General features: G+C 39.9%; 5 protein-coding genes and 1 non-coding gene across 15 annotated transcripts; 3 read left to right on the forward strand and 3 right to left on the reverse strand.

Annotated features, from left to right (window-relative positions):
* Window positions 1–411: 411 nt before the first annotated feature.
* Window positions 412–30937, reverse strand: myom1b (myomesin 1b). 10 transcript variants are annotated; one of them, XM_085172771.1, is made up of 42 exons: window positions 30800–30937; window positions 30224–30437; window positions 28322–28456; window positions 28028–28202; window positions 26173–26330; window positions 25933–26025; window positions 24252–24340; window positions 23966–24007; window positions 21848–21862; window positions 21213–21374; window positions 20922–21083; window positions 19419–19560; window positions 19015–19214; window positions 18718–18771; window positions 18286–18410; window positions 17978–18161; window positions 17588–17762; window positions 17389–17510; window positions 14394–14411; window positions 12663–12859; window positions 12447–12573; window positions 11749–11933; window positions 11536–11650; window positions 11299–11455; window positions 11108–11214; window positions 10965–11009; window positions 10733–10869; window positions 10499–10643; window positions 9097–9156; window positions 8758–8825; window positions 8556–8669; window positions 8044–8103; window positions 7708–7795; window positions 7580–7618; window positions 7385–7490; window positions 7032–7195; window positions 6785–6821; window positions 6594–6616; window positions 4339–4394; window positions 3983–4198; window positions 935–1076; window positions 412–833 (listed from the first exon to the last, which is right to left on the reverse strand). In XM_085172771.1, exons 2-42 carry the CDS (start codon window positions 30373–30375, stop codon window positions 601–603), a joined length of 4824 nt encoding a protein of 1607 aa, XP_085028897.1. In that variant the 5' UTR covers window positions 30376–30437; window positions 30800–30937; the 3' UTR covers window positions 412–600. The 10 variants fall into 10 exon arrangements, with proteins under 10 accessions (XP_085028897.1, XP_085028898.1, XP_085028904.1 ...); XM_085172772.1 differs by having other exon boundaries at window positions 30781–30912; XM_085172778.1 differs by lacking the exon at window positions 30224–30437 and adding an exon at window positions 30050–30166 and having other exon boundaries at window positions 30800–30911.
* trnar-ccg (transfer RNA arginine (anticodon CCG)) lies at window positions 28876–28948 on the forward strand. The gene has a single exon. It is a non-coding gene; the product is annotated as a tRNA-Arg (tRNA).
* Window positions 30938–35722: 4785 nt separating the features above from the next.
* myl12.1 (myosin, light chain 12, genome duplicate 1) lies at window positions 35723–39174 on the forward strand. Its single transcript, XM_085172785.1, has 4 exons — window positions 35723–35853; window positions 37352–37551; window positions 38354–38515; window positions 38634–39174. The coding sequence occupies exons 2-4, from the start codon at window positions 37368–37370 to the stop codon at window positions 38804–38806; spliced, it is 519 nt and encodes a 172-aa protein (XP_085028911.1). The 5' UTR covers window positions 35723–35853; window positions 37352–37367; the 3' UTR covers window positions 38807–39174.
* Window positions 39175–40317: 1143 nt separating this feature from the next.
* On the forward strand, window positions 40318–44267 carry fastkd3 (FAST kinase domains 3). Its single transcript, XM_085172781.1, has 7 exons — window positions 40318–40499; window positions 41002–42470; window positions 42567–42652; window positions 43388–43562; window positions 43656–43725; window positions 43804–43918; window positions 44007–44267. The coding sequence occupies exons 2-7, from the start codon at window positions 41036–41038 to the stop codon at window positions 44103–44105; spliced, it is 1980 nt and encodes a 659-aa protein (XP_085028907.1). The 5' UTR covers window positions 40318–40499; window positions 41002–41035; the 3' UTR covers window positions 44106–44267.
* Window positions 44268–44306: 39 nt separating this feature from the next.
* Window positions 44307–47317, reverse strand: chmp5b (charged multivesicular body protein 5b). The gene is made up of 8 exons (XM_085172784.1): window positions 47145–47317; window positions 46191–46295; window positions 45986–46032; window positions 45803–45896; window positions 45651–45722; window positions 45131–45239; window positions 44752–44864; window positions 44307–44642 (listed from the first exon to the last, which is right to left on the reverse strand). Exons 1-8 carry the CDS (start codon window positions 47211–47213, stop codon window positions 44592–44594), a joined length of 660 nt encoding a protein of 219 aa, XP_085028910.1. The 5' UTR covers window positions 47214–47317; the 3' UTR covers window positions 44307–44591.
* An 827-nt stretch (window positions 47318–48144) lies between these two features.
* On the reverse strand, window positions 48145–57647 carry LOC146511542 (delta-type opioid receptor-like). Its single transcript, XM_085172782.1, has 4 exons — window positions 56203–57647; window positions 55582–55852; window positions 51878–52230; window positions 48145–51340 (listed from the first exon to the last, which is right to left on the reverse strand). Exons 2-4 carry the CDS (start codon window positions 55827–55829, stop codon window positions 50811–50813), a joined length of 1131 nt encoding a protein of 376 aa, XP_085028908.1. The 5' UTR covers window positions 55830–55852; window positions 56203–57647; the 3' UTR covers window positions 48145–50810.
* Window positions 57648–125464: the final 67817 nt, after the last annotated feature.

A 125464-nucleotide genomic window follows, 5' to 3' on the forward strand; every position in this document is an offset into this window, starting at 1 on the left:
TCCACTGGCTCGAGAAAAGGAAGTGGCAAGTTTCACTTCCCCATAAAACACCAGGCAGTTTACTTCACTTTTTACACAAGGATTTCCAGAACTGATGTGTCTGTTATGTAAAAGAGCTGCTTTACATTTCCCGAAGGAAATTTGAATAAATAAGCCAAGTTAATTCCAACCTCAGTAAAAGTCCAGTTTTTAGAACATACATTTATAGTAGTGTCGTTCTGTTTGCGTTGTCATCATTAATCGACCTCTGCAAATTTTACTCTTGTTCATCTGGATCATTTCTGCTCTGTTTCACAACAAGAATTTCTCATGTTTGCTTTATTCGTCCGTACAAACTAGAGAGGCGCCTCTTTAAGCTGGAAAGCCTGCATCACTCTGTATATTCATAAGAGTACAATATGGAGTACAAAGAAGTATAACAGCTCCTTTATTCAGGCAGATACAGCAAAAAGATACACACAACATACTGAAAAACAGCATGTGGTTATTAAAATACTACCATCCCATTTCATTTAGTGTAAAGTGGAATATTGTTATTATTAATATGTTATGATAAGCCCACAGCAAAGTATATAATGGGTTTATATTCATTCAGTGATTTCAGGTTGTCTCAGCCACTGCTTCAGGCTTCTCTGCACTGTCTGCAGGTTGCTCAGAAGCTTCTGATTGGTCAACAGGCAGCGTTTGGTTGATCAAATCTACTTTTGCCTCTTTAGTTTGATCTGAATCTAAAGCAGGAACTTCTGCAGGGTCCCCCTCATTTTGTGCCTCGCTTTTTTTGCCCTGCTCTCTGTCTTCCACATTTTTCACAGTCGATGCCTTTGAAACAGATTCTGTAAGGAAATATTTATTAGTAAGCATTTCAGCCCGTCATGGGAAAATTGCACCATTCTGTAATTTTGCCAGCGTTTAAACAACAAACGAAAATCCTCACCCTTTCGCTTCTGCATTTTAGTTCCAGTAAGTGTGGTTTTCATCTTTTCCTTTGGTGTGTTTGAGCCAAACACTACATTTCCCTCTTCATCAGTCCAATATGAAGTCACCCCCAAGTCAGGTGTCCCCTCTGTGACCTCCACCTGAGTTCATCCACAGTGAAGGGAGACATCGCAGTGTGGTAAGGCTCTACAATCATGAACTAATCACCATACAGTCATTCAGAAAGTGAAATCAACTACTTACCCATGAAGCTCAGTGAGATCACACCTACCGCTGAAGGCTAAAACAGTATCATCTCATAGAGAAAATGCTAAAAACTGTCATAACTAAGCTATTTAGGCTACTAAAGTTTTTGCAAAATGTTACATTTCAGCTTCACCTCAGTTTAATTTACATTAACACAAACGTTTTTGTATTATTGCAACTTTCTAAAAGAAGAAAGAAGAGATTGTAATGAGAGATTCGCTGATGTATTGCAAAGAATTGTGACTTTAATTTGAAAAAATATTATTTAATCTTTTCTCTTTAAAATGCTCTCAAGCTGAAACGTTCAATGAGTCCAACTCTGGTGCAAGTTGAACTGTGATCTCTTAGGATTTCTTAGTTATACAGTTACCCTTTGTTAAGTTTTTTATGGTTATGTGATATGATATGCACTCACTGGACGCTTCATTAGGTACGCTTGTTCAAATGTTCATCATCAAACTAAAGCTGTAGTTCACATGGGTTCACCAAAATTGACAGAACACTGAAAAAATGTTATCTCCATTTCTGCAGTAACATTTGGCTGGTAGGATCTGAATTTGATGTAAATAACATTAAACCATGCATTAATCCTTGATTGTATAGACAGTTCAGGCTGCTGCTCCTGTTTCTGTAATGATGTGGGGGATATTTTTCTGGCACACTTTGATTTAGCACTAAATAAATTAGGCCCACACAGCCGACCCACGTATTGTTGCTGACCATTTCCATCCCTTTAGGACCACAATGTAACATCTTTGGTGGTTCCTTGTAGCAGGATAACAGGCCATATCACAAAGTTCAAATAGGTTTCTCAAACTGGTTTATTCATCATGACGATGACTTCACTATAATCAAATGACCTTCCCAGTCACCAGATCTTAATCTAATAAGCGTCGTTGGGATGTGGTGGAACCGGAGATTCCTTCATAAATGTGCAGCTGACACATTTATGAATACCATTTATGTACCTAAAAAATTGACTGGTGAGTGCATATTAATGATTGTTAAACAATATATGGGAGGCATGGGGGTGGGCCAGGAGGTGTAATTCAGGTTTTTTTTTGAAGATTCTGATATGATGCGATAATAAAACATACAGTTTTCTGGTTTGAGAGTTGATCATTTCTTTTAAGTATTTACATATTTGGGTATTTAAAATATTAGATATGTTTGTGCAGTGTGTAAAACATTAACCATGCACTATTTTTACTATGTCAGGAGGTTTTATGAAATTCCTCTTGATGAAGAGCTTATATGTATGATTTATATATATATATATATATATATATATATATATATATATATATATAAGTGCCCATATATATATGGTAGAAATAGACTTGATTTAAACTTGTATAACTAATAGTTTTGTCACTTCAGGTGAGTATAAACAAGACGTGAAGCAAGAAGGATCTCATTACCAACTTAATAATGAGCTAACTTAAAAACTAAAAGTTATGTATTTATACATGCAGCAACTGATGCATAAGAAAAATATCTGTCCCCTAGGCTCTGAAATACACCCTTATGTTCTGTTATTACATTTCAAACTGAAGAACATAATAGTAAAAATGGCTTTTATCTAATTAGAAATGTTCTGGATATTTGTGCTCTATGACAAAAAGACAATATTTTTTCGTGTCCCTCTTTTGTGCTCTTTGTAAAGAGAGTGTCACGTTATCCTGAGGACAAGGCAGATAATTGTCCTACAACAAATATCAGGATTACAGTGAAGGGGGTGAGTTGTGTCCATGCTGGTGGTGGATCTTCAGGCTGTCCAACTTCTACAGAAATAGTGATCGGGAGTGAAAACGGAACAACTCGACTGAAACAAGAGAGTGAAACATAAAAGGTGAAGAATTGAAATCAAAGTGACACGACTCAGAAAGGAAAGACAGAAGGTGGAGGAGGTGGGGAAATACATGCTTTTTTATTAGTCTCATCAAAAAATGGGAAAAGGAAGAGAAACAATAACCACTATTGTTGGTATTAACAGTGACCTCACAGTTTTCACTGCATCAACATCCAGGATAATTACTAATTATGGGCTGGGGAAAATGGTGTGTTATATAAATAATAGTGAGTAGACAGTGAGCTGACTTGTCCTGTTTTCTGCAGAAGATAACATTTAGAGTGAATGTGAATAAAGTGGAACACACATAAGTTTAAAATCTCACTGTAACGCACATTTTAACTGTTTTGCTACAAATTATATTTGCTTCCAAAGCACACCATCGGAATAAACCCCGGCACGTCTGTCTTAAGTAGTTTATTTCTTGCAGGTTGAGCAAGATAGAATTGAAATTTGTGCTGTCTCTGTGAGATTTTTCCCACAATTTAATGACACGGTTTCAGTAAATCTGACAGCTGCACGCAGTCTGAAGTACTTGTCTTGTCAGGTTTGCTGGGAAATCCACATAATTTGTAGCAAATGTAAAAACATTTATGTTTTTACTAGACATTCCACACTAACCGTGACATTTTTTCATAGTGGCAGCCACAAATAAGCTTCAGATTTTCAGTGAGATTTGTAATTATTGGACCAAATGTTCACATACAGTATTAATCATAATCTTAAGTAACTCTTTTCTTTGTACTTTTTTTTCGTGTTCAGTTTCAGCACCTCGGGAGTTTATTTGACTGATTTCTACACAAACCATCAAACACCACCTCTTTTTTTAATATCTTTTTTTCTTTTTAACTTTTTTCCAGTACGCATCATTTTTACATATTTACGACAAGATTTGGACCGCTTTTATTTTTTCTTGCCGCCCGCCTCTTCAGGGATGAACACACTTACGGTGAAGTCCCCGCTCTCTGTGCCGTACTTGTTCTTCACCAGGATGCTGTACTTGCCCGAGTCTGACGTGTTCACGCCGGTGATGGTGAAACTGGCGAACTTGCCCGACTCGAACTTCAGGATGCAGTGCTCATCAGACGTGATCTCTTTGTCGTTCTTCAGCCAGGTGACCTCTGGCACGGGGTTGCCCGAAATGTTGCAGGTGAGATTGAGAGCCTGTATGGAAAATAAGGCACAACTCAGTTACACTCAGGGCAGTCACTGTAAAGGTTAAGACTCTTAGTTGAAGACAGTGGACCATGTCAAAGTTTGCTATATGATGTGCAAACCACATGAATTCAGCTAAACCTGTTTACCTTGCCCTCTTGTATGGTGACCACATCAGGGAGGCCTCCTGCTACTCGAGCACGATCTGAAAAGTAACAATATTAACTAATGAAAAATGATTTTCAAAAACAAAGCATGTTGCACACAGTGCACGCAAACTGTGTTTTTATCTAACATGAAAGACTTTATGTGGCTCAGAACAGTCTTCGGGTTAGTATTTATGTTCAGGGCTGTTGCTTGTTGTTTTTAACATATTCCAATTTTATTGCAATGGACTTAAATTTGCAATAAATATGGTAAACTGGCTTTTTAAATTACAATCTCTGATTATTATTATTATTTTTTAAGTTTTTCTTAATGTTTTTAGAATAAACTATAGTACTAACTGGAGTTAATTTAAACTTCACAGAATAGAGCTCACTTTGACCCACTGAGGTTTATAGTCATGGTAAAAAGAAAGTAGCTACACCCTCTCACTCTCAGGTTTTATGTATCAGGACATAATAAAAACAGTCTGGTTCTTAGCAGGTCTTAAAATACAACCTCAGATGAACACATGGTATATTCTACAGTGAGACTGTCAGGGACCTGGATCTGAGCGATCCAGGGTCCCTGAGCATTTATGGACTTGTATTACATTATATGTGTTTTTGGTGTTGCTGTCCTTCGTTCTCCCTGCTTGCAGGTATGTGTTTGTGTGTGTGTGCGTGTCTGGGAGCACCTGTTTACAGGCGCCTTCAGGCCTGGTAGGTGTGGCCCTGCCACACCTGAAAACAATCACACAGCTGATGAAGCCCCGTCGGAGGAGCTACTTAAGAGTGTGGTGGAGCTCTCTCCGAAGCTGGATCATTGCGTGACTTCACGTTAGTCTCTCGTCCAGTCAGTAAGGTTAGTCTGCCACATTGCGTGTGTCTTACAGCCGCCTGCCTGTTATTTCCCCAGGAGAAGCGTGGAGATGAGAGGGCAGTGAGCACGGGGTGCTCAGACACTGAGAAGCGGAGACAGGAACACTGGCACTGGGAAGAGGACATGTCACGGGAGTCGGTAACGCACTGAGTATTTATTGTTGTGTTTTCCATTTTCGCTGTAAATAAACACACTGTTTGCATTCAAAGCTCTGCGCCTGGGTCCTCCTTCCTCACATCCCCACAGTTGGCCAGCAGCAACTGTGACAGAGACCGGTTATTCCCAAGCAGAAAACATTCAAGATTATTGCCAAATCCATTGTAAGGTCAGACCGTGCAATGCTCAGAGATATTCCAGAAAACTCGAGCTGCATCTCAGACTCTATAGGCTAAGACTATGGGTTGTTTTGAAGAGTTGCCAAGAGGAACATGACACCACAGCTGAGCAAGTTTGATCTGAACAAATCACAAGACCGAAGTAGAATTGTTTGGTCATAATGCAAAGAGCCACATTTAGCAATAATCAAACACCTCATGCCAACTGTCGGCACAGTGGTGGAGGGGTGATGATTTGAGTTTGCTTTCCACCCACAGGAACCAGGCATCTTGCAGTCAGTGAGTCCACCACTAACTCTTTGTATACCGAAGTATTCTAGAGTCAAATGTGAGGTCGTCTGTCTGACAGCTAAAGTTTGGCTGAAATTGAATCTTGCAACACGACAATGATCCCAAGCACAGCAGCAAATCTACAACAGATCAGCTGAATAAGAAAAAAAAATCAGTGTGCTGCAGTGGTCCAGTCCAAGTCCAACCTTAAGAGAGTTGTGCATATACCAGTATATAACCACAGCGGTGTGATGCACTGATAAAGTCATAGACAAAAGAATTACTTTAATGGCATTAAGTAATATGTCATGTGTTGTTGTTCATCTAAAATTGCATTTAACTCATTTTTAGACCTTTTCTAAGGATTAGATGAGTTTTTAAAATTGACAGAGGGTGTTTCTTTGTTCTCATGTCAGCACGTGACTTATCCTTTGTTACTTCTATAACTCAATTTAAGTAGTTGAGTAGTCAAATACACAAATGACTCTAACTAGGAATGTAAAAATTGTTTGCTTTCTACAACATGTTATACTTTAAGTCAACGGAAGTGGAGGAAGAAAATAAATTGAGGAACTGAAATCATATTAATAGTCAAGTTACTGAGCCCTGGTTGTACTTTTAGTCACAGTAAAGTTATAGCTACACAATTTGTAACTCATTTAAAAGCAATATATTTGCAACCCGTCTTCATGAAGATTCAGCATCTTCATTATCAGATCTGAAAAGGTCAAATATTAAAGAAGTGGAGCTATTGTAAACAGAGTACTACTTACTTCTCTCTGCAATAGCAGCAGCTCTGAGGAGAGAATGACAAATTAGGTCAAAGTTGAGAATGACAAGTGACAATTAAGACTTCTACTTCAACTTTTCTTTACATCATTTTTCCTTATATGAGAAAAGCTTTGCTGGGACTGTGGCTATGTACAGAAAAGAAATGTTAGTTATAGGCTGGTTAATGACTTACTTGAGTCTCTGGAATTCTGCAAAAGCATCATCAAATGCTGTAAAACAAAAGTTGTAAGAATCAGTTTTACAGGCCAAGATACATCTTTGTGTCGCACAGCATACAATAATTGCAAAACATCACCTTAAAGAAATCTAACTGATAACTGAGGTGATAATTCCTACAAAAGAAAATCGAACTTTTCACATGTAAACATGTTGGAAGCTGTGAAATCAGCCCAGTTATAAAGTCATTTAGACACTCTCACCTTGACCAGAGAGGTCAACGGTCCTCCTGAGGCCACCTTTTCCATCGTAGAACTCGATGGCATATTTGCCCATGTCTTTCTCTGTGGGCTCTGTGATCTGAAGCCACAGCTGCTCCCCGACCACGCCGCTCTTTATGCGGTCAGAAAAGGCAATTGCTGAATCCCTGTCAGAGAGACGATATGAAAAACGTATATGTTAAAGGCCACTTTGTGACACAAAAGCACAGAAGCGTCTGATAAGATGAACACTTGGTTTAATCCTGACAACTCACAACTGAAAATTAAATATACATCAGGTATAGATTTGATTAAAAGTTGCTTGTTTTGTTCATGTCAACTAACCAAGAACCTACTTGTAGTGCCATGTGACTTGGAGCAAGTCGTTATAGTAGCTGACAAAGGTGTAGAGTCTAATGCCCTCATCTGTGCTTGTGATTTTCAGTGGAGTGGAGGAATTGGCTGCAAAGATAAACATCCTTATTTAATGTGTGTTGGGTTAAATATGTACTACATATGACATCATCTGTGGACTAAATATTTCTTCTTACCAATAACACTGAAAACTTCATTCATCAAGTCTTTGAAACCTTAAAAAAAAGACACATTTCATCACCCTAAGTGGTTCGTTTGCTGCATTTGTTTCTGATTTCATTGTTGTACGGCCGTACAAAGTTACCTTGGTCTGTCAGATTCAGTGTGGAGGTGTCCTGTCCTCTGTCATCCTTCAGAATCACCTCATACACACCAGCATCCTTCTTGGAAATCTGACAGCAAAAATGCAACAGCAAATTAACTCAGGAAGGTTTTGCAAAAGGAAATTAAGCGTATTCGTCTGAAAAAGGCAAGCGCTTCTCTTCAGCTAGGGGCGCTGCAGTGCACACGTATATGACGCAAAAGCAAAAATAAGAGGCGAACATCAGCTACGAAAAAAAAAGAAAAGCATTCTCAGGCAAAAACGGGAAAACCAGAGGTGGCCGTTGGCCCACGGTCACAACAGATAAGTGATCCCAACTTTAAGTCTTCTCCAGATCGGGCTGTCGACAATGTCTGCTGTGTCTGCGGGGAGGTCGCGCTGCAATGGGACACATGTGACATCATGTTTATATGCTGAATTACCTGTGAGGAAAGCATGTCATAATTGGACAGACGTTTACAGACAATACGACACGATGGGATGTGAGGGGTTCGTGAGTTATACAGTAGATAAGGGACAGAGATGGGTTAGATGAAAAGAGAAGACAGAGATTGTGACAGAGCAGTTCAAATGTCTGGCTTGTTTCCTGTTTTATTTTGAAAATATTTATTTTCTTTTGACTTTTTTTCACCTGTGCCCAGTCAGCCCTCCATGTATATAGTACATATTCCTGTCTCTGTTGGAAGGTAAGGACAGAAAGATCCACACAGAGGGAAACAGAGCAGCACATTTACAGCCATATATGCAAATGAATTCAAAGGTGGTTATACAGTACGGAAATATACACACATATATACGGATATTCACACTTCACTTTCTCGCACTCTCACCTGAGCAATTTCCAGTTTCAGCACTCCCTCTGCAAAGCCGAGGTGCTCGTCCACTTTGATCTGTTGTCTGTCTTTTTGCCACAGTGCAGAGGTCTCCTTCTTCATGTTGCCCACCTGAAATCCAGCACAGCAGGATGATGTTTTCAGAGCTCAGTTACATTAAAAAAAATGTACAAGTAAAATCTCTAAAACACAGGCTCACCTTGCATTTGAGTACAACGCAGCATTCTGGTGTCACTTCCCAACTCAAGTACTCGATAAAGTGAGGGCCTGGAACAAACGTCGCAGGTAAAATGATGACAATCGGGCAAATAATGAAAACTCAATTTTGTGAAAATTTTCATAGAGCTGTTAATCTGATTAATGAATCTTCATCACTTTTAAGCAAAAATTCCAAATTTGCTGGTTTCAGCATCTTCTGTGTGAGTTACTGTCAGCTTTTATGTTTTGTTCTGTTTTAAATGTTGAAGAAAAAGATTAAGCCTCTGAGAATAACACAGATCCATCAGTCATAAAAATGCTCTTGTGCTCAGGCGTTCACCTTGTTTTCGGAAGTACTCCTTTCTCTGGAACTCTGATTCCTTCTGCAGCTGCTTGAACACTGAAAAATACACGAATGACAGTTTTCATAAATTGTGGTTTAAAACAACACAGATACCATTAAGTGCAATTAAATGAAATTCGAATTTAGCTGGAGGTATTACAACATGATTTCTAAAATGTTTCAGTGCCCTCTAGTGTTCATATGTTGCAGATGTTGAGTTCTCACCAGACACTTTATGAGCTAAACCTGTTAAACTGCTCTATCAAAATATCAAATAATTGCAGCAACTCAATGGATTTAGGCATGCAGACATGGTTAAGAAAAATGCTTCAAATCAAGCATCAGAGTGGGAAAGAATGGTGATTTAAGTGACTTTGAATGTGGGGCTCAGTATTTTCAGAAGCTGGTGGGATTTTACCCAAACAACCATCTCTAGGATTTACAGAGAAACTGTCCAGTCAGCAGCATTTCTGTGAGATAATGCCACTTTGATTTCAGAGGTCGGAGGAGAAAAGCCACCCTGTAGCTCAGGAAGTAGAGCAGGTCATCTGCTAATCAGAAGATTGTGTGTTTGATCCCTGGCTCATCTTCTGAACCTTGAGTTGCTCTCCGATGCATTTATTGGAGTGTGAATGTTAATTAGAAAACACTAGAAAAAAGTGCTTGCCTCAATGGACGAATAAGTATGTTATATAAATGTTTTTATATAGCACTTTTAATCCTCAACTATAATAGAAAAGCACTATATAAGTCCTTTTACCAATAACTATTTGTTATGACCAAGGTACGCAAAAGAGCATCTCAGAACACACAACGCGTCCAGTCTTGAAGCAGATGGGCTACAGTAGAAGATGTGCCACTCCTCTCTGCTAAGAACAAGAAGCTAAGGCTACAGTTTGCACGGCCTCACCAAATCTGGACAACAGAAGATTGGAAAAACACTGTTGGTTTGTTATGTATCAATTTTTGGTGCAACATTCTGATGGTGTCAGAATTTGGCAAGTGCTTCCTACTAAAAGCCACTTTAACCATATTTAAGTGATCATGCCAATGAGAAACATGAAGAGGACTAATTGGGATTCAATATCTGGCCAGTCGCAGACAGACTGGAAGGAGCAGGTATCAAACCATCCACCACCTGAGCCATAATGGCCTCTGGTACAGTCTGCTTTCCTGCTGAAGGTAAAATCATTTTGGTTGTTTCACGTGAGAGATATTATTTAATTTAATTTGTGGGGTTGCCACTTTCTATCAAACCTAATCAAAATATACCCAGCGTGGCAGAGTGTTAAATTATTTTAAATGGATAACGTTCTGAGCTTTTTATCCTTGACTGTACACATTTATTCACAATTAAAAGTCACGTTTTCTTTTTTCTTTTTTTTTTAAATAAACATACCATCCCCTATCAGTACCAAGCTGGACTGGTTGGTAGCTTTTCCATCCTGCAGCTGGAAGGTGTACGTGCCCTCATCCGCCGGGGTCAGAGACTCCATGGTCATCTCAATCACACCGGTGTTCTTGTCAAAGTTCATCTTATATTTCTACCACCCCAAATAAAGCAGCAAATATTTTACTTTAAAACACAGGTAGAGCACACAAGTAAAATATCTGAACGCAGATTCTCACTGACCTCCCCCTGAGAGACAACATTATCATTGAAAACATAATCGACTTTGCCGTTATTGGACATCTTCTCCGCCTGCAGCCAAAAGCGAACGTGGCCCTTTTCCAGCAGCTCCACAGCTAGATCTGACTTCAGAGGAATAACTGGTGTAAAGAAAGTGATGAAGAAATAGTTAGAAAGTCAGTCCAGTTCTTGACAAACCACTAAATAAAGCAGAAATACCATGTGAAGCACTCACTGGGGAATTTGTGGTCATGACTGATCTCCAGCAGCCTCTTTAACTCTGAAAAGAAAACAAGAAGAGATTCAGGACTCAAGATGAGAAAAGCAACACATCATGTAATATGAAAAATCTTCTTTTCTCTCAATTTTCAAACCCACCTTCCTCAGAGAGAGTGTAGCTGGATGAAGCACCGTCAGTGTGAGTGACAAGACATGAGTAAACTCCAATGTCCTCCTCCCCGGGACGATTGAAAACAACTTTAGACCTGCAGAGGAAACACAGCATTCGTGACATGAGAGGTGAGAGGGACGCTCAAATAGTCTTAATGTTAAAAATGTTGCCATCTCACTTGGTTCCCTTGGTCTCTGTGGTCAGGCGGGACGTGTCTGTGATTTCCTCGTAGTTTTTGGACCACACAAATTTGGAGTCGGGGGTCATGTTGCCACATTCAAAGTTCAGGGAGATGACGCCGTCGTCGTCGACATCTACGACTATCTCTTTCGTGCCTAAAAACACAAGAAGGTAAAAATCGCATCTGCTCAAATTTTGTAGTATCACCTTCACTTGTTCCATCATTTCATCCCACCTGGTTTGGTCAGAGCGGGAACCGGCTCTGTCACGTCTGAGACTTTTCCTACACCAGCTTTATTCTGAGCACGCACACGGAACACATACTTCTCTCCCTCCTTAAGATCCTTAATCTGCAAAAAAAAAAAGAAAGAAAGAAATGTTGAAATATATTTGTGATATCCTGCTAAAACTTGGGAATCTCTCAGATAAATGCACTCCTGATTAGCACCTTTGTATATGTCTTTTCTAAGGCTTTGGTGTTGACTCCTCTCCACGCCTCCTCTGGTGCATCTGCTTCCTTGATGTCAACATAGAACCCGTTGACAGGATCGCGGCCCTGGTACACAGGTGGTTTCCATAGCAATACCAGAGAGTCGTTCCGCGCCTCTCTAATCTGCAGATCATGTGGAGGTCCTGCAGCCCAGAAAGATGACTGAGGCTAAATAACAAATCCTTTTTACTCAGTCACTTTCAAGGTTCTGTAAATCCCTAAAGTGATACTGTTGTCAGAAACTATAACATGTAAATATTCAGTTCACAATTCCAATAGAATAGAATAGAATAGCACTTTATTGTAATTATACATGTACAACAAAATTGTGGGTACAGCAGGAATAAATGGCAAACAGGAGAAATATGTACAATTAAGACATTTTCATGGATGATGAACATTTGTTTTGGTATTTTTTCTTATATTTATAACATAAAGTGACTTTCTTAAACATTAAAAGTTACCAAATTATCCAATAATTCATTTTTTTTGTATCATTTACCATATTTCTCTGATATAGTTGTATTTATGTGCAACATCGGTGACAGAAAAATAAAGCAGTGTGCATTGGAAGGTTTTTTTTTGTTGTTGTTGTTGTTCATCAAATGGTTCATTAAAATATTCTCTCAGTTGGTGAAACATGTGGCCCAACCAACCTGGGACAGCAATGGTCCATTCTTCACACAGGAAGGTATTACTGGGCAGCGACGGGATGCCGACACCAGCCATGTTGGCTGCTCGCACCTGAAACTGGTACTTCTTATTCTCCTTCAGATCAGACACCTGGAAACAAAGACACAAAGACACTCGCCCCTTGCACATTCAGCAGATATAACTTCAGGCTCAGATCGTGTTTTTTCATATCAACCCACCCTGTAGGCCCTCTCGCTGACAGCCTTGATGTTGGCCTCGTGCCACTTTCCCGGCACGCCATCGATGACCTCACGATAATCCACAAAGTAACCGGTGATGTCAGCGCCTCCGATGAAAGTTGGCTGTTTCCAGGCCAGCACCATGGAGTCGCGCACGCACTCTAGGACGGTGATGCCATAGGGTGGAGTGGGAGAGGCTGAGACGCAAATCGCAAATTAATACGGCAAAACCTCGGTGTGAAAACTGACGTAATGGGAAACTGAAGCGCCACAATTTGATACTTTTTAATTCCCACACCTCTTTTTTCACTGTGAAGAGCTTCAGTGTCCCATTATTGGAAACAGTTTACAGCAGAAACTGACCAGCAGTTACTCTCCTTACAATGTTAAAGATTACTGGATAGTGGGTTTAGAGACAGTTGTAGGTTAATACCTGCTGTAACAACATCTCGTCCAAACCAACACATTTGTAACCTTAATGCTCAGTGACATTGAGATTTTGGGAGTTAATTGTTACGTCTGCAGTCTAACTATGAAGTCAGCAGCCGTAAGATTATTAAATTATTTTTCTCTAGTTCCAGATTCAAAAGATAAATAAAGATTAGTATAATTTAGAAACCACTGTTTTATACACTGAGTCAGAAAGTGTGCAGTTACATGTTGCTTGTTACACTGTATTCCTGGTAACAAAGGGCACAGCGATTTCAGAGACCAGGTTAAAGGAATGACTGGGAGCCAAAGGTCTCCACAAAAGCAGGATCAAGTAACACTGTGATGATAAAGCAGCCTGTCGAGTACAAATAGTCACATGAACTTTATACCCTCTCCTGATTAGGAGTGAGAAGGTGGTCAAAGCGTCTGGGAGGTGGGTGTCTGATTAAGTCCAGAGTGCACTCCCAAAAAGGTCTCAGGTCACAAGTGTTCTCTTGGTTGGATGACCCACTTTTCAAGTACAGGGTGTGATTAAGGGGCTCCTGCCATGAATTGCTTTGGTGTCTTTGTGTGTTAAAGTGCTCTGGGTAATCAGAGGAGTGGCAGGTCCTGAGGTGATTGACACTACACATATAAGTTAGGGTTTTGGTGGCGGCCAGAAAGCATGAGTTAAACCCAGGTTTGGCGGTGAATTGCATTGACTTACCTTCAAAAAGAGCCAAGTTACTATTTGTACCTACAAAACTGATGTGAAGTCAAGGCAGAATATATTTCTATGGCTCTTAAGTGGGTAAAAACTGTACTTTTCTTTGTGGTTTTATTTGGATTTGACAAAAGGTTTTCCTCGGTGCTCACCTGCTGACTCTCTCTGGGGCTTCGCTTTCTCCCGATTACCATCTACTGAGAACTTACATGCCTGCGAGGCGTCAGGCTCATCAGCTGTCTCCACAGCCTGATCCTGAGTTACTAGGTCACAGTGTGCAGCTGTGATTGTGTCAGTATGTGATTCAGAAATTGGGCCTGACACAGGCTCTGAGTGCATGTCTTTTGCCAGCTCAGGGGCCCGGGACCCATCGCCTTTCTTGCCCCACTTGTTTTTAGTCTCCCTGGGGTCAGGGTCTGTGAGGTCTGAGCTAGCAGCCCTGGCCCCTTCCCTGGCTTCACTGTCAGCTTGAGCTTTATTACGCTTTTGCATAGTGTTGGGAGGGAACTGGACAGTGTCATGCGTTCCCGTCCAGCGTGGCCTGTGCTCAGTTAGTTGTCCCACGTTACCCCCCGGCCCCATCTTCGGCAACACACCGTGTAGGATGCCGCCCCCTACGGGTGTTAGCAGAGAAAAGCAGAAGAAGCTTTTTTTAAAAACAGGCACAAATCCATCCACAGCTCATTTCTCAATCGCACCACATTAAGAGAACAAAATAAGAAGAAACAAGCACAAAAACATTAAAAATCAATATTTGCTGAACTGGCAGTCAAATACAGAACAATGTCTTCATCTGACTGGGAGTGGAAATGAAGACAAGATGACCAGCAGGTGACATCCATGTTAGCAGGCTTCAATTGGGATTATGAGAGCACGCAGGCACATAACACAGAACAGCCGGCCAATAATGTGGGTGTGCGGCTTTGCTCTGGCCCTTAATGAAAAAAACTCATGACTTTAGAAACAATGCCAACAGATTCCATCATCTCTTAGATTACAGCTCCAAAAGTGACGTAAGTTGTATATCGAGACCAAATGTAACAGCACGCCATGATCTAATTCACGGGTGGTAGTGCTGTGTTTTAATTACTCCGAGTTTTCCTTCAGTTGCAAGTGAACTCAAAGGTTATTTCAGTGTTTTGTTGGCACATTGTAAAATTCCAGTACCAAAAAATGTAAATTAAAAGCAGAATGCATTGATTTACAAATCCCATAAATTTGTATTTTATACACAGTAGAGCATAGAAAACATGTTCAACTGTGTGTCTTTATCCTGTCTTCCTTCTCTCACCCCAACCCGTCATAGCAGACGGCCGCTCCTCCCTGAGTCTGGTTCTGCCAGAGGTTTCTTCCTGTTAAAAGGGATTTTTTCCTTCACACTGTCCCAAAATACTTGCTCATAGGGAATCATATGATTTTTTTTTTCTCTGTATGCATTATTGCAGGGACTACTGCCTTGAGGCGACTGTTGTTGTGATTTGGCGCTATAAAAATAAAACTGAATTGAACTGAATTGAATGTCAAGTGTTTAAACTGAGAAAAAGAATCTGGATGGGAATATATGTTGCTCTACAACCTGTATATACCTTTCAGCATCTATAGTGTCTTCCCAGATGGGCAAGCCGCCAATTCCATAGGCACTAATGGACCTCCATACCTTCACAGATGCAGGCTTTTGAACTGAGCACTGATAACAAGCTCGCTCTGCTTAGTGACCTGTATAACAGACAGTGATTTCAGTGAGGCCAACCCGCGACAGAATTATGTCTGTTTTTAATGCAGTGCCACTTGAGGGCCTGAAGATCGCACACATCCAGATTTCGCCACACTCTCTAAATCTTTTGACTTCAAGTTGTACACCGATTTATCTTACAGAGCTGACCTACTGAACCTCTGAGAACCTCTAACTCTTTAAGATGATCTTTTTATACAGTCATACTACTTACTTGTTACCATCAAACTCAAAATGAACTAATATTTTTCATGAAATTAAATGTCTCACTTTAAACACTCATTTTTTATGTTCTATTGTGAATAAAATATGGTTTTTATCAGATTTTAAAATCATTGCATCCTGTTTTTAATGGACGTTTTACACAGCATTCCAGCTTTTTGGGAACTCGGGCTGTATAAATTTATAGGTTTGTCATATAAAAAACTGCTGATTGAATCTCATCTTAGTTTTTTTGTTCTAAGAAAGTAAAACTATTCTGATTGGGAAAATGCCCAAATCTGACGTTTGTGTGCAAAAGTTCATGGTTTCCTTCAAAAACCAGCATAATCCTCCTCTTATGGGCGCAATTTAGTTAAGCAGCAAAGTCTCAGGACTAGTGATGCACATATGAGCATCACTAGTCTTTCTGTTCTGGTTAGAGTGACTTTGTGCTGTTTTTTTGGCCATTTTAAGACTATAATCCAGTAACTCATCTAGCAAATTTATTGGTTTTTTAATCCGCACAACAATTTTCAGCTGTGTTAATATAATTGGAATCAGGTTTTTCTAATGATGAATCAGCCTTGAAGACTGTGTTGAAGTAACACATTATCCCAGCAGAAAAGGATGTGTCATCAACAACACATCTTTCTTCTTAAAATATATGTGCACTGGCATTCTTGCTAAGAGTGTTTCACAAGGGATAACGGAGCATGCTGCTCAGCGCAAAGCCAGCCAGTGAATGAGTGACATCCAAAGGCTGAAAGCTGTGTTAGTTTTAATGCAGAGAGATGTTACTGTTAGGGAACACGTGCAGGAATTTAGAAACAGCATCATTATTAAAACAGTAACACTGTTTCTGTTGCTGGCATGCAAAGTACGTGTTAGGGCTAGGTAACAAATCGTGCAGTTTATTGACTTTGAGTTGAATAAAATAATGTAAAAATATTGAGTTATAAAGAATCAGACCAACGGAACAATAACATTCTGGGGGTTCCGAATGGTGGTACCTTTAGCTCTAATGTGGGGTTGCCGACACATCCTGTGCCCGAGATAGGATAGGGGAGATGCGGGGAGGTGGTGGTGATAGTGGTGATATATGACACTGAGCTACTTTGTAACGACCGCTGAATTGGATCGCACTGACCCAAATTAGAGGAAGTCTACAAGTCCTGACCCCCAGCCCCGCCTCAGGCTGTGCAGGGAGGAGGAGGCGCTAGAGGAGATGTGGCCAGACAGGGTAGGAGGTAGGTAGAGCATACGACAGTGCAGAATAATGTGACAGGGTGACAGAGTGGAACAATGGTGGAGAAAGTGTGGGAGCTGAAGACATGTTTCAAGAGAACAGTAGTAGCCTACAACCCAATTCATGGTAAAATATCAAGAAAAATCCGCTTGTTGCATTATTTCTTCCACATAGAGAGTCTGCTAATGATAGCAGTGATCAGTCTGTGGTGTTCAGTGCGTCCAAGAGGTGTGCCTTGTTGAAATTTCATGCACAACTGGCTCGGAAATGCACAATATAGCACCAACAGTTTAGTTTTTTTAACATCTCTAAACAAATCTTAATCTAAATAGCAGTAAACTGGAATTATTAACGTCCTCTGATTACTACATTACTTTGTTGTATTTAGATGTGATGGATCCACTGTACTCACCAATAGCAGCCTTCACCTCCACAGCCTCTGACTGCTGGGAGAACTGGCTGATCCCTGCAGCATTCACTGCCCTCACCCTGAACACGTACTGCTCTCCTGTGATCAGACCGTGGCAGATGAACCTGTAAATGCAGAAAGTGCAGTAGCCATGAATTTGTATCAGAAATCGCGGAAAGAAAGCGAGAGGGGTCATTTTTACCTGGTGACATTCACGGGCTTGTTGTTGCAGGGCTCCCACACGTTGCTCCCCACAATGCTGCCCTCGATGTAGTAGCCCACTAACTCTTTGGCATCGCAAGACGCTTCCCAGGACACAACAACTGATGTGTCCGTGTTTCTGGTGGGAATAACCTTTCCTGGGGCAGATGGGATATCTGCACACAAGAATAGTTACATTTTGGGGCTGAGTCAGTGCTAACATAATATATTTGTACCGTGCAAATGTTCAGTTTCATCAGATCTGTGATGCAGGAGTCATGACTGCAAAACAGGTCTGGGACCAGTTTGCCTGATAGCACTGTGTGACAAATAAGACTTAATATCTAACAGAGCTAATCTTCTCTATGTTTATGTTTATCTCTCTTCTGACCAAGCTTGTCTCCAACTGTGGTGGCCTCAGTCGGGTCAGATGGCTCGCCAACACCGGCAGAATTGCAGCAGCGGACACGGAAGCGGTAGGCTTTTCCCTCTGCGAGATCAAACAGCGCAAAGCGAGGAGACTTTACTGGGATCTCCGTGTTCACCCTCTGCCAGCTGTCTGTATCGGAAACACACTGTTGGGCAAAGAGGAAAACGTCACACTGTCACTGAAACTCAGGCAATGTAACAATCTCATATGCAGGAAAACAGAAACATTTAGTTAAAGTGCATCTGAGGAAAAGTGGAGGAATAATTTACCTTTTCCACATAGTACATGACACCCTCAAGGCCTTTCTCTCCGGGTGGCTTCCAGCTCAGCACCACATAGTTTTTGGTTGCCTCTGTCACCTGCAGATCACAGGGTTTGCTGGGAACAATGCCCTCTGATGGTCAAAAAAGAAAGATTGACCCTTCAACACCAGATGGATGTATTAAGATCACATCCACCACTTATTGGAAAATGCATCTATTCAAGAAATGTTATCATTCCTTTCTTCTTTATTATTTTTTAATAATTACATTGACAATAAATAGAGCATAAATGAAAAAGCACAGGTGCTTCTTCTTCTTCCCTGAATGTGGTTAATAAGCCTGAATCAGGTGGACTCAGAGTTGGAGAATTTTATAATCTACATCTACTTGAGTCACTCTCTGATATAAATCATCATGCAAAAGCATTTGACCTCCTACCTGCAGGCTCCTCCTCCGTGACAATGATTTGGCCGGTCCAGGGAGCAGAAGTACCTGCGAACATGTAGTAGATCAGTACAGACACATTGTCAGTCCTGTGATTTTCTGTGAGCTAAATGTTTTCTATATTTTGCTCCAGTCCTCACTATTTGTCACAGATCCATAATTTCAAATCAAAAATTTTTGTGGTTGTGGTTGGTTAGTGGTTGTGAAAAAGTCTTTAAAAAAACTAATCCTTCTCAGTGGCTGCTTTGACCGGATTCACGATACAGTCAAATTCCTCTCTGTGTCAACTACCTCTCATGCGGGCGCGATCAGCTGGGTCCATTGCAGCCACCGGCTCCGAGACTCTGGATGGGCGGCTTATGCCACTTTTGTTTACAGCGCGCACACGGAAGATATAAGAGCGCCCCTCGACCAAACCAGTGACGGGGAATCGGGCGAACTTCACCGGGGTGTCATTGCACTGAATCCAGTGGGTGGTTCCGACCTCACACCTGTGCGTAAACATTAAAATTTTCGTTTATTTCAAACACCTAAAGACTACTTGTCAGTCATGTTATCACCAATATTGTGTTGCCTTATTCCTTTGACATTCACTTGAGAAAGAGTTTTATGTTTTGCATCGATAGCTCATTCTGTGGTGTCTATCCAGTTTAGCTTTGGAGGTTAGAGTAGCAGGAAGCGACACATTGACCAACCTGTCCACAAAGTAGCCCAGGATGGAGCTGCCACCATCAACAGCTGGCTGCTTCCATGCAACAATGATATAATCCTTGTTGGCATCCAAACAGCGCACATCCAGAGGGGCTGCAGGAGCTCCTTCGACCTCAGCATCAGCATCTAACAGATGCAAGAAGAATATCATCAGGACAGTATGAGTGCGCTCTCTGAACGTGCACGTTCTATTGTTTTATTCAGCTTTAGCTCAGCTTTATTTTTGCAATAAATTGACAGGATGTTTGATTTATAGCGAGTGGACCATGTGGGTGAACTGCGCAGCTGCAGGGTTCAATGCCAGGAATATTTCAGGTCAAGCAGGAGGACAGAATTAGCACAAGCCTGCGCTGAAGGGAAAAGGGATAAAAGAGGTGACTTTTAAATAAAGCAAACATGCCTGTCATCTGTAGGTAAAGTCAGGACACTAAGGAAAGAGACAAAGGTTTTAGAATAGAGAGACAGGTTTATTTTAAACTGGATATGTGGGGGAATAAAGTATGGAATTTACAACCTTGTAGATCGTAAAATTAAATATTCACTTTGTGTTTGTTTTTTTTATTTTGGTTGTTCACTGGCTCACACTGCTATCCAGACAGCACTGAAATGAAACGGTTGTTCCTCCTTAAAGCAGATATTTACAGGATGTGTCTGAGCTCACAGCTTCCAGATTAGAGCTCTCTAAGAATAGCATGGCTGCAGCCATGATCGTATAGTGTTTTGTTGTGGAGACTGTACCTGGATTCTTCTTTACCAAATGACCCTGAACTATAACAGAAGAATGAGCAGGCTATTTTTCAGCCTCCTCATACTTAGCATGGTTCCTATGTAGAAGCTGAAGCTTCAAAGGTCAGATTGTCTCTGAAGGCAGCAAAGATAAGCTCTGGTGACCTATTTTTCCATGCTATTTAAACAGATGCCAGAGAGTTGCCACTCAGTGGTGTATCTATTAGAGATATCCTATTTAAAACCATCACTAACATCCAAACACTTTGACTTTTAGATGCCATTGCATCATCGGGTGCCAGGGTTTAATGTGACTTTGATCTAGATCTGATAGGCTTTAAAAACATTTTTTAAGGAAGTCCACTTGACTAATGTAAAAGAACTGCAGTAGAAATATCTATGTGAACACATCTTAGATATATAACATTAGTTTTTATAATTTTACTAATATACTAAATCTTGTGTGATGTATGAAGGTTGGTCAGCTGGACCATGAATGAGTCAGAGCTTAGCTAGTTTAGACTCAAAACTCAAATCTGAATTATTAAGGTTATTTGGACAAAACAGCTGAGATTAAAGCTGGAGGATATTTTTGCGCATGCTCTGTGAATCTGTGTCAGATTCAGCTGGCAGCATATGACCAAACAAATGGCATGTTTACAGATGAAGATAAAGCCTAATTTCTAAATCAGTCAAAGGATAACCTGAATAGAATAATTATGACTTAATGACAAGAAACCGTTCAGCGAGGATGTACCTACCTCTGACAAAGACGTAGGCTGAGTAGGTCTCATATCCAGACTTGGTGGTGACGCGCAGGGTGTAGAGACCCTCGTCTTCTTTGTTCAGGTGCGTGAGTGTCAGGGTGGCTCGATCTCCGCTCCAGTGCATGTGAGTCCATTTGGAGGGAGACAGCAGAACGTCTGGAGTGCAGGCCAATAAGTATTAGCAAGGTGAGAAGTAAACATATTACAGTACAGAGAACAACTGATTTAAATCTACAAGAACTGTACATTACGGGCATTGTTCAGTATCACAGTAAGTCTTCCTACCATCTCTATACCACTCCACCTCTGGCTGGTAGCGATGCAGGGCAGGGTAGATGATGACTGTACACCCCAGACTCATGGTCTCGCCCTCCCTTCCAAACGATACACCGAATTTATCAACAATGTGAGTCTGGAAGGTGATGCCGTACTCGGACACTGGGCCGACTATACAAAAGGATGTGACAACAAAGTCTGAGCTCTGGCTGGTATCATTATTAAACAGTTTACACACACACACACACACACACAAATATATATAAAGAATCTCACAAATTCAGACTACTGAGATTGAATTAAGTGGAACTACAGGTGTTGCACACATCAACTATCAAAGTTTTGCACCCAGATGGAAAACGGTGGAAAAGTGAGCGTGTATAAGATGTAAAAGAATAAAGGGCAAAAACACAAATACAGACCAAAAGGGGGACTCAACTTCACTGCAGCTCTCACAAAAACAACTGCTGAAATAATTCATGTTTTCATGCATTAAAAAATTAGTACATTTTTGCACACTTACTATCTGCAGTTTAATTAGACTATTATGGTAAATGAATGTTATTGTGGATTTTTCTATTCAGACAAAAACGGCCATGCTTGGAGAAAATCGTTTTCAGACCACACTCCTGACACCCTGTTACCTTCAGTAATGGCCCCTGCATTGTCAAAAAAGCAACAACAAAAATGTTAATGCAATAGCGCCCATTGTTCTTCTCCGAACATCCCACCACCCTGCTCCCCACTGGGGTTAGTTAGATTTATAACACAGCTGTTTGCTATGCTGTGCTTTTAAATCCATTTGGACTCACTGGACGAGTGTTCCATCAATCATGTTGCAGGCATCTGTTTCATTAGTAAAAAGCTGTATGGTACATGCCCGGTTACACACCACGGAAAAAAATGGCAATCAGAAGGAAAAAATCTGCATTTTCCCAGTGATTGCTTTGCTTTTCTTTTAATGTCAAAAACTGATTGCAAGTAGTTGTAGTGGCCAACTGGACTCTGATTGTAATTAGCTGATGTGAATTTTTGTGTAAGTATAAGGCAATAGATATACAAATTTCAAAGAACTTTTCTTCCACACTATGTTTTTCATTCTGTCTCCTCCCCCTCAGCCCTAACTGGTTGAGGCAGATGGCTCCCTGAGCCTCGGTTTGCTGGAGGTTTCTTCCTGTTGAAAGGGAGTTTTTCCTTCTCACTCTCGCCAAATGCTTGCTTATAGAGTAGTGTTTTCTGGTGATTGGGATTTTCTCTTCATTATTGTAGGGCCTTTACCTTGCAATATAAAGAGCACTGAATCGACTGCTGTTGTGATTTGGCACTATATAAATAAAACTGAATTACACTCATTTGAAAAATGGTAACTAATTTGTGATTTTCGCTGATGTATCAGTTAATTGCTGTGTTATCAAAAGCAGATTGCATTCAAATACCAGCTTGATACTTGACTGCAGACTAATAGCAGACTGATTTTATCTTATTGCTGTTTGGATCCACCAACCTTGCTTTAAATACAACTGATCACGAGTGTTTTAACAGGCCTGATCATCATGTTCATAACCACCATTTCAAAAGCAGCAAGATCACAAGTTCATTGCACATGATCCCAGTCATTTTGGCCGTGCCAAGATCTCCACCCACTGTTTTCTGTAGCGTAACTGTTGCATAATTTTTTTCCAAAGACTGGAGGAGACCAAAACACAGCTCCAATGAAAGGACTTAAATGAAGAAGAAGATAAATGTTGTTCAGAATCCGCTTATTTGCTAGTATAGCAATTTGCTGTTTACGGTCTTTATTGACATATTTTACTTTCCAGTGGCCTGAAAAAAGTTCATTCATGTGTGACAGGTGAGACCTTAGTCTGGGAACCGCCCCTGGTGGGCGGAGCTGGTCTTTGCTCCTTTCATAAGCTCAGGTGTGGGCAATTAGGTATACCTCAGCAAACCTGAAGCTGCCAGTGCTTGGTCCAAGTTGGGCAAGTTGGTGTTTTTAACTTCTTTCCATGAAAGCTTGATGCTGGTCCCCCTAAACTCTGTCAGAACGGTAGGTTACACAACAATGTACCACTTGAGCTTTGGTTGTTGTGGCCGAGGTTTACAGTTATTTGCACCCTTGTAGGTGGGAAACATTGCGTTCCAGTCAGAACAGTGTAGTGGACTTCACCGCCACTGACCCACATTTATTAGGGTGTGATGCGAACTTGTGGACAGGTAACGAAAACAATACAGTTGAGGAATATTCCTGTGTTTTACTGTCCAGCGTAAGCCATCTCCTGCCTTTTATTTACAGAGTGCCGAGCTGCTGCTTTGCCCAGTGGATTTCTGGCTGCGGGCACAGGACCCGACACATCAGTGTGTTTTAATTTGTTTTATACTGGTGTAATTTTGACTGCTGCGGCTGTCGATTTTATTTGTTTCTTGTTTTATTTTTCTGTATCAGTAGGCACGATAGAGTTTTGCCCATTTGGGGTGATGTGTGAGTTGCCGTCCCTTTTTAACCAGTGTACTATGTCGATTTGTTCTTAAACGGTTCCCTGCAGCGCTTGTCCTGTCTCACGGGCAATCATACAGTTTTATTGGTTTTAATAAGGTAAAGTTTTTAATTGTTTTTAGGTGCCGCTGTTACACTGTTACTTTTATTTTGTATTAAAAATTAAATTCTTTTTAACTGACTGTGCGCCTACGGCTCTGTCCTATTTTAAATGGGGACCTACCACTAGTCACGCATGAATTAAAACTGGCAGTAAATTCCAACTTACGCCTGGGTGCTGGCAGGAACTCATCCATTTCACCTTTGAACCCTATGAAGAACAGCAGGAGGCACTTTTAATACATTTCACATTTACAGATTGTTGTATGACTTTATCACACTGATGGACAGAATATTTGTTTTAATTTCACACACATGCAAATTTAAGTTGTCACACACTAATTTTAAACAGTTAATTAGGAAAATATAATTACTCTTGTTTTTTTTTTTTTTTTTTTATGTTTTTGATGATCATGAGCATATTGGCATTAGCTGTGGAATTGGGTGAAACCTACTCTTGACAACAACGGAGGCAAATGCAGACAGCTCTCCCTGGGAGTTCATGGCAGAGACACGATACTGAGCTGTATCATCAAAATCACATCTGAAAGAGGAGAGCATCAGCTGATCAATGTCAATGATATGCACATGTTCGGTGTTCTGTGTTAAGGATTCATGTGCACGGTGCCCCTCCCCCAGCTCAACCTAATTCCTTTCAGCCATGTAAATAACACCAACTATGTGAGCCCAACTGTAAAACGTTCCATCACTCCTGGCCAGGAATACTCTGGCAAAAAATAGACACGCTGGTGATGTCACACGCATTCGGTGTTGTGGCTTTCTGTACATGAAGTGATCCGATGTGTGACGTGCCGACAGACTAGCAAGAAAGGTTAACTAATTTGATGGATAAGCAGTAGTTTAAAAAAAGAATAAATAAAGTAAAGCAGTTTTACAACACTTATTCCCCCTGGATGTTTTAATTTAAAAAAAAATGCAATTTCAACAGCACATCATAGGTTTTCTATGTGATAAAGAAATGCTGCTTTGGGATTAAATTGTAAGTGATAAATGTATAAAATTACAGAAAACACACAGATATATGCTGTCCAAAAAGTCCTCCAGTTTTGGTGATTTGGTGAGTGAAGTTTCTACTATTTAATTAGCCTGCACTAGACAGTATTTGTGTATGTCTTCTACGCTCATAAAGTTTAAGAGTACAGCTCGCTCACTGAACCTGCTAGCATTAGCAGCATTTTTAGCTTGCGCCAAATGATGGAACAGCTAAAAGCATTATTAAACAGGCCATATTATTAGATAATCATTTTAATATTGTCCACTAAATGTAACCGATATCCGTTAAACTGAGTAGCAGCTTGTAGAAGTGGTTGAATTTATATTTTAAGCTGCATGTAATCTTAATGCTAGTGAATTGTTGTGCTACAAGTGATCAAACATGAAGTTCAGCTCAGAGATGGGGTGTGAAATTGCGTAGACTATCTTCTACATAATACGTCTACATCTACTATCTTAGACTACCTATCTTTAGACCACCTCTTTGTTATCAGGGGAAAAGGATTTCTCAGTTATCTGGCTCCCAGGCCTCTACTGCGCTACACATCAAGACCCTGGGCCTGTAGATTAAGTCATTTACACATAGGTCCATATATGGCTGAATGCTGAATTCAGGGCAAGATGCCTACTTTAAAAAATAACACTCAGTTTAAAGAATCCTAAATTTCAAAGTAAATATTTTAATGTTAACGAAGTATTTTTAATACATATACTACAAACTGAGGCCCAAGGAACAGCAGTGTCAGCCTATCATATTTTGCCCCCAACAAACTTCTTTATTTCAACCCAATTTTGTGTCAGTCACTGGAAAACAGTGAAGATATTAAATAAACTTTATTTTCAGTATGTAATCATAACAAGTTGTTTGACTAATATATTTTATCTTAATGTCTAACATCTTAACTTCCATGATGTTTTGGTTACGTTTTTAAGTTAAACTTAATATACAGAGCTGTAGTATAGCACTATTTGGGATTCACAAGTTGCATGAAAATACCCTGCCTTCTTTCAAAGGGCTCACTGGAAAATCTTCAAGGTGATGATATGTATTGGCATTAATTTATGGCATAAAATGTATGTGGATATCTACTTTAAGTACTGTGGATGGGAGAAACGACCTACTTGTTAATCTCCAGTGAGTGCACACTGTATCTGCTCTCAATTTTGTACTTGCCAGGGTTGGCAAGCGGATCAAGCACCACATTGTTTTTGTACCTTGAAAGACAAAAAAAGTTTGAAAAGAATAAAACAAAATCAAGCGAGGAAACATTAAAAACTAGATGGATCTAGATGGAATGGATAAAGATCATTTTTTGAAAGAACAGAGAGGAAAGACATAAGATCATGTTGTTGGTGACCTACCAGACGACCCGTGGGTCGGGCCACCCACTGACAGTGCAGTGCAGCCGCACACACTGTTTCTCCCACACAGTGTGGGAGCGAGGTTTAATCACAAACTCTGGGGCGTGCATCAGGCTGTCTTCGTTCATACGCTTGAAGTGTTCCTCGTGTTCATGGATCTAAAGATAGAGCAAATCACTCAGGACAGTTTTTACCTTCTACCAACCACAAAGTGCTCCACATTTACCAATTTCTTGTAGATACATTTAAATAAAACCAACCCATCTACTTTATTATCTTCACACATTACAACTGTAAGGATGTGTTCTTCCTTAGTCCTGTGAAAAGATGAGGTGTTGAGGTCTTGTCTGTTTGTTCGCTATCCAGTATCTCAACACATAATACCACCAATGAGACACTGCTTCCCTCTGTCCAAAGAAACGTGATCTCCTGAAGAATTTGTCACCCAGTAGTAAGGCTGTGCGGCAGGGGAGGCATATAAATGCAGTGAGGGGGTAAGTGTGGTTTTTCATGATGCTCATTGAATGGCTGGGTACCAATTCACATAATCATCCAGGCACATAAATAACTTTCTTGTGTAAGGGGTAGTAATAACAACCACTTAGCCACAGACACTTTACATTCCCAAGCACTGATGCAATCAACCATGGTCAGTTTTGCTACAATAAATAAATATTGTTGTGGTTTGTGGCCTGATATTGGCATTAGAATATGGATTTATTGTGATATTATAATAGAGGAGGATCAACTATGATCCCACAAGTAATGAGCAATAAAAGCACAATATATAAGCACAGATGAATGGTGCAGATGATTCATTTGGATTAAGCATACTTCACCTATGTTGACTTCAGGCCTCAGTTTTAGAGTTTCTTTGGAAAACCTTTTAACTAACAACCTAAATCTTTTTTTCTTTTTTTTAATCACATTATGTCAGTAAAATATAACTCAACACAATGGAAATGTTATACTTGTTACTCAGTAGTTTAAGGATTACTTCACCACTACCCCATGTTTCCTCTGTTATGCCAAGCAATGCGAAGAGAAGAATAATTAGCAGTTATTCAGTAGTTACTCATAACTTAACCACTATTTAACCATTAACTACCATTTTTGTGTTTTCTTAAGTAAAGTGAAACCTGATAGTAAGTAATATTAGCTTATAATTATCTAAGCAGAATTACAGAATTATTCACTAATATACTCCCCAGCGACTGAGATGGGTGTACTGTGATTACAAAAGTACAAAAGCAAATTTGGGATGTCCTAAAGTTTACTGTAACATCACAAATACATAATGCTCATTTGTGATATCAAAGCTAAAGCCTAGCTTATACTTGGACAGCTTCTTGGTGCATTCTAATGTAAATTCTCCAAAGATGTCAACGTGGTCACAAAAAGTGGGCAGGCATATAGACATCCGCATAGACCCTTGCACTCACCATTTGATGATGAAATTTGCATCACTCTGACCAGAGTGGACCCGAGTGGGCCCTAGCAGACTAACAGAAAGTATAATCCGGGCTCAAGAAACATTTTTCTGGGCTTTTGCAAAAAATATGTGCCATTATAATGCCACACAGGCATTTCTTTGACCCACGATACACTCTATAACCCTGTTATGGACTATGATACGTGCCTTAAATATGAGAAGTGAGTCTGTAATGTCAAGAAGAAGACTGATTTACAAAAAAATAAGTATGCAGGTTTTTGCAAGCGCATACAAACAACCAAACAGACCAAACCTAAGACCCGTTTCTGTGATGTAAAATTCTAAGCAGTTCTCCATGTTTGCTTTAAAACTTTAAAGAACAGCACGGCTGCCCTGTGTGATCTCAAAACAGTGAGAACTGACCCTTTTATTCAGAGTGATGCGCTCAGCCGACTCGCGCATGGTCTCCTTCCTGGAGATGAGCTCAGACCTCTCCATCTCCAGGCCACTGGTGAACAAATCCCTGCGGGCCATGTATGCAGCAGTGTCTCTCACTCTTGCTTCCTCTGTATCTGAAAGTCCTGTAGCAAACTCTTGACTAGGAGGCAGCAAAGCAGAGCCAAGGATGGACGTGAAAGCAAGGCATGTTGTTAAAACTTTAGGCTGTTGAAAAGCAATCTTGGGATTTCCAGTTCTACATAGTGGGATAGTTATTACCTGCCCCTGAAGATAGGCACTACATAGCCGATGATTTGGTTGTCTTTATCCACAGCCAAGTAAGTTGGCTTGGCTCTCTTGGGTGAGGGGCTTAGTCTGCTCTCCTCCAGGCCAGAGTGCGAAGACACGTTAAGTCTGAGACATACAGAATACCATCAGCCCGGCACACAGCCAGACAGAGCAACTAACAACAGAAAAATGTGGGGACAAAGCCAAGGTCAGGGGTGGATTAAAATTCAGTTGGAAAGTAGTGGGGATGGTTTAGTTGTAATTATTTTTTACAGCTTTGCACACCTCAGTTATTAAGTTCTCAACATCTATAACAACCATATGATGTGAAAGACAATACTGACACCGCTAACGACCACTAAAAGCAGCCAGTATTCGGTCATTCACAGATGAGTGTCCTTCATCTATGTTGGTATCTCAGTGCATACCAAAATGTGAAACCCAACTGTCCTACTGACTTCCATACTACATTTCATGTTTCTCTAAGAAATATTTAGGGCAAGGTGAGAAATCCATCTTTAGTTTACGTAGAGCTTGCAATCAATGGCCCAGTGGCCTAATGGATAAGGCATCAGCCTCCGGAGCTGGGGATTGTGGGTTCAAGTCCCACCTGGGTCGTAGCCTTGTTCCGTAATGTTTATGCTAGAATGATTTATTACTGACAAACTGCTTTAAAGTGTCTTTCAGGAAATGACTGTGGCTCATAGGGTGAAATATCCTGATATAGGTAAGGAAATCTGTCCAGTGTCAACACTATCCCCATCTTTGAATAGTTTTTGAGGATTCACAGATTGGCATAGCAAGAAGGGCAGTAGGACAGCTGCCCTCATTTTTCCTGTGTCAATCTGAGTCAGTGTCCCTTTACCTCTGACCATTTCCAAGATTTTAATTGGAAAATCTCATAGAACTTGAGAGGGTGTGACATAAAGATTATCCCATATTACAAGAAACTCCTATAACCACATAAATGCAATCCTATCTTTGCCATAAAAGCAATATCATAATCGCCCTGATTCTCACATCATAATGCTCCCTGCCTCCCCTCAGCACTGATCTGGGGTCTGGTGAGCTGCCTGAAGGGAAAGATGAGATAGTAAAATCTAAGCCCTCTGATTTGTTCACACTCTCCAGGCCAGAGTATTTAAGGATTTGCCAGATACCCTAATAGATAGGCTCACTATGGGAGCTTTAGTATTCCCTGGATAGAAAAGCTCAATATACTCCAAACTTTAAATGTCAGGAAATGTGAACTGATGACAAATCAGCAGCTCATGAACAGCTATCCTTGTGCCTCTTAAAAATAAAGAGAAGCTGCCAAATTTCCCACACTCACTAATTAAAAAGATTCACGGCATAGTGGATGAGTTTTCAAATGGACAAGACTGATAAACTATCTCTTCTTATTTTCATCCTAGTATGATACACAGGTCAAGATGCTATTTCAGTCAATTTATATAGCATATAGCTCTAATATAACATAACGTTACATCCTTTCTAACGACTGCCATTCCTCTAAAGGTGACAGAAATTCCTGTAGCCCTTTTAGACACATTACTGTGTTAAAGGTAAGACTTGGTCAACATGCATGAAAACACAAAGGACATCTCTCAGGCTACATGCACAGGGCTTCATGCAGGACTCAAAGCTGTTTTCAATCCTAAGGTGTGTTTGAGGGGCGATCAAGGTGAAAGAAAACTCATGGGGGAGTAAGATGGTTACTTGGTGTCAAGGAAAGACGATCCCAGAGTTGTGTCAGGGAGGTGATCTCACAAGGGTGATGGAGGTGAACTTGATCAGCTGGGGTGGGGTAGGTGTTAGGGAGGTAGTAGGACTTTCCTGTCATAAAGAAAAATGATTGATGAAGTTGATCCACCTCCCTTTCCTTCTCCTTACCCCCTGCTCCTGGTGGCGGCAGAGGCGCTGCCGCTAGCACTGTATCTGCTGCTGGCCTGGTACTGACTCACTTTAGACTGAGTCTCCTTGCTACGGTAGCCGCGGTCATAGTGGAGATGGTGCTTCTGGTAGAACGGTATAGATCCAGACATGCTGCAGGCCGCTCCTCGCACGAGCCCTGAGTTTCCGAGTTTCTTCCTGTCTATCTGCTTGTCTGTCAGGTTAGTTAGTGGTCAAGAGCATGTGGATTCACTGTCAATACAGGGTAGGTTCACAGCAAGCTTTTTGACTCTTTTTGCTGAACATAAATAGCTAATCTAATTGTCATAGTGGAAAAAATTAGACTGTACTAAGTGTACTAAAGGTATGATGGCCAAAAACTACAAATAGTTTCTTGATCAACAAAGACAGTTTAAGGGAACCATCATAAAACCTGCAAATCAAACCTGCAACATCAGCTACAAAGACATGATATACAGTTTCAGGCAATCAGGCACTTTCTTGGCATGCTTACACAGACATATGCAACAACTACAACCTTGCATATCACATCTTACCCCCAAAGTAGTCACTTACTCTGGACAAACTCTCTCAATTCTAAGCTTTAAATGAAAAGATGGTCCAACTCCACACACTCTTAAGTTTGATATCCCAAGCAAACCCGCAGGTAGGCACGCACACGGCTGCGGTCTACACAACAAAAATAATGTTGGCCTTAGTCAGAGAGTCCAAGCAGCAGTCACAGCCTTTTATGGTGAGAGTGGAGATAAATATAGCTAGGAGCAGAGCTTGGGGGCAAGTCAACTCCCATAGTGCAAAACATTTATGGGTGCAGGTCTCTGCCAGTGGGCTTGATATGCAGGTAAATACGAGGCTAGTGTTTGAAGTTTAAATTGCCAATTAATGTCAAGGTTAAATTGTTAATATCACTTTTAGTGTTGCATTAAATCTATATAATATTTTTTTTTTTTTACATGTTTTGTATTTATGAATGCTGCTTATTTTTATTTGTCATTTTTTAATTTATTTATATATTTACTACCACTTTTTTTAAAAATTGAAATTGTGCCACACCATCAAAGCACCTCATCAACCAGCTTTTCCTCGAGGCCAAGCTTCCCCAGAGGTTCCCAAGGTTTTTTAGTATTCTTTAGTCGGTGTCTGATATCTTCTAATTTTGTTTTAAGCCTGTTAAGACTATGATGGCTCATAGCCCAAAGTGTGGCATTGCTGGTTAGTCTCCAGCAGCTTTTTATCTTGGCTTTTGACTGTAGCGGTCTCAGCTGTGACCGTTGCTAACTTTAGCAATGCTATTGTCATGCTCATTGCATACAACAAATGCCAGTTAATGTCTCTTTGTCACTCTCTCTTTCAGTGTCACTGTCATTTGGAGAAGTGCATGAGTGTCTCCTCTTGGTCACTCTGCTCATAAACAGCTACTAAGAAGGTCAAATAAATAAAATCCAGCGGCTAATATAGCACATAAACATAAACTAACATGTTTCTATTTACATGCAAATATAGTGAGCTTTATGTCATTTGGCCAGTGGAGATCATTTGAGCTCTATCTGTGTTTGGACTTTGTTCTGGAATTTGACTTCAGGTCAAACATCTGACAATTTCCATGGCAAAAATATCATGTCAGTGGGCACTTCAGGGGCTTTTGTTCTGACCATTCTTTCCTTTTTGGCTCTCACACATCAGTGTTCAAAATAATATGGTCAGCAATCAGCATGACAGCATACCTTAAACATTATGGCAGCAACATGAAGTGTGAGCCCATTAAAAGAGATAAGCCCACCTCTGTACACTGAGGGAGCTAATACAAGACATTAAGCAGGGTCACAGTACTTCATTCTGTCTAATGAAAATAGCTTACCCACTAAACAAGCCTCCAAGGTGATAACTGGTTGCATTAACTGAAAAACAGGGAGTTGCAGAAATCATCAGATAAACAGCGAGTTTGTCTGCGACTGGTTTCACGTGTGAACATCCAGCTCCAAATCAAATCATCAAATCAAACACAACTTTTCATTATGCATTAAATCAGAGTAAAGTTCAAACTAATTAACATATTGTTTCAATTCGCCTAGTCTTAATCAGTTTATTATAATTTGTGTGTACAAGTGTGTATTTCATCAGTGTGTGGTGTTTAGGGAATCTGCAGATTTTCTCTTTTCAGTCAAACTTGTCTTGTTTACTTTGTATCGAGGCCTCAGTTTCAATAGAAAACCTCTCAACAAGACAAAGAAAATTACATTTCTTTTTTCATTTTAATGAACTGAGTGCTAATAACAAGGTAGATGGTTTCTCTCCGTTTTAGTCTAGATGATGTGATGTCTATGTTTTTCAAAAAAGAATTCAAATTTTGATGTGTCTCAGCACAGAACTGTTTGACACTTTCACATAATTTGGCTTCTTTGCACGATAAAGTTTGATTCTGCATTTTAGGATGGCACGATCAACTGTGTGCACAGACACAGTTTTCTGGGCCAATGTTCAACACAGGTCTCTAACTGAGCTAAGAGAATGATACAACCATTCACACCTGCAGTCAATTTAGAAGCTCCCGTAAACTCAACATACATGTCTTTGTACAGTTGGAAGAAGTGCGAGTACCTGAAGAGGAAAACGTGCAAAACCAGCATTTAAAGACCCGACCATGGCAGCAGATCCATACCCAGAACCTCCTTGCTAGGAGCTAACACAGTACTAGCCGCTGCTCCACCATGCCACATATAAATTTAGTTTATATTCATATTTTCTTAAGTATTCAAACAGTATGAAAATCCCTCCATTGTTGGATTCATCTGCCTTGCACAGAACTGTTATAGTATTTTTTTTCTAATTATCCTTTTATCCATTTATCCATTATATTCTACACACAGACCTTCAACATCCCCTCCATACTCACCAATGCGACATTTTAAAGCCGCTGTGTTACACCACAAGCTACAGTAAACTGCACAATTAGTGCGTATGACTGAGCATCAAAGAACAGCATGTAGCTGCTCAGTATCTCCTACCAAAAACATCCAATCTATCTATCAGGGCTATCTAAATAGCCCTGAAAATAAGCCCCATTCACCAAACAGCTGCCACCCACAGCTAATAAACTCTTCCTCAAAATACTAGCTTGTTTGAAAGTTTAAAGTTTGTATTGGCACAGTGATATCCCCATGGTATATGAGGAGTATAATAGGCCACATAAATATGTTTTACAGTATACAGTTGATTTTATCACCTTATTGAAATAGTTTGCACTTAGTTATTTTTACATGCCAAGAGATGTGGCCCCCACCACGGTGGAGGCAAAGGTAAGAAGAAACCAGCAGCCAACAGCTGGCCAGGGAGCTGCTCATTTGTAGTGATCCTCGGAGAGTGATTGGCCAACTGTGCCCAGACCAGCCAATAGACACATGCCAATCAACTTTGAACTGGCCAATAGGTGGAGGCTTGACACCTTAAAGATAAAAAGGACACCAAAAGCAAAGCCACATCTCTTGGCACGTAACAGTTATTATGACTGTAAGTAAAGCACAAAACTGGTAAATATAAAGCCTGTGAAGTCTTGTATTATTGACACTTTTGACCACAAAGGTGTAGGTGTATTCAACTCAAGGTTACAGTTTTGAGGTTATGGTTAGCTCTGGTGTAATGGTACATTATACTGAGAGGTTTTTCTAGTGTTGTGTGGGGTTCCCACTTCAAAAACAGAAATGGTTTGCTTAGCCACAACATTACTCTGACTCACTAAGATTTGAACAGAAAGACAGTTCACAGCAATGAACTGAGTTTAGCTGTCCAGGAAATTCCCACTGTATGGATATCAGGGGATCTGTTGAGGCTATTTTTATCTTCTGTGTTGTGCTGCATCAATGCTTTGAAGCTATATAAAGTTCGGAGATATGAACATATTCAGTTCACACGAAGTGACACTCTAAGAAAGGTAAATAAATATCTCAAGTAGTGTTTAAATATGCACGAGAAGTTTCATGTGTAAGTAGCAGCCTCTAGTGGTTGAATGCAGCACTGCAATTCTAAGTAAAAAAGAAAAATGCAAAACTTAAAATACAATCTAAAATATTTTCCAACATTAATTTTCTCTTTTCATTTTGAGTGGCTCGGTTTTGTCTCTCCTAAACACAGAGGAGGAGTAGAAACTAACAGTTTGGTATCTATACGTATAATTGTAAAAGTATGGTTATTGTAAAATATATAAATATTCATGAGTCATGACACTCGTTTTGTTATCAGCTTTGAAAGTGCAGTGCTAAAGGTAAGTGAACCATGCACAGTTTAAATTTGTTGTAGCTTTTTTTTTTTTAGATAATTATTTTGTAAACAAAAATAGTTTAACTACTAAAAATACAAATTAAGTGCGGCATACAACGAAAAAAAAAATGATTTTACTTTTACTTATCTTCTGTAACCAGACCCACTCAATGAGCCACATTCCCCTTTTCGGGCATGCCTGGGCAATGCGTTCATGAGGCAGCACACAACCATATGCTTCACCTCTTTGTATGTTTGAAGCTTTAAACTAGGCTTCTTCCACTGGCTTTGCTGCGAGTAAAACTTTTTCCAGCGTGAAGCTGTTTCCCTAACACTGAAAGTGATATGACAGGTGGACAACAAAGGCAGACGTGGCCTGTTTTAACTGTGAGTCAATAATTCCACGTGTTGCTTTTGAAGCCCTGCAGCAGTAATCCTCTGTTTACAGCAATGACTGTGTTACCAACTGTTGTCTGACCCATCGTCGGACAAGTCGCACTATAATTATCCTCTATGTCAACATTTCTTCATTTTATTTTGGTTTAGTATTTGACTTCCTTCAATATTTCATTATCTTTTCTTGTTCGATTTACCTATTCAAATATTCAACGAGGACGTTCCCATGCAGGAAGACATCATAACATATTCTTCAACAATAAATAACACGTAAACAACATTAAAAGCCCAATGGTAATGCAACAAAGGAGAATCATAAATAACAAATGATCAGTGTCAACGTAGCTTAGTTATGAGGATGACCCAAATATGACTAAATTTCTATTTTCCATTAAAGGAATGAATGAAATCAGCTGTTATAATCATATGTTTAAAAAAAATACAAAAAAGATAAATTTATGTGTTGAATAGTTTAGAAAATAAGAGAAACGTTAGAATAAATAAAATATGGAATTTAAAAACTTCCATCTTCCCACAGGGATCATTGAAACTGCACACCTTTCCTTAATTGTTCATAGCAGGGAGGATGTATGTCTCTATTTCCTTAAAAGGACATATCCATGAACGTCAACGCAGGCAGAGAGTGGAAGTTACAATTACTCCAACGAGGGGGGTGTTAAAAATTGTTTTGTATTTTCTTGCTAATAATGCTAGAATTATTTAGATATGTTTTCAAACTGAGTTTTAAACAAGATATTTAAGAATTACAATTAGACTGAAACATGCAATTAATTCCAAATGAGAAATAATGGCTTCATTCTTGACCGGCACCCCCATATTCTTCATTGGTTTGGTCTGGTGTTCTGTACGCAACCCAGCAATATTATGAGGAAGTGAAGGGCGGTGGTTGAGTAAAAGAACGGCACAGGGCTAGCTGACGGTTTTCTGGAAGTTGACAGGTAAGTCTGTGTTTATATCTTATTTTAAGAGCTATTTAGTTGCATTAAACACACTCTGATATATACAAAACACGGGTTTAATCCCGCTGCTAAAACTTCATATCTTCAAAGAAAACGTAATATGTTGCTCGCTCGGTTGGTAGCCTTGAAAACACGGCTAACAGTTAGCCGCGTAGCTAAAGGCTCTGTTACGAAATTGGTCGTAAATAAAGAAATATTTTCAGCTAGTAAATCCCGCGGTTAACTTCGTGAGTTGAAAATGCGTTTGTGAATTGGGTTATCGCCAGTGACTGTTGGGTATTTCATATAAATTATGATGTTGGTTAATATAGGCCGCAAACCAGGAGAGTGTGCAGGTACGGTCAGCTTTTTAAATCATATAAATATCGTGTTTAACTTTTTGGCTTATTCGAAGTTAATTAATGTCAATTGTGCATTTGTATGAACGCTGGGGAAGAAAACATTTCATTAAAAACGCGTAAATATGATATATGCGTTTTAACCTTGGTCAATTCCAGCAGCTCTCTCAAAAAAAATAAACACGTTCAATAATGGGTAAAACTTGTTTTTTATTTTAAAGTTGTACAGCTATCTAATAAAAGGAAATGGCAAGGATTCGTCATGTATATTGGTAAATAAGCTTTAGTTGTTAGTCAGTCGACACAGTTAACCAACAATCACCAGCTGTCTTCAGTCAGCTTTTCAGATTCATTCTCAGTAGGCATAACATTTGTCATTTTATTCTATTTTTTTATTTAATAAGTTATAGGGTAAGACGTTGCTCATATTTTCTTTCCTTTTTTGTTGCACTTGTCAGTGTTTCAGATAATATTAGCCCGCATCACTGTTTTTACAGGGCATCACATGCATAGCGAGATAATACTTGCTGCCTGAGCTGGTTGAATCCATTTTCCATGAGCGCAGAGCAGCAAAACCCAAAGTGTCTGTCAACATAAAGATGTTAATGTGGGGACAGTTCAACTCTTTATTCAAGACTTTGCCTGATAAGGGCATCTGTCCTCACATCGGTAGTTTTCCTACCCTCTTTGAAAGCAGTGAGCTGATCAACCTAGAAAGATGAGGAACATTTCCATTTATAGCTCAGTGAGGGACACCTCACTGGGGATTCGCTGCCAGAGAATTATATTACCCTGCTACTCATGTGTGGATGTGACTGACAAACTCTTATTTTGAATAATGGCATAATCTACTTTGATCTAAATGCTGAATTGTGCTGCCAACATTTGTCTGTCTTGTGGTGTTTTCTTCCACGTTGTGCATTGGCAAATGATGCTGTTTCCTGTAAATGGGGAATACGTTGGCATTCATCCCTATAACATTGCATCCTGATTGGAATTCTTGAAGTCTTTTCGATTTTAGTTTAGTCTTATCAGATGTAGAAATCAACCCAACCTAAATCAGTTTCCAATTTTTGTGTTTCTCAGTAGGAGCTGTAATTCAAAAAGATGTGTAACCTGATGTCTGTTAATTTCCACAGAAACAAAACATTCACAATGTCTAGCAAAAGGGCTAAGGGAAAGACCACGAAGAAGCGCCCTCAGCGCGCCACCTCCAATGTCTTCGCCATGTTTGACCAGTCCCAGATTCAGGAGTTCAAGGAGGCCTTCAACATGATCGACCAGAACCGAGATGGGTTTGTCGACAAAGAGGACCTCCACGACATGCTTGCCTCGCTGGGTGAGTAAAATTCTCAGACATCTTAAGGAGGTCTAATGTATGCCATTCATGCTCTGTTCATATTCATTTGGGTGTGTACTGATGTTAGCTGTGCTTACACTGTTCTACAGGCACACATATTTAAATTTGCTTTAAGCTGTTAATAAAAATTATGATTGCCTCTGTCATTTGAGTCTTTCAGGTTTATGAGTAGAGAAAAGGTGCTCTTCATATATCTATACTGGTTCATTAGAAGAAAAAGAAAATGGTGCAGTAACCGCATAGCTGTGTGACCTGTTCCTGCCAATGCTGCTGCCATGCAGGGTTTCCACCCATGTATTTCAAGCTCCTAAATGGAGCCGCCTACCCAGACTAATGTCTGAAAACAGCTGGTAATTCTAAGCTTGGCTTTAGGACGAGAAGTACAGCTGCTGTTGTTTAATATACCTTTTTATTTTAACACATTCAGTAAACTGTGAAAGGGTTAGAACTACTAAACAAAAGACCCAGGCAAATGTTACAACTTATTACTCTTTTACTCTTGGTCTTATAACTTGTCTGGCAGAAACCCTACACTTAAAAGGCTTCACTCTGCTTCTTTGATAGGAAGCACAATGAAAATAATAATAATGGTTTGAAGCTGGGATTAGCTGGCTAAAGTTGCTTTATAGAGAAATAAACACAGGGCTCTCAGTACAGAGAACATTGAAGGCAGTAAGATGTTTGCCCAATTTCGTTTTGTTCCTATTAGGATAAGAAGATGTTTGAAAATAGAAAAGTCTCCTCTGAATTCAGTTTGCATCACATATGTTTATCTACACAGGCAAAAATCCCAATGATGACTACCTGGAGGCCATGATGAATGAAGCACCTGGGCCCATCAACTTCACCATGTTCCTCACCATGTTTGGAGAGAAGCTCAATGGCACAGACCCCGAGGATGTGATCAGGAATGCATTTGCTTGCTTTGATGAGGAGGGGACAGGTAACTTCCTGTTGGTGACCCACAGTCTCATGGTTTTTTTTTTTTTTTTTTTTTTTTTAAAATTTGAAGAGGGAACTGTTGCAGTTTCTTATCTGATTTTGACCATTATCCACTTCAGGTTTCATCCAGGAAGATTACCTCAGAGAGCTGCTCACAACAATGGGTGACCGGTTTACAGATGAGGAGGTGGATGAGCTCTTCAGGGAGGCCCCCATTGACAAGAAGAATAATTTCAACTATGTGGAGTTCACACGCATCCTAAAGCACGGCGCCAAGGATAAGGACGATTAAGGAGCTACACCAGCGTTCTCTCCGTGCCCTCCACCTCTCTTTCGTCAGCTAGATCACCATGCTGCATGTCTCAACTCTCCAGTTTAAACCCTATTTTAAACAAACCAAAGCAATAACTATCAACACGGTTTGCTGTGAACTTCCAGTATTGCCAAACTTACACATCTTAGAAGAAAATCTGAATAGTCTTTTGTCATGTAAAGATGTGAAGTGGCAGCACTTGGAAAGCTCTAAGGAAATGCATCTTTGCAATTTATGTGATTGGGTTTAGCTGAGTTTTTACATTTTCTAATATAAACTTTTTAAATAAAAGCCCTCTATCAAGTTGTATTTTGCTGTTTCCATTCCATAAATGACAACTGAAATAAGTGTTGCATTATTTTGTCTTTATTTTATTGCCTCGGGTGAAACAAAATTCTTAAGCAATAGGTTTTTTTTTTTTTTTTTCTCTCCTATTGGGATTTTTGTCAAGTCTCTACAAGCCTGCTCTTCCTTCAATCCAGTTCAATCAGCATGTGCAGGCTAGCACTAGGTGATGTTTGTGCAAAGTTCAGTGCACACAGTAAAATCTGACCTTTATAAAAATGAAAGGAAAACGGCTCACTCAGTATATACCTGCATGCTGTCTGATTCATATCAGGGAGTGGCCTAGTATAATAAAAATGCTTATCTATGAGATACAAACGGATGCTAAACTACCAGACGAGAAGGACGGGCTTAAATCCATCCTGGAACTAGATTTTCTTCGGTTTTTGGCAGAACTACATTTACAGTGTTCATTTCCCAAAATCTTGTTTGAGCGATGACGCTAAATCCGTCTGCACTTTACAGCTGCGCCCTCTTTAAATGACAGTCCAGGCTTTAGAATGGCAGGTTAAAATACAAAATTATTTTTGGCGCAGAAAGACCATCTAACCCTCCTGTTATGTTGCGGGTCAGATTGACCCAGAACATAAGCGGTGTCACATGTCATCTGCATCACTACAGAAAACGAAAAAAAATCAAAATTGTAAAATAATCAATGCAAGTGTTTCTGACACTTTTAGATAAGTAAATTTGCCCCGGGTCAAATTAACCCAGGAGCATAATTGGTATTCCTGGAAACCAACATAACAGGAGGGTTAAGCTATGATAATGACCGGCTGCAAACTCAAAACGTTATTTTGAATAGGCTTGTGCAGTGATAATGTCGCCCTCTAGTGTCTGAGTGGAAGTTTCAAACCACATGACGCTGCCTTCAATGCTGCCTCGATTATTGGACATACAAAACCTATAAAGGTCAGAAGACGATTAAAACGAGTTATCGGAAATGAACATTTATTGCGAGGAGACTAAGAGAAGTGAAGGTTACAGTGAAAGGATGGATTTCAGACACTGCTTCTTTCGTCTGCTCCCTTTAGGTGTTTCATACAAATAATAATATTAATCATTAATAATAAAAGAAAGAAATATATATCTTCTTCTACACCACGAATTTCAGATGTGTGAAGAGTTATGCTAATCTACAGCAATTCTCTTGTTATATGCTGATTTAAGAATTACTTCTTGATTTGGAACATCAAGACGCTTGTGAAATTAAGAAGACCAGACTTTGAGGGTGCCTTGAACGCCTCGTGCTCCATACGGAGTCACGTTTGGTAGCATCTCCGGTGTAAGCGGTTATTTGACCCTTTTCCGCTGTTGGAAGGTCCAGGTATGAACGTTTTTCAGTTTACTGTCGTCACATTGTTGTTTTTATTTATCATTCCGAAGTGCCAGCCCTATGAAAAGTTAATACAAAGAGCAGTGCGGCTCTGCTAGGTTACACATGAGGCTAGCACCTATGCTAACGTTAGCTAACAGCAACCTTCAAGGTTGGTTCGCTAAAAGAAACTAAGACAGACGTTTCCCTGTATTTAAAACATTTTGGTGAATACCAGAGACATTTTAGTTTTCTATCAACATATATATTTAAATTTTGTAAGTAAGGTGACATTTACGCAAGGATAATATTGCCTATTAAATGGCCAAAAATAACATATATTATCTTTGCCTTGAATTATTTGCATACCACTCGAGCGTCTTTGAAAAAGCCACCCATGAACTGCTCATTTTAAACAAGAAAACGCTTGGAAGGAGTCTCTGACTCTTGGTGTTTTTTGTTCTCTCACTTATTTAAAAATAGTCGTAATATTTTTGTTTTTATTTCATTTTAGCTCAGCTGGGACCGGTGAGTCCCGGACCAGGGTCATGGCTCTGAAGCTGATTCAGAGGATTCCGTTCAGGATCCGATGTTACCCTGCTGGATCCGTCAGGCCTCTGAGTACCAGCAGCCAGGCCTTATGTGTAACTTGCCTGTGTACATCAGCCGGCCGGTGTATCAGGATATGGGGCTGCCGGAAGCTACTACAGGACAGCGTGTCGAGGAGTCTGACCACCATCGCCAGGGAGCCTGCCTTCATCAACAGCAGCTCAGTGGGAATCCACAGAGATTCGGTCCCGCGGTTTTGTCTGACCCAGCTGCACCGACCCACATCTATAGAGGAGCAAAGTTTCCTGCACCGTCTGGAGACCTGCTCCTCCTCCAGGCAGGTTTTCAGACTGCTGCGCTCAGTGGAAATCATGTCTGACACCATGGCCGCAGCAGCCCTTCACCGTGTGGCCGACCTGGAGCAGGAGGGTGGTGCTCTGACCAACCCCACTGTGTTGGAGGAGGCCACTATCAGGGCCCTGTGCTTCCAGCTGGAGCAGGACTCTGGACGGTTGACTAATGCTGGACTGGTTTCGGCTCTCTTGGCTTGCACACGGCTTTACTTGGATCCCTGGAGCACACTGATGGTGAGGCTCATGTCTGAGAGCCAGGCAAGGCTTGACAGGGGGGAGATGACCATAGGGGAACTGTGTACTCTGGGGCAGGCGATGCTGGCCATAGAGGGTCCAGGCAGTGTGATGTTGGAGCAGTTGATGGAGCAAATCCAGAGGCAGGAGCTTTCCAATTGGAGCCTAGCAGACCTTGTTGCTGTTTATAGACTTCTGCAAGGTGGTGTGGGTGTAGATGGAAAATACAGGGACCTCCTGAATGCCATGCACAGCCACGCTGTGACTGTTACTTCCCGTATGGATCCTGCTGCTGTCAGCGGGGTGCTCGGCGCTCTCGTAACCCTGAATCAGATGCAGGCCATGCCTCTTGTGATCAATCTGTGTAAGCAGGCTGTGCGGCATGTGCCTCACTTCACCGATGAGGAGCTCACCCATGTACTTGGGGCACTAATGCACTTTGGTCACAGTGATTATTACTTTATGGAGGCGATGGAGAAATATGTTCCTACAGTGGCCTTCACCTCCCACCCAGAGACAATTACTAAAGTGATGCAGTTCTTTGGACGCAGGAACATCCTTTCCCCGCCCGTCTTTGATGCCATCGCTGAGAGCTTTGTGTACCGAGCAGATGACTACAGCACCAGCCAGGTGGCCAGGCAGATCATGGCTTTTGGGAAGCTGGGATACCTCCCACCCAATGCGGGCCAGGTGTTCGGGAAAGTAGAAACTATCCTACACACGCGTTTCTCACACTTCCAGCCTCGAACGCTGCTCAACCTGCTCCATGCCTGCATCCTGGTGGAGAGGTTCCCTGTTAATTTTGTCTCCAAAGTTTTCAGCAGTTACTTCCTCCAGCAGCTGCAAGGTAAATCGTAATGCCAACACACCTGCTGTGTCATGAGTGCATGATTTAACAAAATATTGCTGAAGTCATTTCCTGCTGTGTGTTTTTGTCCTGTAGAGCAAAGCATGGGAATTGACCGGGCAGCTCTGGCACAACTGACTCAGCTCTACATGACTGTAAAGTTGGAGTGTCCCTTCTATGAGGTAAAGTATTTAGAACAATGTGATGGGTTAGACACTTGGAAAGCTGAATGACACAGGAACAATGCAAAACCTGAATACACACCCACATGCTTAACTCATCATCGGTGTGTGAGCTTCAGTGCATTTTAGTTATGTGGCAAAAAATGTACCTCAGTATTTCAGTGTGGTCACACAATCAACAGAAAGCATATTCCACTGTGTTTAGTTTGTTTGTGTTTTGTTTTTCCTCAAATCATGATGACTGTAATTAACTGAATTATAACCAATCAAGTTTTTTCTTCTTGTAATAGCCCCTCTGTGTGACGGCTTTACTCGTCATTTTGTCAGCATTTTACATTAGGAGCAAATTATTTATCAATTTACTTATCTAGGTTACTTTGAAGGGTCACTTTATTGTTTCTACAGTGTTCTGTTGTATTTTATTTAAATTTGACTTACAAACCTCAAATTCCATTCTTTTATCTAGTTTTCATTTTTTGAGATCCAAAAACACAAACTAACAAATGTGTACACGTTCTGTGAGCCTTTATAAAAACAGGATGTTTTTATTGTGTGTTTTTCTCATTTCAAATGGATAGAAAACACACGTAAAGGTAAACAAAAAGAAGTGAATACTAATAACATTTATACTGCTCAGTGTTTTGTTTTCAAATAAATGAAAATCTGTAAGTCACACATCATAGCAGGCTATGTGAACACTTTCCTGTGTCAACCTTTCTGTTTTTCTTTAATCAGGGTCCCAAACTCCTTCCAAAATACCGCGTCAAGTCTTTCCTTATGTCTGGACGCTCTCTGGAGACACCAGTGGATCCACATCTGTACAACTCTGTGAAAACTGGATTGGTGGATTTGCTCGGGGATCGTTCATACTTTGGATCAAAAGTTCTGACGCCGTACTGCTACACACTCGGTAACGCACACACACTGGTCTGCACCAGTGGTTTACTTCATAAATGTTTCCTGTAGCTTATCTACTGAAGGCTTCATTCTTTTCTTGTTGCAGATGTTGAAATAAAACTTGATGAAGAGGGATATGTGCTGCCTGCCAGCCAAACTGATGATGTATACAAAAGGTAAACCAGTTTCATGTTTTCAATGTCAAAGCAGTGAAAGTAAAGCTCGTATTTGAGAGCTGTATGGTGACGTTGCAGGATCGCTCTGTGTATCGATGGACAAAAGAGGTTCACGTCAAACTTGAGGCAGCTTCTTGGAAAAGAGGCCATCAAGCAGCGGCATCTACGCCTTCTGGGATATGAAGTTGTTCAGGTTAGATCCTCAACAGTTCTTAGATTTGTGTAGATCAGTAAATCCTAAAATTCAAACGAAATAGCCGAATTTGTGTTTTTCTTTCTAGATTCCTTACTTTGAGTTTGAAAAGCTGCAAAGCAAGACCAGCATGGTGGAGTATCTACACCAAAAAATCTTCCCTCACACCTACAGGCTCAGCTGGTGACCGAGAAACAGTCTCGCTGTGGTTGGAACTTCAGGGCTTTTAAAAAGAAAAACTCCATATTTATTTTTGCTAACAGTCATTGCCAAGTTAATGTGTTTTAAGTTATCACCTGCACATGCACAAATTTAACTGGACAATAAACTGTCTTTTGTACAAAAAAAATGACTTGATGGAATGATTTCTATATCACACAAGGATGAGTATTGTTTGAAAAATATAATTTATTTTGTTTTTTTGCAACATGGTGCCGCAAAAACTGTACAAAGATAATAGAAACCTAATTCCAGCAATCACAAGCTTAGTTATAAAGAGTCATAAGCATAACCTTTAATTAAAGATGCCCGATTTTTACCTTACAGTTTCTACCATTCATTGGACACAAGATGCTTTGGTTTTTATTGCTGCGTTTTTCAGCCAGGAGTGTCAGTTGGATAAATAGAAAAAAAGGGCTATGATACATGTAAAACCAGCATGATGTATTTTCCTTTAAGAAGCTGGGATCTGAGGAAGGCCAAACTCGTCTACCAGGACACCATCCTAAAAGAAAAAGAAGGAATTCCCATGAATAATGAAAGCATAACAAACCAAGAAGCTATAAACTAAATAGAAATTTCACAGGAAACTATAAAAATCTTGTGATCAGTACCCTGTTTGACTTGTCGCCGGGCAGGCCCTCTGGGATGGAAGGAGCAGATGAGGCCTCATCGAGGTAGGAGCTGTCGTCATCCATCAGCAGCTCGTCTCCCAGAGCGTCCAGCTCTGTGGACAGAACAGCATTTAAAGATCAGGAGCTCTACCACTTTAGATCTGTGTTTAAACTGTCTACACACGTGAATCCTTAAAAAGTCCTGTGTGCACATGGATGTCAGTGGAAAAACTAGAAGCCTTTTTATGAAATCCACACACTGGTCACATATGCTGCAAAGATAAGTCTTGACCAGAACTGCTGCAGCTTTGTACACTGTAATGTTTTCTTTTTTTAATGCTGTATATGTGAAATCCTGTTATATTGGTGTTTTCCCGACCTGCTTCCAAGTCGTCCTCGTCAATGTCAGGTGTGCCATAGCTCCTGCTCATCGCTTCCTGGATCTCGTTGGCATCCTCCATCATGTCCTCCAGCTGATCTTGGAGATCCTGAATATTTAAAAAAAAAAAAAAAGTTGAAGCATTACATTTGTGTCAGCAGCATCTTTGGTAATTTGATAACCAGCACACTCTGCTCATATTTAATCTGGGCTGTTATTAATCCCTGCTAGCCAATCCCCATTAAGGATCTTTCCTGTACAGGACTTATCTAACGTGTGTATTTGACAACCAATACAATAGTTTCTGGGTTTTTCTGGATGTAGCTGCACAGGCAGAGACCACCCTCACTAATTTGTGATGCACAGCGACTCATTTTATTCTATCAGCAAACCTTCAAGGGTTAAAGAGTTAGCACCTAAGACAGGTAACTGAATTTCAATAATAATAATTAATTAGTTAATTATTAACTAACAGCCAAGTAGCTACATTAACTGCTGTTAAAATAACCTGAAAGCATACCTCAATTTTATCAATCTTCACATTCTTGTAAGCCTTCTTCATGTCTTTGAGGCCAACTTTCATGGCATCAACCTAAAAAAAAAACAAAACATGTTAGCACACATAATATTTTCTTCTGTAACTAAGATCTTGTCCAGTTCCTGTTCTCTTACTGTAGTTTTAGTGTCTTTCAGGTTTTGGATCGCGTAGTTTGTTTGCTCCATGTTGAACGACTGCTGCATAAGATTGTCTCTCTGGCCTTCATACCTTGGAGCCGTGAAGAAATAAAGTTATGAGAGCAATCAAGGCAGCAGATTAAATAACTTACCCTTTCTTTAGGAAGTAAAGGTACTCACATTCTCTTCTGCTTGAGCACTCTCATCGCCTTTTGCTTGACCATGTTCTAGTGGGGTAGAAAAAGGACAAACTTGTGGAAAACCCCCTCACAAACTGTAGGAATTATTTTAGAGAGGTTTATTTTGATCTTGAGATGTCGTACTGAAAGTCTTTAAGAGATACCAGCCTCTTTGTCTTACAGTACAACCGGACAACAAGACTCACCTTTGAAGGCCCATCTCTCATCTTTTTCATCTGATCTTTGTACTTCACAAGTTCAGCATCTAGTCTGGCGATTTTCTTATCAATGGACTCCGCCCGAGAATCCACCTGAAAGTAGAAACATGACATCAATTTTAGTTGATCTCTGACAGTAGGACCATATTATTATTGGAGCTCTTTTTAAAGAACAACACAGTAATGTTCAGGGTTCAGGGTTTTTCCTGGTTCAGAATAGGCCACTAAATGGTCCTACAGATGTTGAAGGGCATCTACAGACTATGCTGCCTATGTTTTATACCTCCGTGGTAGCAATAGTGGTCTTGTATGCGACAGTGTGCTGGGGCAGCTGGGTGAAGGCAGTTGATGGCAACAGGGATTTCCCTTGGGATCTACTTTATCTCATCTTATCAGAAACTAAGCATTTTCCTGTTATTTCTGGCCATTTGGTGGAGACTGTAAATGTATTTTATGTTACAGTAAATTAAAAACAAAATATTTTCCATCGCAGCCGTGGTAATTTTTCTGCGGTGGGCGCTAAAACTCATCTGACAACCAGTTTAATTGGTTCATGTCTGCTTATTCTCTTTGTTTTACTCGGAGAACAACATGGTTTGAGCTCAATCACAGTCAAATGGCCTAAATTCCTGCCCAACGTTACACAATGATGACCCATTACCCACACTAAGAACTGATTGTTTGCTTTGAGAACCTTATTTACCAACTGACACAATCAACTCAAGGCGTTAGGTTTTAAGTCTACGAGACATTAAAAACATAAAAAAAAAAACATACGATTAATCTAGAAAATAATGTATATTTCCGAAAATTATATCTCCAATTAAATATGTAAACCCGTGGCCTGTTTGGTCCCCAGAAACTTGGCTAACACTTAGCTAACTATCTTTGTTTACTTCGTTTAAAGATCCTTCCGAAAAGTTATTTCCGCCTCATACTTACGCTTCCGATGCAGTCCGTTAGGTTCGGTGGCGGACCTTTAGCTTTTCCTTTGCCAAATAAGCGATTCATTTCGGCAAAAATAAGGTGAAAAGTGTAAAAGAAGAGCTACGTTTGTTTGCCTGTCAAGAGTTCAGTGTCCAACTAAACACCCGGAAAAGCCCTTCCCATGACGTAAGGGGAGTCACATGGTCTTGACTCACCCGGCCACGCCCTCCTCAGATTACTCCTGTGCTTTTGTATGTGTGCTTAATTATTGGCCTGCCTCGTCTTTATATGGCGCAATTAACTTCCTCAACTAATTCTTTTTCTCTCTTTTTTTTTAGATCGCACTAATTCTAAAAATTAAACACAACTACACAAAATTTGTACAAAATTCAGGGTCCGAAATTAACTTCATATGATATATATGAAATATTCTATCATTTCATATATTATGTCTATTACCTACAGCAAGCTCAAGTATTCCAGTTACCCACACCACAGCTTGTAACTAAAAGCTATATGCCCCCCACTCCGCCCACACACTCTGATAATATTAAAATTAGGTACATCTTTGTAGACATAGCCTCGCCAGCCTGTTTAGTTCATTTTCTTTTATTTCCATTATGCTTGCTGCCTTCAAACAAACATGCTGTTAAAAGCATAAATAAATGCGGCCATCTGCTTTTTCCATAAAAGCACTTGTAGAGCCCTTTTCAAAAGACAAGTCATTTATGAAGGAGAATACAACAGAACATGTAAATTAGGAAAAAAGTGTTAGTGGCTCAGAACCTGAATGTTTCCTTGTTTTACTTCACTGATAAAAAGTTTAGAAGAGTTTGTCCTTATCCAAACAAACAGAAATTTCATATGGATTGTTTAAAGCAAAATGACGCATATTTCCAGTATCAGACTACCGACTACAGACTCGGTACTCTGTATGTAAATAAAATTCATTTGACCTGAACTTAGAACATGAACCTACATGAATCGAGTCTGTTTGTTCTCATTATGGCTTATTTCTACACATTTCTGTATACAGAAATAGTCCCAAAACACTAAGTGCTGGAATTTGCCTACAGTAATTCAGTAATTCATACACTGCCATGATAAGTCAAATCAATTTAGTAATGTTGAAATATAAATGCTATGAACAAATCAAAAATGAGGTTACTACTACTACTACTGCTACTACTAATAATAAACGATTACGATTTTGTATCAGGTGCATTAATGGTGAATAATGATCAAATGATCTGGAGGTCTTGAATATTGAGGGACTTGTGGATGTATTATAATGAACATAATAAAAGAAGTCTTAGTCAGAAGCTTGTAATGTGGGAGAAATCATCAATCATCACCTGTTGTATCTTCTTGTCCCGTGGTCTTGCAGAGGTGGCACAATTGAGATCCAGTATGTGAACACTAATATGGACTGCTATACGGAAGCTTCTGTTTATGCCAAGTTATATGAATGCAGCTATTAATCATTGCAGTTTCCTTAAAATAAAAACCAAAACAAAGACCCCACATTGCATCCTCTTTCCTCTGGGGGGAGCTGATGGCTTACAGTAAAAAACTCTTAAACTGTAGAAGCCTGCAGAGTCACTGCCTCCAATAAGAATCTCTTCAAGGCTTCAACATCTATTAAAACAAGTCACCAAAAAGGAGAGAGATTTGTTTTCCTTAAAACAAACAAACAATGAGTATCCGCTATCCCCGAGCTTGTCACACTCCAAGGAAAGAATCATTGTGTATTTGTTAAACTTGTTTTATTAAGCTCTTCACAGACAAGAATGACAGCAGGAGAAGCCAATGTACAGCATTAAACTGTGAGCACAGAGATGAAAAAGAAATAAATAAAAACCACAACGATGCCTCGATCACAGTGTTGATTCTTAGAATAACGTCTCTTATTTTTAGAACATCTGTGCTTTATCTATCTTTGTGTCCGTATACATGTGTCAGCAAGAGATTTATCAACAAGTATTAGCTAAAAATGCTTTTTTTAAATGAGATAGATGACTTTCATGTAGTATTTGCAGTACATTCAAAATAACAGCACAGTCCATGAAGCCTATGGCTGCTGATGTTGCCTTTACTATCATAGCAGTGATGATTAACATGCTACAAATACAGTATATTTTTATAAAGTCTGTGCAAAGATTTTCTTTTTGCAGTCTATACAAAATAAGTCTTTGTATAGAGACTGAGATACTGTACAGTTGTTAGAATATTCTGTATTTTTACTTGTTGAAAGAGCTAATCGGCTTATCAGACTGCACAACAATAACAGCATGACAGTTCAGCAGGACTACAGTATGTGTATCATGGTAAAAGCCATACACAAAGCACATGTCATTATTAGTTATATACCATAAAGTTAACAACTTATCAGTCTGGACACAAAGCCAGGGTCAAAGCTGATAGAGAGCCCTCTGTCAAATTTTAAATGCACATTCAAGTCCAGGATCTTCCCTCCACATTCTCTCATTGATTAACTTGCTTTGATGCAGCTGAATGTTGCTTTTTGTTTTTTTCTTTGACTTTTACACAGCTTCAAAGTCCAACATGAGTCAGTGAGTGCTCTCACACTGCGGTCAATCAGCACCATTCAGGCTCTGCACAGATGTGAAAATGTTTTTGGCACGTCTGCTGTCAGCGATTCATGCAAATATCACCGGCATGTCAAATGCATTGAATAAAAATAGCAAACATTATAATATGAAGTGCTGTTTGACCCCATCTAGTAATCATTCCTGAAGTCATTTTTCTGCACATTTTTTCCTGGACTTTTAAAGGCACATTTGGCAAATGAAAAATGATAGGAGGAAATTTTGGGAATAAACAGCATTTGAGAGACAAATGAATCAAAACTGATGAAACTTGATATGGGCCAAGTGATTTTAATCAGTCTCCTGCTCATTTACCCTATAATTGTCAGTTCTCCTGAGATATCTTAACATAACTATTTCATGACTGTGTGTGCAATATTGTGTAATGATGATTTTATGAAAGGCTAATCTGCTGATTATTTTGCTAGTAAGCTCAATACCTATCCATCCATCTCCTACTTATTCAATTCACTGTTATAGAGGTGATGTAACGTATCTCAGCTGTCAGTACACCCTGGCAAGGTTGGCAGTCTAAATTAAACTTATGGCTAAATAAATCATCATTAAAACAGTAAGCGATCATAAATTTGTTTTAAAAATGTTTAATTAACTGTTATTTATGAAATCAAAATCCCATTTAGGATGCTGGATGGTGCGAATGTTTAATTTTTCCTAAAAAAAACCCTCCCTGAACAATTACTTAATCAACTAATTGTTGGACCTCCATCAACAGTAATCCATATTAATTATAAGCAGCACTTTCTTCTTTGACCTACTTAAACAGAAACAGTGTTTGGTTTACATCCACCTGCCAGGTTAAACCATAAATGCACAATCTTTGTCTCGACCTACAATCACAGGCTGCTGTGAAGGAAAGTGTCAGAAGTCAGAGGACACTAGGATGGATTGATCTGGATTTATGGACAACCACATCGATGATTATACCCTGGGTGATAATGAAAATGAATTGAATCCAAAACCCAGTCTACATTGCTGTTGTGATGTGGGTTAAGCCCAGGTATTGTGAGTCTTCTTTTCCAGTGTGGGAGATTGAAGACAGTTCCACTGCTAGTCATGTCGGCTTACCAGTCCCATCTGGGTTCTCGAGGGGAACAGCGGCCTCTCGCACAGTGCTGGGGGCCTTTTTGCTCCCTGACACCTTCTCCCCCTTCAGTCTGGCTGACAGGCAGAAGTCTTTGAAGCAGCGTTTGAAGTTCTCATCCAGAAAGGCGTAGAGGACAGGATTGAGGCTGCTGTTGGTGTAACCCAGAGCCACGCAGAAGAAGTAGGCGGCCATGATGGCGGTGGTTTCCGGCACGGTGACGAGAGCTTTGACCAGGATGAAGATGTGAATGGGCGTCCAGCAGACCACAAACACGGCCACCACGACCACCACCAACCGCGTGATCCGGCGCAAGTTGCGATCCTTCTCCCTCGAGCCGGACAACATTCGGACGCTCTTCAGCCTCAGGACCATGAGGGAGTAGCACACGGTGATAATGAGCACAGGCACGACGAAGGCAAAGACAAACACTAAAATCTTCATCAGTGTGTCCCACTTTGTGTAGGGATCAGGGAACTGCAGCGCGCACTCTGTTATGTCTGTGGAAGAACAGTGGAGAGAAAATAAAGTCCAAAGTGGCAATTTTATTTATATGACATGTTTTATGAAACTCAATGTAATTAACACTGAAAATAAAAACAGAAACACCTGTAGGTTTGATTATGTCTTAAGTGAGTGAAAACTTAAAAAAAGGCATTCACACACAGCTGCCAAGTGTGAACAAAAAGGTTTTGAGTCTATTTTTGAAGTGCACTTTATGATAAATGAAATTCCACTTCACAATTTTCTGCAATCAATTTAGCCAAGTTGCTGTAGAATAGCTAATCTGCACTCAACAAGGGAACATTTTACTCTAAACGCTTGCTTTTTTATTTCTTACGTCATCTATATTCAGGAAGGATGTGCTCAATTTGTAGCTAATGAAAAACTCTTCAGTGACAGATGGATTTGATATATTGAATATATTTCTGTTCTTAACATTTTATTGGTACATGCTTGGAGAGTATTTGCTATGCATAGAAAGTGGACAGAGACTCTTAAACTTTTTGTTAGACACTGGGGAAAGACTTCCTCACCGCTATTCGTCTGAGTACCACCCAACACAAAAGCCGGTATCCCTGCAGCCGAGGACAAGATCCAGATGCACACGTTTATCATCTTGGCCTTGAGGGGAGTGCGGAAATCCAGGGCTTTCACGGGGTGGCACACGGCCACGTAGCGGTCCACACTCATCATGGTGAGGGTGAAGATACTGGTGAACATGTTGTAGTAGTCGATGGAGATGAAGACCTTGCATACCACCTCGCCGAAGGGCCACGTATTCAGAAGGTAGTCAGTGCTCTGGAACGGCATCGTGGTGGTGACGAGGGCGTCGGCGAGTGCCAGGTTGAAAATATAAATATTGGTGGCCGTCTTCATCTTCGTGTACCTGTTAAATATGCACAACACAAAGTTGTCCTGTGAGGAGAGATACGGCACTGTCTCGGCAGCCGTTATTGCTTCGCGACTCCGTGGAAGACCTTTGTTCTGGGCTCATTATGAATTAAACATTGTCCATTAGTCCACAGTGCTTTCTTGAATTTGTAATGCAATCTTTCAGGCTCACACTTCATTGTTATGTGCAAAGTGGTGCTGATAGGAAACCATATCCAAAGAGCTTTATACAATTGTGTATTTGCAGATTTTTACTTGTGGTAGCACCCATGCAAAATACATGCAGAATTTTGGGGTTTGTGTAGAAATTTTAAAAAGTTGATTATTTCTGCGCAATTTACTTGCTATAGTATGATCTGCAAGAACCTAGAAGATTCATCCAAAAGAATGAACTTCTGTTCAAGATTACAGCAAAATTATCATAAAGAGCTTCGGTGTTTCACAATCAAATTTTGATTAGAATAAACTGCATTCGTGTCATGTTGGAGTAATCAGAAAAATTTGTTTCCAACTGGAAAAATTAATGTGAACTCCCCTCCATTTGAGATCAACCTGAAAATAGGCGTTATTTTGCACAATTTGCAGAGTTGCTGGTATTATATACTACAATATAGTGGGCTAAAGTAATTTAACTACTTTCTAAATGGTCTACTATTCACAAGCAGTAATCCAGAAAAAGAGACAGGTAAAACACTATTTCTTTTTAATACAGCCCTCTGAAACCAGATATCATCGAGTTGCTTAGCAACCAGTTACTTTAGCTAATTATGAAGACAAAAAACCCAAGAAAATAGTTGTAACCAGAAAAAACAAGTTCAGTCTACCAGAAGTTCACTATTGAACACACTGCATGTCTTTTATTTATGGTGTCATTAACGCAAAATGTAGAAGCAGTAAATTAAATTTCAAGCTAACTAGCTGCTAGCTTCAGCTTTATATTCATAGATAAAGCTCAGTCCTCTGAGCAAAAGAGAATTTTATTTGTCATGATATCAAAGTTTTTTCAAGTTTACTTTTAGCCACTTGGGTTTAGTTCAGCAGGCACTGACCTTGATATGTGGATTAATGTGTTAGCAAGCAGCTATTGTGTTTTTTATACACATATAGCAGAGAATAAGCGACGTTATATTCGCTGGGAGTTGTAAATACATTCAGTGGCTTTACTTCAGTATGTAACGTGTTCAAGTGCAGTTGTATACCAAATGTCTAATCAGCCAATCACATGGCAATAACTCAGCGGATCTAGACATTGTAGTGGATCTAGTTCAATCTGAGAATAAGACTGGAGGAAAATGTGATTTAAGTCCCATTTTTGTGTCAGATGGGGTAGTCTGAGTATTTCAGAAACTGCTGATCTACAAAGGACAACCAGTATAGGATTTACCAAAAAGAGAAACTATCCAAATCAGCAGTTCACTGATTGAAAATATCTTGTTGATACAAGAAGCCAGAGCATAACCCTGACTTTTTCAAACTGACAGGTGAGTAACAGTAATTCAAGTATCCACTCGTTGCGACCAAAGTATGCAGAAGAGTGTCTTTGAATGGATAACATATCAAACCTTGAGGCAAATGGGCTACAGCAGAAGACCACAACACTGCTACTTCTGTCAGATAAGAACAGGAAACTGAGGCTACATTTCACATAGACTCATCAAAAGTGAAAAATAGATTGGAAAAACCTTGCCTGGTTTAATGAGTAAGTGCTACTGCTTCTCCAACTTTTGCATGGTAGGGTCAGAACATGAAAACCCTTATCCACCTTGCCTTGTATCAACTGATCAGGCTGGTGATGTATAATGGTGTAGGACATATTGTCTTGTCCCCCTTTGAACTCCTCTGAGCACTGCAGCCTACCTGAGTGTTGTTGCTGACCGTCTCTTTACGACCATAATGTAGCCATCTCCTGATGGCTTCTTCCAGCAGGATAATGCACAAAGTTCAAATCCTCTCATACTGGTTTCCTGAACATGACAATGAGTTCACTGTACTCAAATGGCCATTTAGAGGCCAGGGGTGGAATGGCAGATTCACATCATGGATGTGCAGCTGAAAAATCTGCAGTAACTGTGTGACGCTATCATGGCAAAATAGACCAAAATCTCTGAGGAGCTTATGTCAGATTGTTGAATCTACCATAAGGAATAAGAGCACATCTAAAAGCGAAATATGGTAAAACGGGCAGAGTTTGGTCATATAAAACATGACATGTCTGAAAATCAGACAAGTGGCCTAAACATCTATTTTGTGACCCAAATTGACTTTATTACATTTGAATAATTGCATATATTTCTTCCCAATAAATCAGCATTAAGCATCTTTTTCCTTCAGCTGTTCTCTATGGAGAAACAGTAAAATGTACACTCTTGTCTGTAAAGTGATGTGAAAAAGCTCGCTCCTGCAGACAGGCAAAGCCATCAACCTGATTTGAGGTAATTGTTGTCGAGGAATTGAAGCATTCTGGATGGCACTGCAGCAGTTCACGTTACATCAGATAAGATTTGTTGCTCACACAGACCATAAATAAAGCCCAATGAGGTGTTAGCATGTTATTGGGTTGACAAAGCACCACTGGTTTCAGACGTAATTAATTTTATGCCTGCCAGGCTAGACTTGATGAGAAATGTATAGAAACCCATTATATATCTGGGAGGTCTTGCTGGAGAGTTGCCATTCATAAAGTTGGCATGTTTCATTTTCTGGAGGAGGTAGAATTAGCTCTCTGTCACCAAGCTTTTGAACATTTAATGTCAGATTAGAAATGACTACATTCCCTTTCTTTGCCAAAATGACGTCTTGTTTTCTTTTTTGAGACATGGGGGTTTAAAAAAGATCGTTCTCTATCTGGATGCTGTCTCATACCATTTTAAATGCCCATTTTGTCAACTCTTTCATGAGCTTAGAGCATCACACCTTTTTTTCAGTCTCTGAAGCGCATCCAAAAACAAAATGCAGGCAAAAACAAGAACTGTGACTAACACCAGATGGCCTGGAGGTCAAGTGAAAGCCCAAGTCTGGGTGCTTGTTACTTACTATCTTATTCCCAAGCAATGACATTTGCAAAGGCAGAGAAGAAAAACATTCCTCTGGCTGGATCTTGATTTCTTAAAAAAAAAAAAATGACACAATAGCATCTTTTCTCTTTTCTTTTCTCCATAGAAACAGAGGAGTGATTTCTGGCACACCATGCGGATTTATTATTTATACTTTATGGTAAATGGTAAATGGCCTGTATTTGTATAGCGCTTTACTAGTCCCTAAGGACCCCAAAGCGCTTTACACATTCAGTCATCCACACATTCACACACTTTATGATGTTATACAAAGTGGGGAGAAAAATCCTTACCTGATAATCACATACATAACGAGGCAGTTGCCCAGCAAGCCGACCACAAACACCACGGAGTACACTGCGGTGATGATGGGGATGATGGGAGACATGCTCTCCTGCTCCCAGCTATCATCATCGTGGGTCACATTGCGGCTGTCAGAGTATCCGGATACCCAAGCAGTTGAATTCGCCGGACAGTCTTCCAGCAGCGAGGAGAGGCACTTGGTGTCTTCTTTGTAAATTTCAATCGGAGTGCTTTCCATTTTGACACCTGTTTGTTGTTGGGCTTGGAGGAAAAAATCCTTTCAGGTTAAGACTTTTAAAATCGAGTTACTGATAAATTCTGCGCGTTGAATTCAGAGATGTAACATACGGCAGGTAAAAAAAAGATATGGTGATATCGGAGCAACTGAGCTGCAAAAAAAAAGCATCTAGAACATCTTTAATCAGTTATAAAAATGAAAAAAGTTTGCACGATCAATTAATTAATGCAGAAACATCACACCTACACAAACTTCACTTTGGTTGTGGAGACGCGCGCAGATCTGGCAAAACACGTCCGGTAAAATACGCGCTGTGCTGCGAATCGTTGAGGGAAAAACGCGCACTGTAATGTGAAGCTTGCAGTTTACTCACCTTAATCACTCAGAAAAAGAGAGAGGGGGGAGAAAGAGACGACGCTGTTTTTATTTTTTAATATATCCTCGCAGGTATAATTCAGCCCGGCTTGTTTTGTTGCCCTGGTGAAGGTTACGGCTCATCAAAGTTCGGGGATGGTACTGCGCGCCCGGAGAGGAGCAGCGGCAGCTTTGCGGACCCTCGTGCACAAGCACTGATGGAGAAGTAGCGCGCAATCAGGCTAGACCCACCACACACACACACACACACACACACACACACGCCTACAACATTCACCCAAAATATGAGATGACAGAGCGATGACAATAACCTGCAGGCACAGCTTCCCACAATCACCATGTCACAGCCGAGTAAAAACTGTTGAGCATAATGAAGTAAGATTTGTGCATTAGAAGCACTAAAAAGGTTTAGACGAGATTAAAATTGCATCTATGTTGCAGTTTATTAAAAAAATGGTCCTCTAACGATGTACAGGGGCTCAAGGAAATTCTCCGTGGGCAAAGAAAACACGTTTTTCCTTTTAAATTGTGAATGTAGGCGAGGGTGCAACAAATACAGCCTCGCTGATGTTCAGGTGTGTGGTTGTGTGTGTGTGTGTGGTTGTGTGTGTGTGTTCAGTGATGGAGGTCATAAACACTTTAACTGGACACAGCACTGCGCATTTCGGGCCATTTCTGCTTTGGTGGACAGAGGAGCCTCAACCCGGGGACAGAAAAGGGGGGATGATATATGACCAAGGTCCAGCACAGCCAGCACTCAGACCACTCCAACAAACAACCAGAATGACCCATCATTTCACCCTCAGTGAAAGGAAAAGCCATTGGCACTGGATCTCATTTTGCTTCCCAGCATTTCAAATGTTCTTGATTCAAAGTCTAATTTTGATCATTTTTAGAATCCATATTTGTTTTTTGTTTTTTTAAAAGATGTTTAAAAAAAACCATCAGTTGTAGTGTACACTGTTGTTTTAGACCTCTCTCAGTCTGATGCATTGTGCTTAGCTCTGTTTTTATAAAGGATCTCCTTCACTGCGAGTGCCAAAAACAGCTCTCTTGGCTCTATGGCTCCTGACACTACAGGCTGTCGGTAGAATAACTGTGATGAGAGAAGAGTGTTAAATGGCAGATTTGTGCAGCTCTCTTCTTTAATCCTTTAGAAAAAAGATAAAACCTGCTCAGAGTTGCTTTATGAACTGGATACTGAATGATTATGACAGTAACTTGTATACAATAAACCGAAGTTTAAACTGAAAGAAAATTGCTTCTGTTTGTCTAAAGAAAAATCAGAGAAATCACTGAACATAAAGGGATTTCATCCCATCTGTTGGTGTGGTTGATCATAGCCCCTTTTAACAGAGCGTTGTTATTCCAGAATAGACTATTTAGCATATTATTCATTGCTTATCAGTTGATGATGACTCATGGGTTAATAATAGGTGTTTGAACTATAAAACTGCTTGAGACTAATGCATAGCAAGCTAGATTAGAAAAACATTAACTGGATAATAGGTAGTGGATAAACAGTCAAATATGGATATAATTAAATGAATTTCATTTTAATGGTTTGCCTTCCAATGAAAACAAAAACCTGGCTACAAGGTCTAACATGGGGATAATATAGTGTGCATTTGCTAAGAGAAAAATACAGTTTAGCCAGGTTTAGGCAGCAAATCTACTTACTGTAGTTAATTTGGGGAATTAACTTTGCTTTGCTTTGCTTTGTAGATTAGATTCTCATTTTTGCAACCTTAAGTATGTGAAAGTGTGAACTTGCATCTAAAGGGTGCTTACTGGATTGTAATATCTGCTTGCACAAATTACATTTTCTGGGAGAACAGAGTGTAATTATGTCATTTTCGTCTGCTGCAGTTTGTGTTCAAGTGAAAAATTACCAACACTGTCATTTTCAAAAGCACGATAATAAAAAAATCTCTTTTCTTGTTATTCTTTTTTGCACATACTGCAGTGGGTCTATGCAATCCCAACATTAAAGAATAAAAACATAAACAGATGCTTCACTCTCATCTTTTAAACTTATTGCAAATAAGCATCTTATTGATTTATTCACTCGGGCTGAGGTTTGCACTGCTCCATTGCAACTCCTTGATTTTACTTCTTTTTCAGCCATTCTGTTATAGATTTGCTGCTGCAACTCAGTCTAGGCCAAGACAGACCGCTGGACAGGTGGCCTCATATTTGACTGGAATACTTTGTTATACAGAGGAGTTCATGGTCAACTTAATGACTGCAGACTTCCCGGGTTCTTTGGCTGCAAAACAAGCCTAAATTATCACGTGTCCACCACCATGTTCCACAGTTGGAGTGTTTGTGCTGATATGCTGTGTTTGGTACATTATGGCCAAACATCTTCACTTTGGTCTCATCTGTCCAGACGTCTTGTAGTTTGTTCAGATGCAATTCTGCCATGCTGCCATTGTTGTTTTTAGTGAGAAGAGACTTTCTCCTGTAAACACTTTTAAATCATTATTTTTTGGTCACTTTCTAATTTTACTGTCATGAACTTTAACATTTAACATGCTAACTGAGGCCTGTAGAGTCTGAGATGTAGCTCTTGAGTTTTTCTTTGGGGCAAATTTGCTAGGATGTCCACTCGTAGGAAGATTGGTAACTTGCCAGTAAACTGCCAAAACGTCAGCTTTTATTGAGGTGCTCACGTTTGGTGATGCTCGATGAATCCATTTGTTTTCAATGAGCAACATCTGGCTGCTACTTAGCCTCCTGTAAAGTCAGCGCTGAGATGCTAGAAGCAGAGGCTCCGTGTTTGAGGCTTGTTACTGTGCTCGAGGGGATCGAGTTTTGTGGATTTGGACTTGAGGTTTTTGGTTTGTTTCTCAGACATGAGCCATTTTTGTGGTGTGGTGTGGGGCACGCTGTCTCATTCTGAAAGACCATGACTGTGGGGAAGTGCTGCCGACATGGGGGGATGTGCTTTGTCCACAGTGATATTTACATGGGTGGTACATGTCAAAGCAATATCCAGTTAATTGCCAGGCTCCCCAGCAAAATCTTCTTTTGTAAGCTGATTATAAGCAATGTTTAACTACCTTAATAGTATCAATCGGTGCTTTTAATGTTATAGCTGATCAACAGTAAACCTCATTACCAGGCTGCACTGGCTCAAGTATTAAATCAGAAATGCAGAGCTAAATTTTAACATTAGAGGCTTTGTGTGATCATAATATAAAGTTTCACGATGGATCATAATGCGAATCATCCTAAGCATGTCATCTACGGCGCAGCTACGCAATGACCCAGGCCCTCAGGAAACTGAGCTTCTGTAAGCTTCATTAATTATCGCAAACTTGAGGACTAAGATAATATAAAAGTCAAGAGTCATTAAATAATTTAAGCTGTTTTGCAGCTAATCCAAACAATAACAAATGAACTCATTTCTGCTACGTGTATCCTTTCATTACATTTCTAGTTTAGTCTGAAATTTCTCCACATAGGAATGAGGTCGAGTTAGTCATCTGCTGTTCATAGTTTCTTATCTACTCGCAATAACTTTTATTTACTTTGTTGTGCATTTTTCTTATTAGATCCCATAAGATGCACTGCTAAGAAAGTTTTTAAGTATTTTTAATCAGTTCACATGAATAGTGAGCTTTAATTGTGAGGCACTTAACAAAGTGATTACTCCATTTGTCATCCGTGGAGGAGATCATTTTATCATTTTGTTGACAGATGAAATCCTCTGACTCTGACTCAGGGCCGAACTCATCTCGGGGGCTCAGAGAAAACATGGGCAAATATTTGAAAAGCAGAAAAAGCTACAGTACCCCCCCCAGTGTTTTCATACAGGAGGGCAAAATGAATTTGGGAAATTCACTTCTTGCCTAGTGCATTCTGGGGAAGGCTATAGCACTGAGAAAGGTATAGAAAATCAATGAATGAAAAAAAGAAGAAATCCAGCAAGGACAGTGAAAATGGCTTTTGTGAAGAGGAAAGAAACAGTTACATCATATTAGAGTCACTCTAGGTGTGAAGTGATTTGGTTTTTATAAGTTTATAACGGTGCTAGACAAACATGAGACCATACATAGAAGATTATTTAAGACTTAGATTCACGAGATTGCACTCTGTCATCCGCCAAAAATATTGAACTAAGAAGATTGATCGCTGTGTCTCCAGAACTTCAGTAGAGAAAAACAGAGCTTGAACAGAGCCTGTGCTGCACATTTGTGTTAGATTGCAGGAAAAAGCGTTGCATATGAGAAGTGTGTATGATAACCTAGCAAATGATGAGAACCTACTTGAAATCTGTTAAGTATATTAATCTGAATTCAATAAATACGTGTAACTTTTTGCACTGAATAACAACAAGTGAAAGGGAAAAGTAAGAAGATCCTTAAAGTAATTAGGATTCATCCTCTGGGAGCTACGAGTGTCCACAAAAATCAACCTGTAATCATCGGACAGAAGCTACAGACCGATTGCTATTGTATCTCTCTGCAGCTACCAACCCCTCAGTGGAAGTGGAATTTGCCTACATTGGTGGCGATTATGTAACAGATGAGCATGTGATTGTCATTTTTAAATCTTGCACAGAGTTGCCAAAGAGCCAGACCTTTGCTTTAATCTGCTGGAGATCCCTGCTGTAATCATCTGCACACATCTGTTCTGAGCCAAGACCAGTGCGGAGAGACATGAATGCGGCTCACGTGGCTTTGTTAAACACCAGGTGCTCTTGAGCAAATCACCAGACCTTTTCTAGCATTCCTTCTCTAACTGGTCCTGACCTCTGACCCCAACTGTAGCTGAGCAAGCTCAGGGGAATTCCCCTTCAGGAGTCCATACAACGCATTAATATTCCAGATCCGCCCTGGCCTTCCTGCACACCAACCTGTACTCTGCTAAGCTCAAGGAAAAAAAAAAAAGCTCACGTACGTGTGACCGAAAACAACTCAACCAGTGTTCGCGAACCGCAGCGAGGGATTAAAAGGACTTAGAAAAAGATTACATTGTAAAGTCTGTGTCTGTGCTCAGAAGTAAACAGCGTCAGATGTGACTATTCGAAGAGCAAAAAATAAAAAAAATATAGTTTTTTTTCTCTGTTTTTTGGGGTCAGCGATGGAACCTAAAAAAGTAAACTTCCACTCCAAACATGATCTCAAAGCAGGCTCACAGTGCAGCAGAGATTATTGCTGACCGGCCCGATCTGCTAATGACTGCGCTCAGCAGTTGCAGCTTGGTATTTTTAACTTTGACTCCGTGGTGTGAAAACTTATTGATCTGCCTCTGACAGGAGCCATGATTGATCTCACCGTTTACAAGTGTACAACTCCGAAGATGACATTCACAGTTTGCTGATAATTTGCAGCTTTTGTGAAGATGTGTGGGAGGTCGGCGGAGCATCTTTCACAGCTTCGCCCGAACTTGCAGGCACGAAAGGACAGATGGATGCCATCGTCGTGTGTTTCATTTGCTGGCGCGGAGACGCGAGTGGGTCAGAGAGGAATAGTGGATCTGATTTAAGTTCAGATTATATAAGCACAGTCGTGAGTTTAAAGCATCGATTTTCTCAGGATCTCTGAGACAGGCCAGTTAAAATATGGAAGAATCAAATTCAAATTTCAAATGAGAAAATTGTAATTACTGTTGTTTTTAAAATGTCAGAATCTCTCAGAGGCTGTCAAAGGTTTATTGTTCTGATGTCCTTCTGAATTACTGCAACACTCCCACCCGTCTTTATTTTGGTTTAATCAAACCTCACCCTGCTGGTCTTTCTCCCATAATCTGAACAAAAAGAGCAGAGCTGTGGTCATTATGTGTCGTGAATCACTTTTCCTGCCTGATTTACAAACTCCACGGGCATCAAAACCCATTTTCCAACCAGCAGTGATTCGTTCTCCTTTTTGTTTTTCTTTTCATAAATCATCTCACCAGAAACGCACAGTAATAGAGGTCATCGCCGTGATGCCTGGTAATAAATCGGCTCTTCGTATTTGTGTGTTGTAGGTGTTTACCTTTAGTGTTTTCACTTGATAACATGAAGCAGAGATGGAAAATGTGTAGGTTCAGATGTGAGAGCTGCTATTTCTGGCTCGAGGTTTTCCCTGCTGGATTCGTACAATAAATGTGGGAAACTGAACGCGTTGTTCTGTTGTGAGAATTATGAGACTTCCACCCAACACAGAAAGGCATTTTGGCATCGCTGGAAAAAACACAAAGTGCGGCAATAATCTTCCATCCCTGAGGTCAAAGGGATAAATTGTTTCTCCAAACTGTATCAGTCTGAGCTGCTGAGTCAAAGGCTGCTTTGTCACGATGCGGACTAAATCAACTGTGTTGCTGCCAACCTTCTGTTGTTTTAGATATGTAATGGAAAGTAATAAGACAAAAGACCTCCTTTGATTTGAATTCTTAAACAAGCAATGTGTTGTACTTTGTGTTTAATCCTCAAACATTTCAACTGGTCCAAAATCTGCCAAGTACTGACCATTTATAGTTAATGATCAACTTTCAGATTGAACCAGTAAATCAATTTCAAATAACACGCAGCGTTCTTCCCTTTGTTGCACACAGCTGCACATGAATACAATGCAAGGGGGTAGACAGCGTGCACACAACATTTTTGAAGTTGTGTTTATTGTCATGTCGTGAATGAATGTTTTCTTGTTGTTGTTATTTTTGCGTACTTTTGGTCTCCTCCAGCTCCTGAGAGAAAAATTTGTCCCATTCAGGTTATAAATCTTCATAAGTTCTAATATTTTCATCCAAACTTTGACCTTTCACTGGATGTAACCAAGCCCCCTTTGTGCTTAAATTGATCTTTAACTACATTACTGTCACATCAACAAAAACAAGAACAAATATTTTCTATGTATATTTAATTTGTTTTGTTTTATAAAAAAAAAAAGTACTTTAAGATATTTGCAGTGCAGTAAACATCAGTGCAAAGTGAAGAGTTTTGTGACTTTCCACACAAAAACACATTTTGAGTGCCATTTATCTGGCTGTTGTACATTTCATTTCCTTCATTTTTCATAGCCTAGTAAAATTCTTTTCACCACCACATTTTCAGTAATTCTTTTCTTCCAAACATGCAGTAAGTGTGATGCAGATTCTAAGATTTTAGACACATAGCCCGCTGACACTACCGAACGAAGCTGTGCAATAAAATTCGAAGATCTCGGCCTGCATGCTCTGCATTATCCCGACAATTTGCATGTGCTCAGGTGTTAATGGAGAAAATCCAAAGTATGTATTAAGGCTTGGTCTGTTTTACACTGTTGGTACTGCAGCTGAGGAAGCACATGTTAGAATATTCAGCCAGTAAAATCAGTTTTGCTTTGCTTTGGGCAAAGACTGTGATTATGAGGTTCTCTTCTTTAGGCGATACAGCATCACAGCTGTCATGGTTATGGTTAAATGTATACGTTTCAGAGCTCTAATGTGCAGCTATCACTGAGAGCACACCCAGCAATAAAATTCACGCAAGATTAGTTTTCTGCAGCACTGGTCTCTTGTCTTATTTTAGCAACCCCTATTTGCCATTTTGCCTTCATATTTTTCCTATTCTTCATATCCCCCCCAGCCCTCTGATAATATTCTGTCTGACTTAAGTAGGCGGCACTAAGACACTTCCTTTTATGTGACCAAAGAACCTGAAGCAGAAAGCCGGAGTTAACAAAGAAAGCCAATAAGTACTATGCTGATACCCGTTATCTCCATCTGGGGTCTTAGGTTTTGTTGGTCCTGGCAGTTAGTGACAAAAAAGCCAAGCTATGTTGAACTCACTTCAAAGTAAATCCTCCTGATAGAGGCATCAAGTCAAACATGCTTCTTATTACATGAAATTCATATTCTTCTTCTTCTTTTTTTAAATTCAGAGAAACTGATTGTCCTTGTTTGGAAAAAAGTGGACCCAAGGAGCAGATTCGAGCAATAGTTGGGTGAGGAAAGTGTTTGTTGACAGAGGGTGAACAGCTTTCAGGTAGTAGGTTGGAGGTGCACCACTGCTCGTTCACACACAGAAGCTCTGCCAGTAGATAATAAGTTAGAGTCCAAATAGAGAGTACTGTTTGCAGAGAGGAACTTGATTGTTTGTGACAGTTCTGCTTCAGTTGTTAAAGTGCAAAGACTTAATGCACCAATAAACCTTCCACGTTGCATCGTGCCCTGCCATAATATAATGACGCAGTCATTTCTATTGATGCCTGCCTTTAAAGCACAGGAAGCTGCTGCAGTATTCTCCTGAATGATTGGAGACACCGCTTGAGATGTTTTCCACAAAGTCTTAAGTTTTAAACAGTTGCAACATCTTCCTCTGTATAATCTGTGTATCTCTGAGCGGGAACATCATTAAAATGGCAGTAAAATACGAGACAGTTGTACTGTTGTGTAGCTGGTTACATCCAGAGGTGCATGACTGGCTGAAGTGCCACAAATACAGTTGTGCATGCCATAACATGTGACGTCAAACTCGGATGTGCACGATGTTAGCAGCTCGGGGTAACAAATATGCTGGTGGAGGTGACAGGCAGAGTAAGTCCTTTCTTAGGTGATAAAGCAAATAAATTAGGGCGGATAATTCCACAGGAAACAGGTGAATGTGTTTTGAAGGTGGTGATGTTTCAAAGGGAGCATGGAGCAGGCAACTAGAAGAGGCAAAGAGAGACTCCATTAATACGGGCGGAAGATTGCAAGCAACAGATAACAGAAGTAGCCTAATGGTCACCAAAATGGCACAAAAATATGGCAGAGAACTGTTGCAACTTAGAGGCTTAATAGATATTATACTCAATTATCACATGTAGAGCAGATGCTGGAAGACCAGCGTGGTGCCAAAAAGCAACATTTGGTATTTTTGGAACAACCTGCATGTGCAAAAAAAAAATCCAGGTTCAATTATTATTGCAAGAAATATAACATCATCGTTCTGTATTTCTACTGATCTGACCTGGGTAATATACTAGGAAGGAAATGATGCTGCAGTGTTTGATGAAAATGATCAACCTACAGAGAGCCAAATTCAAAGAAACCTTGAAAATCAAAGTGATCAAATGATGCAGCAGGCTAGTCCACTTTGCCTAAATTCCATTGTAGTGACTCAAAATATTACTGAGTAGTTTGTATTGCTACCATGTGCTGATATTTATGCCTGATAACGTCTTACTCTGATTGAGACGATGGGTTTGGTCCTGGACGGGTCTCCCACATATGGACCAGAGCATCAATGTGCTCCTGGACAGTCTGAGGTGCAACCTGGCAAACTAGAAAGATGATGTCCCAGCGGCGCTCTATTGGGTTTAGCAAGCATGGGGACCAATGGTATCAATTCTTTCACCCTTCAGGAACTACCTGAATGCACAAGGAGGAACCCAGGGCCCACCTCACCAGCATAGGGTCTGACATTGGGTCCAAGGTGTCATTGCCTAGCGTGTAGAGGCCCTCCATGTATGTGCCTCCCCATCGCTGACTTATACCACCAAACTGGTCTTGCTGAATGATGTTGCAGGCAGCACAATGTTCTCCACAGATTCTCCGGGGGCTTTCGCGTCTGCCACATTTGCTCAGGGTGAACCTGCTCTCATCTGTGAAAAGAATATTGCAGGTAATGGACCTGCCAATTCTGGTATTCTATGGCAAATGCCAGTCGGCTCCATGGTGCTGGGCATCAAGCACGGTGCCAAACAGAGGATGCTGAAACTCTAGTTGGCCACACATATGCAGTCATTGTTGTTGGGGTTACTGATTGTTTGGTCAGAGACATTCACACCAGTGCCCTGCTGGAGGATATTTTATAGCAATAGCAGTGCTCATCCTGTTCTTTCTTGCACAAAGGAGCAGGTCCTGCTCATGGGTTAAGGACCTTCTACTGCCCCGTCCAGCTCGCCTAAAATAACAGCTTGTCTCCGTGCTACTGAGACAGCAAACCTTCTGGCAATGGCACGTATTCATGTGATTCCCTCTGCAACAACTGTGAGGTTCAGGTATCACCTCATGATATCAGTAGTGACTCTGACCCAATCCAAATACATTATACAATACATTACATAATTTCCTTAGGGATTAATAAAGTATTCAGATTCTGATTCTGAAATACAAAACTAGTGAGAAAGCAGTCAGAAAGATGAGAAGGGACCTCCGCCTGTAAAACCATTCCTTTGGGGGAAGGGGTAATTTTCGTTGTAACACTATAAATATGATAATGGTGTCTTCAATAGTATTTGGCCCCAAAGAAACCACACACACTCCTTTTTGATTCTATTCTATCTATTTAAATTCTTTGTATTATATTCCTCTGTTCAGCACTTTGGGCAACACTTGATGTCTTTTAAATGTGCTATATAAATAAAGATGACTTGACTTGATTCATAAAGATTGCGTGGGTGATCGATGTGGCCAACACTTAGAAGAAAGAGAAAAAAATTGTAGGTAATACAGAAAAAAGATAATCAATTTTTGTGTGAATGATAATGTGTAAAGTTAATTGGCCCAGCTTCATTATCAATCTCCCACACAAGCAAATATGGGATCATAACAAATAATCCCCCTGAAGCTGCTTCGTATTGCAGATGTTTGCATGATTCACTTTGAGGTGTGGAGCCAGAGGGGCTCACTGTTTTTGATCTATGACTCAGGGGAACAGCTGATCATCTTCAGAAATGCTGAATGTGCACTGTGAGTGAGCGGGACATTTACAATCAATGGCCGGGGGATTGGAAGGCACGCTGGCGGTCCTCTACATCAAGGTAGGAGAGAAAAAGATGGGGGCAAAGTTGGAAAATTTAGGTGATGATGAAGTGAAAATGTTGGACAAAGAGGCAAAAGTGATGGAAGATTTCGACAGAAGCTAAAAATGATGAGATGGGTGAGGACTTTTACTCAGTAAATCCTTATGTACAGTATAATAACTTAGTATAATCCATAATAACTTCACTTAAATGAGACAGTTGCTATTTAACCACAAAACACTGTAAATATGATCAACTCAAATGCTTTTAGATTTAAGCCTGTCGTCACAGAAAATGCATCTTTGCAATAAATGATGAAAAGCATCATGTTTGTGTAATTCAGCATAACTGCAGATTGAAAAGACTGATGCAAAGAAGTGATGATGCTGATTTCAAAAGCTTCTGCAGATTGATACACTCTCCCATTAGGTTTGCACTTGAGATCTGCTTTCCATATATAAATCTTAACATATTAGAAATTAAAATGGACATAGAAATACAAAATAAAAGCAAAATGACAAATAAACAAAACAAATCAATTAAGCAGCTCCTGAGAAACTGAACCAGCAGGTGTTTCAACTGATTAGATCCCAGAAAAATAAATGAAGTACAAAAAAAGACAAACATATTCTGAAAGAAATACACAACTTTTTATCCAAATACAACTTTCTGCATAAATAAAGTGAGCATAAATGACTGATAATCTTTTCATGTATTAATTTTTTCTTTCCCAGAAACTGTGAAAACTGTTCTGTGCTCTAATCATCTGTGACTTTCAGTAGGGTTGCAGTCATAGCTGGGCATCTCTTTAGGAGCCAGCTTTTTTTTGTGCTGCCCACATGTTCTGTGTCACTTCATGACATCTTTGTCATTTTTGTGTAAAATTGAAAAATAATGATAAAAGCAAAAAATATATATCAAGGCAAAAGAATTCTGAAAATTGCCCTCCACCCATTTCCCTCACCTATATAGTCATTTTTTAGCCTCTATTGTTGCATTTCTTTTATATGTCGTAGTTTCCATCATTCTCTTAGAAATCTGCATAGCTCCTGACTATGTGGTGAAATTTGAAATTTTCCCCATTGAGCGTAATAACAGCCTTTCCTGCTTTCTTCACAGCTACTGGATAAAAGCCAAACTTTAGAAAAGTGCCTGTCCAGCAATGCAGACTTTTCAATGCTAGAGCCATTTATAATGCAGGACATTGTCTCAGTATGTGGCAGTCCCAAAGAGTAAGACACCTGGTCCCCCGAAGGCTATTCTTTCATCACCATAACTGAGTTTTGTCCAAATCCATGAAATTCAACTTTTGATGTAGCTCCTGGTTTCTAAGCAGCCTTCAGCCATGTTTAGCCTATGAACACCTGCTTTAAGGCTTATGGATATTGAGGTTTCTCACGTGTTGTCCACCACACTGGACTTGATACATCCACCCAGTACCTTGTTGGGAATTAACATGTTTTCTCTGACTGGTTGGCAGAGGTTTCTGGAGTTTTTTGGTTCTTTTTGGGTAAAATCAGAGTCACAGAAGGTGCTGCACCAAAATCCTCCCATAGTGATTACTTTTCTAGTAGATTGGAATTGGATGCACAATTCAAAAAAACATAAATGTAAACTGGAAATGGACAAGCACTGCAGTGAGCATGTTTCAAAAGGCACAACTTTTACTTTGAAGGTGGATGGCCTCCAGTTTTCTGGCTTGTGTTATTTTCACAGTTTCACTAAAGCTTGGAGAGTCGCACCTGCCATCAGTTTCCATCAACCACAACAGGTCACATGGGGGATCTTTGCATCCATTTTTTTTCATTTAACAACGATGATCATTATTAGAGGCACAAGGAAGGATCTGCAACACATCTGCAACAGAATCAGCAGTTTTGCACGTTTCTGTCATTAATTTTGATAAAATTGAGCTCTTATTTATGATTAATTCCAAACTGTTAGTCATGAACATCCACCACAGACAGTGTCTTAGATAATTCAGATAAAGGTCTCCTGAATCCTCACATTTATCTCTCCTATCTTTGCATCGAGATGAGCAAAACTGACCTAATACCAAGATAATACGCTTCTATATATAAAACAATGAGACTGGAGATAGATCACAAACCCACTGAAGCCTGATATTACACAAAGAAAACAGCCACGCTCTGTAGAAATTCGACTGTCTCACGGCATCAGAAGTCATCCGTCTACTGATTTGCCCTCCGGCCTTAAAACATGCTTGGCATCAGTGGGTTGTACAGAGGCTCCCTACTGTGTGTTTTATACACACACACAGAGGCAGGCACGTAGTATAGGTCCACACAACCTTGACACATACTTTTAGATATGAGGCAAATCTATTCTGCAACCAGTACACAGTGAGAGCTCTCCTAACCGCCTCTGCATGTCCGCTGTAGTACGCTGGCGCTTCTCCCCACAATCCTCCACTAACCGTCACCTAGGGAACCTCTAGCTTTGTGATGGATGCCTATGACTTAATGAGAAGGGAAAGCCGTCAATAGACACGATCGATGCATGTCTCAGCATCATCACTTTACTGGCACATTTGTACCCAATTATATATGCACACAGCTTTCAGAAGATGTCATCTTGAATTCTGTGAAAAATTTCATTTTCTGACTATTTGAGGACAATTGAGACTTTTTCTTCTCCTTCTTTACGTTTCAATTACTGGCCCAGTAATTTATTTTATTTTTTACGATAACAATTAACATCCTGCAGGCGGTGTGGCTGAACGTGCACCAGGCAGCACATGCATCACAGGCAGTTTGATGTATTAAGTCGTCTCCTAACGAACAGAAACTATCAAAAAAAGAGTAAATTACTACAACTGACCTTAAAATGAAATGTATATCGGAACATTTTCATATGCTTGACATGTGAATATGAATAAATCAAATGTCTGACTTTTTTTGCATTTCCCTCATAAAAATGTTATAAACCACCATTTGCAAATATTTAATTTTGGGACATATATTAATGGGACATTTTCTGTTCCTCATATGACACATTCATCATCGTTCCTGTAATAGTTGTAACTTTCTCTCTCTATTTTTTTAACAGCTGGGTGTCACTAGCACACTCAGTGCTGGGTTTAATAGCACTATCAGCTGTATCCAGTGGTGCAGTTGGGGTTGTGACCATGTTTCAGGATAGCTTTGAATGAAATGTAGCTGCAAGCATTTGTATTTTATCCTCAGCAATTCATAAATAATGATTTGTGGCATCAATATGAGACTATGAACAACACCCACCCACAGCAGAGCAACAATTTAACATAATGTTAATGTAATAAATGCTCCCTTTTCTCTTAAGTGGTAATGTCTTTTAAAAATTAATGCATGAAAAAAAATTACAGCTGTGCTTTTGGAGATACAGTCATGCTAACATTTGGCATCAGGTGTGCATGTGTACTACATTTGAGCTTAGGGAATTGTGCAGGTGATGGCATAGTTTGCACAGATGGCTAAAAAAAAGTTAAAGCACCCTTTGTCTCTAATCTGTGAAGATACATTTGAGAAATAATCAAATGTATTAGTTTATAATGATAGTAAATAAACTGGAAGCATGATCATGACTAGCCATTTTCCCTTCATAGACATAAATACACGCAGAGGGGGAAAAAAAAGAAAAGTTTTCCACGAAGGATATCACTAATTACAGCTGGCTCCTGTGCTGTGATCTGTAAAATTGATTTCTGGTACTAATTTGCAAAGCTATTAATGATTTAGCAGCTTTTTATACACCAACAAGGTAACTCATCTTGTATCGGAGGATTAAATAAACAAGGAAGAAGCAAGGAAACATTTGTTTTAATATGTTTAATATGTAGCTTCGGTTTTATATTTTATGCTGTTTTCTTCTCAGTTGTTTTGTCATTTTTATTTTTTTATATTTTTTATTTAAATCTAGAGAAAGTATACGAGAAGGTGACAGGAAAAAAGAGTGTGGTAGTGCACGAGGAAGCTAGGAAAGGAAGAGAAAGGCATGAGGATGGTGCTGAACATGAGGACAGTGAGACATTGCTGCAGCTGGAGTGACTGAGAGGTTTGAGGGCTGTGAGCTCCTTGTTTGCAGTGGTGATGGACAGGTTGACAGATGAGTTCAGGCAGGAGTCTCGGTGGACCATGATGTTTGGATATGACATTGCGATCTGTAGCAAGAACAGGAAGCAGGCGGAAGAGAGTCTGGACTGGTGGAGGTATGTGCCGGAGAGAAGAGGAGTGAACGTGAGTACGGGAGGGGGGAAGGTGGAGAAGCTGAATAAATTAACCAAACTTGGAATCTGTCTTTGGATTTTAGCCTTTGTGATTCTGCATCAAATGTATACTTTGGTTTGATTGTTATTAAACCAAAGATTATTATTATATTATGATTATTATTATGATGTTAATGGAAGATGAAATGCTAAAAAATTGAAACAATTACTGTCAGTCAAACAGCAGGACAAAAGTCCAGCATTTTAGAAAATCCTGCGCCCATCTCGGCATTCCCTTGATTTTCCATCCATCATAATTACTCTGCCCAGTAGAAGCCACCCACAAAGAAATGTAGAGATTAGTTATATTAAGTAACATGTCTAGCATGCATACAAATGAATAGTTTTCTGCATTTGTATTACTGCTCACAGAAAATAAATAATTCATGCAAACGTATTTATTCACAATTTATCAGTGGAAATGGATAAATCTCGTTATATCACTGCTAGTAAAATAGGTCTCATGAGTACACCATTTCTATGTGTAAATTAATACAATCTTTTAATTTTAATAAAATGTGTTTCATTATGAAACCTAATAATACAATTAGTGAAGTCTTTTGTATTAAACTAGTTCCACATGTCAAGTTCCTCATAAAAATGGAGCCCAGACGATTTGATATACTATTTTCATGGTATGATTAAATCTATTTGAAAACAGTTTCTCACTGGAAAAACACAACAGTACGAGTTGACCCACCACCGAACGTGCCATGACTGGCAAGCCTCTAAAACTATATTCAGTTCAATTTTATTTGGCACAAAATGTGTCATCTCAAAGCACTTTATGTAATAAAGCCAAAATGATGTTATGGAGAGAAACTCAGTGATTCCCTGTTGAGCAGGAACTTGGTGAAAGTGAGGAGGAAAGTTCTTATTTAGAAAGTAGAAACCTCTGACTGATCCAGACTCTGGGGGAGGATGCCTGTCTGCTACAAACGATTGGGGTGAGAGGAGGGCAGAGAGAGAGAAAAGATGACCACAGAGGGAAAAAGAACAAACAAACAAACACAAACACACACACACACACACACACACACACACACACACACACAGGGCAGGTTGGTGAGGCCACTAACCCGAGATCAGAAACATACTGCCCCAGAGCTAGAGACACCTGCAGAGAGGTAGGGGAGTGAAATATCACACTTTAAGCATAACATAGAGGGTGTCTGCGAGCTGCATCCACAGAAGAAGAGCCTGATAGCTGAAGGCTCTGCCTCCCAGTGCACTTGTGGAAACTTTAGGAACAACAAGTACACCTGTTCCAGTTCCAGTTTTAACTGGAAAAAGAACAGGTGGACTCAGCACACAGACGGTGTCACAAGTTATAAAGATTGTACAGGGTTACTGTCAGGTGAGAATTTAGAGGGAAGGGAAAATGACTGATTACTCTCCAGGTAAGAGCTCCTATGCCTGCAGATAGGGAGTCTGCAGGCAGGAAAGGCTTTCAGGTAGGAGTCCTTTTCCATTTAATTTCCATGAGATCACTAAAAAGCGTCTCGTAAGCTATCACAGGTTAAGAAGTGTTTTTCTGGGAAGCAGTACAAAACTGCCTGACACAAACAGGAAGGAACTGTATTTAAGCAACACATACAGATAACACAAGAACCTCATTATCACTACTAGAGCAACTATGATCTGAAGAATGGTAGAACTGCCCTTCCTTAAATGCATCCTTCCATACTGGACGTAGAAAACGCTACATCCAGATGAACAGAATCAACTTTGGGAGATTTACTTACCTGGATGATTGAGAATGCATCAAGACGTCACTGGATTAGGTTTGAGGAGGCATGAGGAGAACATGAACTCTCCGCACATAAAGTCCTGAGGCAGGATTTGAACCCAGGACCTACCAGGACCCAATAACCGAAGGGCGGACTGAAGCCCTGAGACAGCTGCTGCTCATGTGGCCCTCCAGCAGCATTCACCCTACACAAAGAGAGCCTGCAAGAGAGTGAGGGACTGGGGGAGTGAGAGAGAGGAGGAGAGAGAAAGACAGTGCCTGTCGGGGCCGTGACAAACACACAACTTCAATTACAACATTTAGACATTTGATGAGCTGTGTCACTTTGTCTTGTTTGTGTGTTGATTTTATTTGAGCCTGAGTTCATATGACCTCATTATATGGCTCAGAGCTTTATCATTTGACTTAAAAAAAAAAATTTTTTCACAGCTTTAAAACTTGACTGTGGCTTCTTGTTGTTTTCCTGCTCAGCTGCTGGTTACAGCTTAGCTGCAGGGAGGTTTCAGTGGTGCAACGCTGCACAGCTTCTTCTTTTTCCAGTCCTGGCCACAAATCGAATTACTTTCTGTTGTATGTTGTAAATGCAAAGTGCTTAAATTACCAGCAATTTCCCACAGTGCTTTGTAATTTCCAACTTTTGCTTCAATCTCATCCACTCAGCCTCTTATTTGATGTATGGGTCAGAAACCCTCCACTGTAGCTCGCTGAATTAAATTAAGATTTCTCAGGATAGATGCCTGCTTTTTGCTTCTACATTTTGATGACAAACGTGGGCAGCAGTGACCTTTAAACAAAAATTAAATACAGTACATTGCTTAATTTAAATAGAAATGCTTTTTGAAGAGCTCATGAGCAAAATACGCAGGTTTTCAAATGAAAAGAAGAAAGACTGAATAAACAAACAGCCAGCCGCTGTACGCCTGAGCCAAACAAACTTGAAGAAATGAAGCTCAGAAGGCAGCACCGCTTAATAATTAACGTTGCTATATACATTTATGGTTACATGTTTGCTTTTTGGTGGTGGTTTGTCAAAAAAAAAAAAAAAAAAAAGAACGAGGAATTAACTTGGTAAATCACCATTGATGCTGTTTTTCCAATCTGCACCTAATAACACAAGGCTGGACCAGCTCTGATTTGACTTTGCATTTTATAATAGAAGCACTGACGCTAATGCTGCTGTGCATTAGGCCAAGAGAATAAGTGATCAGCCTGAAAAGCTTTTGTGTTGCCACATTATTAATATGGTTTCACAACACCACCGCTGACGCATTGAAGCTGGGGGGGCATTTTCAGGGATAACGAAACGTGTTAATAAGAGTCTGCGGTATTGTGCTGCTGATAATTCTAATGGTCCCATTTCATTTGATCAGTTTCCTCAGAGAAAATGAATGTAATTTTAACATTTGTCCTGAAATGTCCTCAGATCTGAAAAAAGGAGCTGCATAATCACTTTGAGAGTGCTGCTGACAATGGCAAACGTAGTTATTTCATGATGTTTTGTCGTTGTAATGTACTAGGACAGAGGCTTGCTAAATTTGAACATGCTGAAGTACTGTTACTGTACTCTTGAAATCTTCGCTTGTGCTCTCAGGGTCTGCAGTCAATACTGCAAGTTAAAAACCCCTAATGACGCAAAAACAATGATCATTTTCCCCATATGGCTCATTAAGGTTGAAATCCAAAGAGTTTCCACAGTTCTCCAGAAGCATAAGTAGCTGGAAACTGACATATGCATGTTTGACTCCAGTCGCGCACCAGACAGCTGTTTCTGGGAAACTACAGGGAACTCAAGAGGCAAGTATTAATAAATATATCAGGCAGAGAGGGGAGTTAAAGGTACTGGAAGTGCATTTCTATTAAGTCCTGTCAGCAGCAATTGAATTATCAGAGTGTAAAGATGTTCAGTAGAGCAGCATGGGGGCCTGGTTTAAAGTGTCGTTATAGATTCATACATACTCTTTACAACCCCTAAAATCTGACTAATAGAGGCGCACAGGCTGTAATATGGGAAGATCGAGCACACTGTTTATTAAATGGCAACTTAAAAATGGAAAAATGTACTGGTAGCAAGATGCAGAGTGGCCAGAGACAACTCTTCACTCATATTAATTAAAATGTACCTCAAGCTACGGTTTAATGAAGTACCTTGTGAAATACAAGTAGCCTGTATAATGTGAAGTTGTGAAGTTTGACCATGAACAAGGCTTTCGCCCCAGCACCCAGAATCTTAGATCCTAAAAGCGCTGCAAACAATAAGCTCATTAAAACATTGCATGTTTTGCATGTTGTTGCTCAGCAGGAGCTATATGAAAACAGAAAAAAATAAACAACAACCAGAGGAAACAAGGTTTAAGTTGTCATTAGGTCTGTACACCGTAACCACGTTCCAACATAAAAGACAAAAACAGGCCACTGACATTTTTCCCTCCTCATCTTTTCTGACTGTTTTCCCCCACTAGTGTTGCATTTGGCAAGGGTCAGAGTCACTAATGGTAGCATGAGGGGATACATGGACCTCCTAGAACATAGGTGTCAAACTCTGGCCCGCGGGCCAAATTTGTCCCACAGCCTAATTACATTTGGCCAAAGCCATGCCAAATTACTATTAGAGCTGGCCTACTGGTATTATACAGCTAATATATATATCGTTTAGCATTAAGCTTTGCTTGTTCCATATTCAGTTTTTCAGCAAAACATGTTTGAGTCCATAAGAAAACAGTGTTGGGGAGTAACAGAATACATTTACCGCCGTTACGTATTTAAAATACAAAATATGAGTAACTGTATTCCGTTACAGTTACCGTTTAAAAAGGTGGTATTTAGAATACAGTTACTTTGTTGAAATAAATGGATTACACGGGGGTATTTTCCTGTTTCATATTGTGGCGGGTCAGGACTGTTTGGGTTTTGTTCGACAGCTACGTTCTGTTGTTCCAGGTGGCAGCATTACGGTTGCCATGGTTACAGTGTGACGCTCTCTCTCTGAGTGTTTCCTGGGTGAGAGAGGCCTTTTTGTTGTTGTTGTGCTAAGCTAATAGGCAGAATGCTACAGGTATAGCTCTAAAGAATGTAGCCTCATAGACAGTGTAGTCCGTGCTGCAGGGAGAATGGACTGCCATACACGTTATGTGTCTGTGAGCGAGGGAGGGAGAAAAAGGAAAAGTACGAGCTGTCATCGAGCAAAAACGGGAGCTGGAAGCATGTAAATATAATAATAACCACTACAGCCAAGAAGAGTGCCTGACGAGCCCAGTTGTAAGTAAGCTATTAAGACTCGACTGTACACCGTGTTCGTGTTTTCCTCCAAAAACAATAAGTTCCATTGGAGCAGCCTTTCAACGCCTCTCTCTGTCTCTCGCTAGCAAAGTTGACCCAGAGAACAAAGTAAAGCTAGTTTTCGGCTACGAGCCCGACACGAACCCACCATATTAGCCAGAGGTCCCTTTACTACGGTTCGGAGCCGCGGACCTTCAGTAACAGTAATAAATCACAGCAATAGTACATTCACGTAGTTGTAAACAGCATGATAATATATTAAGTAATCCAAAGTATTCAGAATACGTTACTCTCATTGAGTAACGTAATGGAATACGTTACAGAATACATTTTGGGGCATGTATTCTGTATTCTGTAATGGAATACGTTTTAAAAGTAACCTTCCCAACACTGTAAGAAAAGATTCATTCTTATATCTGGAGGAAGATTGTTTTTCAATAAATATTAATGTTAGCCCGCACTTTTGTTCCAGTTTTGAATTTTGGCCCACTGTGTATTTGAGTTTGACACCCCTGTCCTAGAGGCTGCACAGTAGTCCAACTCCTGCAGGATGGCCATGTCTAGAAAGTTTCGTGTCTCCTAGCTCAGTCTCAGAAGCATGGAAACTGGCTGTTACACTCGGAGAGCTGGACACGACTTTAGAAGGTACTTAACCAATTATCAGGGCCAGTATCTGCTGTTTTGTGCAAGGAGGAAGAGGATGAACACTGCCAGTGCCCTACAAAAAGACCTCCAATAGGCCACCGGTGTGAATGCCTCTGACCAAACAATCAGAAACAGATTTCATGAGGGTGGTGTGGAGGTTCAACATTGTCCAGTGGGCCCTGTGTTCACTGCCCAGCACCATAACGCATGGATGGGATTTGCCATGGAATACCAGCATTGGCTGGTCCATCACTGGTGCCCTGCGATGACTTGAGAAATCATATCCATGGAGGGAGGAATCTACAGGCTAAGCAACAACACCCTCACTGTCATTAGGGTGGTGCACGCTGGTGCAGTGGGTCCAGGGTTCTTGGTAAATGATCTTGTGTAACGAGAGTATGCAGGAAGTTTTTGGAGGATGCAGGAATTGATACCATTGACCTGTCCCTATGCTTGCCTAATCTGACCAGAGGTGCCAGGTTAGGCCAGTTTTAGTCTATCCAATACTGCTAGGTTGCACCTCAGAGTGTCCACGAGCTCAGTGATACCCTGGTCCAGATGGGGAAATCCCGCCAAGACACCACCCATTTTAAATTGCTGCAATAACATTTTTGCAGAATGGGCAAGCCTGCAGTATTTTTCCACTTTGATTAACCATTACCAGTATAGCTATCCAGCATGATTTCATTTCCCCCTATTAAAATATGATGTGTTTTCAAAGTGTTGCTTTAATTTTATGAGCAGTTTATTTTGGTTGCTTATGGGAAATCGCTCATGATTTGCTTCACTTCAGGATGATGCTTGTAAGGATTCAGCGTGTAGCTCAGGGACAAATCAGTGGGCCTTGAGCCAGTGCTACAGGTGGCCTAGTCACACTGCCGCCTTTGAAAGTCTACCCGCAGGGCTGTCAGACAAAAACCCAATTTGAGCCCCATTTCTGTCATATGTAACCTTCCTACAACCTCATAATCCTTTGTCCAAGTTCTATATGAAACTGATAAATCAAAGCGAGCTACGCCAGCCACGGTGAGACAAATCAGGGTGATGGTTTTGTTAAACGTAAATTGTCTGGATTAGTTTTTCTTGACCTCAGGTTGTCGAGCTGACAAGCCAGCTAAAGTCAAGAAAGAACAGAGGACTTAAAATGCCAGCACTTAAAGGTCACAGATATGATATTTGAAATGTAGCAGCTGAATAACGCTTTCTTTTCTCCCTCCCTTTTGCTCGGTGCAGAATGATGTCAGCTTTGCCAAACGTCTCCCCTCTTCTAAAGTTTCAACAAACTCTTAAATGATCGATGCATGTAAATCAGCAGCAGGTTGCAGAAACAGATTCACCACAGAAAGGAAAACTGCTTAAAATGGATTTCAGGAGTGAGGATGGTTTCAAAGTAATCACGATCAGCAGGATATTTGGAGCAACATAATAGCATCATTATGTTATTTTAGTGCAATTTGGCAATGCAGTCGGCCAAATATAGAGCGTGATTATGAAGTCTTAAAAGCAAGAGGATGTGAGAGAGATGGCTAATTTCTGAACATGATGTTCAAATTTTGGGACAAAAATCTTTATTGGATTCATTTGGTGTATATGGAGAGTGTCCCCTGATGCTCAGTTTAAAATTTAATTAAACTGTGCCAGAATAAATTGTATGTCTTAAAAATCTCTGAAAATTTTTAAAGGGTTGCGATACAACTTAATTCAAGTATAAGAAGCATTACAAGGTGTTTGCTCCAGGACGAATCCAGGAGGCTGGGTCAGAGGTGCCTCCATCTTTCTTTTCGGTGGAAGATGTTTGATTAATTATGGACCACCTACAATCATCAACGGTCCATCTGTGGATAACACAGTTTAACACTGTATGTGGATTAAATGTTTTTGTTCATCTTTTTTTTTTTTTTAAATTTCAATTAATAAATTATAATATGTCCTCAAATTACAACCGTGAAAGCAAACTCAGACATATTGCTGTTATAATAACAGTGTAAGAAGGTTATGTCTGAGCGTGTTCTTTTCGTGCAAAGAAAAAACAAAACAAAGGAAAACGCTGTGCGGTCCTGTGAAAACTAAGTGCACCCCAACAGAACCGCTGTTAGGCATTTGTGCTGATGTTTGGTTTTCTCCAAACTTGGTGCTGTGCGTTATGGCCAAACAGCTCCACTTTGGTCTCGTCTGTTTAAAGGACATTATTCCAAAAGTCTTTGTTTGTTCGAGGTTGGTCATTGCAAATCTAAGCTGTGCTGCCTTTTTCTTTTTTAGAGAGATAGAAAAGGCTTTTTTCTGGTAACCCATTCTAAACAAGCCATACTTGTTCAGTCTTTTTCAAATTGTACTGTCATCAACTTTAACATTTAGCATACTAACAGCAGCCTGTAGAGTCTGTTTTTACGATTCTACAGTCTCTGAACATTGCAGTCCCTCACCTTGAGCCACATTTGCTTTTAATTGCAGCATTGCATTAACACCAGTGTTGGGACTAACGCGTTATTAAGTAACGCATTACAGTAACTACGTTATTATTGTGGTAACGGTAACTAGTTATTATGCCAAAATCAGGAACGCGTTAGTCGTTACTGGGATTTAGATAGGGTCGTTACTCGTTACTTCGTGTGGTGGCATCGCGGAGCTTCCACAGATTCTGTAACATTAGCAAGTGGTGGAGGCAGCAGGTGGATGAGGGAAAGGGGACGCAGAAGGAAAAGAGACCCGAGGCGGCCGCCGGTGTTGTGCCAAAGTAGGTATCCCCAACAGAATTTGTTTCCCCTGTGCTGGGAGCACGCAACAAGTACTGATGTTTTCATTTTGTGAAAAATTAGTATCGTTACATTACCATTCAGTTTGAGGGTTACAACAGAAAATTATATATTTATTGCTCACGGGTGTCAGGTGGGATTATTTTAATAAACCATTAACGTTTTGGCTGATAACTATTTTTATTCTCCTGTAACTTTACTATATAAAGAGCTAAATCCTCCAAAGTTTCAGGAGTAATGCGTCATAATAAGAAGTGTTTGTGAACGAAAAATCAACAATGTGGGATACTGTTTGTCCGTGATTTACACAGGGGGAACAAATTGTGGCAGGATCAGCCTGATATTATTTGTATCCCACTATAACTTCGTTGTATAACGAGCTAACATCTCAAAAATGTCAGGAGTAGTTAGTCATTATAAGAAGTGTTTGTAAACTAAAAATCAACAATGTGGGATCCTGTTTGTCCTTGATTTGGACAGTCCAGCGTGTGCTCCCGACGCAGGGGAAACAAATTCTGTCGGGGATACCCAAGTGTGAACTGAACTTCAGGTAAGAAGTTATGACCTGCAGTCTATCTGGGTCAGATATAAACCAAGTTTAGGTGAAGTTTATTTTCGTTATTCTGACTTTTTCCGTACTGCGTACTAGCTAGCATGACGGAGTTTCTATACACCTGGGTGGTGCTATGAAGTTAATGGTGTTGAACTTTATTTTGTTCATAAGTTATTAGAGTTGCCAACCGTCCCGTCTGGTATTCAGAGAAAATATTACTCGTTTCTTATTGAGGTGAAAAGGAACAGTTTGTCCCGTAATTCAGCTACAATGAAAAAGACACAAAGCTGGAGTTATTCTGTGTCTTTGCTGCACAGCTGCCTCTTCTTCTCTCATTCTCCCCCCTCCCTCTCCCGTTTCTACTTCAATCATGAAAACTGATCAATGATCAGCTGATCGGCTCTCTTGTTTGTTTATCGCCCACTTTGCGCCAGAAAGAGGAAACCAGCCGATGTCGCGCTAAACAACAGCAGCACGTTTAAGCTTGATCAGCTGTTGTTAGAATTTATTTAATATTAATTTCTAGTATCAGCTGATGTTTGCTGGAGCCACAGCTGTAAAGCTGCTGGTCATGATGTCGGTTTGGTGATCTGGTGAGAGGGAAACATGAAGATGAAACCAGGAGATGTCCTTACTGAACCATCAGAGCTGAACAGGTGATGGAGAAACAGGTTTAAACTTTTTAATTACCTTTTAGGTGACATGGATGAGTTGAAGGGAAGTTATGAACTGTTTCTGAGAGACAGATAACCCCAGGATCCTTTTTTAGGTAGCTGACAGCTGGTAACTGTGCAGGGGTGGATCTAGCAAAGTTTTGCCAGGGGGGCCAAGTAGGGCATTAACAGGGAGAGGTGGGCACAAAGAAATACTTTTCTTTCTTATTCTCATTTAAAATGTCTAGCTTTTAAAAAATAATTATCTGAATCTTACAACAAAGGATTGATAGATTGATGCATATATACCATCAAAACAGTGAACATCACTGTCACAACAGCGTTTGTTTTCATTCAAAGGCTTTATGATTTTTCCTATAATGGCGGGCCAGTCTCTAGTCAAAACGCCCGGGCCCATTTTTTGTCCCAGTCCAGCCCTGTATGCAGCTCATCTGCAGTCTGGTGTTACCTACATCTTCCTATTCAGAAGGCAGAATTTCCGAGTTCTGAGTACAATCAAAGCACCACAACTGCAGTTTTTGTGTTGGATGTAAAAGGCGCACATGACACTGTGACGTAGGCTAGAATCATGGCATTCTCTCGTGGAAATATGCACATTATCTTTTCCTTTCTATTGGTAGGTGGCACAGTGCACTTGTGGCAAGTAAGCAAGCTAGAAGACTGGCAAAGTTATGGAAGCAACACATTAACAAGAGAATTCTGAGTAAAACCAAAGTTACTTTCCCTAGTAACTAGTTACTTTAAAAGTAACGAGTAACTTGAAGTAACTGAGTTACTTTTGATAGAAGTAACTAGTAATGTAACTAAGTTACTATTTTAAAGTAACTTACCCAACACTGATTAACACACACCTTACCTGAAAGCTCTGGCTCAGTAAACTTTTATAGAGAGACTCACACTTGCTGATGATCAGTTTGTGGCGATCGTGGCTCAAGAGTTCGGTGTTCGTCTTGTAATCGGAAGGTTGCCGGTTCGAGCCCCGGCTCGGATAGTCTCGGTCGTTGTGTCCTTGGGCAAGACACTTCACCTACCGCCTACTGGTGTTGGCCAGAGGGGCCGATGGCGCAATATGGCAGCCTCGCCTCTGTCAGTCTGCCCCAGGGCAGCTGTGGCTACAACTGTAGCTTGCTTTCACCAGTGTATGAATGTGAGAGTGAATGAATAGTGGAATTGTAGAGTGCTTTGAGGGGTCCTGAAAAGCGCTATATAAATGCAATACATTATTATTATTATTATTATAATCAAGTGCATTTGATTAGCAGCACCTGACCGCCACCTATCCTCTTTGGGTCAAATTTACTAAACGGGGAAAAACAGCCTCAAATAGCTCTCACAGGTGTGGTTAGACTTACGGCTCATTTAGAAAAGTTGTGCTGTTTTCTAATCATACACAGCAAATTCAAAAGTGTTAAATGTTTTGGTGTTAGTAGTCTTAGAGTTAATTTTACTCTAAGTAGAGTCACATTCTTTTAATGTAACTCTGAGGTGTAAAATGATAGTAGTTAAAATCGAGTGTTAAAAATGAGTGTTTCTATTTCAAATCTGTAGGTGTTACAATGGAAACATTAACTCTTAACCTCTTAACTCTGAACTCCTACAGGGGCTATGACACTAATAGAGTAAATTCACAGACTCCGCCCCCAGCACGGCTCCAATCGAAGCTGAAGTGAAGCCGTTTCAGAACATTTTGCTCTACATATTTGAGTTGTTTGCCATGCTTGGTAAGTCATTTTTTCAAAGATTGTTTCAATTATTGTTATTAGCTTTTACTTCTGTGGCTCTTTGGAGTTGAGACAAAGCTGTGTGAAAGGCATTAGCCATGTTGCTCGCTGATAGCATAATATTCTGTTTTAGCTAGCTGAAAGGTATTGTTTGCGGGCAAATACCACAGCCTTGAAAAAAAAGCTTGCATGTGAATTTTCAGTCAAATTTTTTGGTCAAATACACTTAAAACAATGTCTAGAATGTGAAATGTTGGTATAATGGTGCTACTTGAAGCCTGAAAACGATCTCCCATAAAAAACGAGCAAACAGCAGTAGCAGACGTCCCGAGTCCCGACTGAGTTCTACGTTAGCATTTAGATCCCTCCAGAGTTTTGTGCACACGGTTTAGGTAAAAATGAAAAAGGTTGAGGTTTTACATTTAGTTCAGTATTACCTGTTGCCTGTGTCCTTGTCTTTTGGGAAAATACTTTACACAAGTAATGGCTCAAAAAGGATTCCTTTTTTTTTACTGTGCTGCAATTGATTTGTGCCATTAATTAGTGTCAACTAATTTTTATTCAATCTCCACATAGGATATGCTTGTGAAGATGGAATATGGGGGAGAGCAGAAGTGCGCTGAAGTTCTACAAAGTGATGAATGAAGGACATGCATATTGTATTTTGTATTTATTGAAATAAGTGATGAGAATGCTGTTATTTGCATTTACCAGCTCACCTATGTCAGACCTTTTGATAAACGAAATTCTAATGAAAGTGAGAACATGTACACTGTTACATCTTTAGAAAATGTTTTGAAATTGTGGTGCACAGTTCAGAATAAATGTTTTTCAAAAACCATTGCGTCTTTTTAGTAAATGTTTATTTCCAAAAGAAATTTCTAGAAGTTCAGAACAATAAAATTCCCGTTTTTTAGAATTAATTAGAAGATAACTCTTACGTAGTTAAACTAAAATACTCTTTGAGAGTTAATATATAAACTCTTAACACCAAGTGTTAAATTATCAACTCCAGACAGATTTGGTGTTTAACACTAAATCAGAGTTAACATACCAACTCTCCAAAAAGAGTTAAATTAACACTCTCTGGTGTGGACCCATATAGACACTTTAAAAGTGTTGAAATCAAATCTGACAGTGTTAATTTGGACATGCTGGATTTGCTGTGTAGGTGCACTCAGTTCATTTCAATATCAAGTGCAAAAAAGAAAAAGTTTGGGAGTTTTTTGTTTTTAAAAATTAAATTATGGCCCTTAATTGCTATGGAAGCAGTATGGGTGTACTTCACAGTGCTGAACAGGAACCCGTGAAAAATGTTTTCACATGACTTTATTAGACTTTTGGTGCGAGAGAATAATATATGTGTGCGTGCTATCAAATGTCCACTAAAGCACAGTGGAAATTATGAACAAAGAACATTCTCTGAGTTTCTGTACATGAACCACGATCAACTAATGTAGAGTTTTTTCACTATCAAATGAATTTCTAGGTAATCTAACAGTAATGCAACATAACATCTTTTTTTTTTAAATCAAAATCTCTTTTTCATCTAGTTCACCTGTTGAGGGAAAGCCGAACACTGTGACTCTCCGGAGCACAAAGAAGTAGGGCTGGGTATCGTCACTGATTTCTAGAATTGATTCAATTCCGATTCACAAGGTCCCGAATCGATTCGATCCACAATTCGATTTAATTCGATTTAATTCGATTCGATTCACTTCGATTTGAATCTGGGAAATTTTGACAGTCAGATATATTATAATTCAGATCAGTACATTTACATATTTTTGTAGCTATAAAAAGGAAGCTGACACACGCAATACTTTATCAAAGGTGTGAGCATCACAGCAGATGCCTGTGTGTCAAAGTAGCTGAAGATAAAACACAGAAAAACATGAAGGCGATTTTCCTGGCCTGGGATTTTATACAAATATTCTGCAGTACATCAAAAACAAAAGAAAACCATTAATGAACATATGAACATCATCTCTGAAGTTACTGCGGTTTTATTAGAGACAGGGCTTAGCGTTTTGCATTTTGCATAATTTTAAAAAGTTTAAATTTGTTCAGTATTGAACGGCAGAAATGAGGTTTTCTTTTCGGAAGTATATAAAACGAAAAAGAAAAAAAACGTCGGCCGACAGCGCTGTAAACAACGGTAGACTTGTGCGTAACAAGCAAGCAAATAATGCAGAAAACAGTACAGAGAGAGCAAGAGAGAGAGAGAGAGAGCTGTGCATCATGGTCGAAGCAAAACAGTAAAAGTAAGAGTGAATTCATGACGATGTTTATGTGAAGCGTAGTTTGGATCTTCTTTTGCTGCTGGTTCGGTCAATATTGTTTGGAGAGACATCAAACTAACAGCTTTAGAATCAGCGCAAAAAGGGCGTGAACACAAAGCGCGGACCCGCCGACAGATCAGAATCAGCGAGCTGTCGGCTTTCAGCCCCGACCGTGAGAAAGGCGACATCTAACTGATTCTGATCCGCGGGTTGCGCTGTGTGTTTAAGTCTTTGTGCAGAATCCGTGTTCCTGCTCTCATTTACTGTCTTAGCTGTTTGGTGGTTGTTGAAATTTTGTGAGATTTCACCAGAGATTCTGGCATTTCGGGCAAAATAAATTTATATTAAAAAATCGATTCAGGATTTTAATGAATCGATTTTACGTAATCCAAGCCAGAATCGATTTTAATCGATAAATCGATTATAAAAACCCACCCCTACAAAGAAGTGTCCCCCACCCTCTCAAAAAATACTGTCTGATCTCAGGAGGGGAAGAGGAGGAGTAAAGATCATTCCCTTGTGAAATACTCTTTGAAGTTGCAACAAAAGCATAAAGCAGAGGCCTCTCGGGAACCTCCACTGCACAGTCATACACGTTCTTTTTTTTTTTTTTTACTACTTTTCACCCAGAATACAGACAGAATGAAATATACAATGTCCCTTTTCACCTGACTCATAATTTAACTTTGCGTCCCCTCTGGGTTTTGAAGTGAAGTCGTTATTTTTGCTCTTGAAAGAAAACCTTAAATCGGGTCAAAATGGGCAGTGATGGGGTTATAAGTCACATTTTGAAGTGCCACAGACAAAAAGAAAGTCACGATGGCTTCTTGGAGGCTGCAATGAGTTCTTTTTGATCTAGTCTTGAAAATGTGAAATCATCTTCTGTACAGCGTTTCTTTCTAAAAGCCCAGCTGCTCCAACAATTAAATCTAAACATGGAGTCGACACATCAGCTGCATCTGCTTCTGATCAACGGAGGCTTTGGCTCCAATAGTCCTGACTCTTATCTCAAATGGTGCAGGGAGCTGTTAATGGCCAGAGAGTGCTTCTGACGGAATAATGATAGGATGCTGAGCGACTGTGACCAGAAAGGCTGAAAGCATCTGAATACAGTAGGGAGACATTAAAAGACTGAAAAAGGTGACATCAAAACTCAAAATTCAACTAAGATGTTAGAAAAGAGGTTTGCAAAATAGGGTCCAAAGCTGGGGATGTGGCATTTTTGCTTCCACTTTAATGTCAAAGAACATTTAAAGATCATACAGCTGAGCAAATTTTAGTTGTAAAACGTATGTTTGTCATACTGTTGCGAAATCAGTTTTACCCCTGTTCTTTTATTCGCCGAAACTTCCAGAGACGGCACCGGAACTCAGTAGTCATTTTCACAAAACTTGAAGAACTCACATGAAGAACTGTAATGCTGTAAAAAAGAGAATGCAAATGTTAGCGCTGCGCAGGTGTGTACACACTTTCTCACAGTAACTTCTGTGAGCAACATAAGCCCATGAATAACACACCCCTGGTATATTCACAAACACAGAAAGTGGCATTTAAAAGTTAAATCGGTACGGCCAAAGCTCACGCAACCTCAGATGTTGCTGTCATCTTTCTGCTCCTGTAAAAAGAAACATATAAATTCATCCACCCTTTTGGCCTGTCTAGGTGGAGGTTAACTTTGAGTCGTGGTCAAGTCTTGTCAGCTTTTACCAGTCAGTCAGTTTGTTTTTATTTCCATTCATTCATTCATTCATCCATTCTTTCTTTCTTTGCTGATAGTGGAAACTATCGCCGCATTTGATTTCCACCCTCAGCAAAATGACGTCATTTCAAAAAGGAAAAAGAAGAACTTTAGGTCGGATTACCTCGCTGAATCCTTTTTAGGCAGGGACTCTCATTTTCTAATTGTCCCAAATAAGTGGCTTTCTCCAGAGCCCATTTTAATGTGGAGAAACTCACTTGCAACAATTTTCTCGACGACGTGTACCACTTTTAATTCCCGACGTGCAGATCTGCTTAAAGAAAAGAAATTCACAAACAGAAATCAGTGCACTGTTCAAAAAATAAAAATAAAATGAAAAATAACAGATAAAACTGAAAAACAAAAGTAAATAAAAATACAGAAGCCCGGTCTTGGGACTTGTCACAGAATATTCTCTCTTATAGGTGAAAAAACACCAAATCTAAAACTTGGTGCCATGGTAAAACCTTCCCCATACTTCAGAAACAAAAACAAAACAGAACAAAACAAAAAATCTGCTAGTTTCACTCTTTTAAACTCTGGCTGCAGGATTCTGTTCACCCCTGCTATAATCTTCCCCAAAATAATACTGATTCAGTCGTCTATGTATCACTTCTCAACCCACTCAATAAACCAGACAGGATGATGGTAACAGCATTACCTTCTTAAAATTGTTTTTGATCCTAATGAGCTTCATTACGTGTGTGTGTGTGTGTGTTAGTCGGGTTAATACATTTTCTATTTCTGTGTATCCTTTTATGTACCTTCCCCCTTTTTTCCGAAACAAAACTTCGTTCACTCCAAATTTTGTTTCAGAAACATCTAAATGAAAAATTCTGTCATAGTCAGGCACAGCTAAACCCCAAATGCTTGCAGGTTACCATCGGCAACCACACTGTGTGTTGTTAACCCCTTCTAAAAATACCCTCTTTGGATGTGTGCGACTTTGTGTATGATTTTGTGTTATCTCTGGTGCATATCATGTGCATGTGTGGTGTCACTTTCCATTTTTCCTAACAGTACTTTTGCATACCTCACTGCTTGTCTTCCTCCCCCTTTTGTGGTGGTCTGGACACTGTGTCAATCCTCCACTCCCAGGCAGTCGTTTGTCTCCCCGGATTCCTTAACCCAATTTGATTCCCCAAACTAAAACAGCAGCCTCAGTCCTCTTCTGCTCCTTTCTCTCCGTTCTTCTCTCCCACTTTTCTGTCCAATGGCAGTCAGTTCTCTTCAGCTTTGTCCCATGTATCTCTTTGTCCCACTGTCTCTTTCATTGCCATCTCGCTCCAAACATGGCAAATGTCAAACTCAGACAGTCTTCTCAAAGGTCCTTCACACACAGTGAGGTTGCAGCTTGCTGGAAACGCATCCCCATCCATCCAATCTAGATGGTGGATCTTCTCTTTCTGATGCCGTTTGCCCACAGTGCTGCTGGACCTCTCTGCTCATAACTCTGGTATTGTCTCTTTGGACTTCTGTCCACTGTTGATGTTCATGCTCGTGCTTTCTGGAACTGCACTCGGTGTCTTCAGGGAGAGATTAGCTTCCTTGGAGCTTGCTTGTTCAGGATGAGGACTGGAAGCTGCAAAACAATTCAGCCAAAAATTCTGGCTGGGTGTTTCTATTTTTTCTAATGATTTTAACCTATAATTTTCTTCCGACTGCTGCCCGTGGAAAATTGATCCAGGTCCATTCCCCACCTGTAATCGACAGACTGAGAGACTTTCATTATTCACTGCAGATGTTTTCATCACTCCTAAAGCAACACATTTCTACTTATTTTGTTTTGAACTCTACTGACTTTAAACCCCCAAAATGAAATTTTTATTTGATCTTAACCGCAAACACAAAAAATCTTCTTGATGTTGTTATTAATTCTTTTCATCCACAACACTCCAAATTATGTTTTCTTTTGTGTCCAGCAGGGGAAGAAGGTGACCCATAGCATCACTGCTTCCCCCAGTTGGAGACACTTTCTCACACTTCCACACTTTTTATTTTCTTTGTTTTCACCATTTTCTTTCTCTTTTTTATTTTTATTTTTTACCCCATTGTTTTACACCCACACATTAACCTGTTAACTCACTCCTCCAACCTCATTTTCCTTTCACCCCAACAGCTCTCATTCATCCTTGAATACTTGGTCAGCTTTAAATGTCACTGTTAATTTTATCAATTTATTTATCATTACCTTAACACTAATCCACTTTTAATTTGCTTTATTTACTTTAGTTCATTTTCTCCTATTTGATAACTACGACTTCTTGACTATTACTATTTCACAGAAAATCAACTAATCTACTTTATCTCCCTATTTGTCATCAAAGAATTCACCCACACACTTACAGGCTGGTCACTCACCCCCACCTTTTCTTTCTCTCTCACACACACACGCACATTTTACTCCTCGTTCGTTCCACCTGTGAACCCGCCCCTCGAGGCTGGCTCAAAAACACTTCATTCAAACTTTCTGCGAGACACTTCTGCTGATTCAGGACAACGCCCTAATCAGAACAAAGAGCGGGTGCCGTCCGCTCTTATACACCTCAACCCAACTAGGACAATTAGGCTCACGATCTTCAGATCGCGCCACATTTGCCTCACGAATTATTCAAACTGCGCCACGGACTGGATACCGCAGTTTCTCTTCCCCATAAAAAATAAAACCAAATTAAACCCCCCAATTGACTTCACAGTTTGCAACAATTCGCGACACGGCCTCCTGCCGCAATTTCTGCACACCACAAACACACACTTTTAGACACAAATTCTTTTTGTTACTTTAATTGACTCCCGTACTTCAGACGAGACGCCGACTCTAACGGCGCTTTCACACAACTACACAGTCTACACACACTGCAGTCAGTGGGCTGAGCCAAGCAGTCGTTCTCTCACTAACAAAGCAACTTGCACCCACTCTCATGCAGGTTATCAACCGTGACTAGGATCCAACACCTAGCTTTAGTTATTTAAGGCGCCCCCGGTGCCCAGGTCACCACCCCGGCTCCTGTCCCACAGGTCCCAACGACGCGTCCGAAGGAGGGTGGAGTTGCCAAACTCGGAGCACACACGGCCCTCAGCCGGCGACGAGGCCTTAAACCCCGCTTTCTAACTAATAGTAACACAAGTTTCCTGCTTTAACGCACGGAGGACGGATCACACACCGGCACTTTTTTCCTAATAACTAAAGACGGATCACACACCGCCACGGATGAAACACCGATTCTATTAATTACTAACTAAGACGGATCACACACTGTTTCTTTAACATACTGAGTGATTTTACACTGAGATACGTTCAACTTAGCGAACAGATAATTTAGGCTTTAAACAATATGCACGGTTCGAAAATAAACAGGTCGTGCTTACCTTTTAATCATGTGAGATGGCTCTCTGTTCGCCTCGTTTCACGATCTCAGCTCTGCCAATTCATCCTCTCTGGGCCTCGAGCGAATCCCGGGTTTCGGCACCAAAACTGTTGCGAAATCAGTTTTACCCCTGTTCTTTTATTTGCCGAAACTTCCAGAGACAGCACCGGAACTCAGTAGTCATTTTCACAAAACTTTTATTCATCTTTATTCATCTTCATTTAAGCATGCACTTCTAGAAGGGAAGACGAGGCCGGTGTGTCCCTCTGCAAAATCTTCACCCCTTTGTTAGTTACAGCCAGCTTTATAGAGGTGTCCCCATCATAAAACCCCCCTACGGTGTGCTGCAAACTCTGTGTCTGTGTCTATGTGAGTGCTCGTGTGTGACTGTGTACGCATACCTGTATGTATGTGTGTGCGCGTAAGTGAGTGTGCGTGACAGTTAAAACACTGTGGGTGTAGGTGACTCCCTAGAGGTCATAAAAAACCCATTTCCCTTCCAGACCACAGTTATCCAGGTCAAATGTTGAGACCCCCACCCAAACATTCTCTGGGGAATTTCCTCTCAGGATTAACTCCTCTCTGTTTTACTTTCACAGTTCAACTGGGGAGGGTCTCCTACCATCTACTCCTAAATTCAGGACACCATCAGGCCTTTATTACATTGAGGGCAGTGTCAATGTCTCTACAATAATTCTAGATTCTATGTTAACACATTTCTAAACTCTAAATCAGCTAAACATTTCTACAATACACATGTAGGGCATGAAATACTGCAGGTTGACTGAATACTTTAAGTCTTTATGCTAGCTTACTTACTTGTACACTACTTCTATTCTGACCTCAAATGAAGCATGAGTGCCAAAAACTGTGTGCCCCATTTTAAAATGACTGTCTTAGTTAACACGTTCACTTTGCATGTGATAGATGCGGAACTGATATTAAGGGGCTCGAAATGTGCAAAGAAAACATCCCCCACAACATTACACCACCTTCTGGTAATCCTGTGCCTCAGTTTACAACAAGCAGATGAACAGGTGTACCTAATGAAGCTGACTTCTCAGTTGGGGCTTTTAGCATTGGTTCCTGTAACACAAGTGAATCATATTTGATACATGGGTTTAGTATTTTGAGTATTTTGGTTTTTTGACAGCACTTTATCGTCACCATTGTGACTTTTAACAACCTAAAAAACCACCAAAAAAACTAAATAAATTGCACAAAAATATCAACTGTCTCAAAAATTATCCAAGTTAACAATATATATCCTTTTTAAAAGACCTGGAGTGACATGTTTAGCCGCATGTTCTCCTTATATTGCTGGCTGTCTGAGTGGTGTCCCAGAAACGATGTGGGCTTCATAGATAATTAGCAAACCTTCTGGAGGAAACCTGGTCTTGTTAGGAGAGACGGCATCCATCCCACTTTGGATGGAGCAGCTCTCATTTCTAGAAATATGGACAAATTTATTAAACCCCCCAAAATATGACTATCCAGAGTTGGGACCAGGAAGCAGAGTTACAGTCTTACACGCCTCTCTGCAGCTTCTCTCCTCCTGCTACCCCCCCAAAAACCCATCTCCATAGAGACTGTGTCAGCTTCCAAAAAGACAAAAAACAAACTAAAAACCAGCAACAAACAACTTAAACATAAACAATTACAAAGAAAGAACAACATAGTATCCACATCTGAACCAAAGAGTAAAACAGTGAAATGTGGATTATTAGATATTAGGTCTCTCTCCTCCAAGTCTCTGTTAGTACATGATTTAATAATTGATTAACAAATCGATTTACTCTGCCTTACAGAAACCTGGTTGCAGCAGGATGATTATGTTAGTTTAAATGAATCAACACCCCCGAGTCATTCTAACTACCAGAAATCTCGAAGCACAGGCCGAGGGGGCGGTGTGGCAGCAATTTTTCACACCAGTCTATTAATTAATGAAAGACCAAGACAGACTTTTAATTCATTTGAAAGCCTGATGCTTAACCTTGTCCACCCCAGCTGTGAAACTCAGAAACCAGTCTTACTTGTTATCATCTATCATCCACCTGGGCCTTACACAGAGTTTCTGTCTGATTTCTCAGACTTTATATCTAATTTAGTTCTGAGCTCAGATAAAATAATTATTGTGGGTGATTTTAACATCCATGTAGATGCTAAAAATGACAGCCTCAACATGGCATTTAATCTGTTATTAGACTCAATTGGTTTCTCTCAAAATGTAAAAGAACCCACCCACCACTTTAATCACACTCTAGATCTTGTTTTAACATATGGCATAGAAACTGAACATTTAACAGTGTTTCCTGAAAACCCTCTCCTGTCTGATCATTTCCTGATAACATTTACATTTACAATAATTGATTACACAGCAGTGGAGAGTAGACTTTAGCAAAGTAGATGTCTTTCTGAAAGCGCTGTAACTAAGTTTAAGAATATAATCCACCTACTGTTATCATTGTCAATGCCCTGTACCAACATAGAGCAGAGCAGCTATCTGAACGCTACCCCAACAGAGGTTGATTATCTTGTTAATAATTTCACCTCCTCACTACGTACGACTCTGGATACTGTAGCTCCAGTGAAAACTAAGGTCTCTAATCACAAGTACCTGACTCCGTGGTATAATTCTCAAACACGTGGCCTAAAGCAGATGACTCGTAATCTGGAGAGGAAATGGTGTGTCACAAATTTAGAGGATCATCATTTAGCCTGGAGAAATAGTTTGTTGCTTTATAAGAAAGCCCTCCGCAAAGCCAGAACATCTTACTATTCGTCACTGATTGAAGAAAATAAGAACAATCCCAGGTTTCTCTTCAGCACTGTAGCCAGGCTGACAAAAAGTCAGAGCTCTTTTGAGCCAACCATCCCTTTAACGTTAACTAGTAATGACTTCATGAACAAATAAAATTTTTATCATTAGAGAAAAAATGACCAATAATCATCCCACAGGTGTAATATTATCTACAGCTACTTTTAGTGCCATTGATGTTAAGTTAGACTCTTTTTCTCCAATTGATCTTTCTGAGTTAACTTCAATAATTACTTCCTCCAAACCATCAACATGTCTTTTAGACCCCATTCCTACAAAACTGCTCAAAGAAGTCCTGCCATTAATTAATGCTTCGATCTTAAATATGATCAACCTATCTCTAATAATCGGCTATGTACCACAGGCCTTCAAGCTGGCTGTAGTTAAACCTTTACTTAAAAAGCCATCTCTAGACCCAGCAGTCTTAGCTAATTATAGGCCAATCTCCAACCTTCCTTTCATATCAAAAATCCTTGAAAGAGTAGTTGTCAAACAGCTAACAGATCATCTGCAGAGGAGTGGTTTATTTGAAGAGTTTCAGTCAGGTTTCAGAGCTCATCACAGCACAGAAACAGCTTTAGTGAAGGTTACAAATGATCTTCTTATGGCCTCTGACAGTGGACTCATCTCTGTGCTTGTCCTGCTAGACCTTAGTGCAGCATTCGATACCGTTGACCATAATATCCTATTAGAGCGATTAGAACATGCTGTAGGTATTACAGGTACTGCACTGCAGTGGTTTGTATCATATCTATCTAATAGACTCCAATTTGTGCATGTAAATGGAGAGTCCTCTTCACACACTGAGGTTAATTATGGAGTTCCACAGGGTTCAGGGTTCAGACCAATTCTGTTTACACTATACATGCTTCCCCTAGGCAGCATCATTAGAAGACATAGCATAAATTTTCATCGCTATGCAGATGACACCTAGCTCTATCTGTCCATGAAGCCAGATAACACACACCAATTAGTTAAACTGCAGGAATGTCTTAAAAACATAAAGACCTGGATGGCCGCTAACTTTCTGCTTCTTAATTCAGATAAAACTGAGGTTATTGTACTCGGCCCTGAAAATCTTAGAAATATGGTATCTAACCAGATTCTTACTCTGGATGGCATTACCTTGGCCTCCAGTAACACTGTGAGGAACCTCATTGAAGGATATGTCCTTCAATGCAGATATTAAAGAAATATGTAGGACTGCTTTCTTCCATTTGCGCAACATCTCTAAAATTAGAAATATCCTGTCTCAGAGTGACGCTGAAAAACTAGTTCATGCATTTATTACTTCCAGGCTGGACTACTGCAATTCATTATTATCAGGATGTCCTACAAACTCGCTGAAAAACCTTCAGTTAATCCAAAATGCTGCAGCAAGAGTACTGACAGGGACTAGAAAGAGAGAGCATATTTCTCCTGTTTTGGCTTCCCTTCATTGGCTTCCTGTTAAATCCAGAATTGAATTCAAAATCCTGCTCCTCACATACAAGGTCTTAAATAATCAGGCCCCATCTTATCTTAATGACCTTGTAGTACCATATCACCCTATTAGAGCACTTCGCTCCCGCTCTGCAGGCCTACTTGTTGTTCCTAGAGTATTTAAAAGTAGAATGGGAGGGAGAGCCTTCAGTTTTCAGGCCCCTCTTCTGTGGAACCAGCTTCCAGTTTGGATTCGGGAGACAGACACTATCTCTACTTTTAAGATTAGGCTTAAAACTTTCCTTTTTGCTAAAGCATATAGTTAGGGCTGGACCAGGTGACCCTGAATCCTCCCTTAGTTATGCTGCAATAGATGTAGGCTGCCGGGGGATTCCCATGATGCATTGAGTTTTTCCTTTCCAGTCACCTTTCTCACTCACTATGTATTAATAGACCTCTCTGCATTGAATCATCTCTGTTATTAACCTCTGTCTCTCTTCCACAGCATGTCTTTTATCCTGTCTTCCTTCTCTCACCCCAACCGGTCGCAGCAGATGGCCGCCCCTCCCTGAGCCAGGTTCTGCCGGAGGTTTCTTCCTGTTAAAAGGGAGTTTTTCCTTCCCACTGTCGCCAAAGTGCTTGCTCATAGGGGGTCATATGATTGTTGGGTTTTTCTCTGTATCTATGAAGCGCCTTGAGGCGACTTTTGTTGTGATTTGGCCCTATATAAATAAAATTGAATTGAATTGAATTGAATTAAAACATATATATATATATTACCAAAGGTTCAACAAACCAGTTTCAAAAACCTTCAGAAAATTTTTTTCTGGCAATTATTTCAAGGTTCAGGTTACATGGTTAATACTGTTAGGCTGTCTGACAGATAATGGATTGCTGTGTGGTTAATTGCGCTAATATCCTGTCAAAGAAGTATATGCTCCAGTTCCTTGGAGGGAGAAATTCTAACATTACTTCATGTATGTTAGACAAGTTGCTTGTTAGCTGACAACTCATAATTCATCACTCTTGTCTGTGATTGAATCAACTCTTCATGCGCCCTGATTGGAGGAAAAAATTTATTTGAGGACGCAGGATAACAGAATCTACGTGATGTGTTTTAACTACAGTGCTCTGAGGCTGTGATCTAAGATTGTTCATCACCATGCATTTTTGATATGTAGTTTAGTATAAGTCATAAAAGAGAACCAGTGAAAAATCTCTCTTCATTTCAGAGGTTTTAATTTTGAAGAAGTAGCAATATATAGCCCATAAAGTGAAATGAAATGCTTGTCAAATTGAGACTAGTTGGCTCATTCCATCAACTCATATCATGCTTCCTGCTGGAGAAATGAACCGGTGTACCTCCTGACTTTATTGAGGTTTTCTGTGACTGAGGAAAAAGTAATTAATGATAATCCTTAAAGGCTGCCAATATAACAACGCTCAAACTGATGCTATGGTGAAGCTGATTACTATAATATAGAGCTTTAAAAAATCTTTGTGTGAGGGAACTTCAGACGAAGCAGATTTTATTAGTGTAAAATTCATGGTTCACCTTTGGGTTTAACAGAACTGGTCACAACAGATCAGCAGGTTATGGCATGACATGAAAAAACAGCCTCGTAGTTAACCTTTCACAGTCTGTGAAACTTCTCAGTTACACTGATTGTTTGTTTCTGTGAATTATGGTGTATCATCATGATCGTAAGATGTTTTTATTCTAACCCCTTCCTGATGTCTTCGTTTTTTGCTTATTTGCAACATATTACCCCCCTCATGTGTCATCGTCCTAGTTCTTTGTATTTTAAGTCTGTTCTAGACTTTTGTTTAATTTCTTTGAAATTATGAGACACTTATATTCAAGCTCTTGGGTGCCTTTGTGTTTTGTTATTTGTATTTCTAGGTCTTGTGTTAGTTCCTTTTTTGTGTCCAGTCTGTCCTAGCTTTGTCCCTAAGCTCTGTATTCAGTGTCTCTCGTGTTTTATCATGCGTTTTGTCTTGTCGGTTATGTCCCCATGTCTGTCTGGTCTCTCCCTGTTCCTTGTACCTCAAGGTTCAACAGGGCATCTTGGGTTATGCAGCAGTGATCCAAAACACACCAGCAAGTCCACTTCTGAAAGGCTAAAAAAGAAAAACACAATGGAGGTTTTGAAGTACCCAGTCTTAATCTGGACTTAAATTGAATTGAGATGCTTTGACATGACCTTAAACAGGTCGTTCATGCTTCCAACATGAACGGCGTACAAAGAAGAGTGGGCCAAAATTCCGTCCTGTGTCCACAGCAATGTCTAAGAAATCAGAAAGGGGGCAAATACTTTTTCATAGCACCGTGAGTTACTTTGAGCATTCAACTGAAGCCATGGTTACTTCTGACACTAAAAAACACCAACATGGTGACAGCAAAAATTCCAAAATCTCACGGTCGTTGATGATGTCAGAATGGCTACATCCATCTTTTATATACAGGTTACGATGAGGCAGTAAAAGTGAGTGCACCTATGTACACATGCATTACATTCACTGACAGCTAGTGTCCTGTTATAATATATCAACACATAGTGGCAGCACTGAAGGCAGCTAAAACACCAGCTACTGCTCTTTAGCGGGTTCAAATCATGTAGTTCTCTGCATTCCTGACACTAGTAAATGTGTAAACTAGCAACTGTAAACTAACACAAAATTGACTTTAGCAACATAAACACAAGTTTACTGAAGAGATACAGAAAGTGAACAGTCATGCCGAGCCTGCTACAACCTCCAATTACAAGTAAAAGTTATCATATAAGATCTTTGAAGTCGTCCTTTTGGACTCCTTCTAGGTAGCGCCTTATCATCTTGTGTTTTTCCTCATTAACTACCTTGAGCTGTCGTTCTGATCCAGCAGAATGCCACTTAATGCACAAAAGCACTTTAGAGCCACTGAATGCATCACAGAATCGACTTTCGCTGTGCCATTCAGAATAAGGAGAAACCTGAAATAATCAAGGGCACGACTGGTCTTTGCCCAACACAGCTGGATTGCTATCGTCATGTGCCGGGGCAGATCAAAGGATTTCTCATTTTGACGCCACAGACTTCTTGCACCACTCATCGCCTTTCACTAAGGCACCGGTTGAAATCAATGATCAAGGAAACGCCCTCAGGGACTTTGATTGCAGTGCCTCTATAGTTTTCAATGAGAGCCCAGTGAACTGGTGGAGAATACTGTTATTTAGTCATAGAAGCACAAATGTTTTAGTGCAGATCAGTTCACAGAACTAGCAAATATTGAGTAACTGCATTGTACTGAGAATTTAGAATGATGATGACTTATAGCTTTGCACAGCTACAAACAGGCCCTTTGCAATTAAGTGGTGAGAAAACATTTCCTGCCTGACTCATTTTTGTCTGTTCCCACCATTTCTGAACAAGCTGCACTCAGTTTTTGCATGAAAACACATCTTTCATCATTTCAGGCTGCTGCGGTGGTTACTGTTAAATATTGCACACAACAAACAATGTTAAACCTGGTACAAACATCATGTTCTTGGAGTCAGTGGGGGAAAAAAATCCATAATCACCTTTCAGCCTTTTGTAATTTAAGCCCAGTAGAGGTAATCAGACTCAGGCTTTAGAAATTGCAGTGATGGAAGACTTTCAGTCACAATCATGGTCCATATTAGGTAAACTCACACTGAAAGTTAGACTTGGAGGTGCGATAGGTTAAGGACATTCACCTTGGAGATTGAGGTTTCTGTCCCAAAAGCCAGAATTCCCTTACTTTCCCAGAAATAAGTTAGAGGTAAAATTAGAGAGGCAAGGCTGAGATGGTTTAGTTATATTGGACAAAGTATTCTGAATATAGAGCTGCCAGGCAGGAGAAAAAGAGGAGAGCAGAGAGAAAATTCATGGATGCGGTGAAGGAGGATGTGCAGAGGGTTGGTGTAACAGAGGAGGATGCTGGGATAGGGATGGAGGCAGATGATCCACCGTTCATTTTGACAGCAAATTAAATCTAAAGTTGAGTCAGTGGACTAAAAAACAAAGAGTAAAAGTTTAGTGCATTTTACCGGTGAAAGTTTCTCCACACAGTTCACAAAGCATCGCATTTTCCTTGACATCCAATGCGAAACACGTCCACATGTCTGCTCTTCTCTTCCTCCCAAGCACTCACATTTTGTTGTGTTTTCATGACAAACAGGAAGCATGGAAGCCCTCCCCCACCCCCTCCCCTACCTGTTTGTCAGGGCAGATCAATTTGTTCACAGTTTGCCCAAATACTGTGTTTTCTACAGTCATTAGGTGAACCTAACTGCAGAAGGAGTTCAAAGTGATCAAAAGCAAATGTTTTCCCGCCTTTCTACAAAACATCCTTAGTTCTGATTGGATCTCTTCCCTCCAGAATATTTTCATATGTGTCTTTAGATGTGGATTAAAGTGTCAGTACATTTCATCATAGTTTTTGTCATCATGCGTTAGTTTTTTATTAAGTTATCGTCTCTTTTGAATGAGAGATATTCTTCCTTCATGGCTTTTCCTCATATATACCCTTTCATTTGTGTTTCAGGTGGTGAGCCCGCCTAGAATTATCTGTCAAGCAGTTGGATTGAGCAGGTGGAGACTGCATGTAAAATATCAAAACAACAGAAAACACACCAAACAATAAAAATATTTCTACCAGATGGCTATAAAGGTACGACACCTGGCATTCAAAGTGTGCAGATTGTTGTGGGGAAACATCACCGCAGTAATGCTGACAGATTTGCGTATATTATCCAATATTCGCTTTCCTTTAATGCTGTTTTTGATCTTAACTAACATCTAATTTTACAACTTTTCAGACGCTAAGTGCTCCACAATGCTCACCAGCTGGTTAATACTCTCTGTCATTTGGTGCACAGCAGGTAGCACACAGTTTTGCTTTTTAGCAGCAACGAGCTGCTGTCTGCGGTGAGGATGAAGCAGAACAGTGAGGCTGACGTTCAGAAAACCAAACCAGTGATCTCTGGGATGATTTAAAGAACTTTAGAGCTGGATGATAATTTTGTACAAGGGATTTCCTTTGCATTAATCATCATGTGATCCATTACTAATATGAGAACGATAATTATACCTGCTTTAATACACCCCCAGAACACCTCCAGAGGTGTTTCATTTTCCCATGACTGGAGCTCTTAAGTGTAGTTCCGATTCACTCCAATTCATGCTTGGTAAAATACAAGGCATTTTTTTCATTGCAATTACCACGTCATAGCTCACCTGTGTTCAGTTCTGTTGTATAAATTTGAAATGTTTCACCTTCATAAAAGTAAAGACCACAGAGGGTTTCATCCGTCATCGACACTTAAAAATTAGTTATTACGAGGTTAATTTAAGCACGACTACACTAAAAAAAGAGCTGTAATAAGCTGTAATTACACTTAAACACGTGGGCATCTAGTATGTTTCACCAATAATCATTAAATATGTTTCATGTACTGAGGAGGGTTTAGATTATTGCTTGTACTTGTTTTTGTCGTATATTTGCATTATTAATTTATTTTCTTAAATATCACTTTACTGTTAATTAACTGGTAATTTCTCTTCTGAAATTGAGATATTTTAGACAAATTCTACCTTCAAACTAATGTGTTTCCATTTGTTTTCCAACAGTAAATTAAGTGACTGGTTGGGTTCAATCCATCACCGTGAATAAGCAACAAAACCCCATTTTGCAGAGCAGCATCACAATGGTGTAATTAATCTGTTTTGGAAGGAGCCAGCCAGCTGAGAGCCATGACAAGATTTCTGCTGTCTGAGCCTGTCTCAGATTTTTACATTTTCCTCTCCCAAATAAATCTAAATATTTAACCTCGTAATCTGATTAAAGCTTTGGAAAGTGATGTGCACCATCTTAAGGTGAGGGGAATAGAGTGAAAGGTAAAAAACAAAACCGGGACTTTTATGGCTCCCCTGTAGAGAAACCAAATACTTCAGGGAGGAGAATATAAAGCATTTGATATAATAAAACTGGCATTTTCTGTATTATATTTTCTGATTTTGCTGTACTCATTTGTGTTTCCTTCAGGCTCTTGTGTAATTTGATCTCTGTCCCCATGTTTGCCCATATGAGTTCTTCATCTGTTTGCCTTCCTGTTTTAAAGATTAGTTTCTCTATATGCCTTATTTTGTTTTCACTCTTTTCCTGATATTCTTGTTCTCACCTGCGTCTTATTTCCCAATCGTCCCTCTCTGACTTTATTGGAGTTTTAAATCCCGTGCCATCCTGATGTAGTGCATTGGATATCTCGGGGAAATAATGGGTGTGTTAGTGGGAGGTGCTTAAGTAACTAAAAGTAACCAAGGATGCCGACTGTGCAATGTGTTCAAGTTAAACAACATTATGCACAATATAAACAAGATATTATAAAAAATAAGTATGGGACTTAAATTTTATACTCAACCTTAATTTGAATTTTCTCTTGGTTAAATTTTGTGCTGCATCTGATGGAAACGTGACTACAGCATGATAATAGCATAATTACCTAACTGCTCTGCACTTTCACTAAAAAGCAAAACAGTTTATTTTGCTGGTGAGGTATAATGGGAGGAAAATAAAATAAAATCGTATTCATCCTCCAACTTCATTCAGCGTATTTGTCAAAAGTCTCTGGCATTGCAATAGTCTTTATCAGAAGCTTTACTTTTATGTGTCTGGTTTGGTGTAAAATAACTTGGTTATGGGAGTGAGAATGTGCTAAGTGACCATGGCGGTAGGACTGTAAGCAGCTCTGGAAAATAATCAGCAGAAGCCGACTCTGCCTCCAGTGCAGATTTTAAAAAAAAATTAAACATGTATTCAAATTTCTTTCCACTTTAATAAAAAGCATGAAAACACTGGAGAAATCTCTCTTTGAGTTGTCCTTTTGGCTGCGCAATGTGAGTTCTTTACACACTCTTTATGCAACAAGTACAAGAACTATATAAACTATAATTTGGTGTTATGTCAGAGAGTCCCGTTCGTATTATAACAACTCTTTTGACAGTGATAATATAAAACAGGAGAGCTGGATTCATTGTAGACAAACAGTTGCATTTAAAAGTTGGAACACCCTTCGCTTGTAAATTCTGTATGTGGGGCAGATGTGGTAGAAAGTGGAGTGGAGAGAAAGAGCAGAGTGCCAGGTGCACCCCGAGAGGATAACCTGTGCCACACACCTGTGCCAATTAAGCCCTTTGTGCATCCTTCAGTAAAGGAGACTGATGAGGGCTGATGGCAGAGAGACGTACAATTTACACCTGAAAGCATCCAACATGGTTTCAGTGAAGACTCTTCTGTTGCACCGACAGAGCAGATTTGGTTTGTTAATCAACTTGTTTTCAGTCACAGATGCAAACCAGAACAGTTGTTTTTTTTTTTTAAAAAATGTTCAGCTGCTCGTTAAGGTAAATATCTAATCAGCCAACCATGTGGCTGCAACTCAATGTATTTAGGCACACAAAATGATCTACTGAAATTAAATCTGGGCATCAGCGTGGGGAAGAAATGGTGATTTAAGGGATCTGAGTATTTAAAAATGTAGCAGGTTTATCCCATGGAACCATTTCTGGGGTTTACAGTGGATGGTGTGCATAAGAGAAAATACCTATCGAGAAGTGGTTCTCAGAAAAATGAGCAGACTACTTTGAACCAGTAGGAAGGCAACAGTGTGCAGAAGAGCATCTCTGAATGTACAACACATCAAACCTTGAGGGAGACGAGCTGCAGCAGCAGAAGACTACACAGGGTGCCTTCACGCAAAAGATAGAAGATTGGAAAAATGTTGCTGATGAGTCTCGAATTCTGCTGTGACATTTGAATGGGACGAGAGGGTCAGAATCCTGGATAAAAAGGCATGGATCTATTCATGCCTTATGAATAGAGAAAAATGTCAGGGGGGATGTCAACAATGTTAAAGATGGAGAAAACAGACAGGAGGAAAAGAGGGAGACAGCAACGAAGATTCACAGATGGAGGCAGAAGGTTGGTGTGACAAAGGAGGATGCTGGAGGCAGATCATCTGCTGTAGTGACCCATAAAGAAAGCAGCCAACTGAAGAAGAAGAAGAAGAAGAAGAAGAGCAACATCCCTAACATTCGTCACTTTGGTCTTTTGGTGCTTCCATAATTGGTGCACGATTGTGTTTTTAATTCCTGGAACATTTCTATAATTATAATAAGTGTTGGGTGCAACCATCTTAAAATGTTACTAAAAGTGTACGAAAACCATAAAACATAAAGTGGGGTCACATTTCAGAACAGCTGCCTCCTTTTTTCAGAAAACTCCATTTAATCATTAATCTCAAGGGATGGATGGAAAGCATGCGAGGCTTTTTTGGGGACATTTTAAAATAATTACCACCAACATTTAGTTGCATCTTGGCACTATAATTTTGTCATATAATTTCAGTTTGATACAGAAGATGAACATCGCACAGAGAAGAAAGGATGGCCAGGTGGTGTGGTTTATTTAAAGATCTCTCCTCTGGTTCTATGAGGTCCTATATGCTCTAGTAGAAATGAAGCTCTGCTGCCACTTCAATCTGACTTCCTGCTTCTTTGCTCACTTTCCATTTTTTTTTTATATCAAAACAGTTCCTCTGAAGTCTTTTCTCATGATTTATGTTTTGTTTTTTTTATTATTATTTTTCAGTTAAATGAAGGTAACAGATGTTCCTCTGATTTGACGCTGAGATGTTCACACATCCACCAGCAGGAATGACACACTTGCACCTATTCTTAAACCATGACGAACAAATCCAGATCTCACGTCCCACACAGCAACACATGGAATCAGTGGGAGGGAAGCGGTGGCCTCGTGACAGCAGGCATTACTCTTACTAATAAGCCCCGTCAAAGTGGAACACACCACGCATCCATCAGCAGCAAAACTGAGCGTCTTGAAAGTCCAAGCGCTCCGATTAATCACCACCGCGATGCAAAATAAATGATCATTTAAGGAATAAAGTTTCTTTAAGTTATTGTTGGTTGACAGGAAGTTGATCTGGAGGTCAAAGGATGATCGATCACTTGTGTTCCTCTGATATTTTAAAGTGGTACACTTGGTTAAGAAGCACTGAGTTGAATTGTCTTTTCATTCCACTCCAAATGTTCAGAATTGACTCATCTTTCAAAATAACACAAATCATCTTGATAAGCCAACATCATCCCCGCCAGGAGCGACAAGTCTGTCATAAGTCCCGTGGTTAAAGCTAGGAACGTTGCTGTGCCAGAACTGATTTGTTTACTTGTTCTTATTTTTGCATGTTATTTAAATTTTGTCCATATGACAATGACAGCATGCTATTGGACACCTACTGTGAAATCACGCAGGGGAGGGCAGGGAAGGCTCTCCTAGGGGTATTTTCATTCTCAGACACTTTTTCATATTTATCCAGAAAATACCTGTTTATTCATTTATCAACTCCTGGTATTTAAATTGGCCTGCTCATCCCTACTCTGTGGAGCAAGACTGGGCTGCAGGTCGCGAGCTACATCGCTGCGGGTCATGGTGTGAATCACAGGCTGATTCAAAAGGACAAGAACCTGACTGAATCATTTCTTAATGCTAATTGTTATTTGAAAGGAACGACACCTGAAAGTATCCAAGTCCAAACACAAAGCCATAAAAATATCAAACATAGCTATTAGTCATGAAATCCATCCTATTATGACTTCTGATTTTTCTAAGCCTAAAAGATAAAAACCTACATCTACTGCATACTTTGAAGTTTACAAATTCAGCAACATTATAATAAGAAGCAGGTGGTCTAAATGACAATGGTGCTAAAATAACCTTATAATTATATTAACCATTTAATGAATGAATTAATGACCCCAATCAGGATTTTTTTTCTTAAGTATTTTTATTCATTTTTAGGCATGAAAATCAGATTTGAGCTTCATTTTTTTTTAAAAATGTACTTTTCAAAGAGTTTTTTTTTTTTTTTTTTACATGTCCACTTATGTGGATAACTGATGTGTATGGAGTGACACATCAGTGTCCAATGTAGTGGTTTATGTGCAAGTATACCATCAACACTGACACAAATACAAGAAAGCACCCTTTGAATAGCTGTCCACTGTAGTGACCACTATGCGTGAAAGAACATATGTATCTATAGGCTACTCTGAAATATTTCATAACAGACTGTGGGGATGTTTATTAATAAACAATTATTCGTAGACATGCTTAGCATATTATAAATTGTAAAAACACAGTAATTGCAGGGTTCAGGTGGACAGCAGGTGTGAAGAGATGCCAGAAGCAAGGAAAGAACCTTTGCTAAGGAAAACCTCAGCATCCAGGCGTGATGCTGAGAGTGCAAGCAGAGCATCTGTACAGGCTGGGCAGGAGGCTGAAAATGAAAGCAGAGGAAGTGGGAATAAATGGTGGCATGTAAAACTAGCAAAAGGCTGGGGATCCAACATTACCTAAGTCCAAATACGATGTAGCAAAGAAATACCAGAAGAGAAAACACTGGTGAATCCAAACAATTGGTTCGCAAAGACTTTGAGAATCAAAACCACAGTTGACAAGGAGGACATTCATGAGGAGACAGCAACTAAGAGAACAGACAAACTATAAAAAGGACAGAAACAATTAGGTGAATACATACAGATGGTAATTAGGGTGGAGTAGACAATCCGGTTCATTCTCATCCCTTGGGTGTCAATTAGTGCCATTTTGTCAAAGCTGCTGGCACTCTTCATTTATGCACGAGGTGTCTTTTGGCATTTCTGCCCGGGTGCTCCAGGTTAAAGCTTTAGCAAGTCAGGTGTGTCGCTCGCACCTTGTTATTTTCATTGTGCAGCGTTATTTTTGGGAATGGCTCCATGCTCCATGTGATGGCTTTGCAGCAGGCACTATCTGAATATGAGATGAGCCATAGGCATGCATTCAGTTCACAAGGTTTAAATATATATATGGAAAAGCAGCACCAAACAAAACAACTTCTTTTATAAAGAAGATTATATGAAATAAATTCTGTTACACTGAAAGACAGGACAAGCGTGCTTATAAAGGGGAAAACAACCCAGCCCGATCTACAAGGGGTAGTTCTAAGACCTCAGTCTCACCTCTCAATGCTTAAATGCATCAACATAACCAGTGAGTGAAAAATGACTAATAAGAAAATAAATCAGCAAAAGAAAACAAAGAGATGTAAACCATCAGCTGTGGAAGAAAACGTGTGGACATTTCTTTGTGGCCTAATGGTTCTTTTGGCTAGCCGTAAACCTGAGCCTGAATGAGCCAAGGGACCTGTCAGACCCCAAATTTCAGCCTTACGTGTGTTGCTCTATTTAACATGAACAATAATATATATTTTTAATGAACTATCATGGTGATACCACATATCCTAAAACTTTTCATGAAATTCGTCATTATTTTTGTGCAGCTTTTGTAGAGCTCTGGATAACTGTCTCTCTCAGCTCCGTTCACACTCATTTTGAGTAGTGTTTCTGCGATGGCCGCTAGTGATGTGTGGATCGATCCTGAAATATCGATTCCTCCGATACCAGTCATTTATGTTCTAGAATCGATTCTCACATTAAAATATCGATATTTTAGTAATTTAGGGTAAATTTGTAGTTTATCGTTAACAGGAACACAGTGGAAAGAAACTATAACATTCGGATTGTCTACATTCAAAGGAACTACTTCCTCTTCCGCCTTTCATAGTCATGTGTGAAATACGGCTGTATAAATGTCTCGCAGCCCCTTGGCGCGCGCACTCACAACAATGGCTGAGCGTCATGTGCGGACTTATTTTACCTCCACAAACAGCTGAGACGTGGTTTGCGATACATGTGGCAAAAAAGTGCTCCAAGAGTGAGGTGTTGTGGCCGTACTAGGCCAAAAGGGCATTCAAAAGGGCTGTTGGGGGGGAATACATTTTAATATGTATGTGGGGAGTTTATTTATTGGATAAAATACGTTAAATGTCACCGTTATTATTGGCCGGCCCGGAAACAGCGGGGGTTTCCAAATTCAGAGGCTGCTTCCACCTGACGACCCAGTGGTCCTCAGGTGTATGTTGAGATGAACTGAAGAGGAGGACAGGGACAGGTGCTGCTAGGGTGAGACAGACGTCTCTCACGGAGTCCTTTAGTGCTGCAGGCAGGCAAGGTGTTCAAATAGCTCACAACTGCAGGTATTTTATTTCTATATGATGAATCCTGCATTATTAAGTGATAAGAACAAGTAATCTGATGTCCTGTAATTATTATGATGCTATAATTTGAGATACAATAAATAAAATAAGTTTTTGTACAAAGTATCGGTATCGGATCAGTATCGTCGATACCCCCTGAATATTACTTGATATCGTATCGGAAAGGAAATCAGTGATATCGCACATCACTAATGGCCGCTGATGCAGGGGATGAAAATTGTAACAGATTTGTTGACACAAAGGTCATGATAGTAAAGTCCAGGTTCCAAACAGATGAGGCGATTCCACAGTTTATCTTCTCCTCAGAATCTGTCTCAGAACACAAAGTCTCCCACTCTCCGATCTCCAGGATGAGTTTGCAAAACCAACAAGTAACTCAGGCTGGGTCGCAAGGCCAAACAAGCAGGGCGGCCAGCTTCACTGGCAGCTGCCAGTTCAACAATCCAGCAAAGACTGAAGGTAAAAAACCACCTTAAGTACTCGCAGGAGAGGAGATGATTGGAAACAGGTGAGCTTGTTACTGGGAATCCAGGACCAGTCCTGATCCTGAAACACATGGGCTCAAATGCCTGTTTAGGTTCAACTGTTCCTTCACTTTTAAAAGTTATTGAGTTGCAAACATCAATTACAGATGGAAGTTCATGTGGATGGCCTGCTGTCAGAAAACAATGTTTGTGCAAATAATTGATCTAAGTCACAGTCAGAGACCAGACAGAAAAGATGTCTGTAAAGAAAACCAAAAAAAAAACCCAAAGTAATGCTGGTAATCTCACGTTGCTCATGCTTCAGAAGCCGGATCTATAAATTTCATTCATCAGTATTCGAACTACAAGTAGAAACAGCAGATTTGTGCCTCCCCAGACCACCAGTTGTTTGTTTCTTATTATTTTGCAATTTAATTTTGATTCCTTTTGAGAAAAGAACACATGGGGATTTTTATATATACACAATACTTTGGTTCAGGCCTTGAATAATTTATAAGTATAAGCAATATTACACACCATCAACCAGTTCTTATTGCGCCAGACCTTTTGGGGCCAGAGGCTCGCCAACCCATTTACACCTAATTGGGGTGAAAACCAGCAAGTATCATCGGTTTAATGGTCATCAGACTGACACATAGCCTGCTAATGGGGCTGTATCTCTCATACAGATACATGTCTGACCTTACATGTTCTAAGCGAAATGCCTGGGGCAATTAGCACTGTTCCCATTTTACCTGGGAAAATGTTTTACCTGGAAATACACTTTAGCAACTAAGCAGTACAGCAACACAACGCGTTTTATAAACCTGTTGTGCTTTACTTATAAAAGTGATGTCTGAAAATAAATAAATGATGGATTTACATTAAATTAGCTTAAAAATGAGAGATTATAATTCATATCACTGGAGCCATACTCAAAATAATATCTCTGGATTGTTCCAAGCATTTTTTTTTTTTCATTTATTAAAAATGCTGAAAGGAAAAAAAACAACGCCACAAGGTTTGCAGAACTTGCATACCTGTGATGAATTTCATGTTAACCTAGACTGGATGTCCCCATGCAAATGATGCTTTAATGAGGAATAACCATGTGTAGCCTGTAGTCTTCATTTTGATGAAATGAATTGTCTCGGTACATTTTATTCCTTTATGACCACAGCCTACTCATCCTCTGATGGCTGCTTCCAACAGAATAACACACCGTTTCACAACGTTTAAATGAATCTTAAACTGATTTCTTGGACAGGACAATGACTTTGCTTTACTCAAATAGTCGCAAACTGGCTCAGAGTAGGCGGCAAGAAGGGAGTCCACATCCTGGCTTTCATACTCAACATAGATTATACGAGACCTTAGGACTGACTGATATTGTAGATATGATTATATATTTAAATAAATGCTGTTTGGCTTCATTTGACCATGAAAAAATGCATATGACATATTTTCCAAAAGAGTGCACAAATTCAATCATCTGATATGGATATGAATGTGGATATTCAGAATAACAGCAAAAAATAAATCATATGGCTCCTTCTATATTAAATCAGTGAGTACCTCCCACCTGACCAATCAGAATCAGCTGATGTTTTCTGTACGGCAACTGTAAATCTAATGAATCCACGCAAAAATCTATGTGTTATGGAAAATGGCTGAATCACAGGCCTTTGAAGGGTTGGGTTGATATTTGTCACCTTATTTCAAGCCTTTGAACCCTCATAACTTCTTGTAACGTCTGTATTTTCTTTGCAAGACAACCTGCCTGTTTTCAGCTTGGTTTAATCGACTGGAGCAGAGCTGTTATGGCTGCGGGCTCCTCGGTCTGTTCTGATGGATTCAGAATGTCCCATCAACCTTGCCCCACCGGCGTCAAAATCTCTGAAACACAGACCTGAGTGATTCAGGAGATGTGAGTTAGACCATTCAAAAAATTGTCGTGGAGTCAGGATGTGATTGCTTTTGGTCTGTTGCAAATTGGCACTTGCTGCATAGAGTTTATTTAGTCCATCACATATGCTTTTGTCCATAGCTCTTTCCTCTACCTATGAAGATAACAAGAAGGTTTACATTTCGGGTTATGTATTGACTCTAAATTATATTCCCATTTGGACTGACTTCATATGCTCGTCATGACCAGCTGGGAAAAGCCTATTTTATGCAACAGTTGCAAAACAGACCTTTTTACATGTTGAATACACTGGATAAACAGACAACACTAGCAAAGGACGATCATGCAAAACCCATGTTCAGAAGTGCCCAAGGGCTGACAAACGTTCAAGTACAGGTGTGGCAATGTGCAACGTTTGCAGTGACAGTAGGAGAGATATGGCCTCCCTAAGGGGGCCTCACCTGATTCCAAACAACCCTAATGACAGCAAAGCCACTGAAACCAAAATGAAAGGTTATCCTTCTGGCAGTGGGGAGAAAAAAAGAGCAAGAACGAGGAAGGAGAGAAAAAAGTGGTAAGTGGAGCAGATTATAACAAATAAATATAAAGTTAAATAACGTTAACTATCTAGAGGTGACCAGTCGTGTGTGTTTGATGTGTTCCAGAGTAACTGTAATCACATTACATCACATACTTGTTACAATTATGTTGTCACTTGTGTTACAAAGTTTCTTGAATTATCTGCACACAACAGATAAAGAAAATAAAAACAAAAATGCTTTTTTCTTTCAGCTTGCACCACAATCAGCTGATTTCACTCCATGTGGTTTAAGGAGGAAAAGCATGAACCTCAACAGGTAACTTCGAATTGTGCTGTTGGTCTTGTGCTCATACATAAAAATAAAAATAAAGATCAGGTGAGGTTTGCACCCAGAGACTAGTCCATATTGAAACATTTAATTGTTGCTAAATTCAACAAGCACATGGCAGTTAAAAATCCATCACAGTTTTTCTATTATTATTATTGTTGTTGTTGTTGTTGTTGTTGTAATATTGCTTTCGCAGTTTCAGCAAAACCTGAAAGTTGTGTCTCTTACGGAGCCCCGCAGGGGACATGGGAGAGAAAAAAATTAAGACGGACTTTTGCAAGATCTCGCAAAAGTTGAATTCCAACAATGGCGGCAGCTACTTAGTTGTAATATTACTCTTTCTGGGTCACAAAATAAACTTTTAAGATATTTTGAGGCGTGAATGTAGTTGTGTAAACGTCAAATATCTGCTCAGTTTACAAGACATCACATATTTGCATAAGTCCTCCGATGTTTTCGGAGATCTGACACCCACCATCTCTAAGCTAACGGGAGGTCAAGACCTACTACAGCCGGGAGGAACACCGCTCTCCCGGCACATCGTGCCTCGACCTCCCGGTCGACTTCGAAGAATGTGGCTAAAACTTTTGCGAGATCTCGCAAACCCGAGTTTGTTTTGCGAGATCTCGCAAAACTTTTGCGAGATCTCGCAAAAGTCCATCTTAATTTTTTTTTTCTCCCATGTCCCCTGCGGGGCTCCGTAAGAGACACAACTTTCAGGTTTTGCTGAAACTGCGAAAGCAATATTACAACAACAACAACAACAATAATAATAATAGAAAAACTGTGATGGATTTTTAACTGCAATGTGCTTGTTGAATTTAGCAACAATTAAATGTTTCAATATGGACACATTTGATTACTGTACTGCTACATTTATGGTTTCAGTTTTCTGAAAATTAAAGTTGTGCACTAGTACGCAACATGGGCAAATGGTGCAAAATGATAACACAACAGCAGAAATCCTGGAAGTTTTTCTTCAGGAAGATCTATTTCATTCTCATTTTAAAAAATGGCTTCAATCAACAACACTAGTTAGCGATGAAGGTGTTTGGTGAAAATGATTTAATACACTTTTTTTATTGGACAGCTAGTACAGCAGGACATTTCCTGGTGGTCTAGTCATTTTGCTCAACTGCTTGTGAATGCAAATATCTGCTCAGTTAATAACAGGGAGCAACATTTAGTCATGTAGACACAGGCGAGATGACCTGCTAAACTGACCATTAAAAAAGGGAAGAAAAGTTATTTAAGTGATTTTTAATGCATCATGGCTTTTGGTGTCTGTGGTGGTGCCACAGCCTACCTGACACCATGTGACAAAGCTCAGATCATCTCAAACATCTCATGACAATGAGCTCAGTGTACTGAAAAGACCTCCACAGTCTCCAGATCTCAGTCCAATAAAGCACGTTTGGGAGATTCACATAATGGGTATGGAGCCAACAAGTCTGCAGCAACTGTGTGATTTTATTGTTTCAATTTGGAAGTAAATCTCTGAGGAATGTTTTCAGCACTTGTTGAATCTATGCCACAAAAATAAATGTCCCATTTCTGAAAGCACAAAAAGGTCTGATCCAGAACTAAAGGTGTACTTTACTTGACCAGTCATGCAGGCTTCTGTCTTTTTTGCCTCCAGTATACTCTATATTTCCTGGAGTTATCCCTTGTATTTGGCTTACAAGATCTTTTCAGGAATACCTCAGCTAATTCTTACATTATATAGGAGAGTTGGTTTTCAATTCTCACCTAGAGAAGTGTCGGGCTAATGGCTGTTCTGTATTCAGAAGAGGATGAGATCATCCAGAACAAATGACCCCAGAATTTACAGAACAAATGCGGTGCACTTACCAACTCGAAGCCTCAGCATTAAAGTCCGCGGCCATTAATATGTTTCTCAACATCCTAAAATTGAACTAACACTGTTTACATTTGTTTACCCTCCTCTATAACCCTCAGTGTGTCACCAGCTGCAGTGTTTCATGCAGCCTGTGCATGTTGTAACTCTTTAATGTCAGCTACCAACTAATCAAGTAAAGTTCCCTCTGCAGTCTTGGTCTCGGCAAATGAAAGTAAAGCTGCTGCACATTTTATCGTTTCCTGTGTCTGCATGTCTCTGATAGTACTCTATTTATGTTATAACACAAAATCTTGTTCCTGAACAACGTTGGCTGGCTTGAATGCCTCTTGCTGCTGCTCTACAGATAAATATTGTAAATCTGTGACCAAGTTTGTGGAGTACTTTGAGGAGGATTTGTATACCAGCAGAATTTGAAATGTTAGATGTCGAGTTTGCTCCAGTGCAACATTACAAAAGGCCCCTGGAAAATATATCTGCCGCCGGACATAATGCAGAGTTGCTATACCTAAGGGATAGTATTAATCCCATGCTCTATTTATTAATTTATCAATTCATTCCTTTGTTTTCTTCACACTTTCCTCTGCCTCTTTCTTCCTTTCGAGGTTGGGCTATCTCTCAGGTCTGCAGCATGAGGCCAGCAACATTCAGACTAAAAAACATTATTCAAGGGCAGAGTCCATATTGGATGAAAATTCAGACTCCTGTTACTGTAGCATCAAACTTAAAAGGCTGCTCAAATTCATCAGAAGAGTGAGATCTTGAAAGAATGAGAGATATGCTATTTATGGAAGTGTGTGTCAAGACTGGCTGTGTGGCAGGCTGAGTAGGACACAAATGCAGGACTCAGGAACAAGGGAGTTAAACTAAAAAGCAGCTTTATTAACTTTAAATTGAGTACAAAACGATACAGATGTAAAAATCTGAAAAAATAAAATAAAAAACAAGAAAATCAAGTTATATATTCCAGGAAACCATACTGTGAGAGAGGACACATGACGGTACAGCTGGGGTAAATAAAACACATGCGAGCAGAATCTAACTAACGAGACAAGGACACAAAATTAAACAACACACACACGCATAAGATGAGGCACTATCAAAATAAAACAGGAAGTACAAACACTGAGACCAGGAGCCAGACACAGAAACACGAGGGAGGCAGGAATAACCAGGGATTCATAAACCAGACTGAAACCAAGAAATGCTAGTGCCAGAAAGTATGAAACCAGAACACAAAACACTCCAAGAAAACCCTTAAGTCATGAAACAAAGATTATGAAAAAACAAAGCTAAAGAAAACTCAAAGTCCTGTGTTCGACACACAGGGACCATGACAATGTGCTGCAGAGTATCAGGTATCCCTTTCAACAAATAGATTTCTAAATCATAACAGATGCCCATTAATTCTCTACAAACAGGACTTAATGCAAATACAGATTTTAGTCATTTGTGTGCCAGAGGAATGATTTGTTGTACATGTGGGAATGGGAATAATCAGACAGTTTAAAGTAATTATCCTATAACATATACCAGCTTTTTCTCAGCTAAAATTAACCTTATAAATCTCACACCTGGCAGTTAGTGAAATATTAAAAGCTACAAAGAAGTTTAACTTGGTTGCAGGAAAACTTCTGCATGGTGTCCAGTTAAAAGTAATCATCTATGCAAAATGAAGTCACTGTAGCATCACAAACTGTAGTATAAAAAATAGCAGCTTTAGGAAACACTGTATTACACTGAGAGGTTAATTAAAGCTGGTTAGGTTAAATATATTGGCAAGTTAATTTTTCATGCGTGGTAGTCTGGTGGTCCTTTCAGCCGGTGTCATGGAGACAGGTAAGTCGATCATGTGTTCACTTCAACATGCAGCTAGTGCTAGGAGGCAGTTTAAACAGAGTGCCTGTTTTAAACTGGCAAGTCATTTTGAATGCAATGTTTCAAACAGGCAAATGTGTCTGCTAAGCTAAAGCTGCAGTTGCTGGATTTTGGGGGGGAATGAAGTGTTAATGTGCGACACTCTCACAGATGCAAAAAAGATGTAAGCATGAGAGGACAGACGAGGAAGAGAGATTCTTTCCTCGGGTAAGGACTGCTCACTAAGTGACATTTGATGAACTGGAAATTTAAATTTATAATTTAAAAGGTGACGTGTAATGTCCCTTTTTGGTTTGGATGTTTGTTTTAAATCAGCTGCAGATCTGTGCATAATGTATCAGCTTAGTTATGTGGTTGATATTGAGAAATGTTCCATCTTATTCAAAGTTTACACAGAAAGTAGGCGGTTTGCAGCATTGTGGTTCAGTTTGTAGTGATGGAAGCTGCACTGGTACGGTGCAGATTGTGGTATCTGAAGCGTTTTTTTTCACTAGCACCCACTCAGCTTCACTCAACTATACTTACTCAGTTTTGGTCATTATCCAATTCAATACAAAATCAATTTGTGTGGGAACGTTATGGCAAGGCTGCCTGAAACTCCCGTGACATCATTAGTATGCAATGCAAATGCAACACAACAATGGAAGATATCAAGGCAACAGTACACCTGCTGCTCAGTCTATGGCTTTTTAACAGATTCAGGTACATCTGATACTCACTGCTGGAGCACTGTGTGGGGTTTTGTGTTCCTTGTTGCCGGGTTTCACAAACACAGTGCTTTTGCCAAACATTAACATGCCGATGGATCCATCAGACATGCAGACTAGATGACCCTGGGATCGAACCACTGACCTTCTGATTAGCAGATGACCCGCTCTACCTCCTGAGTGGTGACTGTGGCTGAAGGGATTTGTAGCAGTTTTGATAGAATATTCTCTACATGAAATTTGATGATCCTGTTTACCATTGAAATGACTGGTAAATTAAATAATGCTTCATAATAGCTGTCCATGTGTTAACATGGCAGCTGAGGAACAAGACCTGCTCCTATTGGTTCTAATTTTAGCTTCTTCTTTTTTTAACATGGGAGAAAAAAATGTGTGTTTCAAATGGGTTTGACACAGCTCAACCTCAAGTTACTGTATAATTTAGTAAGTAGGCTATAACTTTGATATTTTTAGGATAGGTTACTAGAATTAATGCCGTAGTTGCACTTGTATGTAATTATTAAGTAATCGTGCCACATGTTTCATTTAATGATGTTTGAGCCTCTGATTTTCTGAAGTTTGAGCTTACAAACAGCTCATGCTCGAGACTTAGAGGACTTGTGTTGTCATATAAACCTTTAAAATTACATGAGAATCTTTATTAATTCATTCTTGCACTTTCTCCTGCAAGCTGCAGCAACTCTGTCTTTTACATCACCGTCAGATGTTCTGTTTTTTGAAGTATGGACAGCGCAAAGTAAGAAACCTAATTATTCAGATATTCAAAGCCTGAATTATTGAAGGCTGATTCGCTCTCTGCTGGTCTGATTGTAAATGGATCCACCAGACAAAATCAATCAGTAAACAGCGTGTTATTTATTACCCTGTGTTGACACAGATGTGTAACCTCCAGTGAAATTGCTTTTTTTGTCTCTGCACGGTGTGCTTTTACCTTCGCTGACATCGAATCTTGTGGCCGGTGTACAGAAAAATCCTATTTTTATGTTTTATGTTTATCTCTTCCAGCATTTAATACCTCAAGGCCAGAATGTGGTGGGACACAGGCTAGCCTTTTACTCTGCAATTGTTTTCTTCTTTCAGAAAAGAAAAACAATGTGCAGCCGATCTACCAAGAAAAGTCCCTTTGAAAAGTAAAAGCCATTTTTCCACAGTACAAACAGTGAAGCGAGTTCAGATCAGCTCAATAGACACAGCATTCTGGCCTTTCTTCTCGTTTGGTTTAATTATACCCGATACTCTGCTCCGCCTTACGGTCCACAGGATCACAGTCAGCTCATGTCAGTTACGTCATGTCCAGGCACGTGCAGAGGGGGGGGCTAGAGGGGCTTGAGCACCCGCCGCTTTCCTGATGGGTGCCCAAAGTGCCCTTTTGTTGAGGCAACTTTTTTTTTAAAAATTCTTTTTAATGTGTGTGTGCGTGCGGAGTCCTGTCTGGGCCCCTCAACAATAATATTTAACTATTAATCACAGTTTTGCTAAATAAAAGGATCTGGCTTGCATCAGTCACATGATCACATTTAACCAATGATCGCCCTTGACGGCAGAACGCGCTGGTTACGAGCTGGGAACGAGCTCACAAAGCGCACGCGCATTTTTAGCGGTCCGGATCTGTAGGAGAAACACAAATTAACTTAGAGACACAGACTGATGCGACAAAACCAGTAAGTAGGTGTACAACGTACACTGTAGTGTGTAGCACACAGGAGTATTAGTTTATTATGTACACGTTGGTCAGCTGTCTTGTTGCAACTGATGAACTGAAACAAACGAGCGTGCTGTGTGTGCAACAGCGCGACAAACATTACCTGTCCTTTTATTAACTGCACAAGTAGTGCTGGTCATAGCTGCTGGCTACCTGTGTAAGGCTGTCATGGGTATGTAGCTCTGTCACCGTTTTAGGGAACATATTTAGTTTTAAAGTAAGTTACAGAGCTTTTCCTGCCTTTCTGGAGGGATTATATTTCACTAAAAAACGATCTAATATACATGTCCACATAATTATGCATTATTATAATATATTAAAAAACACACGCTGTATTTTAAAGAACAAACATTAAGAAGCAGATTATATTAGATTTATATTTTAAATAAGACAAAATTTGGATTTTACAGCAGTAAAATGACTGTATCTCTACAGTTTAAAAATGTAATAAGCTTTCTGCCTGCACAGAGTGGATAGTGAAACAAATGGAATCATCATAAATACATTATTTCATATTTATTACTTCCCCCTCCTCATTGCTTTATTATTGTAGATCTAGTAATAAATAATAATGTAAGGATTCTGGATCAGCACCGTGATCCCCATAGTATACACAGTATTCAGAAGAAGGTCTAAAATGTCACTGTGTGTGTGCGTGCATGTGTTTGTTTTATGTATATGGCATGTCTGGACAATGATATAACATTGTCCAGACATGCCTGGTAAGGACATGAGGAGGAAACAGTAGGAGCTGTGTGAGGCTACTAAAGGCAGTGCTATAACATTTTTCTGTCATCATTTTATTATAGATTAAGTGCTGGAGTTGTTAGGTGTGGATAATTAGATTATAGTTTATTGCAATAGCAAGTTGTGCCTTGTTCTCACATAGACAGCAAGTGGAGAGTGATATATGAAATGATGGGATGGAAGGAAGAAGCAAAGAGTGCTCAAGCCCCTCTAGCCCCCCCCCCCCCCCCCCCCCCCCCCCCCCCCGTCCCTGCACGTGCCTGCTCAGATATACTCCGAGGATTGGTAGTGTGGGCGACAAGATGTGGACCCAAATGCCAGACTGAGGACATTTAACTTGAACTGAAAAGGCAGTTTTAATACTGAGCTCAAACTAAACACAAAGCACAAGCGACAAAAGATTACTAAAATAAAAAAGAGGAAGTAACCTAACACAATGACGAAGACTACACAAGACAACACAATCAAAGAATTATATGTGACAAATGATCAAAGTAACAAATAATACAAAAAAACAAAAGGAGTCATAAATCCACAAAACTAAAAATCATTACAGCGAGGTTCTGGCTCCAAAAAGCAGGGGTGCATCTAGAAAGGTGGTATGGGGAGGCATCCACCCCATCTGGCCTTTTTCCAATTGACAGAGACATAACTCAGCTCGATATCATCTTTCTTCGTGGTACGAACAAAGTTCTAAACATGTGAACTGGGATGTTCTTGTTTTCCTGTATTGCAAAGTAAAGCCTCTCAGTGGCTCATAAAGGTAAGCTCCAAAGAAGTTCATCCTGTAATTTTAAAGAATAAAGGCACAATTTCTTGGACCTTAAGATGCAGACTGGTACTGTCAGTGGTACTGTGGTCATGGAGCAACAACGAGATTCAGTGAGTTCTGACAGACATTAAGTCACTGGCTCAGTAAAGGAACTGTTCACTTCTAAGGTAATTTTCAACTCTGTAGTTATTTCTGATTACCGGTGTGGCCACCATTGCTCATTCTTTGTATCCCCCCAACCTCACCACCACCACCACCCCATTAAAAACAATTCCAAGAAGCACCCCTGCCAACAAGTCTCTGACTCTCATTCAAAATCTACTCCTCATTCTTCTGAACACTCCTGCTTTAGGTTACTTTGAAATTACTTAATTTGCTTATATAACATAATTAAATAAATATTAGTCCTCAAACAGATGTATGTTTCAGAGTATGGAGTGATTCACAAGCCATGTGAATGAGGCAGACTGGCAAGGTTTAGGGAGATGAATTAAAGCTACATCTTCATTGTTTTGATATGATGACCTCTTATTTTCTCATCATTTATTACAGAAAATGTACAGCCTGCTCCTCATATTGGCTTATTCTTTGTTTTTACTGTTAACAGATTCTCCGGGTGTTTTTATGGGAAGCATTTGTGAATGCTGTCCAGTTTTAATGCATCCTGGCCATTATAAAATATATTGCTAATTCTGTACACATTTTCTACCCTTCATTCAGGTTCTCTCTTTCTCATATCACCCTGTTTTCCCATATTTCGAAGAGCCTCCCTCAACAACAATAGACGGGGGTTAACCACAAAGCTTTTAAGGTTTCAATTTGGCTCCATTGTAAACCACTGACAGGCTTTATGTATGGAGTATAGTCTATTTACTTTCTGGTGCTGCACAAGCAGTGGATTGTGGGTTATTTGCTGAATACAGCTGTCTGCTGAAGCTTAAAATACTGGAAATAGAAATGAAATGGAACCAAAAGAGTGTGTAAAAGAATAATACATAATGGAGAGTCAGATGATGACTGACTTTTGTTTTGTCTCTACTAGAAAGATTCAAACCTCTGCTAAATCAGTAGAAAACTTCAGATTTATATCATTTGCCCAGTCTAGATTGGACAGTTGGACACTTTTTTAAGCAATAGATACAGTTTCTAAATGTCCAAACAGGAAGTGTCAAAATGTTTTAGGCTGTCACGAGCTGAGAAGCCATGATTGGAAATAATGAAGTCTGGCTTTTCCCATGCAGTGTTCAGCAGATTACCAAAACAAGTTTTCTCAGACTGGAAATATGATCTTGTTTTTCATCAACACTAAACCACCTGTTACCCAGTGGGAAAAAACCCCTAAGAGAAATACAGCTCCAAAGACTGTGCAGGTGGTCACAGATCTTATTATTTTGGATTTGAGATCAGTAGTCGTGCAGTAATCAGTTGGTTTGAACAGTTCGAAGTTTCTCTGTTTCTGTTCCTCACAGCCCTCGCTCATCAGTTGTCTCCTCTTCTTTGCTTTGGCGAGGAGACTTTATGTCAGTCCTACTGTACACCTGTTCATTTTATCTCAAGCTTCTCTCTTAGCCTGCCTCTACACACCCACATAACTGATCCATGGTGAGACTCAAAATAAAATTTAAATGAGCTCCCACATGTGTCATCAGTGTCTACGAGACTTGACATGTATTTTTAATTCAGTATAAGAATAACACATTTCCTCACAAATCTAGTTTTTGCATTGTGATACATTACATGTAGACTGCACGCCGTTACAAGATGCAACAAAGCTGAAGTGGTCTTTGGTCCTGAGCCATGGTTGTCACGTAATTTCCATCCTTTTACATCCATTTACTTTCAAAGATGTAATCCCAACACGGCAGCAATTTTTCTACTTTGATGTAAATTGTCCCAGCCAGCCGATGTGTTGACTGAAAGGCGGCAGTAAGAGTGATTTTAAATAACACAGTATGCTTAAAAAGGTAGATGCTCTAGGAGAGGAATGGTAATTTTCATGTGACTCACTGTCATGAATTGATGCAGGACAAAATACAACCCATCACAGTCAAAAGAGGAGCCTGATGTAGCTCATCAAAGCACAGCTCATCGGGTCGATTCAGCTGACAGAAAGGGCTCAGAATCGCAAAGAAAACACAAGATCAAAGACAACCTGATTACAGGTTTATGATACCAGAGATTAGAGAATGATGCTGGAGATATTTTTGTGCTGCTAAAACACGTGTTAGATATCAGAAGAAAATTCAAATAGTGATTAACAAAGAGAAGTAAAAATAGTAACAACACAGTATGAAAATCACTTTAAAGTAAATCTGTGTATCAACAGTAAAACTACTTATTATGTTGAAAAATCACTTTGACATGCTCTTTGGAGCTGATGTTCACTGCAAGATAAAACTTGCTTGCTGAGATAAATTCCTTGGGTAATTTCTTTTTTTTATTCATCAGTACCTCTGTTTCCACAGCATTGGTACTTGAAGCACTAGAAGCACTTTGAGCAGCAATAACTTTAATTAATTGTTTTCTGTGTGACATTATCACTCCCTCACATCAGTGTGAAGGAACACAGCTCTCTTAAGGTCCCACCACAGCATTTCAATCAGGTTGAGGTCTGGACCTTGATTCTTTTCTTTTTCGGCCATTTTTTTTTTAAATTTGCTGTTGTGCTTGTGATCATTGTTCTGTTGCATGACTCTGTGTCAGGCAACTTTTCGTTATTGAGCAGAAAAATTTGACTCAAGAATATTTTTAATAAACAGAGGAGTTCATGGTCAGTTCAATGACTGCAAGGTCCCCAGGTCCCCTGGCTGCAAAACAAGCCCAAATCATCATCCCTTCGCCATCATGTTTGACAGTTTGGCTTCATCTATCCAAATGATATTGTTCCAGAAGTCTTGTAGTTTACTCAGATGCAACTTTGCAAAACTAACCTGTCATGTTATCTTAGCAAAGAAAAGACTTTGCGATACAAACCAAAAACAGAAATTGTTCAACTTGAATTCAAAGGACTCAAAGCAATCACAAGGAAGTTGTTGGTATAATACTAATTTATTTCACCCATCAACAGCCAGATTCTTTTTCTCAAGCAACAAGGGTTTGCCTTGGGTCACAGACCAGTCCCTCGGCCTAAGACTGAGGCCTAAGAGGTCACCCAAGTTAGGAAATCATCAAAACTCTTTTCTGTTACAAATGTCTTATACAAAGAAATCTGTCTGTTACTTGCCGAGATATTTTATACATTCAGTGTTGAACCAACAGAGGTTATAACGACTCTATGGACTCCAGGAGAAATCTATCAATTTAACTTCTCCAAAATTCACTTTTTCCTTATTGGAGTTTATGCACAACACTCTCAAAAACTAATTACTTTAACTTGGAACAAACTAACCTCTACCCTGTTGCAATGATCATTATTCATTTTGGCATTGGAGTTTCTTTGCCTTGTCTTGATTGATGTTTTCATATTGTATTTCGGCTAGTGCATATTGGCGAGGGCGTGCATGGAGGTGGTCTTAATGACATTTTCCTTAATAGATGATTAAATATAATATTATTTATGCACACCTTTCTGTGCTCTGGTCTCACCAGGTATCTTGACTGAGACTCATAAAGGGTCATTTTAATTAATACTTCCAATATGAATTATAAACTTTATCATGTTGCTTTGACTCTTTTTTATTTTACCTTTTCAGCATTTTGTTGCTTTTTTCAATTTGCTTTCATAAGTGGAAGAAAATGAAAATGCTAATAGATTATGTTTGTTTTCAGTTTGTTAGCTTTTTTCCAGTCTAACTCACCCAAGTCTGCCCACACCATTTCTCCAAGGATGTATGAAACCAGCCTGCCTTCATAGATGAGGCTCATTAAGATAGATTATACTCCTAATCTTTTTTATAGTTTACAATAAACCAAGAGCAGTAAAAATCAGTGGGTGGAAACTGTAATTTGACTTCCAACACTAACATCCCCCTTTTGCAGTATTTGCGGACCATGTGCACTCACTCCTGACACGTGTACAGTAACACAGTGCTCAGATCCACTTTGACAGCTTCTCCGTCTCTGCCAGATGAGTTATTATAGGGAGATTCGACTCATCTCCTTTGTTGCAGCATTTAGAGGATTGCCTATAAACAGCGATTCTCTGTGACAAACGCATTTTTCTTTATAAAAATTATTTCAGGGAGTATAAATGCCAGAGCGAAATGTCATGTCAATTTTTGTTTGCTATCAATAGAAAGGCACCACAGAAACACTAGGATGACTAAGAAAGAAGAAAACAAAAAAAATGTTCTGTTTGCATCTATATATTTGTTACTACTGAGCATGTATAATATAGATAAATCCATTATAATATCAATGGACATGTTTTGGTTTAGCAACAGCCATAGGGCGTCAAGTTTGACATCTCTGATGTTGTCATCTTGTTTTGTGAAATCAAACAGGACATTTAGGGTGCTAATGCTATTGCTAGCACAGACTAGCTAGCTTGGTTATGAAGAACAGATTGTCCACTCCTGGTGAAGTGTGAATTTCCAAGCTCCCAGTTGGAATTTTCAATTGGAAAATCCACTTGAGTTGGACTTCCAACTCAGGAAGCCAAAGTAGCCCCACTTAAAAATCCAAGATGGCGGCAGTCAATTGTTGTCTATTAGCCATACACAGAGCACTGACCAGGCTCTATTTGTGAATATGTGGTGGTGGTGTTTTTAAGTGCCAAAAAAAGAACTCCCCAAAAAACAAAGCATTGTGCTGTATTGCTAGTGATGCATAATGCTCCAGCTTGCTTAGGAGCAAAAGAAATCCTGTTTTTTGTTGCTTTTTCAACTTTGCTACTGAAGCGCCTTTAACTTTACTAAATGCAGAATTACTAAAGAAACTGATCTTAGTTCAACTAAATTGTAGAACAACAAAAAGGACTTCACCTCTTGCTAAAAGTAGCATGGAAAACTTTACACATTAATGCAATTTAAATTAGTGGGCTGGTTAAAAATTATGTTTTTTGTCTTGTGGGGGAAAATTAGACCAAAAGCCGAAATCCGTTTATTCCAGGCTGTTTATCTCTGCTGTACAGGTGAACATTTCACTGTGGAGGATTTACCGGGATTGAATCACAGTCAGCAGACTGACCACTTTTTTGTAGCACCAAAAGTTGCCACTTTGTATTTGCACAGTTACTATCTTTGTTTCCAGGTTGCTGTATTATCCCCTCATTCCTCGTGTTTTAGTCTTGAAACTGTAGAACACAGCTGTTGAAGTTTAATCTTCTCGTGGTGTTAACAGAAACTGATTTCTTTTTGCCTTAGCGTTCATAGATTTTTCATTGACATCATTTTGAAGGCTTTTGCAAATGTGAAAGTACCTGTGCATGCTTATTATATAGACTCAGTGGTCCAGAACACTGTTATGTTAATACTACAGCTTTCTCATGTATATGTTATTAGGGCTGCATGAAAAAGATTTGATCTAACAAGGGAAAAAGTGAAGGGAAAAACACAGTAGTACCTTATTTATGAATATCTACCAACAATTTCTTATTGTTTATATCACACCACAAGTCAAAATGTGTTTTTGTGACAATATTCTGTTGCTGTGCATGAAAAAGAGCCACATCCTAATGAAATGAGAGAAAACAGCTGAAAGATTTTCACTCATGGTGCTTGAGAAATTAGCATTGCGGGGGACACTGTCACTGCATTTTCACTGGTTTGGTCAGAGCGGGCACATTTTTCTTGACAGGGCTGTCGCTTGTTCTTGTGCAAATTATCACAGCTTTATCACACTGTGCATGCTGTAAACACACAAAGAGTTTAAACGGGCAGAAATCGTGACACCTTGGACATAAAAATATTGGCAACATTGTTTGAAAATTACCCAACATTCTTATCTATCTGTGTGTTAACGAAACATAAACTGCATGCTTATTCTCTTCCCGCACATCACAGCTCTGCGTTTCAACAAGAAACTCTAGAGCTCCTCTCATTTTAACATGTAAGACAGACACGGACCTATAGGGATTCTGCATTATTGCACTAATGAAAGACATAGCTCACAATGGGTGAATTCATCTAGCTGCTTTGAATAGTGGTCATTGGAAAGCCAAAGGCCAACATTGGATTAGTGACCCCCTTTACTTTCTATCAAACAAAAAACTATTAAGTAGAAGTATCTACTTGAACCACTTCCTCTGGCTCTAAGGCGCATTTATTTCTACCTCTGACTCATCGCCATGTCACAGATTCTCCTTAAATGACTTCAATTCAATTCAATTCAATTCAATTCAATTCAATTCAATTTTATTTATATAGCGCCAAATCACAACAAATGTCGCCTCAAGGTGCTTCATAGATACAGAGAAAAGCCCAACAATCATATGACCCCCTATGAGCAAGCACTTTGGCGACAGTGGGAAGGAAAAACTCCCTTTTAACAGGAAGAAACCTCCGGCAGAACCAGGCTCAGGGAGGGGCGGCCATCTGCTGCGACCGGTTGGGGTGAGAGAAGGAAGACAGGATAAAAGACATGCTGTGGAAGAGAGACAGAGATTAATAACAGATACGATTCAATACAGAGAGGTCTGTTAACACATAGTGAGTGAGAAAGGTGACTGGAAAGGAAAAACTCAATGCATCATGGGAATCCCCCGGCAGCCTACATCTATTGCAGCATAACTAAGGGAGGATTCAGGGTCACCTGGTCCAGCCCTAACTATATGCTTTAGCAAAAAGGAAAGTTTTAAGCCTAATCTTAAAAGTAGAGATAGTGTCTGTCTCCCGAATCCAAACTGGAAGCTGGTTCCACAGAAGAGGTGCCTGAAAACTGAAGGCTCTCCCTCCCATTCTACTTTTAAATACTCTAGGAACAACAAGTAGGCCTGCAGAGCGAGAGCGAAGTGCTCTAATAGGGTGATATGGTACTACAAGGTCATTAAGATAAGATGGGGCCTGATTATTTAAGACCTTGTATGTGAGGAGCAGGATTTTGAATTCAATTCTGGATTTAACAGGAAGCCAATGAAGGGAAGCCAAAACAGGAGAAATATGCTCTCTCTTTCTAGTCCCTGTCAGTACTCTTGCTGCAGCATTTTGGATTAACTGAAGGCTTTTCAGTGAGTTTTTTGGACATCATGATAAAAATGAATTGCAGTAGTCCAGCCTGGAAGTAATAAATGCATGAACTAGTTTTTCAGCGTCACTCTGAGACAGGATATTTCTAATTTTAGAGATGTTGCGCAAATGGAAGAACGCAGTCTTACATATTTGTTTAATATGTGCGTTGAAGGACATATCCTGGTCAAAAATGACTCCAAGGTTCCTCACAGTGTTACTGGAGGCCAAGGTAATGCCATCCAGAGTAAGAATCTGGTTAGATACCATATTTCTAAGCTTTTCAGCGCCGAGTACAATGACCTCAGTTTTATCTGAGTTAAGAAGCAGAAAGTTAGTGGCCATCCAAGTCTTTATGTCTTTAAGACATTCCTGCAGTTTAACTAATTGGTGTGTGTTATCTGGCTTCATGGACAGATAGAGCTGGGTGTCATCTGCATAGCAGTGAAAATGTATGCTATGTCTTCTAATGATGCTGCCTAGGGGAAGCATGTATAATGTAAACAGAATTGGTCCTAGCACTGAACCCTGTGGAACTCCATAATTAACCTCAGTGTGTGAAGAGGACTCTCCATTTACATGCACAAATTGGAGTCTATTAGATAGATATGATACAAACCACTGCAGTGCAATACCTGTAATACCTACAGCATGTTCTAATCGCTCTAATAGGATATTATGGTCAACAGTATCGAATGCTGCACTAAGGTCAAGAAGGACAAGCACAGAGATGAGTCCACTGTCAGAGGCCATAAGAAGATCATTTGTAACCTTCACTAAAGCTGTTTCTGTGCTGTGATGAACTCTGAAACCTGACTGAAACTCTTCAAATAAACCACTCCTCTGCAGATGATCTGTTAGCTGTTTGACAACTACTCTTTCAAGGATTTTTGATATGAAAGGAAGGTTGGAGATTGGCCTATAATTAGCTAAGACTGCTGGGTCTAGAGATGGCTTTTTGAGTAAAGGTTTAACTGCAGCCACCTTGAAGGCCTGTGGTACATAGCCGATTATTAGAGATAGGTTGATCATATATAAGATCGAAGAATTAATCAATGGCAGGACTTCTTTGAGCAGTTTTGTAGGAATGGGGTCT

Source organism: Neolamprologus multifasciatus, chromosome 9 (assembly GCF_963576455.1).
Source record: "Neolamprologus multifasciatus chromosome 9, fNeoMul1.2, whole genome shotgun sequence".
Taxonomy (NCBI): Eukaryota; Metazoa; Chordata; class Actinopteri; order Cichliformes; family Cichlidae; genus Neolamprologus; species Neolamprologus multifasciatus.

What these genes read in the sequence shown, in the direction of transcription:
- myom1b (XM_085172771.1), bottom strand. Translation starts at nt 30,375, where the DNA reads ATGTCTGGATCTATACCGTTCTACCAGAAGCACCATCTCCACTATGAC. An exon ending in CTGGGCTACTTTGTGGACAG is followed by an intron (nt 19,215 to 19,418) that starts GTTGGTCAATGT and finishes GTTTACGCACAG; the next exon opens with GTGTGAGGTCGGAACCACCC. An exon ending in CACGGAGGAGGAGCCTGCAG is followed by an intron (nt 18,411 to 18,717) that starts GTAGGAGGTCAA and finishes TTTGACCATCAG; the next exon opens with AGGGCATTGTTCCCAGCAAA.
- LOC146511542 (XM_085172782.1), bottom strand. Translation starts at nt 55,829, where the DNA reads ATGGAAAGCACTCCGATTGAAATTTACAAAGAAGACACCAAGTGCCTC. An exon ending in GTTATGTATGTGATTATCAG is followed by an intron (nt 52,231 to 55,581) that starts GTAAGGATTTTT and finishes CATATTTAACAG; the next exon opens with GTACACGAAGATGAAGACGG. An exon ending in TGGTACTCAGACGAATAGCG is followed by an intron (nt 51,341 to 51,877) that starts GTGAGGAAGTCT and finishes GTTCTTCCACAG; the next exon opens with ACATAACAGAGTGCGCGCTG.
- myl12.1 (XM_085172785.1), top strand. Translation starts at nt 37,368, where the DNA reads ATGTCTAGCAAAAGGGCTAAGGGAAAGACCACGAAGAAGCGCCCTCAG. An exon ending in CGACATGCTTGCCTCGCTGG is followed by an intron (nt 37,552 to 38,353) that starts GTGAGTAAAATT and finishes TTATCTACACAG; the next exon opens with GCAAAAATCCCAATGATGAC. An exon ending in CTTTGATGAGGAGGGGACAG is followed by an intron (nt 38,516 to 38,633) that starts GTAACTTCCTGT and finishes TATCCACTTCAG; the next exon opens with GTTTCATCCAGGAAGATTAC.
- fastkd3 (XM_085172781.1), top strand. Translation starts at nt 41,036, where the DNA reads ATGGCTCTGAAGCTGATTCAGAGGATTCCGTTCAGGATCCGATGTTAC. An exon ending in CTTCCTCCAGCAGCTGCAAG is followed by an intron (nt 42,471 to 42,566) that starts GTAAATCGTAAT and finishes TTTGTCCTGTAG; the next exon opens with AGCAAAGCATGGGAATTGAC. An exon ending in TGGGATATGAAGTTGTTCAG is followed by an intron (nt 43,919 to 44,006) that starts GTTAGATCCTCA and finishes TTTTCTTTCTAG; the next exon opens with ATTCCTTACTTTGAGTTTGA.
- chmp5b (XM_085172784.1), bottom strand. Translation starts at nt 47,213, where the DNA reads ATGAATCGCTTATTTGGCAAAGGAAAAGCTAAAGGTCCGCCACCGAAC. An exon ending in TAACGGACTGCATCGGAAGC is followed by an intron (nt 46,296 to 47,144) that starts GTAAGTATGAGG and finishes TTCTACTTTCAG; the next exon opens with GTGGATTCTCGGGCGGAGTC. An exon ending in GTGCTCAAGCAGAAGAGAAT is followed by an intron (nt 45,897 to 45,985) that starts GTGAGTACCTTT and finishes CACGGCTCCAAG; the next exon opens with GTATGAAGGCCAGAGAGACA.